Source organism: Thermobia domestica, chromosome 3 (assembly GCF_964235325.1).
Source record: "Thermobia domestica chromosome 3, izTheDome1.hap1.1, whole genome shotgun sequence".
Lineage (NCBI taxonomy): Eukaryota > Metazoa > Arthropoda > Insecta > Zygentoma > Lepismatidae > Thermobia > Thermobia domestica.
In genome coordinates, this window is record NC_137456.1 from 28,087 (window position 1) to 156,414 (window position 128,328).

At 34.6% G+C, this 128,328-nt stretch overlaps 1 protein-coding gene across 2 annotated transcripts; it reads left to right on the forward strand.

The window, feature by feature from the left end:
• The first annotated feature begins 1,102 nt into the window (after positions 1 to 1,102).
• On the forward strand, positions 1,103 to 107,366 carry LOC145682363 (uncharacterized). Of its 2 annotated transcripts, none has more exons than XM_081753937.1 (3): positions 1,103 to 1,697; positions 13,312 to 22,747; positions 107,153 to 107,366. In XM_081753937.1, the coding sequence occupies exons 1-2, from the start codon at positions 1,336 to 1,338 to the stop codon at positions 14,084 to 14,086; spliced, it is 1,137 nt and encodes a 378-aa protein (XP_081610063.1). In that variant the 5' UTR covers positions 1,103 to 1,335; the 3' UTR covers positions 14,087 to 22,747; positions 107,153 to 107,366. The 2 variants fall into 2 exon arrangements, with proteins under 2 accessions (XP_081610063.1, XP_081610064.1); XM_081753938.1 differs by lacking the exons at positions 1,103 to 1,697; positions 107,153 to 107,366 and adding an exon at positions 52,003 to 54,317 and having other exon boundaries at positions 14,091 to 20,265; positions 22,558 to 22,747.
• The last annotated feature ends 20,962 nt before the right edge of the window (positions 107,367 to 128,328 follow it).

Consider the following 128,328-nt stretch of genomic DNA (forward strand, 5'->3'; position numbering starts at 1 on the left):
GGCACAGGACCGAAACGGCATAGGATCGACACGGTATAGGACCGAAACGGCACAGGATCGACACGGCACAGCACCGAAACAGGTTTCTGAGCTGAATTGTCGGTCGTATGCCGTGTCGATCCTGTGAAGTGTGGTCCTGTGGCGCATCCCCACTTTTTTCACGTATTTTTACATTATCATACTAACTACTTTCTATCTGTTTTATGACTTTGTACTCATCTTGTTACTTTTTTTATCAATTTTCAACTATTCAAATCATTACATTTTAAACGTTTAATTACCTTTCTAAATTGCCGATATTCTTGTTCAATACAGTGGTAATGATATTATGCACAATTTTTGTGATGCTTGCTATAAACAAACAAACAATTGCCGGGAGAGCGTCGTGGATAAGGAAATAAGCAACTGCAGAAGAAGAAGATTGGAAATATAAAGTTGCTTTTGTGAACCAGCGTTGCCAGATCTAGCATAATGATGCTAGATCTAGCATAATTTGCATATCTTTAGCATCTAGCATCTTGCTTTTAGCATCATGTCCAAATCTAGCATAATTTGAGCAAGTTTATTAGAAAGCCGTAAAACCTGGAGATGTGAAAGAAGTTGTTCGTGGGAAGAAAAAGAACGGCAGAAATGTATACTCTCCCATTGATTCATATAGTCGGTAAACCATACAGGCAGTATTATTTTCCGAAGTTAGAAACGCCTTTGGGCTTTTTCTTTTCTTTTTTTTTGGCTCCACCCAGGGTTTTCTAATCCTTTAACTGCGAGACTTGAGCGAAGCTATGGGAGCCATTCTCCCCCCAACTTTTTGACAACTTCACCATCTTTATTTATGACTTCATGACCATCATTATTCCTGAAATGAAAGGTCCGAGACTAACCAAAAATCTGCCCCCCAGCAGACAATTCCCAACTCCGCTTATGCTGCGTGGTAATTTTCTTTTAAAATATGTGAATGAACACTTTGAATTCATTTATACGATATATACACCATTGAGTCTGGCAACGACTGCATTAGTTTATTGAGTTAAAGCTTTGTTGCGTGAAGTATTGAGCTCTATCCACGCATTCTTGCGCTCTGCGTATTTTAAGTTATGTTATCGTATCTCAACTTTGTTTTTGTTTTCCTTTTAAAACTCCTGAATTAGTAATTATGGGGATCTAGCATAATTTGACCGAATCTAGCATAATTTCGATCAGGTTTTGAATAATTCCGAACTGTGACCTGGCAACGCTGTTGTGAACGTTTTTTTAAATCATTTCGTTAACATGGCAACATAAAATATAAGGGAAGTATAAGAACAGTGTTAAATTCTTATTATATTTCAATTCACAATGGCTGGTGAGGCGTCTTTTAAGGTGGAATTGATGTGCAAAGAAGAAATTGCTTATGACTTACCTCAGGAAGATCCACTCGAAGGGAAAGGGTGGACCTACGAACTGATGACTGACAACAAAGAGTTAATATTATCTACAACGGAAGGAGAGGAAACAATGGACAAGGATACAACTATGTGTTCTTTGGATGTGAAACCAAAAGTTGAGAGGGTGAAATCAGAATTAGCAGTAGAAGATCCTGCATTTGAAAGTAATATAGAAACGCTAAGAAAAATAGTGGTTCAGGAGACTTGCGCGTCGTACTCTAATGACTCCCAACAATTAACAAAAATAAGTTTAAATTCAGTTCGGCCAGAAAGGTAGTGTTCAATTTTGCATATACTAACTGGTTCAGATTGATAATACGGTTACATGCGTTCGGAAACTTTGTTGGTTAAAAGCAATACTTCACGAGAAATATTTAGGTATACGAGATATCTCCAACGTAAGTTAGTAACCTACAATTTGGAAATGGCATAGCACACATAGACTAGCTGTATACCAAATAAAAGTAAGATTGATACCACTCATACACATTTTATGTAGTTCATAGTTTGATAAAATAATTATTTCTTTATTATTGATTACACATTTGTCACTAATTGTTGCACATATTTAAAATATGGGTGCTCGACGATATTGTATATTTATATGGAGACTTGTGTAAAATAACAAATCGTGAGAATGGTAATTATCCTAAAATTTTCCAAATCTAAACGTGGAATGTATTATATTGGAACAAAAGCTATGAACGTTTGTATTTTTACTTAGGATTTACCTCAAATGGGTCTAGTCTCATTTTTCGGGAGGGCTTCGAAAGACATAAGCAAAATACAAGATAAAGAATATTTTAACCAACAATGAATGTTCATTAATTGTAGAGGTCCATACATCAATCCACTTCATAGCTGCACTCATTTCTTTCAAGGAAGTCGAGTTTTTACATTCCCAGGAATCATTTCTAGGGTATGGACCTCCATTTCTCAATATAGGGGCTTAGTGAACGTATATGATATGTAAATTATTGTGAAAACAACGCTAACCAGCATGTGCTAGATGGCCGGTAAAAATAAGATTGCTATGTAGATTAGGGCATTACGCAGAATGTGGGTAAACGAGGATACGCAAAATTCTGTATTTAGGATAACTTATATGAATTACGTGTTGAATGCGTTCATGTACGTTCCTAATTATTTTATAGGTAACATCCTGAAATGCTTTCTTTGCTTGTATATTTGTGTTCCGAAGTAACACAATATATTATGGACGTAACTTCTTAATTATATGGATTACTTCATTCCCGAACATTTTTCTAGTTCCGTGTTATGATTTGCCATATTTAATTTTGATACTTCATTTCGCTTACAGTTGTTACTAGTGATGGGCAGTAGGAATATTCCCGGTGGGAAGGAATTTAAAAAATGGGAATATTCCCGGGTTTTTTCCCTGGCCTATAAATTCCCGGGAAGGAATTTATTTCCATTTCTTTACTTTATTTTCCAAATTATAAGAACCATATGACTAATTACTTTGTTTTAATATATTATGATTTAATTCTAGGTTTTAAAGAATTTGGAGGTTAAAAAATTTAAAATTATTTGACGTACTTTATATAACTAATAATATGATTTTTTAAGTGCCATTTCCATTTTCACTAAAAGGTAAACTAATTGTTTAGTATTGGGGGGCCAAAGCTAGCAAAAAATAGTATGATTTACGGAAGAAATGAGTTGATAGTGATGTTCAAGTAGCCAAAAAAAAAAAAAAAAAAAAATGGAGCGCATTTTTTTAGGGAAGTAGGGGATTTATACAAAACAGTAAGGTAAGTGGAAGTGATTTATGGGAGACAAGAACGTGAACTGTTGGTAAAGAAGATAGAAAACAACGTGCCATGCGGGGCTCTAATCCGCCTTCATTCGCTAACGCTCGGTCTGCAAAGATGTTTAAATTTAATGTCGGTAACGTAATTTAACGTATGAAACTATAAAACAGCCGCATCGGAATAGAATATCGCAAAAAAGTAGGTGCAAAAGCTGGCCCCCAATGCTAAAGAACAGCCAAAATTAGCAAAGTATTACTTTACAAATGATGAAAAAGAACCATTTTGTAAAGTAATTTAGAATTATGTAGAAATAAGATGAAGTACTATTAATAAACCCTGAACCACCATTAATACTAGACGTCGGTCTGTCTCGTCCCTCTGACTTGAAGTTCTGAAGAGGTACTCGGACTTCTTTTACATGTGAATTAACGTATGGAATTTCTAGAAATAGGTAGAATGAAAGGTCGTGTAAGGCAATGTTACGTGCTAAAATATAAAGATAAGTAAGTATCTTGCAAATTTTGTGAACATAAATATGTATGCGCAAATGTTTTTAAATTGGTGAGACATGTATCTTCTAGCATTTACCCAACCTAATTGGTTTATAACATTTTTAAATTTGAAGTGTTATAATATCAGTGATAGAGTCAAGTTGAGCAAATCCACTTACATATAAATTTAAATTATTACTATATAATTTTTTCCCACATATTTAATTGATAGAACATATTGTAAATAAATATACATTTATGCGTACTCTCTAAATATAATAAACTGTTATAAAGTAACATAGTACCGTTCAGAATATATATTTTAAAGAATCCTCTTAGGACAACAGTCATAATATGCTGTGATATAAAATTTAATTCAACTTTGAAATCATATAGTAATAGAATGCAATTTTCTTTCTGATTGTACATAAATTCTCGGATAACATCCCATTTTGGGAATCTTCTGGGGAATATTCCCTAAAAATATCTTCCCGGGAATTTAACCATCATTAGTTGTTACTAGCTACCGTAACAAGGGGTTACTTTGCACATTGGGCATTACTACCTACAAAATATGAAAAGAGTTTCACAGTCCTCTGTCGGTAAAACCATGAACTGTAAACATGAAGTTTCAACTACCCTGTAAGATAGAACCTGTAACTGTGTTTTGGCGTTAATGTTGGGGGTCCGCATCAGTTCTAATTACGGGGAGGGTTTGTTGTTGAACTGGTATGGAAAGCAGTCACTGTAAAGACCGCTAAATTTTAAAAGAATTTCAGTCAATATTAAGTCAGTTTCGTAGAATACTAGTGTGCATAATGGGACTTTGATGTAATTGTTGAATTTGTAATGTTTTAATGGTGGGGTTACTTTGCACAACATACAAAAAAGTATGTTGAATATACGTTTCTGTGCAATGTTTTCCCTTCACTATTTAAACATTTTACTTTCTACACAAAACTGCATGCATTTTATAATATTGATATTAGAATGATGGTACCGGTATCAGTACTTAGTTTGAAATATCGATATTTTTAAAGAAAATTATGTATTTTCTGGTACCGACTCAGGAACCACATTCTAATAGTTTAGCATATGTCCCACAAAAGTGCCAACTCACGGACAGGAAAATTTATCCTCGTGAATTGATTTCATTTGGTTATTCCTTTTGTCCAAATTTATCATTTGAACCGTAATCAGTGGAAGATTTACGGGTTTTGTAACTTTTAGGCTGCATGATTGCATGACTCAAAATTGCATGATTTTTTTTTAAAGGCAAGTACTTAATTAGACTCAAACAGTGACTTTAATCGGTTCTTATCGGTTTAGTCACTTGCTGGAACTTTCTGCCTGAGTCACTTGTTAGAACTGTTCGTTTTTGAAAAATTGGTGGTAGTTCATATTTTTCTCACTAGGTGTCTCTGTAGTCATATAATAGTTTGTTACTGTGACGTCTCATGTTCTGTCTGCTTGTATGTGTGGAATGCAGTGAGCGGGTAATTGAATTTTCGTTTCATAGCGACGATCGAGTTAGCAAGTGCGATTCAGAAACCGTAACATGAATTTAATTTGAACTTGTCGTTTTTAAATAAGTTTGTATTAGATTCGGATATTAACTCATATCGCTTTGCAGTATTGTGTGGTTTATTTGAGTTAGAGAAAACCTGTCATGGTTATGGCCGAAGACTGAAAATATTTCCGACGTATGGTAAAAGTGGGTGTTTATTTGTAAGTCATGTTTGTAATAATAACAAGTGTGCTCGCTTTAATAAATCGACGTCTGTGCGGAAAGGAACATTTTTCAGTAATGTGAACTTCAGTATTGCACATGTGTTCTTGCTATCTTATTTTTTCGTGAATCATCAATTATGAGTTCATTATTCATGAGTGTTCTGGTATGGCGAAACGGTGAGTGCTTTCCATTTTTAGTTGATATTATTTTTATTCTTGATTTGCTTTGGATTTGAGTATTTGACAAATATTTGTTTTGTTCCTGGTGGTTCCATTATCTTGGTGAGATGTAATTTATTTTTCCTCGTCATGCTGCTCTGATTTATAATTAGTGATGAGTATCTTTTTTAATTCCTTCTTACGTTAGCTTTATAGTACTGGTTTGACTAAATATTGGTTTTTGGGATGTTTTTATGGTACTTGAGTAGGGTGTTGGGGAAGCACTAGATTTAGATATCAATATTGATAGTCACCGCTTCACCTAAATTGATTAGGTATAGTGTTTAGTAACATTTTGGCCCTTGTACTTACAGGATAATTCTTAACATTGTACATTACTTTGACTCGGACAGTAACTGTTACCGATTCATCTGATCCAGTTCCGGGAGCAGCTTAGGAATGATTCGTAAACTGCTCCGGTAACCGGATCAGATGAATTGATTGCAGTCACTGTTTGACTGAAAGTAAAGATTTGCCTAAAAATCTATTGTTAGTGAGTCCTACATGTATAAGCTGCAAGTCCACTCCCCTCCCAAAAAAAAAAAAAAACAGTCTTTTTGAATCAAGCCCCTCTCAAACTACTTTTCTGGATACGCTACTGTTCACAATTTATTTTCTAACAAAAAATTCATTCCGGCGTCTACGTAAATAGGAAATTTACCTAAATTTAAAACACAGGAGGCTCCAGTGATAATAATTTCCTATCTAAGTGTTATCTTGGACCGGTGCAAAGTAACCGCGAGTAGATGCTGAAACACCTCCCAGTTTTACGTTTTTTATGACTTTAAAACGTTACACATTTCAATTTCAACTACTGCCTCAAAGTCCCACTATACATGATAGTATTCTGCGAAACTAACTTAACTTTGATGCAAATTCTTATCGATGATATCTTTCAAATTTTATCAGCCTTTACAGTGACTGCTTTCAATACCTCTACAAGAACAAAGTTTCTCGGTAATTGGAACTGAATTTAACCGCCAACATTATAGCCAAAATACAGTTACATGTTCTATCTTACGGTGGCAGTTGAAACTTCCTCTTTACTGCTCATGGTTTTCCCAACAGAAAACTGAAACTCTCTTAAAATTTTGTGCAAAGTAACGCCCGATGTGCAATGTAACCCCGCCTTATGGTAGTTCAAAGTAGTTTTATGCAAGACATCATAGTTTTTAATAAACAGTAGATTATATATTATTATTTGGTTAACCTTAACTGGGAAAGAGGAAGTGCTAAGAAGATGTTATTAATTTACTCTTTCTCTCTGTCTGTCATCACGTTAGGAGTATCAAGCTCGATTCGTATACTAATTTATAACAGCAAGTTAATATACACTTATATGGGTATTATGGAAAAGGGTACTATAGATGTGAAAGACCCCAAAGTATTAGGAGGAGTAGAGATGAAAAAATGATCAAATGGGGCCGCTATCAGTATCGAATCCATAGTCTTTTGGCGCAGTAGGTGTATCTAATTAGTATTATTTTGCTTAAATTTTATAATAATAATTATTATTATAATTATGATAAGGAATTATAAATGTACCGGGAATAGACATGGAAATCGCAAGAATGTGTTTTTTTATTTATTCTTATCAGTTTCTTATTTCAAAATTGTTTGTATATGCAATTTTTACCTGAAGCTAGTGTTATTTCGCCTGGCGTCTGGTAAAATACAAGTTTGTAATAAGAATTTTTATCAAATACTGTGCAAAAAATTCGTATTGTGTATCATTTGTTTATTATAGCATGCAAAAGATATAACCGAAAAATATATATTAATAATCATAACCTATTGAGTAATCCAGAACAATACATAATGGTTCCATTGATGTATAAAAATATTTATAACAATTCTTAAAACATTCACCACTCGAAATCGAAAATGACATCAATAATCACTACAGTTTGGAAACACGTCCCAAATAAATAAAAAAGTAAGAAATTGTTTGATTCATATCTAGGCCCATTCGTTCTGTAAGATCCTAAAAAATTTTTTAGGAGATAAGCATTGGAAATATTTTCCTAACTTGTTTCGGATTTTACCGTTTACTTGCAACTATTCTACAACCACCTTTACGGAAAAAAAATATTTATTTATTTTCATTTTTAGTAGTTAAGTTTAACAAATTAAGAGTTTGTTCTTTGTACAATTTAGAAATTTGTAAGAATATCCCTAGCTGGAAACTATAAAGAAAGTTTCAATTCGTTCTATTTCAAGACCTTTTCAATTCAAATTTTTGTTGCGCTCCTCTCAGCTGTGATCGTGTTTTTCCCTGCCGGTGTTGAAATTCTGTAAACCTAAATATTCATTTGCATTTACCCCAGCTTTACCACGGCAGGTCACGATCACTTCCGCACTTATATCTTATTGAAACCGAATCTGGGCACACAGATCAATAAAACGTAAGTACCGTAAAATAAAATATGTACAAACGGTAGATTTTGACAAAAGTATCAACGGACATAAATTACTATACAATATAAATCACAGGGCCTATGTAAAAGTATAATATTCCTAGATACGAAATATACAATTAAAATGACACAGAAAATTACAAGCAATCAAGAAACTATTATTGACGTTCTTTGATTATTTTAACCTTTCCTCTCTTATTTCTGTTTGAGTACGTTCAACGAAGTGGTGGCTTTTAAATATATTAACAAAGCAATGTTTTAACCACTCACAGTTAATCTTCGACCGGTTAGCTGATATCACTCGGGCCCTGGGGTAGAATTCACTACATAACAGGTTCACAGAAGGTTCCTTGGGCGGAGGGTAGGATAAGTTTGGAGCTACGGAGGTTAATTTCGCTGGTATAAGTGAGTGATAGTCTTAACTGATGCTGGTAGTTCCTGTTACTCGACGATTCGAACTCAAACGTTCATTACGTAAAAACTGATATTACAGACAAACTTGAGAATGTTAGCACGTATTATATATGTATATATTATTTCATTTGAGATAACTCACAAAATTAAACTTTCACTTTAGCTCAACCCTTCCAAGGGGAGCGCTTCCTTCTATTACTTTTGAAAAATAACGGATCCCACTCGCCTTGGTGAGTGCTCTGCAAAGTGCCAAACAGGCAGGCGTACCACACACACACTGAGCGTTCTAGTTAGCAACCAAAGCTTGTATATGGCCAACCGTGAAAAACCCGATGTTCACTCCTAGCGTCCGGACCAGAATTATTATCCAATAAGCTTTTAGTTATAAAAGTGGGTAGGTGGAAATTGGTGATTGTCCCGAAAATCAGACTCAAAGGAGCATTCACTAAGCACATTATTATCACGTGAACAGTCCTTGTTCCTCGGCCATATATGGCCGTAAAAATTGAAGTGAGGCCTTCCAACACGAAATACCAAACCGATGAAGAAAGCGTCAGAGAATGTAAGAATATCTCAGGTACGAACAATGAAAAATTTCCCAACCATTCTATTTGAAACATCTTTCGAACTTCAACAGCTATTGCCAGTTATTTTTATTTCCACTAAGCCCTATTCAAGGCGGAGCGATTTAAATTAACCATTTGTGGTGTTCATATTTGTCATTGTACGATGGAAACCGTAACAGACATTAACAAATGGTTTGTGCAACTGATTGAGGGTTTGTAGTGGGCATATCATAACCAACAGTACGTTACAAAAACGGAGGTTACTGAAATTCTCTAAACTTGTAATTTCAATACTGATTTCTGTAGAGTAAAGACGATTAGAGATATCGAGATACGGTTTCGTACAATCGATTCAGCTTCTCAATAATACGTCCATCTCTTCCGTCCACCCTCTATTCAAACCGTGAGCGTTTCAAATTAGCCATTTCTGATTTCAGCATTTATCCCTACAGAACTGAGAAGGTAACAGACAGTGAAGTGCGGCTTTCTGGAAACATTTCAATTTTTAAATTATACATATCGTGATTACTACAGAGCTCTCCCAAAAACGAACGGTTTTCAAATTTACTGTTACATCCGATTCGATATAGTTTTCAACTTCCGTTGCCATAGAACAAGCAGATAACCAGAATCAGTTTTCTGCACGCGACTCAGCGTCTGTATACAATATATAATGACTATTCACGATACCGTCAAATACGGAAGTACTTCAAATTTACTATTACTTCCAATTTCAATACTTATTTTCGTAGAGTTAGAATGCTAAAATCTATCACGTTGTAGTTTCCTGTAATCGATTCAAATAGTATGTTTATTTTTTCCGTTGAAATTTAATTCAAAGTGCACGTGGTTAAAATTATCCGTCTCCGGTTTCAACATTTATCGCTACAAAACGAAAATGGTAACAGGTATGTAGCAGCTGTTGTTTAGTAAGTGATTAATAATTCTGCTATTTAATTTTCATAGAGAAAAAGTGTATAAGATGTCGAGCAGCTCTTCTGCGATCGGATCAGCGTCCCGACGATACCTTCCACCTTCTTCCTTAACTTTCTATTCAAATTAGAAATGCTTCAAATTAACAATTTTTTCAACATTTATCTCTATAGAAGTGAAAGAGTAACGGATAAGTGAAACCTGTCTATGTTGGCCACCATCGGATCCATCAAAAAGTGGCCAACTTACAGAAAATAAGTGTGATTTGTGTATGTTTAGAATAGGATTTCTAGTAATTTTGACCGTAAAATTTTAATAAGCAGCGGCACGTCAGCTACTTATAAATAATACTACATAATGCATTGTAAAGCGAGGCTTTACTCGAGTCAGTTTTTTTTAATCACTTGTGTGCGCCTTAGAGGTGCATATATACAGAAAGGGAAAGTAAAAGATGCCACCAATAAGTACAGAAAGTGCCCAACTTCAAGAGGTACACATAACAGTATAGTGTGGAGTTCTTGTGTACTATTCATTGTTGGTGGAAGTTTTCTTTTTGTCCTTTATTCTTTTCTCCACGTCAAAAGATTAGACCAAAAAGTTTACAGAAATAAAAATAAGCTTTTCATTGTTGCATTGTTATGTTCTCAATGATTTTGCATTGTAAATATTGTTTCTTAAAAATATTAATACAGTATGTTAAACTTGTAGTTAAAGAGATTTTTTTAAAGAATTGTGCTATATCTTTTAAATTATGCTTTATGCTTTACTTTCTAAAATTATGCTTTTAAAATTAGTTTCTTCTGGACCCCTAGACAGCCACAACCATGTTCAAGGTACCAATCATATGTGTAAATAGCTATTATGCTTTTTATGCTTTGTATGCTTTTGGGTTGCTCTAATAATAAGTAAAACTTTCAAATGCATACAGAAACATAGATAATAAGTCAGCATTGAGAACTGAATTGATGTATCGATGACTAGGTGGAATCGTCCTTCAGTTTAAGAGAAATTAGCGGAAAAAGTTACTAAGAGAATTATGTGGAATAGATCATTATATGAATAGCTGGCGCTAGTTTCAAGTAGTGCTACATACTATGGTATTTATAGTCAATAGTACCGGTATTTGGAATTCGTGACGCTTATAGTTGCAAGATGGTAACACTAGGGTAAAGTGTAAAATTGAATTACATCAGTAGAACTGAATTTATCTTAGGGTTAAAAAGTCTATGACACAGGTCGGATGTAACTGAGTAATAAACTTACAGAAGAAAAACTCATCGGGACGATAGAGTGCTCGAATCGAACATCGGCCTTCTGAATGTTAATCCGGTGTTCTAACGCCTGAGCTCAGTTGGAATACGTAGTGTACTCCCGCCAATACTACTGCGTGTGGATTCTATAGAATCAATCTAGGGCGCCGATTTCTCTGTAACTTTGGGGATCCATTCAGATGCAGAAGGTATATATGAGGGTTTTAAGACAAACTGAATTCAAATTGTGCAAAATATTGTATATTTATAAATAGAATGCGGGGTCCACATGAACTTTGAGGGAGCTGCCCCCGGCCCTCCAGGATGTGTGACCTTGACAGATCACCGTGATCACGATAAGCAATGAAGAAATGGTTGGAATATAAACATACCAGTTGTATTAATAACACACTGCCAGCTCTACTGCCAGAGTTCTACCCTCAGGTACACGCATAATCGGGGATTCCCCGAAACACACGCATGTTGGGAATTTCCCGGTGCAAACGAATGATCTGCAAACCCTCACGCAAACAAAAAAGTACATGATTAAGCAAGTGTACAAATAGGTGTAGGAGGAAGGAATGTTTTGTCGCTGATTTACTCGACCTTTTCTCTCCTATCCACTGTTAATTTTGAGTTCCGTTTCTTTAGCACTAGATGGTGAAGAGCATTGCCTAATTTACAGGTTGTTTTCGCGTAGCATTTTTCGTTATATTTCTTAATGTAAGAAGACCAATGTCACTATTCCAAGTGAACATTTTAATTTTCCGGAAAATTTTCAGTTTTCCGGAAAATTTGCCGCCTTCCGATTTTCCGTTTCCGTTTTTCCGGAAAATTTTCCGCCTTCCGTTTTTCCGGAAAATTTTCCGCCTTCCGATTTTCCGGAAAATTTTCCGTTTTCCGTTTTTCCGGAAAGTGTGGCCATCCCTAGTTTCCAGATGTAATTATAAAAGCTTTGCTACAAAAATATACACACAGACCATAATTCAGTGAGCTCTGAAATACAAAGTAACAAAATAATATATAAGATTCAGTCTACATAGCAATTGTTGCTTAAAGAAGCACAATTTCGAGAATCGAGATAAGACGAGAAATGTTTCCGATACTTTTCGTCACGTCTCGGTTCTCATCTCCAAAGCGTGACGATAGTGTGAGTTAACCTTGTCCCGTCGAGCATCAAAATGTTACGTCTCATCCCGATTTTTTTTTGTTTGTTTTAGAATCGAGATGAGAAAATCGTCTTTTCATGGGCAACATTACACTAAACCGAAATCTATTTTGCCTAATATCACGTTTCTGCTTGTAATGGTATGACCTGAGCGATAATAAGTTTTTAATTCTTCGACATAATTGTTATTATTACTAGTATTATTCCTGAAAATTTGATAGTTCAAGTGTTGAAACAAACGAGTATTCAGATATTTGAATGTAATAAAGCGTGTGTTATCTTCGATCAATCGCCATCAAAATTCCTAAAGTAAAAAAAAAATGCTCGAGGTGTATTCGGTCGAAGATTCTCCAGATTGGTGGTCCACCGCCTAGAACATTTAACCATGATCAATACGCTGTAAATGTTTCGTCTTTAGTCTGGTTACGTTAAGTTTCTCAGCCTCAGCTTGGAATGTTGTATGTTATTTTTTTATTCGATTCAAAAAGCTTTTCATGTTCCTCTTATGATGATATAAGTAAGAGATCTTCGGTATACTTTATATTAGTAAGTTGACTTGCTCTTAAACCTTTGGATCGCAAGTTTATATTTTCTCCAAGTGAAACACAGATAAGAGAGATTTATTTCTCATACTGCGCATTTGTTTAGAAGCAGGTACCATTACCTGGTCAAAGACTTATGACCGGCACGATATAAATGATGGTTCAATTTGATATAGTGAAACAAACTACAGCCTCTTATTTTGGGAATAGAGAGATATGGAGACTTCTCTGTGGTACTCCATTTCATATTTCTACAATATTTTATGTAATAAAACAAATTAAGTATAATCTTATCATGAAATATAGCGAATGATTATATTTTTTGTTGCTACTTAATCATTATCTCCATTCACATTTCCTTGTTGGTTGAACTTGTTACAGGCACTCTAACGTATTAGCTTTCCACGGAGAAGAGGATACGTTTATTACATTAAAGGAAACAATTTCTCATTCAGATGGGGAATCACATACTTCGATGCAGTTTGGCAAAGGATTTCATCGATCACGTTTGTCAAGACATATGCTGCCACAGGAAAGTGAAAAGCGTGATACGTACCAAAAGAGTGATAAACGCTTTAGTCAAAGTTCAACTTTGTCAAGCGGTAAGTTAGTGCATATAGGTGAAAAATCCCACATCTGCGGAGTATGTGGAATGGAATTTAGTGTATTTTCAAGATTTGCTACGCACATGTTAATTCATACAGGAGGAAAACTACACTCATGCCACGAGTGTGGTAAGGCATTTAATAAACGTTCACATTTGGCTACACACATCTTAATCCACTCAGGAGGGAAACCTCACACGTGCCAAGAGTGTGGTAAGGCATTTAATCAACGTTCACATTTGGCTAGACACACGTTAATCCACAGAGGAGAAAAAGGTTACACATGCCAAGAGTGTGGTAAGGCATTTAATCGACGTTCAACTTTGGTTAAACACATGTTAATCCACTCAGGAGAAAAAGGTTTCACTTGCCAAGAGTGTGGTAAGGCATTTAATCACCGTTCATATTTGGCCACACACATGTTAATCCACACAGGAGAAAAAGGTTACGCATGCCAAGAGTGTGGTAAGGCATTTAATGGACGTTCAACTTTGGCTACACACATGTTAATCCACGCAGGAAAAAAACCGCACATGCCAAGAGTGCGGTAAGGCGTTTAATCGACGTTCAAGTTTGGCTCAAGACACATCCACAGGAGAAAATCTCACACGTGCAAAAAACGTGGAATGAAATTTATTCAACGTTCATACGTGTTGATCTACACAGGACCAAAATCTCACACGTGAATGATGTGGAAGAGGATATACTCTACGCTCAAACCTTGCAAGGCATTTCAATACACAAGTGAAAAACCAAAGAGCGTAGCATGGTATTTACTCAAGGTTCACCTATAGCAAATATAATGCTAATCTACAGAGGACAAAAATCTCACGCGCGGAGAGTGTACAAATACATTTACTGGTAGTTCACATTTGGCAAATCGCATGTTGAAGCACAGTTCAATAACCAAAGAGAAGCGTAGGGTGTTCAATAGGATTTAGTTTCGATTCAGCTTTGGTAAGACAAGTAAGTAGGCATAGTAAATACAAAAGAATTTGACGCACTCACAATTTGTTAAGTCAGTTTTTGAAAGGAATGTTAAGTGCACTATTAATACCATACTAAATACGTCTACAATAGAATTAAATGTTAAAGGAATCAGACTACATTAACTCCTTGAAATGTCCTACCTGCCCTTTGTAATGGAATGTGAGTTTTGGAAGACAAGTTATTAAGTTTGTATTTTTGGGGCAGGTGTTACGGGAAATTGGTTCCGCATGTACACTACGAACGGCGCTTCTGCTTTCCTCCTCAGGGTTTGCTGCATAGTGAAAAGATGGCTGAAGCCCAGGAAGATTCCAATGACGATTTCACAAGTGAATGTTTATCTAAAGATAAAATCTCCGAATATACCCCTTCCTGAGACTTCTTATATGTAAGGGAGTTAGGGACATCGAGAATGAGGATGCACCTTCCTCATGAGCTACAAGTGTAGATCCAGCGGAAAAACGTGTTCCATGTCTATTCCAAAACTAAGACTTTCTGGACCATCTGCGTTTTGGCTGCATCTTGCTGGCCGATACATGGTTGCGGAGTTCTGTTTTCATCTTATATATTTATATTACCCGTTTCCAGGACATTCTTTCATGCTCACTCACAGGAACTGTGGACAAATTGGAAATAAGAAGCGATCAAAAAATCAAGTCCTCGTCTCCTCCAAATCGGTTAAACTGATCAAACAAACTTTAGGTTAAAATCGTATTAAGGGTGTATGTGTCAAAAAATGACTCACTAATAATAGCGAACATGATTGCACTCCAGTTGTTGACGTCTTTGATTTCAAAGCGACATTACTGGCACTCTTATCCAAAGTGTTAGTGACTTCACCGGAATTCGTGCTGTATGTTCGGAAAGAGGGTGTGTACCAAAAGTTCGTCACACACTATCTTCTATTCCTTCTCGCTCACAGTCGTTACTAAAGCGCGGGATGATGATGTAAAGTGAATGTGCATGTGGGTTGTTAAAAATAAAGTTCGTACTTATGTTTCGTATTCCTTACCTATTCTTTAATGGGTGCTCAGAAGTTGTTGAGTATACTGACTTACCAACTTTTCACTCGTTTTATAAGAAAAGTTGTTAAATCAGGTTTTAAGTTTTATTCAAAAGTCTACTGTTTATGTTATAAGTATCTGGTACTGTAAGACAACGTCACACCTGTCGAAACGAACCAACATACAAAATTTTAGACCATTGTACTAATATATCGGTATTTCAATACTTCTATAAAATTAAAAGCGCGATCCTGTAAAATCTACCAATAATGAGTTAGCAACTTCTGATTCTTGTGTGTCATTTGATTCGCGTTCAAGCTTGGCAAGACAAATTTTAATATACACAAGTGGAAAACTTCACACATACGACGATTGCGGAAAAGTATTTGGTCTATGTTCAAGTTTGGCAGGACATTTTAATACACAGATGAAACTCTCACACATACGAAAACACACAGGTGAAAAGAAGATTTATATGGAGCTCACGTTTTGCAATGCACATGTTAAAACACACAGGAGAAAAAAATATAATTAAATACTAAGGAACAAACTAAAGCGTTCTAAGTGTGTAGAAAGGACTTAATTAAAGTTTATATTTCGCAACAGATATTTTAATACAGATGGCGAGGTACTGCTCGTGTCAAGACTATGAAGAATGGTATAATCGAAGTTCAATTTTGAGGAAACATGCTATCTCATACAGGTAAAAGATGGCTGTGCATAATTGTGAAAAGCGTTTACATGAAGTCAATATTTTGTTAGTGGAAAGACATTGTAAGATATGTGAAACTAGTTACTGAAAATTCATGTTTGTACATAAAAAGTTATATTCAAGTTACACACGTGATAAAATATACAAATGCTAAACATCTCAGTTGTCAAAAGTGCGATATAATTCGTTCAATATCTCCTATCAATCTCACGTACTGCCAATTCACGTTTCCGCTCGCGACGACGGCAATTCGGCCGTGATCGATTATTTATATTTTTCAGCATTGTGCATGATGCAAATTGTATGTTTTGAAGCATTTAGGTTTAGTAAAGACAAATCATTTGTGACCAAAAGTATACGTTTAAATTAAATTACAACACTGCTAAATATGACTGAACACACTGAACAAAACACAAAAAACAGTATTAACCTTATCAACATCCATGTCAGTTAGCTTGTGATAATGCTGATACTTATTGCAGGGGGGGCAGTAATGATTGAGTGCTTTTGCATATGTTTTTCCACAATATGTAGACTCAAGGTGGGTTCAAAGTTAATCAACATCCACGTCACTGTCCTCTTTCTGAGTTTGCTGGCATGTATTGCAAGTAGTGGTAATTGTTGACTGCTTTTTGAACACGTTTTTTCCACAATCATTACATTCAAGGCGAGTTCTGTTGTTTTCCCTTACCCGCAGATGTAGCATATATCTCCTCAGATTGGTTAGACTGGTTCATCATCGGTAGTTTGTTTTGTGTATTGTGCCAAGCACACTAGCAATTTTTTTGCAAAGTTGATATTTTAGGAGGAGCTTTCAGGTTTTCATTTAATAGCTCTAATGCTAACTCGGACAGATATGGTCTTCTTGATTTATTTTTGATGTTATGGCAGTTAAAAACGAAACAGCGGCTGAAAAATAATGAAACTTTTTACATTTTTATGTAAAGGGGAAACAAGAAAAAATCACGTTTTGCTCCCTCTATCGGCAGATTGGCCGTCCACCCAACACTACCAACTTTGGGATTGTACTGAACGGGAAGTAATGTGTTTGATAATTTTCTCGCAGAGAATTGATATGTTTCAGAGTAGCGAGATGTTGCTCTAAAATGACACATAACTTTCTAATCCACATTTAGAAGCGGGAGATAAACGGGCTCTTTTCTAAGAACAAGGAAAACAGGTTTTCCGGAAACATCTATTAAAAATGAGCGAAAGTGGAAAAGAGATAATGTATGATGTCGGACGCAGAAAGGTCTAGTTTATTTTGTCCTGGCCAGAGGCTCTCAGGCCGGAGAGAAAATAAGAGTAACTCATCCTCTGGAAGAGTAATAGATAAATGAGATATAGTGGACACCAGTAAACACATTGAACAGGAAAGTACGTTGATTATGTTGTTGAGAATTTATTACAAAAGAATTCATTAAAATTTTCTGTTCTTTCCTCAACTTGTGCACCTGATACATCATTGTACTTTACAAGAGGTATGCTAAAAGTTTTAGACTTAGATCTGACAATATACCAAAATTGTTTAGTGTTGTTGATGCTGGTGTCTGAGTTTTTTTTTTAATTTAGTCTAGGTATTTGCTGCATCTCAATAGCTTTTTTAATATTAAGTCCTACATCAGAAAATATTTTAAGATATGTATTCATTTGGAAATGCACACCACAGTTCACAAAGCTTTTTTTTATTATTATTTCGTAATGTGTGGCGACTTGTTTTAACTTTCATTGTTTTTCCTTTTTGAACAGTACAAAATATTTATTGTTGCATTAAAAACATGACCGAAAGAATCCAGTGCCTCGTCTATTGTTCCATCTAGTAAAAGTGTCAATTGTAACACCTGTTGTATTTTACAAATTTTACCCAAAGCGGCTTTCCTTCAGTCAGGTACAAACTTTCATTTTTAGTTGCATTGCTGGCTTCTGGGATTGGGAGTAAGATAGGGAACGGTGAACTCGCTGTCTGGGAGAAGGAACTCTATATGAGGTGACGCATCCTGTCGGAAAAATAGAGATGACATAATCTAAGCTATTATTTTTACGCGAGTTATTAAAATTGTACTATCCCAAATCGAGTGCTTGAGTAGAATATTCGACAAAGGGATGTCGTTTGCGTCTGATGTTATCCCATGTTTACTGTAGATCCATATCTAAGCCCAAGGTATAGTCACCAAAATGAGCAACTTTGTCATCTTGTGACATCATCTGGAAATAATTTGTGGCACGTTTCAAGTAAACTTTGAGGAATGTTCTTATATGGTCTGCAGAAACACCCGACGAAGCTTGTTTTTGGACAGACTTACCTCTGCTCAAATACTTTCACAGTCACGTACGAGATCATTCTGTGCTCTGCTGCTCCACTTATTTTAATACTACAAACAATCCGCCTCTATGGTCTTGCGGTCGTTTTTCTATGTAGATAATTGGTTGAGAAACTGTATTCCACTGTTCCTTAGCGATACTTTCAGACATGTTTCACTCACCACTAAACAGCCATATTTAGTCCGTAAAATTGTTTTTAATGCTTTGCATATTTTGGTAGTATAGTTTAAAGGTGGTTTCCTCTTCACTGCACTTTTAAACAACATTCTTCTGTACATCACCACATTAGACGCAGAGTATGGAGCACCTGATTTGGTACACTTCTCTAGCGTGGGATCACGTTTTCCAAGTCACTCATTTCTTGCCATCTGTGTTGAACATTGAAATTATATTAATTGAGTGTTCTGTAGCAATAAATGATAACGATATTTCACTCCATTTGCAACTGGAGATACTATCGAACGCAGACTCTAGCCGCAACCTTACTACTGGATTCACAATGGAAATGATAAAGCACAGAGATAGCACAAATATTTTTTCCCGAAGCAGGAGCACGAACTTTAACATTTCTACGGTTTGATGCCATCTTTTTGAACTTTATGCATAGACGATCCTAAGTACATACAAAGATGTATTACTGCCAAACTTAACATTGTAACGTATATTAGCGTTTTCGTCGAAGAAAAAAAAAAGAGATTTGTGATAGAACTGAAATATTGTATATTGAATGTAAAGCTAGGAGTTAAGTAATACGGCTTCTACTCGCTAGATGCCCTTCCACTTCAGTTATAAGTGCTAGTTAAGAGGAGTTCCCTCGAATGTCAAGAGACGGCAGCCAGCGGCAGCTTGCTAGGTGGAAGCGGATGATGGCTCGGCCACTTGAAGATTCGAAAGGGTAAGGGATAGTTATAAGAGAGTAGTATGGAAATTAATCTAAATTTTGTTTCGTGGGTTTAACATTGAAATTCTATTTGGAAAACGTGTTTTGGAATTATCTGATGATTGACATAATGTTATATGAATTTAGTGGCTTTGAATATAGTGTTAACCGTATATTTTGAAGAATAGATTATGTGTGATCTTTTTTATGCTGGTTTGGTAAGTAGAGTGCTATATTCTACCTATTTGAAGAATTGGGCTTGAACTTGGTACTGTGTTGGGAAATAAAGGGAGGACGAATTATTTAACCTCTTTTGGCAGTGGAAGGAGATTTAAAATTTATTCGCCCTCTCATTATTTACCATTATAGTGCATAAGATCCCCAATTCTTTGGTTTGGATCACATCATATTGGTTCGGAGTTCCCATGTGGGTTCGAATCCCAATAATCATTGTGTATGGTAGAGCTTAACCTTTTTCAGAGCGCATTAATAATGTTGGGATTTAACAGAAATGAATATTCCAGTTAAAACAAGAGTGGACGTATTACTGGTAATTCCTAACCTACCAGAGAAATATTGTAGGTTTTGGGAAAGAAAAAAGTTAATTTTCAATATTTGGAAACAGTTCGTCAATGAGTACCATAAAGAAGTTAATTTTCAATACTTGGAAACAGTTCGTCAATGAGTACCATAAAGAAGTTAATTTTCAATACTTGGAAACAGTTCGTCAGTGAGTACCGTAAAGAGGTTAATTTCAGTATTTGGGATCAGTAAGTCAATGTGTACGGAAAAAAATGGATCTTTGGAAGTAATAATACTTTTCGGGTAAATTAATGTTTTACTATTTTGGAGATTTCTTGAAGATTTGGAAAATTAATGTTAATCTTTCGAGTTATTACTTGTTTAAAAGTTTTTGAAGAAGTTGGGAAATTTAATCGAATTACTTCAGGTTTTGGATATTTATTGTTATTGTTGGATATATATTTGGTTTTTAACAAATTGTTCCAAGTTGAAATTTGAGAGTTTTACCTGTATTTCCTGTTTCCAAAATTAAGCCTAATCGCTACGAGGAAAAAAAAGAGATTTTTAATTTTTCAGTGAATTTACCCTGCATGCCAAAACAAGAATCGGGGAACGACTATCCCGTCAAAGTGTGCTTGTGATTAATTTGTATGCAGGTAAAGGGAGGAACTGTCTCTAGTAGTTAGGCAAGGTTTGACTTTTGCCTGCAGACAAGTTAATCACGGGACCACGGTTGGTGTGTATGCATGCAACGTTACAACTTTCGAATCTTCAAGTGCTACTTGTTTTGGCCATATACTTGTTTAAATTTGAATGTAATGTTAATAATAAAACCGCAGAGTAATATACAGGAAATATATGGAAGAAATGAAATTTGTGAGAGAAAAATTTTTGACGGTGCATCTAGCATAAGTTGGCACGAGTTGTTGCGCATTTATTTATTGTTTGTAAAAGGAGAAGAATATACGGATAATTTTGAATTCTGGCTACAGGAAAGATGGATAATAGGCAGAATTATGAAAATATTGATAATTTTGAACCTAGTAGTTCAAGTTGTGAAGAAGGATTTGTAGGATATGTAGCTTTTGAAAATCCCTGTTTTCAGAATGTTGAATCAAATTTAAGTGGTAACTTTGTCGAACCTAATCGTGGGAGACCACGGATACGTTCTTCCTCTGTTCCAGGCTTAGATAGACGAAATGTATACAGACATAGTATGCGGTCTGAGCATTTAAATTTTGATTTTAATAAATTAGCAACCGAAGGGGTGCATAAATTGTTATTGGCCGAGACTAATCAATTACCTTTGGTAGACGGAACAAATACGGAGAAGTCATTCCAGTTCATTTTGAAAATAGATAAAATTGTGCGTAGTAAGGATTTACCGTGTGATGTAATTTTAATAGCTAGTTTAGCGCGTACTAAAGGGGAATTTAATTACCTTTTACAGTCAATGATTGGTACAGGTTCAGTTTGGGGAGACATTTGTAGACAACTTGTTATTAAATTCATCTCACCTTTGGCTTGAACGCAGTTTATGCGCTTGGAATTTTACCGAGTTATGAGGGAAAATCAAACTCTGTATGAATTTGTGGAAGAGAAATTGGCATTGATACATGTTTTGGATATGAATTTCGAGGAACCAGTTGTTTGTAATTTAATTTGTAATATGGTTAGTCCAATGGTTCATAAATTTTTCAACTGTAGGGGGTACCGATGACTTTTGAACAACTTGAGGACGCAGCTTTACATTTTGATAACATGTATAGATATAGTAATGATTATTACAAACTGCGGAATGCTGTCGGACCGGTAATGGGTAGTGTATATAAAAATCCCCATAAGATAATAACGAATAAAACGGCTATTTGTAACGTTATTAGTCAACCTAGTATAAATTGTAAACCCGTAAATTTGGCAGAAAGTAGATATTCAGACGGAAATCCTGAACTGAATCAAAATGTAATAGTTGCTAGTGACAATACTCATACGTCATCAGGTAGCGAACAATTTCAAGGTAAAACAGGTGCCATTCGGAAAAATATTGTGACTAGTTCTTCGGGTTCAAATAAACATTTTCAAAAAAGGAACAGGTAGAAATTCGGAACATGGGTCACTGGTGAATAAATCTGGTTTCCAAACTGTAAATTCTTCACAATATAATAAAAACAATAGAGATCTTCTAGTCGTGCCTGCATATATAAAAGAAAAATTAATCAGTGCCCTCCTAGATACGGGGAGTGAGTCCTGCTTTGTGAGTGAGATATTCTTTAGAAATCTGCAAAAACAGTGTAAAATCAGAGAAATAGACGTTAATTTACAAGCTGTAGGTCTTGGAGAACAACAAGTGACAGTTAAATCACGTGTCCGCTTATATTTTCCTATGGGTTTTGAACAGTTTTCTGAAAACTTTTATATAGTTCCATCTTCAGAGTTTGACCTCTTATTGGGAAATAGTTTCCATCGAAAATATCAAGCAGTGATAGATGTGTCCAACAGACTTTACAAAATTCAATCTAGGAAGTTAATAATTCCTATAAATCCAACATCTAACCTGCAACAGTCTACTCCTCGGACGAACTTTTTATCTTTTAGGGATAGCGTAGTCCATCCCACTCCAGCACGCTTGAATCGGGTTGAGGAGGCTGGTCGATTCGCTAGAACCATGCAAAATCGGACATGCAGATCAAGACAGCAGGCGCTAGGAGAGCAACAATGGCTGCAGAATTGGAAACCTATGTCGATCATGAGGTGCTCCAGGTCCAGAATGCAGCATCTTCAGAAGGTAATTATAAAGTTTCTTCGGAACTTTTAGATAAAGATACTGAGTTACAAACTTATGTAAATAATTTAGTATCTTCTTTTTCAGACGTTAGTACGGATCGTTTAAGGTGTGTGAAGGATTTCTATTATCAAATTGAATTAGTAGAAAATACTCCTGTTAAGTTACAACCATATAGTGTACCAAACTATAAACAAAAGGAATTGGATAATTTTATTCAAGATTTGATTAAAGAGGGGGTGGTAGAAGAGATTAATGCCTCTCCATTTTCCAGCCCGTGTTTTTTAGTAGAAAATAAAGACCACAGTAAGAGATTAGTCGTGGCTTATGGATTTGTGAATAAGAAAATAATTACACGTAATTTTCCGTCACCCGATCTTGAAAATGTTATCTCTAGTATATCAAATAACCGTATATTTTCAAAAATTGACCTTAAGAAAAATTTTTATCAGTGCTTGCTCACTGAGAATAGTAAAAAGGTAACAGCTTTTGTAACTAAAAATAAAATGTATCAATTTCGGCGCCTGCCGATGGGTCTATCAACTTCACCACATGTTTTGAGTTATTTGATGTAAAAAATATTAGACGGCTTGATTGGGGATAACTTAGAGATATTTTATGATGACATGTTAATATTTACACCTGATTTGGAATCACATAAAAAACTGGTTGAGGAAGTAGTAAGTAGGTTCCGGGAAGCTGGATTAACTGTATCACCTTCAAAAACTCTTTTGTTTCAAACCAAAATAAAATATCTAGGGTTTCAATTCGAACGTGGGACGATGACCATAGATGAGGGCCGACTTGAAACTATTAAAAAACTACCAAAACCTAAGAATAGAAAGGGCTTGAATAGGGTGTGTGCGTTTTTTCAGTTCTTTTCTAAATTTGCACATAATTTTGCTGAACTCATTGTACCATTACAGGAGATGCGTTCACTCATTATACACATGTTTAAGATTAGTATCATCTTGTCTGAATATACATAGGAAGTTGACGTTATCTCTTATAAGCTGTTTAGGTACTTTTGAATATGTTTGTGCAAGATAGAAACAGTCTAAATGTCTATGTCTGCCTCTCGTAAAGTAATTTCTAACAGTATCTTGGTTCTCCAAAATGTAATCGTCAAACACAACAACAGAGTATTTTTCACATTCATCAATAGGTACAATAGAATCATTACCGCTTAAGAACGTTGCTATTTGTTTCTTAAACTTTAGTTCTGTCTTTTCAAATCGATCTTTTAACTGCTCATACCTTGGTTGATTCATGCTTTTAGAATATATGTAGAAGTAATTATTGTTTAACCAGCCTGGCTGTAATAAGAAGTTAAATAGCAAAAACGTTTTACCACACGCCGACGGACCCACGATAAGACAACGAACATCATCAGGTATAAGTTCCCCATTTCTTTTCTTAGCTGTTGTTTCTTTTATCATCTCTTTTACATCCCAACTAATAGTTTTCTTACTCATTTATTATAGAGAAAATCGTTCTTTTATGATTAGAGAGTACAGACCAGATTCGTTGATGAAGATTGTATGAGGATGTACACTTGACAAGGTCCCCGAAAACGGGACCTTGATTTGTTTGTATGTAACTTTGTCTTCTTCATCTTCGTCTATGTGTTTAGTCAGTGCTTGTACGTTTACAAGACTTTCAGGTCCTTCACATGTGAAGGGCCAAGGATTAGAGACTTGACTTGTATTTACATAGCCTATCTTATATCTTTAAGTTGTTCTCTGATCTTAAGCAACGTATCTTTTATATATTCGCTATCCATTTCACCATTCAATGTTATTATCATCTCTAACTGTTCTTTAAATGAGCTAATACAAGTGACAATGGTTTTATATTCGTCTTTTCTTTTGCTTATGTTTAACTTAGAAGACAAACCTGTTATTATAGCACTTCCAGTTGCAAAAGACGTTGTTGATATTGAGTAAATTGTTACAGGTATAAAAATATTGATAAACCCAGTTGTTGCAGAAAGAATAACTGATAACGTGATCAAAGAGTAGTATGCATATTTAACAATTCGTAGTTTTCTCTTTTTCTTCTTTAAACTGTATTCTAACTTTCGAATGACATCTTCTATTAACTTGATTACTTTCTCTCTTGGAATATCTCTAGGTAAATCAAACTCATTCATTTATTATATAATAAATGGCTAAGGTATTTAAGCTAACGAGTGATACTTCGGTTTTAAAGAAGAAACTCCATTACGAATTAGACAACAGGAGCAACTATTTAAGTATAGGACTAGTTGGGTTTTACAGTACATATCTAACTCCGAACATAACACAAAAAAACAGTTTCTCATATGGTGATAGACAAGTTTTTATACCAGAAGGGCAATACAGCTTAAACAGTCTTAATGAATATTTAAAATCTCAATCCATCAACATAACATTATCAGAAGATCATTTAAGAAATAGAGTTAAAATTGAAACTGATAGTAATGATGTTACAATTGGGAGTATAGGCACTGTCCTCGGGTTTAATGTTTTTGAAGTTTTAGAAAAGAACAAAACACATATTGGAAGTAAGTTGCCAAAGTTTCATCCGTTTGATACTATAAATGTTCACTGTAATATAGCAGATGGCATGTTTGTTAAAGATACAGAATACACACATAGAGAAACAGGAATTTTAGCATCATTTAAAACAGATGCCGAGTTCAAACATAGTATTATTTACGAGCCTACTTATCCATTATTTTTCCCTATATCCAAAGACAAGGTTGATAATTTTGAGATAAGGATAACAGATGAGAATGATTCCTTAATTGATTTTGGTGGAGCAACAACAACTGTACTTTTGCAAACCAAGATTTTCTCTTAGATAAATAGGAAGATGTGTTCTATTAAAGGTTGTATGTTTAGTGTTCCTTATAACGAACTAAAGGATTTAAATATTGATCATGTATTAACAAAGAAACAACTTAACGATAAAGCCAAGAAAATTAAAGAAGGTAAAGGAATGGATTTAACTTTAACTACTGCACAAATGAAAAAGATTAAGAAAGAGCATATTGGCGGTTTTATCTTTACAATTCCAGCCATTCTAGCAGCTTTAGGAGCAGTTGGCTCATTAGCAGGTGGCGCAGCAGCGATTACTAAAACTGTACTTGATGCTAAGAAGAATAAACAAGAACTTGAAGAACAAAAAAGACACAATATGGCTATGGAAGAAAAGCAGGGAGCAGGTAAACCAAAGAAGTCAAAAAACTAAAACCATTGACCAACTTCGATATAGAGAGGTTGGTTAAAGAATTAAAGATAAAACGATTTAGAGGTGTATTTATGAGTGATGAACTTCCACAAAAACCCTATGTACATGAGTGTGGTATAGTTAACCTTGATAAATCAGAAAACATTGGTACTCATTGGATATGCTATTGGAAAGAAAACAACATAAAGTACGTGTTCGATTCTTATGGTGGTGTTCCTCCTAAACAACTGGTACAATATATTGGTACCGAAAACTTACTTTACAATGACGAACGAATACAAGACTTTAACTCAGTTATATGTGGTCATCTTTGTGTTGAGGTTTTAAATCTTCTAAATCAAGAGTATTCTTTTAGCGACGTTATGTATATGATTAAAAATGATTAAGTGCTTTTATGGTTTGTATCCATAAAAGTTTTGCTTTAAGATAAATATGGAAGCTATACACAATAGATTTTTAGATTATTTTGAGAAGCATGAGGATGAACTCGATGCACTAGATAGATATAATTTTTATCAGTATTTTCAGGATGTTAGCGAGATAGACTTAAAAGATAAAAACAACGTATACAATGTTATTGATTTATGGAAAAGGTTAATACCAAAAGTTTTGTACACGGAAGAAGAGTTGGGAAAGTTACGTCCAATAATTACCTTAAAGGACTTGCTGTCAAATTATAGCTCTAGACCATTACAATGCAGTTATTGTGGTATTAAGTCATTAACAAAAGGTATGAGTAGTTACATTTGTGATGATTGTTCTGTAGAGAGTGGTTGGGTTTACAGTACTTGTGAAGAAACGAAAGCTGCTTGCGTACGAAAACCATGGTATGATACTATAAAAAGATTTAAGTTACAGTTATCTCGTTTGCAAGCTTTACAGGATAGAATTATTCCTGAAGAGGTGCTCAAGGTGTTAAATGATGAACTTAGAGATATACCAAGAGATTTAATATCAACAAAAGATGTTCTAGAAGTACTAAAGAAAAACAAATGCACAAAATATTATGATGATGTCTATTTAATACACTATCACCTTACCGATCAAAAACCATTAAAATTACAACATATGGAGGAAACACTTATAAATGAATTCGAAAACTTACACGAGGTCTTTAGGGAACTGTATGCGGAAAGAGCATTGTTTATTAACTTGAAATGTGTATTGCACTATCTGTTGATAAAGCATGATGTTCATGTTGATATTGATTTTAAACGCTCACCTAGACAAATAGAGATGTTAAAGAAATGTTTTGAAAAACTAGGATGGACATTTTCTGTATAATAAATGAGTATAGATATATTTGGCAATGTTAAAGATAGAAAAGGTGATGTTGATATTAGCGAAGAAAAATTAAAATTGTTGGAGAATTTAAATGATGTTGTTAGCGTAAGTCAACTTAGGTCAATAGAAGCCCAATTAGAGAACGATAGAAAACGATTTGGAGATGCATTAGAAACGTTACAAGACACATACATAAAGAAAGAAGATTTTCAAAAGATTAGGATGGATACTACTAGATTGATTATGCAAAAAGAAACCATGTCTCTACTATATCGATTAAGAGCTAAAAACGTTAAGGAGCCATTCTTTAGAATATTTAATCTCTCTAACGGTTACAAATTTCTCTATAATGGGAAAATAATGCACATGGAATTAAGTTTGGATATATACTTTCTAGATATATATTTGGGTGATACTTTGATTAAAGAGATACCTTTTGACTTTAAGAAGAACGATATAATTACGATTAAACCAAATAAAAATTCTGCTATGGAAGAAGGACAATTATTGTTTGGTGTAATGTACATAGAGAGAGAGCTTTCCTAAAGACGTTTGCTATATAATAAATATGGATATCTTTGGTAATGTTAAAATGACATCAGAGTTAGATAATGCAATTGTGAGAAAAGATATTGCTATGTTGAAAGAAGAGCTTAACTTCATCAAACGGAGTTATGTTATAGAGCTTCATAGTCGATTGATATCAGAAAATGTTGAAACTCCGTTCTTTTTAATACATAATCTCTCTATCACATACAAATTTCTTTATAAAGGTAGGATAATGCATATAGAGTCATCTTACAATACGTATTATATAGATATATATTTTAATGATTCTCTAGTTGAAACTTTTCCATTGCAATTTAATACAAATGATAATTTGGCAATTAGACCATCTAAAGATTCTGATCTGAAACATTGTAAATTACTATTGCTTCTTATGCATGTAGAAAGAGAAGACGAAGATAGTGATGATGATGGTGAGAATGTTGATAGCATAATATTAAACAGCGATAGTTATTGATTTTCTATATAATGAACAGGATGTATTGTGTTAAGTGTAAGAAATCGACAGATACGAAGAAAGATACCATTAGAATTGAACAAACAAAGAATGGAAGATATCTCAAGAAAGGTATTTGTTCTGTATGTGGTATTACTAAAACCCAATTCGTTAAAAAGCCTGATTGACTAGAAGAAGGTAAAGGTATTAGAGAAGACATTGTAGAAGAAATTCACAAACCATCTAGAAAAAACTTTGACAGATTAAGTGTAGTTATAAAAGGTATCGATGATCTTTGGCAGGCTGATCATGTAGAAATGGATAGTGGAGTATTAAAAGGCGTTTTCAAAATCAATAAAGGTTATAAGTATTTGCTAACGATTATAGATGTGTTCTCGAAATATGCGTTTGCTGTTCCTGTTAAAGATAAGAGTGGTAAGAATGTCACAGAAGCATTCGAATCCATATTAAGAACGAGAAAACCTAGCAACTTACAAACAGATCAAGGTAAAGAGTTTTACAATAAAGAGTTTAAGAAGTTGATGGATGAAATTAAGATTAATCACTACTCAACCTATAGTGGTAAGAAAGCTTCTGTGGTTGAAAGATTTAATCGAACACTTAAGCAGAACATGTGGAAGAGGTTCACAACACAAGGGAATTATAAATGGATAGAGATATTACCAACACTAGTTAAAGAGTATAATCATCAAATTCATAGAACAATTGGTTTAAAACCTATAGAAGTTAATAAGAAGAATGAGCGAACAATATTGGAGAAAGTGTATCAAAAAGAATATAAGCGTGTTAAGCCCAAATACAAGTTAGGTGATCATGTTCGTATAAGTAAGTCGAAAGGGTTATTTGAGAAAGGATATACACCTAATTGGTCAACAGAAGTATTTGTTATTAGCGAAGTTATTCCATCTAATCCGCCTACATATAGAATTAAAGATTTACAAGAAGAGGATGTGCAAGGTAGATTTTACGAACCAGAACTATTAAAGACGAAACATAAGGATGAATACTTGGTAGAAAAGGTGTTGAGAAAGAAAGGTGATAAAGTATATGTCAAATGGCTAGGGTTTGATGATTCGCATAATAGTTGGATAGATAAGAGTAATGTTGTAGTGTAAATATAGATGTTTGTCTTGTATGGTTATTATGCCATAAAAGGTTGGTTTAAATGAGATAAGGGGGTAACGAAACGATACCCCCATAACATATATTTCTAGCGCTCGTATTCGAGCTGTGGAAATTATCAAAAAAGGCGATGGGGACGATTCTACCAACCGCTCATTTGTGTGGGTAAAAACTCCGAAAATGATTACTGCAACAAACTTCGAAGTCCCTCGGATCCTAGGAACTTCAGAAACTTATCTTACACAGTAAAACTAGCTGGTAACAAAAATGAAGTTAAAAATAAAGATTTTCTATATAATAAATATGAGTACTATGGATAATTCTCTTAGTTTAAACGATATTTGTTACGAGCAGATCAAGGATCAGTATTGGTATGGTCTGTATGGTGACTTCAAGTTGATTATATACGAGTACAGGATATTTCAACGCTACTAAGATGTGTCAGAGTGGTGGTAAGAGGTTTGACAACTGGCTGAAAAATAAAGATTCTAAAGAATTATTGGAATACTACAATGAAAAATTAGCTTCCTATAATTGTAGGAGGCTAAATTTAACGTATTATATAGAACCAAAAGGTACAAACGAGAAAGATTTATTAATTTCTGGCACATATGTATACAAAAGAATTTTCCTAGCTATTGCTTTTTGGACATCACATGACTTTTACGAAAAATGTTATGTAATCATCGAAGACTATTTCGTTTCTAATTTTAAACAGATTCAAGAAGACCAAGAAGAGTTACAATCAAGAGTAGAAGAGATAGAACAACAAATGAACGATTTAAGAATAGAAAACACAAGACTTAGAGAGATAGCTGCAGAACATACAGAAGATCCAGGGAAAGTACACAAGCTAGTTATTATTAAAAAGAACCTCACAGCTGGTCAGCTTCAAGACATAGTAGACAAGTACGACACAGACAAACACGATCAGGTTAGGCGTTACGAGTCATACAAATTTTGGGTTGGAAGGGTTCAGCAGCGAAACATCAAAGCAAGACTTCAGTGCCTTAAAGAAAAGTACCCAAGAATGTCAGTGTTATCAGAAACCAAAGATCCAAACTCAGTCAACCTCCTAAACAAAGTCAAAGAAAAATATAGCTGTGTTGTTTCGTATGGTTGTCACGTGGATATTGAAGGAGAAGACGACGATGAGTTTGTTGTTGATTTGTTTTTGAGTATAAGGTCATAAGTGTCTCAATTGTATTTGTCGTTGTTGAAAAGGTTTTATGGCTCGTCCATCAAACCCAACTAAACAAGGGAACTAACTGGGGGTCTACCAGCACTGGACCCCTTTCAAACATACAACTTTTATGGTATAATAGTCATAAAAGATAATTAGTTATTTTTGGTAGCACCGATCGGAGCTCCCTATCTGTTAAGTATTTTCTCGCATCTAAAGGTACAAACCCCCGAACGGAAGATTTTCCGGTTGCAAAATACACCATCATGACACAAAACAAAACATCAGAAGACAAGCTCATTTCAGAAAAGATAAGCGGTCTAGACCACTTCAAAATTCCCCCGAAGCTGGGAACTTCAGAAACTCATCTTAGACAGTAAAAACTAGCTGGTAACGAAAATGAAGTTAAAAATAAAGATTTTCTATATAATAAATATGGGTACTATGGATAATTTTCCTAGTTTAAACGATATTTGCTACGAACAGATTAAAGATGATTACTGGTATGGTTTGTTTGGTGATTTCAAGTTGATTATAGATAAGAGTACAGGATACTTCAATGCTACTAAACTGTGTCAAGATGGTGGAAAGAAATTTTATAAATGGTTAGAAAATAAACAATCCAAAGAGTTAATTTCTTATATAAAGTCATTGCAACGAATTCGTGGGAATGACTTTAAGATTGTTAAAGGTGGGCAATTAGGTATTATACGAGGAACATATGTTCCGAAAGAGTTAATACTTGATATAGCAAGATGGGTTTCACCAGATTTTTATATTAAATGTAATGAAATTATTATTAATTACTTCACTCAGGAATTTAGACAGTATCAACAAGACAATGAAGAGTTGCAAAAAAGAGTAGAAGAAATAGATCAAACAATGGAGAGATTGAGAATTCAAAACGAGAGCTTAAAAGAAATTGCAGCACCATATACAGATGATGTTTCAAACGATAATTGCCTAATCATATATAAGAAGAACAAACCTAATGATCCTTACTCTTATTATGCTATCAGATGTCAAAAGAGAAGTCTATATAAGCCTCTTAATGGAGAAGAAGAAAAATATCCGAATCATGTAATAATATACGAAAAGTTTAGAGATCCTAACAGTATTAAGCTATTTAATCTAATGCAACAAGAACTAGATATTCGTAAAGGTAAGGGTAATGAGTTTTGGACGTCCTTATCAGAAGAAGAATTGGTTAAAGAAATTGATTGTTTATACGATAGGTTATTATCTGATAATTAAAGTTACAACTGGGGTCCACCAACACTGGACCCCTTTCAAACATACAACTTTTATGGTATAATAGCCATAAAAGATAATTAGTTATGCATTAACCCTCTGCTGCAACAGAGAATGCTACATTCAACATATCACCTAAATTGGGATTATTATGATATTTTCTTATTATAGCTCTCCAATCCACAAAATATTTATATGCATATATGAAGTCTATAGATAGGTCTTGATAAGTTGAAATGTTAGTCCAATGAACTCTACCTTCGAACTCTGCAATAAATTCTTCTGTTAAATTTTGAGACATTGAAATCATTTCCCAATCTACTTTGTCAGCGTAATCTCTTATAAAGTTTTCTGATAATTGACGAGTTCCAGATATGTACCACCAATTAACTCTATCTGCATGTTCTCGTATAAAGGCTTCAGAGAGTTCGTTTTTGTAAGATATAGCATCAAAATCAACTTTATCTATAAACTCATTAATAAATTCTTCAGATAGCTTTTGATTATACGATACTTCTTTCCAATCAACTCTATCTGCAAATTCTCTTATAAAGTCTTCTGATAAGTCTTGGCTTCCTGAAATAATCTCCCAATCAACTTTATCAGCTAATTCTCTTATAAACTCTTCCGATAAATTTTTCCATAAACATATTTCACTCAAATTAACTTTCTGCAGATATTTGCGTATGAAGTCTTCTGTAATGTGTTCATAGTTATATTCCTCCTCATAATCATCATAGCCTATAGATAGCCATTGCTCATCAGTCAGTGAATCTAATATTTCATCAGACAAGTTCATAACGTTCGCATAGAGAATGTTTTGCGTAAGAAATGAGTTGTTTTCTTTAGTGGCCTTCTTGAACAAATGATCTAACATACCTATGGACACGCTAAAATTTATTTTGTCTTTATCATTATAACCGCCAATATCTAAATATTTACATACACAATCAAATATAGGTTTGTAAGATAATATTTCCTTAGCACTAGTCATGTTTGTTTTTATTCTTAGATTTTTAAATTTATTTCATTTTTGTTGGTTTTCTATATAACAAATATGGAGAAAGATTTTGATTTATTACATGATAGACTTGAACTAATTCATCATGATCTTAAACTCTTAGCAACACTACTAGAGAAGCAAATACTGTTAAAGGAAAAAGAGTTATTAGTAATGCAACAAAAAACATCTGATTTGAGTAGTGATGATGAATACAAATATGGTAGTGATGATTATGATGATGCTGCTGATGATGATGATGAGTAAGCTTACAAAAATGATTCAGTTTTAAATGTGTATATGTGACTTTGATGGGTTAATCCCATGAAAGCCGTGTTCTAATACAACGCTTAATATGTAGACAATGGCAGGAGTGTACAATGTTAAGCGTTGTACTAGGACAAATGAAAATGAACTGAAATAACCCGGTGAAGAGTACTAACGAAGATTTTCTATATAATAAATAAGATGAGTAATTATAGTAAATTTACCGTAGTAGAGTTAAGGCGACAATGTAAAGAGAAGGGAATCAGAAGATATTCCCGATTAAAAAAAGCAGAACTGATAGACCTTCTTAAACAACATGATGATGAACAAAGCAGAAGACAGATTAGAAATATATTCCCCTTTAAACAAGAAGTAATTGAAGAACCAAGAATCAAAGTTGAATCACAACCAATCGATGTAAAACTTAAAAGCACAGCATTCAAATCAAGATTAGAAACATGGAGATTTACAACAACTTATAAAGAACATGATCCACTAGAACAATATATCACCTCAACATCAAAAGCTTTAATAAATAGATTGAACATCAGCTTACAAAAACATGGGTCGTTAAAGGCTAATCTCCTAATAAGCTGTCAATATAAGAAAGGTAAAGAGATTCAAAACATTTACTTCAACATTAATAACAAAGAGGTATTCCAATCAACCAATCTAGAAGAATTCTTAAGTGATGCTAAACAAATATTACGAGCAAGAATGGATGAGTTCCAAGCTAGAGGTTCTGGATGGGCTCTTACAAATATAAACTACTTGGAGTTAGCTCTTAATAAATATGCACCATATAGAGGATCATCATATATAGAACTACCAAATGAAATCAAAAGGAAAAAAGCTATCAATGTAAAGAACAAAGGTGAAAAATGTTTCTTGTATTCAATTGCCTCTGCATTGCATTCTGTTGAAAAAGACCCACAACGACCACCAAAGTACAATCATATCGTTATAGACTTAGAAGAAAAATTAAAAGATATTCATTTTCCTGTAAAACTAAGTGACATCCCAAAAATTGAAAGACGACTCAATATATCATTTAACGTTTATACATATAGTGATGATGGAAAATATACAATATACGTTTTATATCATACTAAAAACAAGAAAGACATCCATGTGAATTTATTATATGTAAAAGAACAAACTAAAGACCAAGTTAAAACACACTATTGTTGAATTAAAGATCTAAGTAGATTAGTAAGCAGCCAAATAACTAAATGGAGAGCTCGAAAATACTTATGTGATAGATGCTTGTTATATTTTTACTCACAATGTGCATTAGATAAACACGAAAAAGATTGTTCCACTCACGAAGCTGTTAAGATAGAAATGCCACTGAAAGATACATACGTTGAATTTAAAAACTATCAATTTACGATGAAGTTGCCATTTACGATTTACGCTGATTTTGAATGTCTGCTACATAAGGTTATGGGATGTAAACAATGTTATTCAGAAGATGAGTCATATACCAAAAAATATCAACAGCACAAACCATCTGGGTTCTGTTACTATATTGTAAAAAGTGATGGGAGTAAAACTAATCCTGTTGTGTATAGAGGTAAAGATGCAGCGAAAAAGTTCATAAGAATGTTAAAGAAAGAAGCTAAACAAATATCAAACATATATAGTCAAAATAATGAATTACCATTAACACGTAAACAGATAAAAGAGTTCAACCAATCCGAATCCTGTTCTTACTGTAAAGTAAAATATACATCAGAAAACCACAAAGTTAAACATCACGATCATATAACAGGAGAGTTTGTAGCTGCATTATGTAACAACTGTAATTTGAAAGTTAGAATACCTAAGTTCGTACCTGTGATTATACATAACTTATCTGGATATGACTCTCACTTGTTTATAAAAGAGCTAGGATGTAATAAAGAACAAATAGAATTAATACCTAATAACGAGCAACGCTACATATCATTCAGTAAAAAAGTTGGAACTATCAAATTAAAATTCGTAGATTCATTTAGATTTATGGCATGTAGTTTAGACAAATTATCATCAAACCTAACGAGAGAACAAATGGTACACACACAACACTTCTATCATGATGAAGAACAATTTAACCTTGTAACAAGAAAAGGTGTTTATCCGTACGATTATGTTAACAATTGGGATAGGTTTAGAGAAAGAAAATTACCACCAAAGGAAGCATTCTACAACAAGGTTAACAACACACATATAAGCGATGAGGATTATAAGCATGCAAAGAAAGTGTGGAAAACATTTAAAATTAAGAATCTCGGACAATACCATGACTTATATCTAAAAACCGATGTGTTGTTATTAGCAGATGTGTTTGAGAACTTTAGAGAAACATGTCTTAAAGCTTATGGTCTCGATCCAGCTTGGTATATGACAGCACCAGGTTTAGCTTGGGATGCAATGTTAAAGATGACAACTATAAAACTAGAGTTATTAACTAATTACGATATGGTATTGATGATAGAGAAAGGTATAAGAGGCGGGATTAGTCAATGCTCAAAAAGATATGTGAAAGCAAACAATAAGTATATGGAAGATTACGATAAGGATAAAGAAGATTCTTACTTAATGTATCTAGATGCCAATAACTTGTATGGGTGGGCAATGAGTCAATATATGCCGTATAAGGGATTCAGATGGTTAAGTGAAGATGAGATAAGAGAAATAGATTTCACAAGTATACCTGATGATTCTGATACTGGTTACATATTAGAAGTTGATCTTGAATATCCTAAAGAATTGCATGACTATCACAAAGACTACCCATTAGCACCTCAAAACATGTGTCCACCTGGTTCAAAACAATCAAAACTCTTAACAACCCTATATGACAAAGAAAAATATGTAATTCACTATCGAAACCTAAAACAATGTCTTTCACTTGGATTAAAACTTAACAAGATACACCGAGTAATAGAGTTCGAACAATCAGATTGGTTAAAGAAATATATTGATTTAAACACGCAGATGAGAACTAGAGCAACAAATGACTTTGAAAAAGACTTTTATAAGCTCATGAACAATTCAGTTTTTGGAAAGACTATGGAAAATATTAGAAAGAGATGTAAACCTATAAAAATAGAATGTGATCCAACAAGAGTAGAAAAACTAATTGCTAAACCAAATTTTAAAGATAGAATTATTTACACTGAGAATCTGTGTGCGATCATAATGAATAAAACAAAATTAACTTTCAATAAACCAATATATGTTGGAATGAGTATCTTAGATCTATCGAAATATTTAATGTACGACTTCCATTACAATGTGATGAAACCAAAATACCAAGACAAAATAGAAGTATGTTATACAGATACTGATAGCTATATATACCATATTCAAACAGAAGATGTGTACGAGGACATGAAAAACTACATTGATTACTTCGATACCAGTGACTACCCTAAAGATAACAAATATAAGATACCGCAAATCAATAAGAAAATACTTGGTAAGATGAAGGATGAGATTAAAGGCACAATCATAGAAGAGTTTGTGGGTTTAAGAAGTAAGATGTACAGTATAAAAGCACCTGAAATAGATTTAGCAGATAAAGACTTTAAAGGTAAGTTCGATAAAGAAAAATGTTGTAAGAAAGCTAAAGGTGTTAAGAAGAGTGTTGTGTATAAAGAACTGTCATTTAACAAGTATAAGGACTGTTTGATTAGCCAAAAAGAATATTATAAGATTAATTTGATTAGAAGTTATAAGCACGATTTGTACAGTATAGAAGTAAATAAGCTAGCTTTAAGTTGTGTGTATGATAAGAGATGTGTTTTAAAGAATGGGATAGATACTCTACCATGGGGACACTATAAGATAGAAGAGAAATAGTTTTAGATTGTAAGTTTTTAGATGTAAGTTTTAGATGTAAGTTTTTATGATTTTAAATGTCATAAAAGCATATGCGCAGTACAATTACCCAATCTCGCTTTATGCTATCCTTCTGTGTTAAAGTTCAATGGTCAGTGGCGGATATGTAATTTTTGGTAGTTAGGGGGTGGAGGGGAAAGTGCGCTAGTAGTTAGGTATACAATCTACTATAATGCGTGACAAAATGTATCTATTTTTAATAACAAGTTCGTTATGTCTGCGTACAGACACCCTGTAACCATCATCAAGCTGTACCCTGATATCCGTCTTCCCCAACACAGCGAAACTCATTTCGTTATCCAAATGACATTTTGACAAGCTATGTTTTTTTGCTTTTTTCAGGCAAATGTTTCAAGTCCCGTACACCAATTTTAGTCCACATATCTTCTCTACCGAACAAAATGCACGGAAAGCAAAATAGTTACACGACACCCACACATCCATTCCCACTTTTCGTACACGCTTTTACTGAAACGTCTATTGTACGTTCTATTTTTATCTTTGAACACTTGGTTTATGAATAGCTCTGGTCTTGATGGGCCTAATTCTTTTGCTGAAAGACGATCTAGATAATCTAGGTTTTTAGTTTGTAAGTATCTTACCTGATTCATCTCACACGAATTATGACACTACACAAATTAAGCACACTACTCACACTGACTCGGCCGGAATAAGCGCTCATAAGACCATAGAGTTTTTTCTTTTTTTTTAAGCCCGCTCGCCAGTGTCCGCGCTGTCTATTTCATTGTTAAGGGGGTGGCAGTTTCATTCGGTCGGGTGCAAGCAATCGCGAACACATTTCAAGGCAGGTTAAGGGTTGACATGTTATGAACAATTGTTAAGATGGGGGATAAAGAAAAGAAGAAAACTACTGCAACAGTAAACGACTACTAAATTTTTAACAGAAAACAGAGTGACCATTCTTTTGAATCCTGCCATCGTTGAAGATCAGTAGCGTGATATTCAGGGACGTATTTAACATTTTTGCCGCCTTCGAGCCATTGTAAAAATGCCGCCCCGTCAATAACAATAAATTAAATACCAGTATAGCAAGGGCGCCCATGTTGTGGTTTCCAAGGGAGGGCAAGTAAGTAGTATTCATAAAACCAGTTTGGGGCCACTTCCTCAAACCAGGCTTTTTTATATATGAAATCCCCCAGCATAGAATCTAATTATACACATCGAAAATTACATCTTCCCCCCACATTGACCCCATACATCTTCAATTTACTTTTATGATATATAACCATAAAAGAATTTTACACCTAAACTTACATCTAAAACTTACATCTAAACATTTCTTAAACTTTCTATTCTTCGCTTTTCTTTTTCTTGTCTCCCTTTGATATAACTATCCATTAGTTCTTTTAGCTTTGTTAGTAAATCTAATTTCCTTAAATCTATCGAATAATGACCCCAAGCTAGAGTATGTATCCCATCTTCTAATATGTATCTTTTATCATCGTAAGAGCTTAAAGCTAGCTTGTTTTCTTCTACTGAATATACATTATGTCTTTTACTCCTAATAGTATTTTGCATTTTATATAATTCATAATCTTTTAAGACACAATCTTCGTAATCTTTGAAAGTTATTTCTGATTTAACAATATTCGATTTTATTCCTTTTGCCTTTTTACAACATTTGTCTTTATCAAATTTACTTTTAAAGTCTTTATCTTCGAGGTCTATTTGAGGTGCTTGTATTGAATACATCTTTGATTTGAGACCTACAACTTTTCCTATGATTTCACCTTTCAGTTCATCTTTGAATTTTCCTAATACTTTCTTGTTAACTTCTTTTATCCCATATTTGTTATTATCTTTGTAATCAGATGTATCTAGATGCTCATACATAGCTTTCGTATCCTCATATACATCTTCTGTTTCTATATGTGCTATAACCGAGTCTGTGTCACTCATTAATAGTTTGACTTTATCTCCATATTTATTCTTCAACACATTGTAATAGAAATCATATAGACAAATTTTAGATATATCCAGAACAGACATCCCAACATAGATAGGCTTGTTAAAAGTAATTTTTGTCTTATACATATGAATAGCAGCTAGATCTTCGGAAAATATAGTTCTATCTTTAAAAGTAGGTTTAGCTATTAGTTTCTCTGCTAATTCTACATTATGTGCTAGTCTTATATCTACTCTCTTTCTTATGTTTTCCATAGTCTTTCCAAATACTGCATTATTCGCTAGTTTATAGAAGTCTTTTTCAAAATCATTCCTTGCATGCGACCTAAGTTCTGTATTTAATTCTATATATTTCTTTAACCAGCCTGATTGTTTAAATTCTAATATTTTATGTATCTTTTTAATTTTGAGACCTTGTGACACATAGAATTTTAAATTTTGATAATGTAATATATAGTTTTCTTTATCGTAAAGTGTTGTTAATAATTTTGGAAGTTTCTTGTTGTTTATATAATTTTCAGGAGCTAATGGCAAATCTGAATGTTTATTATGAAGTTCTTTTGGATACTCTAAATCGACTTCTAGTATATATCCAGTATTAGACTCATCGTCTGTCTCTAATATTTTATTTATCCAGTATTTATCATTTACACCATTAATAACCTTTTTCCATTCGAATTCTCCATAAGGCATATGATGATTCATAGCCCATCCATATTCGTTATTTGCATCCATGTACATTATGTAAGAACTTTTCTCTTTAGGATTATAATTTTCTAGATACTTATTATTAGCTACTGCATATCTATTTGAACATTGAGAAATTCCACCTCTTATACCTTTTTCTATAAAGAGCAGTTTATCATAATCAGTTAACAATTCTAATTTTTGTTGTGTCATCTTTAACATTGCATCCCAGAAGAAGCCTGGACTTGTGAAATACCATGCAGGATCTAATTTATATGTATTAAGAGCTGTATCTCTGAAGTTTTCAATAATGTCTGTTAATTGAAGTACATCTGTTTTGTTGTAGAATTGAGTATATTCTCTTAAGGTTTTTAAATTGAATATCTTACAGATTAATAGATGATGGTTATAATCCTCGTCACTTATATCTTCTCCTGTTAATCTATTCTTAAACTTGTCTCTAGATAGTGGAACAGGTTCATCTAGTTTTTCAGGTGAATCAGCATAATCATATGGATAGATACCTTTTCTTTTTACTAAATCAATTACATTTTTAGGAAAGAATTTTAATGTTTCTCTAAATTGTTCTGGTTTTAAATTTTTTGCTAATTCAGCTAGACTTCTTGATAAAAATCTAAACGAATCTACAAATCTTAATTGGATTGATCGTTCTTTATTTTCTTTATTCTTGTATTTTATCGTTTTGGAGAATGTAATATACTTTTCTTCTGTGTTAGGCATTATAGTTATCTTTTCTTCTAATTCTCCGCCTCCTAAACTTTTTATAAATAGATGTGTATCGTATCCAGATAAGTTATGAATGAACACAGGAATAAATCTTGGGTTTGTATATTTTATGTTACAATAAGAATGAGCAGCTCCTCTAAATTTTCCAGTTAAATGATCATGATCAGCAACTTTGGTTATACATGATTTTATATTGTTTATAGTCTTTTTCAATTCTTTAGTACATTCATCAAGTATAACTTCTATATCCTCCTTTTGCTCTTTTATATCTATTAATATGTCATCTATATCATCAATATCATCATCATCTTTTTTCATATACAATTCCTCTTCTAGATGTTTATAACCTTCTTCGATTTTCTTTTTTAAATAACTAGTTAAAATATTTAACCTATTTTCTTTTCTAATAAGCGTGGAAGTTCTTCAAAAGTTCTTTCACAAATATGACATTTTTCAGATGATTCATATATATTTCTTTCTTCTTCTGTAAGACGATTCATAAGTTTATAAGTATCATAAATCTTTGCAATTTTAATAGCTTCTTCTTTTAATTTTTCTACAAATACATCTGATACATTATCTCCTATATATTCTACTGGTTTGCTTTTATAAGAATCTAAAGTGCTTTTGACATAGTATGTAAAACTATTTGGTTTATGTTCTTGATATGCGTTTGAATAAGATCTTTCTGGATCAGGTTGGCATGTAATAATTTCCTTTAATAGTGATTCAAAGTCAGCAATAATTGTAAATGGAATTCTCAAAGATCGTTTATAATTAATAAATTCAAGTACCTTATTCCATTCTTTTGGTAAAACGATTTTTGCAGCTGAATATAATCCACAGTATTTTTCATGCTCTTTTAATAACTCTTCTGATTTAAAATGCTTAGCGAAACATCTTTCACATAGGAATCTTTTATGACCATCTTTAGTTATTTGATTGCCTACAAGCTTCCACAAGTCTTTAATCCAACAATAATGAGTTTTCACTTTTAAGATATAACAGATGAATATGTTTTTCTTTCTTTTCTTGTGCGATTCGAAGTGGAAAGATTGAATAGTTATTATCAAAACTAAATACACTAATGGAAATATCAGTTCTTTTTTCAAACTTGGCTATATCAGTGATTTGTACAGGAAATGGAATATCTTTAAAAACATCTTTAAACTTATCTTCATGTTTTTTATATGTAGAGATCCTGTCTCCATGTTGCCCATGTTTAACTGGATATAATGCAGATATGACTGAGTATAGGAAGCACTTTTGATCATTATTCTTTATATTAACACATCCTCTTCTCTTCTTAATCATGTATGGAAGTTCTATGTAAGAGGAACCTCTCATTGATACATACTTATTAATTCTTAATTCTAAAAAGTCTATAGAATGTAACATCCATCCAGATCCTTTACTTTGAAACTCTTCCATTTCTCTTATGAGTTTGTATGAAGCTTTTTTACAGAAGTCATCTAAATCTGTAAATTCGAGTATTATTTCATTTGAAGTTTTAAAATTATGTTCTTGTATCGTATTTTCTTTTTTAAATTTACAAATAAATGACATATTAACTTTAAGCGCATTGAAAAGTTTAAAACTGTCCTTGATTTTATTTTTAACAATCCTACTACTTGCACTTAAGAATTTCAAAGGATCTTTATATCCGTCAATGTTTTCTATTCTAAATGTCTGTAATCTATATTTCAATGTTGTTTCTTTCAATTCAACTTTTAGCTTAGGTCTTTTCGGTTTCGGTTCTTCAATTACTTCTTCTTTAAATGGGAATATATCTCTAATCTGCCTTCTGCTTTGTTCATCATCATATTGTTTAAGAAGGTTTATTAGTTCTGCTTTCTTAATCGGGAATATCTTTTGATTCCCTTTTCTTTACATTGTCGTCTTAACTCTATTACAGTAAATTTACTATAATCACTCATCTTATTTATTATATAGAAAATTCTACTACTCAATTTTTATCTTCGCCGAATTATTCCTATTCATTTTTTGTACTATTTTTAGTTCCATATATCCTAATACAACGCTTAACATTGTACACTCCTGACATTGTCTACATATTACGCGTTGTATTAGAACACGACTTTGATGAGAATACCCCATCAAAGTAACATATACACATATTAAAATTAAATCATTTTTGTAAACTTACTCATCATCAACATCATAATCATCACTACCATATTTATATTCATCATCACTATTCAAATCAGATGTTTTTTGTTGCATTATTAATAATTCTTTTTCCTTTAACAGTATTTGCTTCTCTACTAGTGCTGCTAAGAGTTTAAGATCATGATGAATAAGTTTAAGTCTATCATGTAATAAATCAAAATCTTTCTCCATATTTGTTATATAGAAAACCAACAAAAATGAAATAATTTCAAAAAATCTAAGAATAAAAACGAATATGACTAGTGCTAAGGAAATATTATCTTACAAACCTGTATTTGATTGTGTATGTAAATATTTAGATATTGGTGGTTATAATGATGAAGACAAAATAAATGTTAGCATCTCCATAGGTATGTTAGATCATTTGTTCAAGAAAGCCACTAAAGAAAACAACTCATTTCTTATACAAAACATTCTCTATGCAAATGTTATGAATTTGTCTGATGAGATATTAGATTCACTGACTGATGAACAATGGCTATCTATAGGCTATGATGATTATGAGGGGGAATATAACTATGATCACATTACAGAAGACTTCATACGTAAATATCTGCAGAAAGTTAATTTGAACGAAATATGTTTATGGAAAAAGTTATCGGAAGAGTTTATAAGAGAATTAGCTGATAAAGTTGATTGGGAGATTATTTCAGGAAGCCAAGACTTATCAGAAGACTTTATAAGAGAATTTGCAGATAGAGTTGATTGGAAAGAAGTATCGTATAACCAAAAGCTATCTGAAGAATTTATTAATGAGTTTATAGATAAAGTTGATTTTGATGCAATATCTTATGGAGGTAAACTCTCTGAAGCCTTTATACAAGAACATGCAGATAAAGTTTCTTGGGGACGCTTATCTGGAACTCAACAATTATCAGAAAACCTTATAAGAGATTACGCTGACAAAGTAGATTGGGAAATAATTTCAATATTTCAAAATTTAACAGAAGGATTTATTGCAGAGTTCAAAGACAGAGTTCATTGGCATAACATTTCAAATTTTCAACACCTCTCTGTAGAGTTTATATATTTATTTAGACATTATGTAGATTGGAGAGTTATAATAAGAAAATACCGTAATAATCCTGATTTAGGTGGTATATTGAATTTAGCATTCGATGTTACAGCAGATGGTTTGTTTAATGTTTAACTAATTACCTTTTATGACTATTATATCATAAAAGTCGTAACCTTAATTATTAGATATTAACCTTAATTATCTTTTATGATTATTATATCATAAAAGTTGTAACTTTAATTATCAGATATTAATCTTAATTATCAGATAATAACCTATCATATAAACAATCAATTTCTTTAATCAATTCTTCTTCTGATAGTGGCGTCCAAAACTCATTACCTTTACCTTTACGAATATCTAGTTCTTGTTGCATTAGATTAAATAGCGTAATACTGTTAGGATCTCTAAACTTTTCATATATTATTACATGATTAGGATATTTTTCTTCTGCTTCATTAAGAGGCTTATATAGACTTCTCTTTTGACATCTGATAGCATAATAAGAGAAAGGGTCATTACGTTTGTTCTTCTTGTATATGATTAGACAATTATCTTTTGAAATATCATCTGTATATGGTGCTGCGATTGTTTTAAGATGATTTATTTTCTTTTCTTGTTTCTCATTGTTTATACGTAATTCATTCATTTGTTGTTCTATTTCTTGTAGTCTTGTTTGAAGCTGATCGTTGTTAGTAAGGTATAGCTGTTGAAAGTTTTTAACGAAGTAATTGATAATTATTTGATTGCATTTAAGATAAAACTCTGGAGATAACCATCTAGATATATCTAGAATCAGTTCTTTACAAACATATGTTCCTCTTAATTCATTCCATATTTCTCCTTTGCCACCTGCTACTTTTCTAATAATTTCCACAGCTGATTTACCAGCGCTGGAAATGTATGCTATTAGTTCTTTAGATTCTTTATTTTGAAACCAATTTTTAAACTCTATACCACCATCTTGACACAGTTTAGTAACATTGAAGTATCCTGTACTCTTATCTATAATCAACTTGAAATCACCAAAAACACCATACCAATAATTACCCTTAATCTGCTCATAACAAATATCATTTAAACTATACGAATTATCCATAGTACTCATATTTATTATTTAAAAATAATTATTTATTTCATTTTTGATTAGCTTTTATGGTTATTATTCCATAAAAGACAAACATTTATATTTACACTACAACATTACTTTTATCTACCCAACTATTATGTGAATCATCAAAACCTAGCCATTTAACATATACTTTATCACCTTTCCTTCTTAACACCTTTTCCACCAAGTATTCATCCTTATGTTTCGTCTGTAATAGTTCTGGTTCGTAAAATCTACCTTGTACATCCTCTTCTTCTAAATCTTTAATTCTATATGTAGGCGGATTGGATGGAATAACTTCACTAATAACAAATACTTCTGTTGACCAATTAGGTGTATATCCTTTCTCAAATAACCCTTTCGACTTACTTATACGAACATGATCACCTAATTTGTATTTGGGCTTAACACGCTTATATTCTTTTTGATACACTTTCTTTAATATTGTACGCTCATTTTTCTTGTTAACTTCTATAGGTTTCAAACCAATTGTTCTATGAATTTGATGATTATACTCTTTAACTAGTGTTGGTAATGTATCTATCCATTTATAATTTCCTTGTGTTGTGAACCTTTTCCACATGTTTTGTTTAAGTGTTCGATTAAATCTCTCAACAACAGAAGCTTTCTTACCACTATAGGTTGAGTAATGATTAATCTTATTTTCCTCCATTAACTTCTTAAACTCTTTATTATAAAACTCTTTACCTTGATCAGTTTGTAAGTTATTAGGTTTTCTCGTTTTTAATATGGATTCAAATGCTTCTGTAACATTCTTACCACTCTTATCTTTAACGGGAACAGCAAACGCATATTTCGAGAACACATCTATAATCGTTAGCAGATACTTATAACCTTTATTTAATTTAGAAACACCTTTTAATACTCCACTATCCATTTCAACAAGATCAGCTTGCCAAAGATCATCAATACCTTTTATAACTATACTTAATCTGTCAAAGTTTTTTCTAGATGGTTTGTGAATTTCTTCTATAATGTCTTCTCTAACACCTTTACCTTCTTCTAGTCAATCGGGCTTTTTAACGAATTGAGTTTTAGTAACACCACATACAGAACAAATACCTTTCTTAACATATCTTCCATTCTTTGTTTGTTCAATTCTAATGGTATCTTTCTCCGTATCTGTTAACTTCTTACACTTAACACAATACATCATTATTTATTGTATAGAAAATCAACAAAAAAAATTTAAAATTCATCATTACCTAATACTTGATTCGTTTTCATCTTCTATTTCTACATACATAATAATCAATAATAACTTACCTTCTTTCAATTCAGAATCTTCAGATGGTCTAATTGCTAACTGATCATTTATATTAAAGTGTAATGGAAAACTTTCAACTAAAACGTCATTTAAAAATAAGTCTATAAGATGTTTATTAAAACTCGATTCTATATGCATTAACCTACTTTTATAAAGAAATTTGTAGGCAGCAGCTAAATTATGTACAAAAAAGACTGGTTTCCCAAGATCATCTTCTGCCAATCGACATGGAACTTCAACAATTTCTTTTCTTGCAAGTAAACTCTTTTTTCACTAATTCAAGCTGTTCTAATGTTACAACATCTTGTTTATCAATATCATTAGATACATTACCAAAAATATCCATATTTATTATATAGAAAACGTCTTTAGGAAAGCTCTCTTTCTATATACATCACAACAAACAATAATTGACCTTCTTCCATAGCTGAATTTTTATTTGGTTTAATCGTTATTATATCATTCTTCTTAAAACCAAAAGGTATATTTTCAATCAAAGTATCACCTAAATATATGTCTAAAAAGTATTTATCCAAACTTAATTCCATGTGCATTATTTTCCCATTATAGAGAAATTTGTAACCGTTAGAGAGATTAAATATTCTAAAGATTGGCTCCTTAACGTTTTTAGCTCTTAATCGATATAGTAGAGACATGGTTTCTTTTTGCATAATCAATCTAGTAGTATCCATCCTAATCTTTTGAAAATCTTCTTTCTTTATGTATGTGTCTTGTAACGTTTCTAATGCATCTTCAAATCGTTTTCTATCGTTCTCTAATTGGGTTTCTATTGATCTAAGTTGACTTACGCTAACAACATCATTTAAATTCTCCAACAATTTTAATTTTTCTTCACTAATATCAACATTATCTTTTCTATCTTTAACATAACCAAATATATCCATACTCATTTATTATACAGAAAATGTCCATCCTAGTTTTTCAAAACATTTCTTTAACATCTCTATTTGTTTAGATGAATGTTTAAAATCAATATCAACATGAACATCGTGCTCTTTTAACAAATAGTACAAAACACATTTTAAGTTAATAAACAATACTCTTTTCGGATACAGTTCTTTAAAGGTTTTGTATAAGTTTTCGAAGTCGTCTATGTGTTTCTTCCATATGTCGTAAGTTTAATGGTTTTTGATCGGTAAGGTGATGGTGTATTAAATAGACATCATCATAATATTTTGTGCATTTGTTTTTCTTTAGTACTTCTAGAACATCTTTTGTTGATATTAAATGTTTTGATATATCTCTAAATTCATCATTTAACACCCTGAACACCTCTTCAGGAATAATTCTATACTGTAAAGCTTGTAAACGAGATAACTGTAACTTAAATCTTTTTATAGTATCATACCATGGTTTTCTTGCGCAAGCTCTCATTCCTTCACAAGTACTGTAAACAAAACCATTCATTACAGAACAATTATCACAAATATATGTACTCCTACTTCTTGTTAATGACTTACTACCACAATTACTGCATTTTAATGGTCTAGAACTATAATTTTTCAACAACTCCTTTAAGGTAATTATTGGATATAACTTTACCAACTCTTCTTCCGTGTACAAAAATTTAGGTATTAACATTTTCCATAACTGAACAACTGTATATGCGTTGTTTCTATCTTTTAAGTCTATCTTACTAACATCCCGAAAATACCAATTAAAATTAAATCTAACTAGTGCATCTAGTTCATCCTCATGCTTCTCAAGATAATCTAAAAATCTATTGTGTATAGCTTCCATATTTATCTTAAAACAAAACTTTTATGAATATAAACCATAAAAGTACTTAAACTTAATAATATTTAATCATTTTTAATCATATACATAACATCACTAAAACAATACCCTTGATTTAGAAGATTTAAAACCTTAACACAAAGATGACCACATATAACTGAACTAAAGTCTTGCATTCGTTCGTCATTGTAAAATAAGTTTTCGATACCAAGATATTTTACTAGTTGTTTAGGAGGAACACCGCCATAAGAATCGAACACGTACTTTATGTTGTTATCTTTCCAATAGCATATCCAATGAGTACCAATGTTTTCTGATTTATCAAAGTTAACTACACCACATTCATTTATATAGGGTTTTTGTGGAAGTTCATCACTCATAAATACACCTCTAAATTGTTTTATCTTTAATTCTTTAACCAACCTCTCTATATCGAAGTTGGTCAATGGTTTTAGTTTTTTGACTTCTTTGGTTTACCTGCTCCCTGATTTTCTTCCATAGCCATATTGTGTCTTTTTTGTTCTTCAAGTTCTTGTTTATTCTTCTTAGCATCCAGTACAGTTTTAGTAATCGCTGCTGCACCACCTGCTAATGAGCCAACTGCTCCTAAAGCTGCTAAAATGGCTGAAATTGTAAAGATAAAACCACCCATATGCTCTTTCTTAATCTTTTTCATTTGTGCAGTAGTTAAAGTTAAATCCATTCCTTTACCTTCTTTAATTTTCTTGGCTTTATCGTTAAGTTGTTTCTTTGTTAATACATGATCAATATTTAAATCCTTTAGTTCGTTATAAGGAACACTAAACATACAACCTTTAATAGAACACATCTTCCTATTTATTTAAGAGAAAATCTTAGTTTGTAAAAATACAGTTGTTGTTGCTCCACCAAAATCAATTAAGGAATCATTCTCATCTGTTATCTCAAAATTGTCAACCTTGTCTTTGGATATAGGGAAAAATAATGGATAAGTAGGCTCGTAAATAATACTATGTTTGAACTCAGCATCTGTTTTAAATGATGTTAAAATTCCTGTTTCCCTATGTGTATATTCTGTATCTTTAACAAACATGCCATCTGCTATATTACAGTGAACATTTATAGTATCAAACGGATGAAACTTTGGCAACTTACTTCCAATATGTGTTTTGTTCTTTTCTAAAACTTCAAAAACATTAAACCCGAGGACAGTACCTATACTCCCAATTGTAACATCATTACTATCAGTTTCAATCTTAACTCTATTTCTTAAATGATCTTCTGATAATGTTATGTTGATGGATTGAGATTTTAAATATTCATTAAGTGATTTTAAATTATATTGACCTTCTGGTATAAAAACTTGTCTATTACCATATGAGAAACTGTTTTTTTCTGTTGTTATGTTTGGAGTTAGATATGTACTGTAAAACCCAACTAGTCCTATACTTAAATAGTTGCTACTGTTGTCTAATACGTAATGGAGTTTCTTCTTTAAAACAGAAGTATCACTCGTTAACTTAAATACCTTAGCCATTTATTATATAATAAACTAGCAGCGTTCACCCCGCTTCGCTGGGGTCACCCCGGAACGCAATAAACTTTGTTACTTAGATAATTTTTACTTTTTCGCTTTCAAGTGATATGATAAAAACCATAGAAGATTGGAGTAAATGTTAACATTATATCGCCTGTCATTTATGTTAACCCGCCGAGTGACACGGTCATGTGGGTTGCATATAAATACGGTTAGATTTAGCTATGATGAGCTAACAAAGGATTTGTACGTTATGGACACTTGAATGGTCAATTATCTCAAGACACTGGTAATTGAAAATTAAAGTGATATGATAAAAACCATCTAGGGTCCAAATCTTAATAACCCCCCAAAAATGAAAGAAATTGGTTCAGCCGTATTAGCGTGATGAGCTAACAAAGGATTTGTACGTTCTCTTTTATATATATAGATGAATGAGTTTGATTTACCTAGAGATATTCCAAGAGAGAAAGTAATCAAGTTAATAGAAGATGTTATTCAAAAGTTAGAATACAGTTTAAAGAAGAAAAAGAGAAAACTACGAATTGTTAAATATGCATACTACTCTTTGATCACGTTATCAGTCATACTTTCTGCAATAACTGGATTTATTAATATTTTTATACCTGTAACAATTTACTCAATATTAACAAGGTCTCTTGCAACTGGAAGTGCTATAATAACAGGTTTATCTTCTAAGTTAAACATAAGCAAAAGAAAAGACGAATATAAAACCATTGTCACTTGTATTAACTCATTTAAAGAACAGTTAGAGATGATAATAACATTAAATGGTGAAATGGATAACGAATATATAAAAGATACGTTGCTTAAGATCAGAGAACATCTTAAAGATATAAGATCATAAAAGAGTCGATTTTCTCTATAATAAATGAGTAAGAAAACTATTAATTGGGATGTAAAAGAGATGATAAAAGAAACAACAGTTAAGAAAAGAAATGGAGAGCTTATACCTGATGATATTCGATGCCTTATCGTGGGTTCATCGGGGTGTGGTAAGACGTTTTTGTTATTTAACTTCTTATTACAGCCAGGTTGGTTAAACAATAATTACTTCTATATATATTCTAAAAGCATGAATCAGCCAAAGTATGAGCAGTTAAAAGATCGATTTGAAAAGGCAGAACTAAAGTTTAAGAAACAAATAGCAACGTTCTTAAGCGGTAATGATTCTATTGTACCTATTGATGAATGTGAAAAATACTCTGTAGTAGTGTTTGACGATTACATTTTGGAAAATCAAGATACTGTTCGAAATTACTTTACAAGAGGTAGGCATAGACATTTAGACTGTTTCTATCTTGCACAAACATATTCAAAAGTACCTAAACAGCTTATAAGGGATAACGTTAACTTCCTATGCATATTCAGACAAGATGATACTAATCTTAAAGATGTGTATAATGAGTTTGTTGGAGGAGATATGTCTTATGATAAATTTAAAGAGATATGTTTAAAATGTTGGCAAGAAGATTATGGTTTTATAGTAATTGATATGACAAGGAAGGTAAACAATGGTAAGTATAGGAACAAGATAAAACACTTCTTAAACGTTTGATGTTTATTGACGTTTATTTATGTTCTTTGATGTTTATTAACGTTTATTTATGTTCTTTGACGTTTATTGACGTTTGTTCGTTTTCTATATAATAAATGGATGAGAAAGATATTAATAAGAATATCAAGTTAAAGGAGTTCTTGATAAAGGGCTTCAAATCTTGGAAGAAAGAAAGAGCAGGTATATATGATAAATTTAAAACACAAGAGCAACCTGTAATTGATGCTATTCAAAACTTGGGAAGTGAGATCAAAGAAGTAGCAGAACAAAATAAAAATCTAATAACTGAACTTGTTCCAGTTGTACATAAGACGGCTTCAATAGATCCTAGTCTACTAGAAACACCTAAAAAGATAACTTATGATAGTTCCCCAAGTAGTAGTGATACGCCTATAACGGGAGAAATAAAACAAATGAGAAAACAAATTAAAGACAAAGTTGAAGGAGTAGAGCTTTTAACAACAGCACAATCATTTGGTAAGATTGCAACGAAATATTATAGTAAAAGAAATGATAGTGTGTTTGGAATAAGAACTGTAGAAGAAGATGGAAAAATAATAAATAAAATAGGAAATTCTGAAGTTAAAGTGAATGGCGATGATTTGATAATTAATGGTAAAACTTATAAGGGAACAGAAGGTCTATGGGAATTGTTAACGATGAATACTAATAAAACCATTGAAGATTATGATGATGATGATTTTGAACAGTACAAGGAAATAATAATAGAATCAGATGCTGCCTTCCAAAAATATAATCGAGATAAAAAAGTAGCATCTAATAGAGGTTCTAAGAACATTAATATTATCAAGCCTATTTGGGATAATTATATTAAACCATCTTTACCTCCAACTCCTAAAAGGACTGGTGAAGGAATTAAACAATATACAGAGATACCTAAAGAATATATATGGATGGATGATGTGAGAAAGTTAATTGATCGGTTAATAGTTATAGATGGAGAAGAAAAGGCTGGTAATAATAACTTTTATAATGAGAAAGTAGGTATAGTGAATATGATTAATAATAAGCTTTCACAATTTATTCCTAATGATCCAAAAGGTATAGGTTACTTGATTAAGATCTTAAATACATTACCACCACGATTCTGGAATGATAAGAAGCTTGGAAAAGGATTAGTAAATGATTTGATTAATAAACTCCCATTTGAATTACATATTCCAGGTTTCAGATTTTGCGGGCCTGGGACTAAGCTTCAAGAAAGGTTAGAGAGAGGTGATCAAGGCATTAACCCATTAGATGAGGCTTGTAAAGAACACGATATATACTACAGAGACAATAAAGATACAGAGTCAAGACATATTGCAGATAAGGAACTAGAAAGTAAAGCATGGAAAAGAGCATTTAGTAGTGATGCGTCAATTGGTGAACGATTAGCTGCTTTTGGGGTTGGTACTGCTATGAATGCTAAGGTTAAGTTAGGATGGGGATTATAAGTTTTTAATTGTTATTATGTATGATTCTTTTATGGGTATATCCCATAAAAGCGTTGTTTCAAGATTTTCTGTATAATAGATGGATAGTGTTGAGAGTTTGAATGAAGCTAACAAAGATATTGAGTTTGATTTCGATGTGGGGGATGGCTTTATACATCCACACAAAGCAGATTGTCATATGACTTTTGAAGTTGTTGGTGCATCAGTCAGAGGAACATTTGGTGCAAATGATACTATAAAACTTGTAGATAACTTCTTACCATTCTTCTTTTCTCAAATTGAGGTTAGAAAGCATGGTGTTTTTATAGATAAGATTGAGCTACCAGGAATAACATCAAAAGCTATCGGAACATTAAAGATTTCCAAACCAGAAGTTGAATATCTAAAATAAGCAGGATTTGAAACAGATGATAAACTTGGCCTAAGAAAGGACTTTAGTGTTTTATATCCATTAAGATTAATTCCTGGCTTTTTAGTGATTATAAAGAGGTTATGTGGAAAGGTGGATTGAGAATAACATTTACAAAAGCTAACAACAATAACGATGTCTTGTATAAATGGACTGGATCAGGAGCAGGTGCAGCAGCTCCTCATGATGGAAAAATAACAATAAAAAGTATGGAGATAAGAATGCCTATTGTTGAATACGAATCTAATTATGAAAACAAGTTAAAGTTGAATATTCTTAAAGAACCTAAAATCATGTTTTCATTCCATACTTATCAATGTGTTCAAAAGACTGTTGTAGGTTCTTTCTTGGAGTATGATGTTACTACTCAATTTAATTCTAGACAATTCGATATGCCTGATTTCGTATTTGTAATGTTCCAAACTGATAGAAGTGGCAAACAAACAGCAGATGCAAGTAATTTTGCTCATTGTAAGGTAAAGAATATCTATCTTAAGAATGGAAGGAATGAGGTATTTCCAAAAGAATCAAGAAACTTAGATATTGCTAACAAGGATTATTTTAAGATGTACGAAGATTATACTGCATTTAAGAGAATAACATGTGGCAATATCGAAATGTACTATGATCCTAGAGTTTATAGATAACAGACCAATGTATGTGATTAATTGTAGTAAGAGGAAAAATGTATCGGTAAATGAGAGAACAAACATAAAGATAGTAGTAGATTTTGCAGAAGCTGTGGCTGCTAATACTATATGTTATGCGATTTTAATTGGACAAAAGAACTTTACATATGACCCTAAGAATGAGAAAGTAATAGAAGAGTTTTAGATAGTTAAATGTGTGTTTGTATTAAAGTTTTTCCATAAACAAAATTGATAAAAAATGATTAAATATTTTTTGGTGAAGATAAAAATTGAAGAGTGTTCGTTGATTTTTTATATAATAAATACGATGTCAAGTCATATTGAGCTTTTAAATAAACTTGGAAGTCTTGAACAAAAACAAGTTATTGGATTAAGAGAATTAGAATTAAATACAGAATATAAGATTGTGAAAATGGAAAAGATTAAAACTAAGTTTGGAAAGAGCATATTAATTGAGTGTGAGGAGTTCAAGGTTTTTCTTCCACCTAGATTTACAAAACACTTAACAGATAAAATGATTGATGAGATCGTTAAAGATGGAATAAAAATCAAATACACTGGTTTAAAAGATAATTATCCAACTGTTGAGTTCTGTATGTAAAATTTTTATGTAAATGTTTTCTGTATGTAAATGAGGATTGGTTTTATGAATTTCTCATAAAACGAGCATTTTCCTTATAATAAATAAACTATGGCTAATTATTTGAATAAAAAATGAGTTTAAAGCATTGAGATTCCTTCGCATAGATGAGTTAGAAAAAGGTAAAGCGTACGAGATAACATTATGGAAATTGATTCAAACACAGCGTTATGGTCAAAGAGTTTTAGTTCATTTAGATGAGAAATATAAGACGTTATTACCACAAAGATATAATGATGAAACTGAGCAAGTATTGAAAGATTTGAAAAAGTATAAGCTGTTTGTTAAGTATGAGGGTTTGAAAGATTTAGATAATAGTTATAAAATACATCAGTTTTACTTTAGAAATGAATCCAAAAAATAAAACCTGTAATTTTAATGTATAAGTGTTTTTATGATTTCATTATCAATATCCGAACTTGTAATTTTAAGTGTTTTTATAGTATCAGACTATAAAAAACTAAAACCTTTGGATATATAGAACATAATGTCATTTGAATTTTAAAGATACATATATAAATAAGGGATTTATTTGAATTTTTTGTAATTATATCCTTAGAGTTATGCAATTTATAAGACATTCAATAGATAGGAAATTTATTTGTCTATTGATTGTCGTTTGAGTTTTGAAAATCGGTTAATAAACAACGGAGATATAACAAATTCGGAATATTATCCTTAGAGGTATACAACCCACAATACATTCAAAAAATTTCAATTGGTTTCTCTATTTATTACCGTTTGAATTTTGAAAATCGGTTAATATTTGACGATGTTATAGTCAATTCAAAATTTCGGGAATTTTTTACGGGTTTATTTTTAAGTTTTCGGGAAAACGTTATTCTTTAAAAAAGTCTTAAAATCTTATTTGACCTATGATAGAATTTTTATTTTTTCGATTTGTTGAAATTTTGTAGAGATATTGAAAAACGGAAACATATTCTTTGGGTTATGTAACCATTTATGCATTTTAAAAAATTGGTTATGTTATTAGTATTCATTTACCGTTTGAATTTTTGAAATCGGTTAATTAGGGACCGAGGTATTAAATAATAACGTTATTTGGGGGTATGACTATCAGTGTTGCCAACTCATTTTTAACAATTATCATATTTATTAGTAATGGGGTGAATTCATCGCTATATGTTTTAAAGCGATATCTTGAAAAATTAAAATCCTGGAATGTTCCGAAAAAATATATGGAGTTGGAGACACTGCATGGTAAAAAGATCTAGTGAGAACAGCATGTGAGTTGTGAATTTCTTTCTTTTATTAGAGGAAATCATGTTGAGGAAATCATGTTGAGCTATATGTAAGTCATTCTCTCTCTTTCTTGCTGGAGGTGGAAGGATATAATGACGTGTATCAACGAACATCATAGTTATTACGTAGTCCCATGCGGTGGGATTATGTCATAGTTATTGCGTAGTCCCATCTCGCGGAATTACGTCATTAATAGCTCCATCTGGTGTCTACTGGCTGTGTGGGATGGTAATATGCATGCATGCTCCAGGCAATTTTTATATATGTCGCTGAGCAGGTTGTGTGTTAGTATGTAATTGAATTGCTGTTCGTGTTGTGGTGTTCAAATGTTAGTACTGGAATCGTTCAAAATGAATTAGTCACAGATCATCTGCTCCGGAGTAGATGTAATATTTGTATGTATCCCTTCTCATTGAGTTTTTAAAGCTAATTATTAACGGATTTTCATGATTTAAGTGTCAACTGAAAGCTTATAAACTGGAGATTAAGATGAAGTTTTTAGATGTAAGTTTAGGTGTAAAATTCTTTTATGGTTATATATATCATAAAAGTAGATTGAAGATGTATGAGGTCAATGTGGGGGGAAGATGTAATTTTCGATGTGTATAATTAGATTCTATGCTGGGGGATTTCATATATAAAAAAGCCTGGTTTGAGGAAGTGGCCCCAAACTGGTTTTATGAATACTACTCAAGTATAAGCGACGTTTCAAAAATAGTTTCAAATTTTGCTGTAACTAATGTAAAAATTCTATTGGATTTTCAATAGTTTGAAGTACAATTTCCTCTGGGGGCAAGCGCCCCACCTTGTTCCCCCTGATGGGCGCCCTTGCAGTATAGAAATTCTGAGACAGTTGCTGATTATGAAACCAAGTTCATGAGATCAGCCAAGTTCAAGAACAATAATACAACATTGAAACATTCAATTTCTTGCGTTGGCGGCTCGGTTGATGTTTGAAAACTGTAGGTAATTCTGGAAGTTTATCAACAATGGAAATGTTTTAAAATTACGATAAAAGAATAAGGTGTCAACAATACGAGAGCGGAAATAATTTATGTAAATTAATAACTAGAATGTTAATTACTTACTTCTTGCGAAGCAGATTTATTTATTTTTTTGATATTTACAAATGCAATAATCCCGTGTCATATCACCATAACTAAGCATAATAAATAAATACCTGAAATTTCCAAAGCTGGTACTAAAAAAAATGATCTCAGAAAACTCGCCGTCCCAGACCATGACCCATGTTGGCCCCATGTGTAAACACGCCCCTGATTGATATTTTGGGTAACGAATCATTTATTTGTTTTCAACAACAATTTGTTTCAACTACTATATGTCCATTTCCTTCAATTATGTGTGGTTTCTTAATTACTTTTCTGGGAAACATTATATACGTAAAGTGTAGCTAACTATTTGAAAATACGATTGCAGATGCCGATTGGTAACTTATGCGTGTAAATTTTAGGTCAATGTATTGTAAATTAACTGCACCATGGTGGCAACCCTTAATATGTCATTCGCTACACCCCCTTTTTCATCCCCAAATTCTGAAAATGGCTTGACCCACCTTCCCCTTCCCCCCCTTTCGTTCCGCTCTGTACAGAGTTGAGTTTCCTTGTCGCGACCTTCTTACCGCTGTATGTTCCATAAGACAGAGCATAGCGCCTCATGCGACAGGTCTCAACATTACTGTGCCCATTTTCAATGGACATAGCCATAAGATCGCCTGCCACCTCTGATGATAGGGCTATTGTCAAAGCATAGAATTGTAAGTCCGCAGCCAAAAAACAACCGTCGCTGTTTCGTCTATCCTACGAGAGCGCATAACCACAGCCTCCTTCACTCGCAAACACGGCTGTGGCGGAACAAATCCAAACATTACAAAAGAAAAAAAGGAAAAGAAAGAAAGAAAAAAGTTTCTGTTAATGTATTAGTACTGATTTAATAATTGCAGTTCTATTTAGATCATGAATGGCAGGGCACGTGACCGGGTGCCCCTTAAACAGATCCGCCGCTGCTATAATCACAATGTGATTACAAAGCATATGTACAATGAGCTAAACATTAAGTGACCACATGAAGCGGTAATAAAAAGGTTGAGTACACTACCAAAAGGAGTAAGGGTACCGTGTGATAAAAACTTAGAACGTCAACAGAGTGTGTATTCATGGACACCATCACAGAGACCGCGCCTAAAGGTCTGTGTTCGATTCCTGTCGAAAGAATCGGGTTGTAACATCAAGTGTGGAGGGCCACTGGTTCGAGTCGGTACGACGTTTTCGACACCACGTGATATGTGAGCCTGGGGAGAGGGGGTCGGTATCACGTTGTGTGTGCTTAGGACCACTAGGGTGAGACTAGGTTTCGGCACCACATTGTGTGCCTATGCTACTGAGGCTTACCTGGGCTCAGAGGCACAGCGCACACTAAACGCTCTTTTCCAGATGAGATTTCCATACCTACAAATCTAGAACGTATCCTCATGTTTATTTTAAGAGGCAGATTATTAGAGTAAATGAAAGGTACACAAATTTCGTGGAGGAAATTGTGATCCAAAGGAAACATTAATTAATAGCAAAGGTAATATGTGAGGCTCAATGCGAGTACCTTTGTTTACTAAAATGAATCTAATTTGGAATTTAGTTTCTAGACAAATTTTGATTAGTGTCGGACTGAAAACATCACCTAGCCTAAATCAGATATTCAGACGGGAGAGCAGAGTTATAGGCATTTGTAAAGAAACCGCAATAGATTCAGATTTATGTCAATGAATGCTTACTACTTACGGACTTAAAGTTTTCCATTCCAGTCCGCCGTAATTGGCACCAACACTCACACAAAAACTTTACTGCTACATAGTTTGTAGAAATTGTTCGGTGGCACTTGTTTAGTCTTGTTTATTTATTTATTTTATTTATTTATTTCTTATTTAAAATGGCGGAGTTAAGGCATAATCTTTTCTTCCACTCAACCATTTAGATGAATGGCCATAAAGTCCATAAGTCCATAAAGATGAATGGAAAGTCCTCTAATTCATTGGGCATCAAAATTGCTGGAATTTCAATCCTGTGCGGTGACCAATAAGGAGTCGGGATCCCAGCATCGTAGTCGGCTAGCAATCGTCTTTTCCCTTCTCTTCTGTGAGGGCGATGTTTTTCGGCGGCTTCCCTCTTTTTGGGAGGACGTCGAGGGTATTTTCTAAATACTCTGAAGGATCCAAAGAATTGTAAAACAGTCTTTTTACGTATTGAATATCTTCTTCCTCATATTAAATTTGTCTTTCGATGATTAAGTTAAACAAATAGGATGAGCTCGCACACGGAGATCTTGCGCGACACACTTTTGGAGGAAGAAAGATTAATGTTACAAATCGTTGGTCATATTTGTAGCTTCGTATGGCGTTCTTCGAGCGATGAAGCGTTAATATCTCAGCAAATCGATTTCCTGGCGATGAGAAAGGTATCCTCAATGCATTTCTATCTTAGGTTTGCAGTTTCGTTGATTTTATTTTTCAATCTTCTGCTCTGTCTGCATGTCTGTTTCCCGGCTAATGTTGAAGGCCGATTAAATGAAGTAAGAAACGTAATCGTTTCTATGCAATGAAAATTAATTTGGAATAGTCGCGTTTATCTCCGATTATTTCCTTTTTATTCGTTCTTATTTATTTTTGCATTCTTTCTGTAAATTAGAAATTAGATGAGTTTTACGATACTATAAATTATTAAGCTTTATAAAAGTAGAGGGAAAAAGGAAACCAATCTAGCATATTTTACAATTAACTTCTTTTTTATTTTTAATCGAAGTCTGTGCAAACCATTAAAACATTTCGAAATTACAAATGAAATTGTTATTTATATACAAAAGTAAATTAAACAAACGATGGGGCAATTTATGGTTTAATCAAATATGATGGTGGTTGCTATGATTTACAAGAAAGCAATTTTCTGTTGGCACTGGCATCGAAACTATTTGTGTGCAAAGAAGAATTTCGCATAAGTATTTACCTGATTTCTTATTATAGTTCACTAATAATTAAACTATTATATATGCGTGTAGAAGAGGTTTACGTCGACCTTTGGAAATATTACGGAAACAATCACTACACATATCTATCTAGTTCAATTGCACATACGCGTATGCTGATGAACTAAATAACTGAACGTGTTTCAAACACTGAAGTAGCAACACTGAATGCTAAAATTATGGTATAGAGACCATGACGACATCTCATGAGAAGTAGGTAAACTAGAACTGGGACTGGGAACAAAACGACTCTGCATAAGGCCCTGTAAGTCTAGTTGAGTCACGTTGTATGTGGATGGTAGCGACATCCAACAGCGTAGCAGATTAGCGTTGCCTTGACGCAAACCATTTCTGAATGTGCCCACTTCATTGCAAATTCAAATAATTTAGATGGTACTGGCACTCTGCGTCTAGGAGACCCTCTCCCAGTGAGCTTGTTTGTAATTTCAGTCCGGTTTCTTTCTCTGCTTTTGTGTGTGTAAATGTGAGTGTGTGTGTATGTGTAAGATAGAGAGAGGCAGAGAGAGAATTTGAATTATAAATACCTTTAATTGTTAAATATGTTGTATTATAGTTATCCATTTACGTTCACTTTGTACGCGAAACAAATATATTATGCTCAAATAATCTTTGAATAATTGGGAATTCTTAAATAAAAACAGTTCACGTGATGTTTTTGTTACTAAACTAACCTAACTGAACCGAACCTAACCTAACCAAAGCTAAACTAACCGAACCCCTCACCTAACCTAAACCCTAACCTAACCTAACCTACCCTACCCTAACCTACCCTGACCTAACCCTAACCTATCCTAACCTAATCTAAGCTATATAAATGCTTAAAATTTTCTTTGCTCTTGAGAAGTAAAGCAATACAATTAGTAATAATGTGTGTGTTTGTTGGAAGTAGCATAATTTGCATCCATTGTTATTTGGGTGTATTTCTGTGTATTTTTTAGAAACATCTTTTTGCTTTACGTTCCATGCTTATTCCGGCTATGCTGAACGAGCCGCTGATGATGATAAATGAATGCAGTTGCGGAATAAAGAAAGTGGGAGGTCATCAGAAAACGAACACTGTGTTTGTCCATCACAAAGTCCACTTACTGCGAGTTTGGATGAAAACAGGGACCTCACACACCACTGAGCCATCGTGACACCGTGTTGCCAGAGTGTACGATACGTATCAAAACACGATAATTTTGTGCTCCAGTTGATAGAAAATAATAATTATCAAACATACGATAATTTTAGAATTGGATAGAATATATTTTTATCCATTGGTATTTTCTTTGTGCAAAAGGAAGAACAGTTGTTTGTGCGGAGATAGACAGGGGGGGGACCCACCTTTAAAACGAAAGAGCAAACAGAATGACACTTTTCTTTTTGAATCCCTAACCGCTTCAGCGGACAAATTTCACGTCAGAAAGATGACCATAAAATCACAATGAAACTCGCTTGTCTTTTTGGTGGGCAAGGGGAACAAGTGTAGCATTGTTCTTCCTTCTCTGTACCTGTACACAAGGAACAGAGAGCAGGCTTTCTGGTAAATCCACCGCCCGCTGGAGTCACCCGTCTCTCGCTCTCTATAGAGGATGGAGCGGGTGGTGGGCAAATCCAACAGAATAGCGGTACACCAAATATTGCGAATTGACGATCCTAACTGCTTTTTCAGTTTTCCCTCCCATTATACAGCTTTACGAGTCATATGTAGAGAGCAGAGAGGGAAAAAAGAATGCTAATACCAAATGTTCATGTAGTCATGGTGGGAATACCTAATTCGAAAAACAGAGTTCTTTTTATTTTCCGCCTTATTTCTCCAACTTGAAAAGATGAATGTGAAGGAAAGGGAACTATTTTAGGTAGTAAACCAATAACAAAGAACGTTTGTTCAATACGTGCTTTAGTAAGGAAAATAAATAACCTGTTGAAAGAAAAGGATTGGTCAGACGACGCCATATAAAATATCAGAAAAAAAACTTTTCCAATCAGCCCCAACATATGCTTAAAATTATTGTAGACTGTGTAGTGCATTGTTGTATCGTTATATTAGAAGAACGTAGTTCTCTAGCTCTTCTCGTGGCGTTTATTACATATTTTACAGTGCTAAATCGAACGTCGTAGTGTCATTGTAACATCGGGCTTACAATAAAATATTGAATGTGTTTTGTGAATGTGCGTTTTCTCTCTCGCGCGAGTGTGTTTGCATAAACTCTTTGCTTTCAAGGATGGAGAGGAAACGAGGAGCTTGTGAAAGCAGATGTAGTACACCTAAAAGAAAAAGCGGTTACGGTGGGAATCTTCTACTAAAATAGAACATCGCACTTAACATTACAAAAAACAGTGGGAAAGTGTGGCGGAATTCAAAGGTTGGCTTACTGCTGTCAAAGACGATACAACGAAAGCTAGGTGTACAGTTTGTAATTATGAATGTTTAGCAGAACTGACCGTGATTAAAAACCACGCTAAAGAGAAGAAACATCTCGAACGTAAGCGTACGGTTTCGTTTCAAAGAAGTGTCACTACTTGTTTTCGTGAATCAAATGAAGAAGCCAATCTGGACAAAAAGATAAAATCCGCAGAAATCAGACTCAGTGCTTTTATTGCCGAGCTTAATTTACCCTTTCGTGTGTCAGACCATGTAGCGTCAGTTAATAAAGTATGTTACCCGGATCCTAAAATTGCCCAAGGCGTAACATTAGGAAGAACAAAGGCGACTTCTATTATTAAAATGTATTAACTAAAGGAGGTAGTGAAAAACTAAATGGTGTTCTTACGCGGAACAAATTTTGTATACTAATAGTTGAATCTACAGATGTAAGTGCTGTAAAGATTCTCTGTATTTGTGTCCGATAATGGAGTTTTGACTAAGTTTTGGAAACTATTGCAAGTGTTTCCCACGAGTAAAACTGCGGTTGGAGCCACAGCCCAACATCTGTTCGAACTAATAACTACAGCTTTCAATGAGGACAATATTCCTGTCGAAAATAGAGTTGGTTTCGGTAGTGATGTTTGTAACACTATGATGGGTGGAGATAATTCTGTATCTCAGAAATTGAAACAACTTCTAACTGGTATAGTTATCCAGAAATGTATATGTCATTCTTTACATCTCTGTGCTAGTGAAGCTTGGTAAATGCTACCTATTTGATGCGAACACCTTGTGCGAAATATTTACGCTTACTTTTCGCACAGTAGTAAAAGGCAAGCAGAGTTTCGTGATTTCCAAGATTTTTGCAGGGTCGAACCACACAAACTGCTGCGACCATCACAGACTCGTTGGCTGTCACTTGTTAACGTTGTCACGCGCATTGTTGAACAGTGGCCAGCTCTTCAGTTGCACTTTTCTGCATCCTTATTAAGTGACAAACTTGAAACAGGGAAAGTTATATTTGATACCATGAATGATCTTGATGAAGAGCTGTACTTTCTATTTCTGCAGTGGGTACTTCCGAAATTCTCCAAATTAAATGAGTTGTTTCAAAGTGATAAGTCGCTTGTGACAGTTGTTCACCAGAAGATATATGGCGCTTATAAAGAGTTCCTTTACATTTACATGAAGAGGGACTATATCGAAAGAACGGACATAGAAAAAATTGACACCGAAAACGAAGACGTATTTTCTACCCTGCCAACATATATTTGGGGGTGAAAGTACATCAAAAAATCAATTGCCACACATCAAACAACATGCTGAACAACCAACAGCTAGATACTTTTAGGCGTCGATGTCCCGACTTCGTATTATTGTATTACAAACCATAATCATTGCATGGTCAAGTGGGAGACAAAGCATGATTAGCCTTAACTTCGCCGTGTAAAATAAGACTAAATAAATAAATAAGACTTTGTAATTGTTGCTTGTAAAGAACTTAAAAAACGATTTGATTTTGGGCAGAACTCGCTCTTTGTGAAAATGTTCATTTTACATCCGTCAAGTCTTTCTCGCAAGGGAAAATGAGAGCAGCTTCACTAGCCCCCCTTGCTTCTTTGGTGCCAGGAATTTTACCTCCAACTGATATAAAAACTCTGCAGCTCCTAGATGACCAGTGGCGTAGGATGGCTTTTACTACTTTTCCGTCCGATATGATTACCTTAGAGCCCGAAGAGTTCTATGTGAATTTAGGTGAATTCGAAAGTCTTGATGGAACACGTGAATTTAAAGAACTATCGCGCTTGCCTTGAAGTTCTGGCATTGCCCCATGCAAATGCAGCTTGTGAAAGAGTTTTCTTTAAAGTAAATTTAGTGAAAACCAAAACAAGAAACAAACTTATATCAGAGACAATAACATCAGTTAGTAGCTTCGCATGGGGATTGTTCTGCATTCTCTCCTTCGGAAGCAATGCTCTCTTATATGAATTCTGCGAACTTGTACAAAAATGGATCTCCAGTTAGTGGGTCACAAAATTCGAACCAGTTGCAAGAAAGTGAACTGGAGGAAGTGGCTTTCGAAGAAATTAACTGAATAATCTTGGTGCTGTATATAGTGTACATATTTTTATTAAAAAAAAAAAAACAGTTATTATTTTTAGTTTAACACATCAGATATATTGAAACAAGTATTGTTCATCAACTTCTGGACAATGTCATTGACATCTTACAAGGTACGTATAGATAATTTATTTTTCCTTTGTCGATGTTAATAAAATTATATAACATTCATGTCTTTACATTTATGCTGTACTTTGATGGAAACAGAGTATGCAGTGAGAAAACACACACACATATATACATACATATGTGTGTCCTCACGGCATTGTCAAGGCTCTATATTTGTATTTTACATTAAAAGTTGCAACCGGGTGTTTCTCGCTGCCGTATTCGGTTGCCCGATCATCACCCTTGTTCTTCGCGCGCACAGTCATTCGAAGATCTAAAAACATACTCTGTACACAAACAGTTTATGGTTGTGAACTCGGAAAGCCTGGTACTTCTGCTTGTCAAGGTCAAAAGGTGGGAGAAAAAAGGATGTGTAGAATGTAAAGAGGGTGCAACAGTGGCTGATACTTGTAAAAAACATATTCATGTGTAGTTCGTGCACGTTCCGCCTGTAGCGCTACTGTGGCACAACGTATATTGTAACTGTATAACTCTTGTTCACCGCTTGTAGGTCTATTGGCGTAAGTGACGACCGAAACTATGTTGTCAGCTCTGACTGCGATAAGGCCCTGCTGTGCTGCTTTTGCTTTTCTTTTTTGTCCGTTGTCATTTGTAAGACGCCAAGCATATTGATTTTGCTTGTTGCACGCGACGAACGGGTTCCTGCGGAGCGAAGTATTTAAGAAGTTAACTACATATTCTTGTTTTGGGATAGAAATATGACAAGCACTTTGAATTATAATACGGTTTTAAATTGGTTAACTGTTGAAAAAAAACACGAAAATAAAGTTGTAAATGTATATTAGTCGAGGATGTAGCTACTGACAGTGTTGCAGGCACGTAGCCAGGATTTAGTGAAGGAGGGGGGGGGGTCCGTGACATGAAATACTGTGGTCATCACAAAAGGGGCTCGATCACTAAACTATTTTACTGGAACATATATTGGTTCGTTTAGCCAGGATTTCGTGACGCTGGGGGTGGGGGTGGGGGGTGACATGAAATTCTGAAAGCCCAGTACCGCGATCAATCTAAACTACTTTAGTATCAACATATATTGGTTTGTTAGGACAATAAAATGAGGATATGTTGGCAAGTATTTTAATAACAAACTATGAAGAATAATAAAAAAAGTATTGAAAAAGATTTTGCAATATTTACGTTCTTCTGCTGTTTATTCAAATATAACAATTTTCCTTTCGTTATGATCTCAATTATTATAAACAGTACATACTGAATACTGTCTTGTAAACTATCTTCTAATATAAATAAAATAAAGAGTTTGTTTGTGTGTTTGTCTGTCTGTGTGCGGCCAGGGGACCAGACGAGTGGACCGAGAGTTACCAAATTTTGGTCAGGGGTACCTTCGCCCAGGCCCCAGATCAAGACGAAGCGTTTTTTTTTTCAAATTTCGAAACAGTGGGGTCTCAGAGGCGTTTACCGGAACCGGCTTGGGAACCAAACAAATTGACCGAGAGTTACCAAATTTTAGTCACGAATACCTTGGTCCAGGCTCCAGACCAGAGTTAAACGTTTTTGTCGAAATTCGAACCAGGGGGTCTCAGGGGGGCGTTTACCGGGACATGTAAAAGTAGTAGAAAATGACCGATATTTATTTATTTATTTATTTAACAATCACCAGATGCAGTTCAGAGGCCATTTTACATTGAATATCCAACAACATTAACAATGGAAAGGATTTGTGAAGGTATCGCCCAGGTAGGATTGAGGGAAACCCTGGAAAACTTCAGTCAGGATGGTAGGCAGCGGCATTCGAAGCCACGACTTCTCGAATGCGAAACCAACGCTCTACCACTTGAGCTATTAGTGTCGAATTCATATTTTCGCGGTCGCTGAAATCAATGGTGAAACTCCAGTCGCATTAACTTCCAAATTCACGCTATTCGGCTCCGGGCCGGGTTCACCAGAGGGGGGGGGAGATACCAAGACATATAAAAGTAATCCAAAATGACCGATATTAGTGTCAAATCCATAGTTTTCGCGGTCGCTGAAATTAATGGTGACACTTTCATTAGCGATGACTTGCAAGTATGCGGGCCGGGAGTCAGCGGGGGGTGGATACCGAGATGTAAAAAATAGCCCAAAATGATCGATATTAGTATCAAATCTATAGTTTTCGCGGTCGCTAACATCAATGGTGATACTCCCACAGGCGTTGACTTCCAAATACAGTCCCTGTGCGAAGCATGTGTATATTCAACTAGTTTTAAAATATATGCATTCCTTTCTCTGTTGAATCAAATGCTAACAGAACTTTCTTTCAACATTTTATTATTATTATTATTCCATCAACTACTGTCGGTTCCAAATAACAGGTTAAAGGAACAACAGAAAATTGTCCTTGAGATAACATGTTTGATATTGCAAGGATGCGATGACGAAAAGTTATGATTAAAAATGTCCACGCTGTTACACAATGGCACTTACGCTTTCGAAAGCTTGAAATCTCCCTGACTAGTAGCAGGAATTCTGAGAATTCCATAACTTTTCTTGATTTTTCAAATTCCCTGACTCTTCCAGAATACCTCGCTTACCTCGCCACCATATTGCAAGTAATACAAATCTCTTTATAAGAAAGAGTAAGCTAAAGCTTCCTGTAGTTTTCTTTTTAATTTTTAACGCTGATCCTTCTTTTTGTCATTTCATTTTGTTTTATCCTTCCTTAATTTTTTCATTTCTGGTCTCGAAGGGGGGTCCGGACCCCCCAGATCCCCCCTTGGCTACGTGCCTGAGTGTTGATTACAGATTTTCTCGTGGAAGAATTTCATTACACTATAGGTGAAAAGCAGTACTGCATACATGTAATTCATATTGAACACGATAAGAGACATTGTTCATTTCAGATTTTCCAGTACGGGGGGATTGAATAAACGATGGGTGAATATAGTACTATGAACATTTCTGGTAACTCAGATTGAGCACGCCCGGGAAATGCCCTAGAGGGAATTTCGAAGCTCTAGACCCAAGAGCCACCTTTATAATCATCACTGACTGCCATTTCAATAATGTGTTTTATGGTCTTATGTCCGTGTTCCCATCCTTTCCCTGATGGGAACACTGGATACTTGATACTTTTTCTATTGCAAATTTTTGTGCTAGTTTTCTGTCGAAACCTTGAGTTTTGTACTCTCATTGGTTTCGAGTTAGTTAATTATTTAAGTTTAGGATTCTGCATCGAGGTTATATGAGACGTAGACTCAAAGATTATGATGAAACTCAAACACAGTAATCGTCCAAATTTTGTAAGAGACTCCCACTGGGAATCGAACGTGTGACTACGTGCACGAAAGGCGCGCGTGCTAGCTACTAGAACACCGGAAATGGCGTCACCATTTTTGAGTCTCTTAAAATTAAAAATTAATTTACATCTTAAAAGTTGTGTGTACTTGCAATATAAGAAACAAACATAAATTAAAGTTATAAGAAAATCTTAACAAAATCTTTAAAAACGCTTAAGAATATGTTGAAAAGGCCAGAAATCTCTCACTCTCTCTCCCTCCCATGTCGTGGTGCTATTTAAAAGGTATACTTTAAAAATAATAATAATAATAAACTCTACAGTCGCCCCTACAACTTTCGATGGCAAATAGTCTAGTTTTTATTAATGCAGAAGTTTACATTAATTAAATTCAAAAGTTGCATTCTAACTTCTTTTTAAATTTTATCAAAAGTACCACTATTCGTCTTAACACTAATGAGAACTATGGATTCGCCTTTAATATCCATCATTTTCGATTGCTTTTAAAATGTCACTCTTCCCGATTCTTCATAGATGAACTTGAACGGCATGGAAACAGTCATTATCCATATCAGCGACTGACCCGAAAACTATGGATTCAACACTAATATCGATCATTTCAATTATTTTTAAAATGTCAGCTCTCCCATCCCCACTCCTTGGGATGCTAGGGGTTCCTTACCCTCCCGAGTATTTCTTTCCAGATTGTAAGACATATATATATCAAGTTTAGTTGGAATTAAACCAAGTGTTACATAATTATGTAGGAAAAAAAGTTTTAAAATTAATGGAGGTGACTCTTGAACTGGAAGTGACAGATATCGACGACTTCCGGTTTAAGATTGATCACTGTAGAACAAAAGACGTTAGTAGAAAGCTAGAAACTGTTTCTGAAAATCGATTAAGCGTCCTAAGAATGCATATTATCTCTGTTCTTAACCTACAACTAAAACAGGAAGTGGTAGCGATTAACTATTTCCTGTTTTTAACGTTGATTACTATGGAAGAAAAACTGTAATAGATAACAAAACGCTGTTTTCCATAATCGATTAACCGTCCGTTCTTATCTCCATTCTTAACCCTATACTAAAACCGGAGGTGGTAGACATCAACCCTTTCCGGTTTTAACGTTGATCACTGCAGAGCAGAAACCGTAACCCGGTTTTCTACAATCGACTAAGAATAAACTTCATCTTCATCCTTTACCCTCTACTAAAACTGGAACTGGTAGATATCAACCTCTATACGGAAGTAGGTAGCAAGACGCAGTTTCCTGCAATCAGTTAAGCATCCCAAGAATATAATTGTGTCACCAATCCAATCCCTCTACTAACACCGGAAGTGGTATAAATCTACTATCACTTCCTATTTCATTATTAATTAAGAAAATACTGTGTGAGCCTCCTTAATGTCTCACAATCAAAAACGCTGAAATATGTATCTAATTATTGGGATTAGAGAGTAAGATTTATAATAATATTGTACAGTTAGTGCTTTGGTCTATCTCGTCGGTTACTCCGCACGAAACTCTTGAACGAAACTGAATTTAACTTATGTTTTTTGCAATTGATAGCTAGAGTAATTATCTCGAAAGAGTTCATTAGTAGAGGATCATAAACCAGAAGGTTGTGGATCAGAAACCAGGAGTGGTAGAAATCAACCATTTTTGCTTTTAACGTTGATCCTGTAAACCAAAAAGGGTAATAGATAGCAAGAAACGGTTTCCGGCAGTCGATTTAGCATCCCAATAGTACCTTTCAACTCCATCCTTAATACTGTATTGATATAGAAAGTGGCAGAAATAAACAAGTTCCCGCTCTAACATTGAATGAGAAAAACGGTAATATATAGCGAGAAGCAGTTTTGGAAATCGACTAAAAGATTCCAAGTACACCTTTCATTTCTATTCGTAACACTTTGATAAAACTAGAACCGGTAGAAATCAAGAATTTTCGGTTTACTTTTCATTACTGTGGAGCAAAAGCTGTAATAGATAGCGAGAAGCTGTTTTCGACAATCGACGGAGCATCTCAAGAATACATTTTGTCTATCCATAACACTCTAATAAAATCAGAAGTGACAGGGTGTCTACTAAAATTCCAAAATAAAATTTCATGACCTTTCTTTAACAAACCATTAAATTTAGTAACATTCTCAAAAGCGAATTTGGGTGCGACTTGGCCCAATTTTCACGCACGTGATAGAAGCGTGCTTTACTTGTGATTTGGTAGCGTCTAAAACCATAGACGTTTTTGGTGGTGAATTTTGACATTTTATAGAACAACATTTAAAAGTATGTACTTATATTTGTACAGATAAAATGAATCGTGACCCAAAAGCAAAATTTCTTGACTTTCAAACGTAATTATTACAAATCAACCACTTCCGGTGTTAACGTTCATCGTTGTTCAGTTTTGTTGAAGAAATCTTGACCACTCACCCTGCTATGAAAGATGATATTCCTGCAACCGCAAAAGGAAATTATAATGCTGTGGCTCTAAATAAACTTCTTAATCGACCAAACAAAATTCACATTTATTTGATTTAATTCTAACTGTAGGTAGGACCACAGGCCTTTTCAAAGAGAGGTGAGTGGCAAAGTTTTCTTGAACAAGACTGTATATGACAAACTGCAATAGATAGGCACGGTTTGTATTCGATTAAGCGTCCCTAGAATATATTCCATCTCCACTCTAATCACTAGTAAATAACACTAAGTGGTAGATATCTAATACAACTTCTGGTTTCAATTTTAATTGAAAAATATTGGGTGGTTCTGTTTACTGTCTTTAAGAGATTTTGTTTTAAATGAGAAGTTCTAAAGCCAAATTTCATGTTTGTAACTTTCAGAGATTCTGAGATACCGATATGCTATTATACGAGTAATAATTCCTATTCTTACCTTTTCCTTCCCCTTTATTACTAAGATATAAAAGAAATGCTGAAACGTGTTAAATTATTTTAAATTGGAAATCCAAATACCAAATTTCTAGTTTCAAGTTTCTCAGTCCTATACGTTTCGGAGATAAGGGTATCTTACTAAAATAACTCTCACCCCAATTCCTCCTCTTTTCGTGAATTTTCAAAAATTTTTCTTAGTGGTACCCCACGTCACATATCCTATGTAGGTGTAGTGATGGTTAAATTCCCCGGAAGATATTTTTCGGGAATATTCCCGGGAAGATTCCCAAAATGGGGATTTATCCGGGAATTTATGTACAATCAGAAAGAAAATTGCATTCTATTACTATATTATGATTTCAAAGTTGAATTAATTTTTATATCACAGCATATTATTACTGTTGTCCACAGAGGATTCTTTAAAATCTGTATATTTTGAACGGTACTATGTTACTTTATTAACACTTTATTATATTTAGAGAGTACGCATAAATGTATATTTATTTAGAATATGTTCTATCAATTAAATATGTGTGAAAAAATTCTATAGTAACAGTTTAAATTTATATGTAAGTGGATTTGCTCAACTTGACTCTATTACTGATATTAAAACACATTAAATTTATAAATGTTATAAACCAATTAGATTGGGTAAATGCTAGAAGATACATGTCTTACCAATTTATCAACATTTGCGCATACATATTTATGTTCACAAAATTTGCAAGATACTTACTTATCTTTATATTTTAGCACGTAACATTGCCATACACGACCTTTCATTCTACATATTTTTCGAAATTCCATATGTTACTTCGCATGTAAAAGAAGTGCGAGTACCTCTTCAGAAATTCGAGTCAGAGAGAGGAGACAGACCGACGTCTATTACTAATGATGGTTCAGGGTTTATTAATAGTACTTCATCTCTATTTCTACATAATTCTAAATTACTTTACAAAATGGTTCCTTTTCATTATTTGTAAATTAGTACTTTGCAAATTTTGGCTGTTCTTTAGCATTGGAGACCAGCTTTTACACCTACTTTTTTCCCGATATTCTATTCCGATGTGGTTGTTTTATGGTTTCTCAAGTTAATTACGTTACCAACATTAAATTCAGACAGCCTTGCAGAACGAGCGTTAGCGAATGAAGGCGGGTTAGAGCCCCGCATGGCACGTTGTTTTCTATCTTCGTTACCAACAATTCATTTTCTTTTCTCACATAAATCACTTCCACTTACCTTTCCGTTTTGTATAAATTCCCTACTGCCTTAAAAAAATATGTTCGATACTTTCTTGACAACTTGAACATCACTATCAACTCATTTCTTCCGTAAATCATCCTACTTTTCGCTAGTTTTGGCCTCCAATACTAAACAATTACCCTCCTTTTTAGTGCAAATGTAAATGGAACTTAAAAAATCAAATAATTAGCTATATAAAGTACCGTCAAATAATTTTAAATTTTTTAACCTCCAAATTCTAAAATAAAGTAATTAGTCATATTTTTCTTATAATTTGGAAGATAAAGTAAAGAAATGGAAATAAATTCCTTCCCGGGAATTTATAGACCAGGGAAAAAACCCGGGAATATTCCCATTTTTAAATTCCTTCCCACCGGGAATATTCCCACTGCCCATTACTATGTAGGTGTAAATTAAAAGCTTTTTAGTAGTCCCTAGAGCAGTGGCTCCTAATCTAGGGATGCGAGTCTCTGACAGAACTAAATTTAAAATTGCAATTATTACGAATGTTGTAACAAACATTAAATTAAATATCATATAAACACGAAATAACTATTGTGTAAGAAATGTGGGACAAAACTGTTTCACTAATGTTTGTTTCATTAAGGACAAAACTGGTAAAATATAATATTCCACTGCACTACAATGCTATTCAGGAGTCTTACTGGCAATAAATATAAATTTGTGAAAATATGGCTATTATTATTTACTATTATTATATGCAAGCCCGTTCTTCGTACGAGTAGAATAGGTTTATGGGAAATATTCGAAAGTTATATTTGATCACCCTATCCCCGTTACGTAACTTATTTGAACAAAAGTGAAATAAAACCCCTAGCTCGACCATGTTCAAAAATGTGTTTCATACGATGCAGTATTTATTCTCTGCAAGAAATCTAAATTCTCTTCTGCTCTTACGATTCTTTTTTTCAAAGTGAGTTGATAAAATAGAAATGTCCCACGTGCTAAATATGTTTAAAAATTCATTTCAGACGTTTCAAACACTTTGTCACCCTGTAACCTGTTTTGGAAGCAGAATTTTCGAAAACGCTGGGGCATGTCCAGTCCACATGGTGACCTCGTTAAGTAAAAAGTTTACATACCTAGTTTCATCTCTTTGGCTTGGAATATATTTAATTTTCGCCGTATGTATTAACTCCTCCACCCTCTTAGGATACGAATTTTAATGAAACTGAAATGGTTAAAGAATGGCTTCAGCCAAGTGCTATGTTCTAAAATTCTCAATCATTTTTCATGAGATGAGACGGAAGTGGAGTTTCCTACAACGCTGGGTTGCGTATCTACTTGGTTTTATATTAAATTTCATCTTCATACATGAGAGATTTGTAAGATACTGTACTTTTAGCAAATATTTTAGACCTTGACCCCTCCCCTTAGGATACGCATTTCAGTGAAACTGATATGATGAAACCATGCTTTAGAGCAGTTCTAAATATGTTCAGTAATTCTCCTCGAACATTCTATGATGATGAGACAGCGAACGCCGATTTGAATGTCGAGAAATAAGTAACTTAATTCCTCCCTCCTTCTGCTTAAAAGGAGAATTTCGAAAACTCTGAAATACGTATTCCATTATTTTTACTTCAGAGTTGGTTTACGAAATTTCATATTACGAATTTAAGCGAATTTCACATTTCATGACATTTTCTGAATAAATAGTGGTAAATTTTAATATTATAGAAATCGTCTCTTTTCTCCATCTTTAAGAGGGGAATTTCCGGAAACATACGTTCAATTATTTATAGTTAAGAAATCAAAGCCAAATTTCACACCTCAAACGTAAGCAAATGCAGAAATTTTAATAGGTAGACACTATCCTCCATTCTCATCTTAGGACAGAATTTTCGGAAAACCTAAACATGTATTGGTTCGTTTCTAATTGAGTTTAATTTTGAAATTTCACGTCTCCAATATAAAAAATTCTTACATTTATCAAGAGGGTATTATGATGGCAGTAGAAAATAAGAATGGGAAGGTAGTCAGCGAGAGAAATGAGGTCATAGGAAGGTAAAAAGAATACGTTGACCAATTTATGAGAGTAGGGATAGATCGTGTAGCCTAAATGTTGAAGTAGAAAATGAAGTAGGCGAGGATGATAAAGGATTTAGTATTCTTAGGGATGAGTTTGAAAAGGCTATATCCGAGATTAGAAATGGAAAGGCAACCGGAATAGATAACATACCAATCGAATTCATTAAAAATATAGGAGAGAAGGGAAAGAAAGAATTGTTCCGATTATGCAATGAAATATATGAAACAGGACAATGGCCAAAAGACTTTCTGAAAACGATCATGATACCGATAGCTAAGAAATCGAACCCAAAGAGATGTGAGGATTATAGAACTATTAGTCTCATATCTCATGCAGCTAAAATTCTGCTCCGAATACTGAACAGAAGGTTATATGAAAGAACAAATAAAGAAGTTGAGGAGGAGCAGTTCGGGTTCAAAGGAGGCAAAGACACAAGAGATCAGTGGCGGCCGGTGGATTGTGGTTTCGGGTGTTGCAGTACGAACGACAAGAGACAGAAGATATAAAGTTGACTCACTGACTAATCAGCATAACTTTAGATGCAAATGCTATGTGACATGTAAAATTCTGTTTTAAAAAAATGCAGAACATTTTATCCGATTAATCACCTTAATTAATTAGTAAGTTCATTCTCCTTTCTTTGATTGGAGCAAATCTGTCTAATACATGCTGGTTGAACTCTGGTATTCTTATTGTCAGGTATTTTTCGATGGAAAGCATAACCAATAGTGATAACCTTTCTTGGGACATTCAATTCCTTGAAAGTGTCAATTCTTTCTCATGTGGAAAAAAAAAAAACTTTTCGTCTTTTGCTGACGCGATAGGTACAGTTTATATTAATTGCAGAAGCTTTGTAGATTCACTAAATATTTTTTCTAGATTATTGCGAACGATTCATTCTAGCAAACTCAGTCCCTGACAGTGATCCGAATTCCTCTTCAGCGTTGACTGATGAGAGTTCGTAGCAGATATTAGTGTTATAAAAAAATGTACATTGAACATACTTTATTCACAGTTTATCTAGAAAAATTTAAAATAAATTGAGGAAATGTATCTAGTGCAAACAACATTACTGCCACAAGATATCCTGTAAATTTAAACTGGATTTTTCTTTCGAACTCTCTTCTGAATTGCCCTTTGCTTGTTTTGTCTAAGCCTTAATTGCAAGTTTTTCCTCAGTTGAAAGCTGGTCAGAAGTCACGGTATACAATTCATTCAGAATTTGTAGGTTATTTACAAAATTAAAGCACACACAATAAAATTAAATCTAATAAATAAAAACCAAAACAGTGATACAAAAGAGGTACTGGTATATGAATTCCGAATGTCACATATTCATACATCAACACACACACATATATGTGCGTAAAAGAAAAAACTACATTCCAAATCATCCGTCTTGGTTGTTACGCAATGCAGAGTGAACACAATATACTTCCTCATGAGGCGAAAGAATGCTTACCAATGGGATATGTTCTGGAAAGAAACCTCGAAACCCGCCAGATGAAGGATCAGCATGTAACAGAAGCCAAAAATGATAGAACATTAAAACAAACAGCACTGCCAGTTCTACACCCAGAAATGTTAACTGAGAGGGGTCCAAAGTATTTGAGGGAGGTCCAATACGTCTACATAATATGGAACCTGTCTTATACTGCACCCGAAAAGACGATAAGTAATTCTTACTTACTGTCACCTATATTTTTAGAAAAAAATGATAGAACGATTATTTTTATAAGAAAAGAAGAGTACATGATGAGGAGTAAAATAAAATATTTAGCCTACATCAATCGTTTCTCTGTTAAACAAGCATAGTTCGTTAAGAAAGTCTACAAATGTTAGTCAAGTTTCGAAATTTTTGGGAGGTGCGGACCCGGTGGACCCCCTCGTGGCTACGCCCCTGAGCATTGCTAACTAGTCCCAAATTCAATGTGGCGTTCCCCAACAAACAGTTTTATGTGGAAATTATCAAGAGTATAAAATATACTTATTTTATAAAAGTTATATGTTTATACTAAAATACTATCCACAGGGAGGGGGGGGGGCAATTCTACATACTGGCTTATTAATATTTGATTCACAAATTACTGTATAAGAAGCCTTCAATATAAGCTAAGAATTAACTTGTTAATGCGGGTCTACTTTCATTTGTTTTCTCCTTTACTAGATATTTTCTTTCTTATTTTGTAATTCTGCAATCACTTTTTTGAATTATCATTATATTGATTTGCTTCAGTATGGTCCCGTAATTTAAAAATATGAATGCATAAAAACAAATTCCATTTGTTAATTGCTAGTGAAAGAAAATTCAGAAATCTTATTTAGCGTGAAAAATCTTCTCATTCACTGGAAACCGTGCTGTGTTGCAGAAGCACTGCAACGACCAGTCCCTTTAACTTCTGAGATAGGGGAAAGGAGACTTAACATTTGCTTCAATTGCCGCGCTGAAGGAATCTGGTCGTTGCATGCTCGCTGCAACACAATATAATTTAGAGACTCTGTGATGGATTATTTTTCGCTTTTTAAAACGGATTAACGGAACGGACAGTTACAGAAGAAAAAAAATATGTTATTTAAAGTGTATATATGCAAGTATTAAAAAGTATTTTTTCTGTTCTTTACTACTATTGATAATATTTTTTTTCTTGAAATACTTTGGTCGTTGCGCAACGCTGCAACACTAACATTAGCCGCCACTGCAAGAGATGCAATTGGGTTATTAAGGACGATCGGTGAAAGATTTATAGAAAACGTGAAAGAGGTGTGTGTTATATTTATTGATCTAGAGAAGGCTTTTGACCGCGTTTTGGGAATTGTTTTTGGGAGTTTTAACGAAGATAGGGTTGGAATGGAAAGATAGAAGACTAATAAGAAACTTATACATGAACCACCAAGTAAGTGTTAAAATAGGGGAAGAACTGACGGAAGAGAGTGCAATTGGAAGGGGAGTTCGACAAGGATGCTGCCTTTCGCCAACACTTTTTAATGTCTATCTAGAAGAGATAGTGAAAAAGAGTTTACATGATGATGATGGCATTTCGGTAGGAGGTAGAATGATTAAATGCATAAGATTTGCAGACGATATGGCGCTTGTTGCCGATTCTGATGACGCTACACAGTATGGCGCTAAATTCGTTGTACAAAAACAGAGGGGTGATTCCTGAGAGCAAAAGAAACAAACAACAACAACAAAAAGTTCCAGTACATATAGGACTAAAAGCGTGTCGTTTACGTGTTATATGCTGCCGAAAGCGTGGAGTTAAATATTGCACAAACTACTGATTGTAGACGTGATGCGGCATGATATCGACAAAATATCGTAACCTGCTCTATCCAAATTTGCAGTTTTCAGATTTATACAATGGCGGCACAGGGAATTCCCTGATATTTATGACGTAAATTGAGTGGACAACAACATGTAAAGGACATTTCACTGCCTGGAAATAATACTACGTGGCAGGTCAGTACTCATACACGAAGATAAAAGATGGCGAATGAAGTAAAAATTACTGTGTTTGGTTGCATACCTCCTCAGAAAGTACTAGTAAAGTCGTTGTACAAGAACTCACTAGAAACTTTACGTTTCTAGAATGTAAAAATACGTACGGCACAAGCCGATAAGTAACAGAAAATAAAGAAATTCCGATTGCCGATCTGCTCATATTAATGATATCGCAACGTTTTTGAGAACGCATCTACCTTTACAACTACAGTAATTGAACAAGAACTAGAGACAAATAAAGAACGCGTAATAATAATAATAATAATAATAATAATAATAATAATAATAATAATAATAATAATAATAATAATAATAATAATAATAATAGACATAACTGTTTTAGCATATTCATTTCGATCAGTACATCACACAAATGCGACTACAGTACGGAAGGTTTTTTTTTTTTTTTAATCATTGTTCTAAACTGACGGGTGTGAAACAAAATATTCCTTCCATTCACGATATTTGTACGTACTGTAACAGGGGCCGATATTTCTGGATCCAAATCGTATAACGGGACTGCGTACAGAAGGTAGTTGTAGGGAGCAAGGTACAGAGGGGAGTCTTTGTTTACATGGAAAGAGGATGGTTGTCAGAACGGACACTGCAAAAAGTGTTCAAAGTTTCAACCCACCACTTCAATGCAAAGGTTACAGCGGCGTCGAAGGGAAAGACGCTGCGAACGCGTTGAAACACTCTTGCCGTTTCCTGAATGCTCCACGCTGCAGCAACAATTTGAGCAACCAAATCCTCCTCTGATTGCACAGACGTCGCGCAGATTAGTTGTTTTATATGGCCCCAGAAAAAGAAATCTAAGTGGTTAAGGTCGGATGAGCGAGGTTGCCAAGATACCGTTCCTTCTCTGGCATCCATTTGTTCGGAAAGGAGGCGTTGCGACAATTTCGCACCTCCACAGCAAATGTGCTGGAGCACCGTTGTGCATAAACCCCATGTTTCGATGTACAGCCAGTGGCACAGTCAATAGTAGTTCAGGCAGAAGCTCTTTCAAAAATATCCAATACTCCCACCCGGTTAGGCATTGTGGTAGTAGGTACGGTCTGATGAGAATTATCAACGATTCATGCCCACACATTTACAGAACACCGTTCCCGATGAGCACGAGTTGACATTCCATATGGGTTTGCCTCAGACCACAAATGTTGAGTGTGAGTGTTCATCACTCCATCATGGGAAAACATAACTTTATCTTTGAAGAGAATACGAGACATGAAGCGGGATATATTAGCATGGTTCGCCTACGTGGATGGCGTGTAATGCATGCACCCTTTGGACATGGAAAGAGTACATCTGATTTTCCTGAAGCGTGTTCCAAACCTGCCGATGATGGGTGTTAATTTCAGCAGTTACTACCCGTAGGCTGGTGGACGGTTTTCTCTGATCTTAAGCAAGAATTTCCTCTTCAAAAGCCACAGTCCATACGATTCTGTTTCGTCCAGCATTGGGCCTGTGTGCTTCCAGCAATCCTATTTCTTGTAATCTTCGATCTACACCTGAAAACGTTGCGTGGTGTGGAATTCTAAGATTAGGAAACTGTTGTCTGTACACCGTTATGCCACACGGCCATTACCGTCCTCTTTCCCGTATGCCACATCAATGTCTGCCAATTTGAATTGAATTGAATTGAATTTCTCTTTATTTCAGCGGGCGATGTTCAGCCGGAGGCTGCTCTGCCACCTAACCCTTGTCATCATTACAAAGAAAAGAAAGAAAAAAACAAAGACACAAATAAGATACAAGATATAAATAACAACATAACATGATACATTCAATAATACTAAGGATAAACAAAACACTCAGTAAATGTAAATGTTAAAAAAAAGAAAGAAACGAACACTGTTAGTCCAATTTCATACCAATTTCATACTATAGTAAACCTTTCATGTGTGCCAATGCTTTGTCTCTGATCTCTAAACAATAATGTTTGGAGGGATGATTTAAATGAATTGTATGGTTTGTCAGTGATTGACTGCGGTAGGGAGTTCCAGATTCTTACTGCCGAAATTGAAAATGCCTTCTGTTATTTTTCAAGAATGCCGGGGCATATTCAGTTTATTACTTCCTCGGGTATTGTAACGGTGAATTTCTGATCTACATGTTAATTTATGATGCAAGTAAGGTGGTGTTTTATGTGAATTTATTTTGTATAGTAAACAACAGTATCGGAGATATCATTTTCGTGACATGGTTAGGATATTGTTTTCATTAAGTACCGGCAGAATATGCTAAGACTTTCTGTAATTTAGAGAGAAGCGTAAAGAGTAATTCTGTATTTTCTGCATTGCTCTAGTATTTTGAGTGGAGAGAGAGCTGCCATATATTGAATCGCAGTAATTGAACAGAGGCAAAATGAGAGTGTTAACCAGATATAGTCTTGTTTCTTGCGCCAAATAGATTTTTAATTTATAAAGCTGTCTTAAGATGCGCTTAGCTTTAATACACTGTTCAGAAATGTGTTTATTCCAGCTAAGCCCTTGATCTATTACCTCTGTAATCACACTCGTTGGCCGTATGGGGATGAAATAAAGAGAAATTAAAGTGGGAAATGGTAGATGTTTCCTGGCCATTGTGTTCACTGTCCAGAATCGAAGATAGCAAGATTGCAACTCTTCTGTCAGAGAATGATATTTACGTGTACAAAACCTACATCGCGACGGAGAAGATACCACACCCAGAGCCGTAGCTACGGCGGGTGGGTGGGGTGGGGGGGACTGGTAGCAAGAGGGCGCCGAACAAGCAATAAGAAAAAAGATGTGTTGAAAATGAGTAAACGATGTGGTGCCCCGTAAAAGTATTGGCGCCCTATTAAATCAATATTGTGGGCGGTTTGCAAAAAAATAGATTTGTTAAAAATTTTCTTGCTCGCTACGCTCGTAATCCAAATGTTTCAGTAAAACTCACAAGAAGATTTTACTTATTATTTACACAATAATGATTTGTTAACGAGGTGATATACAAGGTGCCGAGTATTGACTTACATTGTACGTAGGGGCGTTTTCAAAATCAGAAACGGTCAAAGTCTGAAGTATGTGTTCGTCGTTTTGATGATGATGAGTCTGGTTAATTAATCACGCTTTTCTTATAATATTAATCACGACGGTGAGAATGAAAGTATGAAAAATGAGAGAAATGAAGAGACACATGCAAGCTGCTATTTGAGCAGGAATATTAAAAGTGAAGGTAAACAAGAATAATACTAATATTTTCGAATTTGAAGCAGTTGTAGAATGGGGGCTTAACAGGTCAGAACTTAACCCAACGAATTTAATCTTTTTCAAAGACTGATCACTACCAGTGATTTTTTTTTATTCCGTTGACATAAGAAATGCTTCTAATTTGAAGGAATTTATTGGGATCATTTCTCCATCAAATACTTGTATTGCCAGGATTTTTTTTTGTGTGTGCATACGTGGTATCTAGTTGTGTGATATTTTTATCTATCTACATACATACAAAAAATATACAAACATTATATGTATATATACACTGCAATGAGTACTTTCAGGCTCTTTGCTATCTTATTCTTTTATTATACACAAATCTGCTAACTGATCGTATGTTACGAGTGAGTTAAAGATTAAATTCAGCTCTATGTGGACACAGTTGAATTTGCTTTGACGGAGTTCGCTTAAGTTTTGGTTAGCCAATAGTAAACGAAACCACGTTCCAAACTCTTTGGACAGTTTAGTTTGTCAAAGTTCTATGGACAGTTCTGAACGGTACGATTCGGTTCGGTTCGCTTGGGTTTGGGATCAGTTCGGTTCAGTTTGGTTTGGGATCAGTTCGGTTCGGTTCGGTTAGCCGTTCCAAACCGGTTTAAGTGGCAAACCAAAACCGCGGTTTACGTTTTCAGGAACCGTCCACCCCTAGTCACAAGTACTTTGATCCTGAATACTATAACTCCTAACACCAGGGGTGGACTGGCCATAATCAAGTACCGGCCCGATGGCCGCTGCGCCCTCCTTACATCAGTGCCTTTGCGCCCTCCTCGGGAGGGGCTAGGACCCGTCTTAGCCTCGGGAAGGCGCACAGTTTCCTCTCTGAACACATTAAAAAAAAACAAAGTTACATACATAATTATTTTATAAATTTGCTAGCCTTTGGCCAGCTAGAGCTCCACCCCAGACCCCGGTATTTGCTCGGCCTGCGGCCTCGCTCTTTCTGTTTTCGGCGTGGGAATGCTATTAATGATATTAGATTTACCCCTAAATATATAGATTTGACTCTAATATCGGTCATTTTGGACGATTTTTACATATCACCCTTACCAATCCCACGCTCCGCCCCAAATCCCAGTATTTGCTCGGCCTACGGCCTCGCTCTTTCTGTTTTTGGCTTTGGGAATGTCATTATAATGATCTTAGGGACACTGAAATTTATAGATTTGACTGTAATATCGGTCATTTTGGATCATTTTTATATATCAACCCTCTCACCCCCACTGTTCCGCCCCCAGATCCAGTCTTTACTCGGCCTACGGCCTTGCCCTCTGGCCGAGTTTGGCTGTTTATATATCTTTCTTTGGGCTTCTCCAGGAAATTCAGATATTTTTGAAAGAATCCCTGAGGTGTATTGGAACAAAACCCAAGCGTCCGTCTTGAGACTATTGGGATAACTCGATGGAGAAGTAAAAGCAACGCTGCTGTAAAAATATTTGGACACTTTCATTACTGAGCACCCGACTCAAAGGATATCAGACCAAGAAAATCAAAACTAGTATATGTGGAACTCATAGCAGTTTTAAGTGTGATTGGCAATTCGCAAGAATTCATTTCTAAAGTCAGACATGATGCAATGTCTGTCATTCAAAAGTTGTGCTCCTTTGAGAGTATCATTATGGCTATGATGTTTTTATTGATTTTTCACCATACCACACCTTTATCAGACTACTTGCAAACAAAAAACTTAGACTATGTCCAAGCATGGCGCCTGATATCCTCAACTCAAGATAAGTTGAAAGAAGCTAGGGACCAGTTTGACAAAGTCTACAAAGCAGCAGAACACTTTGCAACAGAAATGTCAAACAGTATTGAAGAACTCATTTCAGATGTTCCTAGTCTAGAACAAGTTATTATAGAAACAGAATTGCGTGAGGTAAGATGTAGAAAAAGAAAGAAAATAGCAGGGGAATCAGCTTCTGATGAAGTAATTGAAGACAGTAAATACAGATTTTAAGTAACCGTTTTCAACTGTGTTCTAGACCAAATTTCTAACAGCATGCAGGAACGACTTGCTGAAAATCAAAGCTTATACTTAGATTTAGAGTGTTTTGATCATAATAAGTTCAAGAGTTTAAGTCTGGCTTCGTTGTCACTGAAAAGAATCACTGAATTAATTCCTGATTATGAAGAGGGAAAACCTAAAGAAGAGCTTCTTTCGTTTTCATCAATGTGGGAAGAGTTTTCAAAATCCTCTTATGAGAACCAAGAAAAGAATCAAGAAGCTGTTGAGGTTCGTACGATTGAAGATTTGATTGAAGAGGACAAGTTTTCTGAAGATTTCATGGAGGATGAGGAGGAATATTTGGGGCCGACTGACGATATTATGGATTTAAGGTCTATAAAATGTGATGAAGTGAAGTGCAATTTTTGCTTTAAGTGCACCTTCGATGTGATTCTGCAGTACAATATGTACTCAAGACTCTACACAGGTTTATTCAAAGTTTATAAGTATCTCCTTACATTACCGGCAACACAAGTGTCTTGTGAGCAAGCATTTTCAAAGCTCAGATACATAAAAACAAGACTCCGTTCAAGACTTACAGATAAACATCTGGAATAATTGTTCTTGATGAACTCAGAAAGAGACATTCTGACCAAAATAGACAACAATCTTATTATTGACAAAATGTGTGAAAAAAGCAAGGAGATGCGAAGGCTCCTACAAGCATAAAGCAATGACTTTCCAGTTTTGCTTTTGAATTTCTTTTTTCGTTAGGTAGGTATATAATTCTAAATTTACTTTTGTTAATTTGTAGTAAATGTTTTATGTATACTTTTTATCAACGGTTTTAAAAATAGATGAAAAATTAGTTAATGTTATGATGAACACAACTTTAAAAGGACAGAAGTATGGAAAATAGCATAAACCCCAAACTTAACTCAAATCTTCAGTTATAATTAGGCTGTTGACAAATGTAGCCGAAGAATTTAAACAACTAATGTGATTTTTGTAGTCTCAGGTAAAGTGTGCATATTTATATAGGCCTAATATATTTAGTACTCAAAGTCTCTTTGTTTGTTTATGAAAATATTGAATTTGTATAATTCTATCGTGATTAACTGCAATAGCTACTTGATCTTTTGTTGTTTTTTGTGTACTAATTTTCCGGGGGAAGTCCCCGGCACTTCCTTTTAATAGGAGGGGGTATTCGATACAAGCGAAAGCCTCGGATAGAAGGCGCCCTCCCAGAGTATGTGACCGCGCCCTTTTTACATAGCCAGTCCACCCCTGCCTAACACCCAGTGTATTGTGACTTAGCTTGGTATCTGAACGTCATAAACGTTACTTACTTATGGCAATGACATTGTTAACCAAACTCAACAGTCAGTGTAAGGAGCTCACTCCAAGCATTTTTTAAAACCACCCAATTTCACGGTAAGTACCCTTGTTCCTCATACTAATAGAGAACTACCCGCAGGTCTATGGCTAGCACGCGCACCTTTTGGTACACAGAGTTGTAGACTTCGATTCCCCGTGAAAGCACCTGACAAAATTTGAACGATTACAGTGATTCGGATTCTGTTGTAGAGTTCGATTCCCCGTGAAAGCACCTGACAAAATTTGAACGATTACAGTAGTTTGGATTCTATCTTGATTGTAAGTCAAACGTTCCATACATCTTCAACACTGAAACGCGAGCTAAACTTCCATAATCAAACCAAACATAACATAATATTTTGATAGTACTCGGCAGGGCCTTGTTCTATTAAAATAGTTAAATTTAGGGCATTTATTCCGAAGTTGGTCGTCCGCTTGGTTTTTGACAGAAAGCGTACAGCTACGAAAATTTAAAGATCAATCTTTAGGATTACTCTAAAAGGATATTACAGAGTAGTATAGGGTAGAGTAGAACAAAGTATGTATAGACCAAAGTAAGGTAGGGTAGGATCTGGTTAGTTTAGGGTTCAGGAAATTCGGACCCATTTTGCTTAACATTGACAGAGTGTAAGTTATCGCTCTGCGTACAGATACCAACTGGATGGAGTGTCTCTACACCTGCAGCCATGTTCAGAGTACAAATGCCCGTTTTTTTCCACAATCCCACTATGCGGTGACCTTCCGCCGAATAGTTTCCTTCATTTTCCTAATAGTTCCATGATTATATACGCTTATATATAAAAAATTAAATACAAGTTTCGCTCTCGTTACACATACCGTCAAGCAGACCAACGAACAAATTATCAATCTCTTCTCGGTAAATTTCCGAAATCTTGCTAGAAAGAACGACCAACTTTGGAACTTACTCCCAAATTTAGAACCATAAATATGGTAAAATAGCAGAGGCGGCTCATGAGGAAAGTCAAAATCCAATAAAAGTAAACATTAAATTTTTATACAGAAAGGAGTCAACCTGCTACTAACTTATATGGGGGACCTGTGTTCTAGAACCTTCCCCACGAATTCCTTACATTTCAAACAGAAAGGAGAAAATATCTCTTGATGTACGGCCATTCCATCGTAACGGGTGTTACCTTTGGACAAATAGAAATTGTTATAGAAATGTCCTTACTGGATCAAGATATATCAAACTGCCTCGAAACATCACCGTTTGTCTGTGTATTTTAGTAAACACTTAATTTGTTACATCTTTGGTGCAAATGGCGGCGGCTGTTGTAGCTGGAGCAAGAGGACGTCCTCAAAACTGTAAAAGTTTGGCTGAAGTCGGTAAACTTAGTAATAGTAATTTACCTGATTGTGAGTTGAAGTGCAGTGCTTTAGATAGACATATGAAACTGTCTGATATTAACAACAAAGATAACGATATTCAACAGACAAAATGTAGGTACTGTATAGAAGCAATTTGTAACTGGAAAACAAATGACAATCAACCGTGTTCGGGTGAGTCATCTGAAAATAAACTAATAAGTGAGCTAATTGAAGAAATACATTCTCTACGTAAAATTATATCATTACTAGCAAACGAAAAATGTGAATGTGTATCGAAGCAATATTATCGAGAAAAATGTGGAGATGTCTTCAGGAGTACAAGGGAGTGCAGTCCGCTATGGAGTGAGTTGGTAGCAGATTCAAGAAAGCAAAGTAGTTACAAAACAAATGTCCAGCAATCTACAAATGCCCGTCAGTTAAAAGTGCAAGTACCCGGCAAAGACAAAACAAGTGACAGCAAACAACAAACATATATGAAGCACCAAGAAGAATCAGAGAATGTCCCCCCGCTTATACACAAGGATATTAACTTTCACAACAAATGCATGAATAAATCCAGACTACATAGTGTTGTACGAGAAATACCAACGCAACATAGATTCGCAGTTCTAGAAGACGAACCAGAAGGAAGTAGTTATGTAATCACACCATCTCGGAGTGCTTTTCAAGTGGGAAGCAACAAATCAAATCGTTCTTCGACCAACGTCAAAAGCAGTGCAAGGGTAAATTCATGCAGTAGCCCTACTGGTGTAAGAACAAACAGGACAAATCCTCGGGAAAATATTAATTTACCGGTACAATGTAAAATTGTGAATCAAGTCCGCACGAATAATACAAACGCTAAAAAACAAGAAATACAAGGGAAAATTATTATTATTATTATTAGTGACAGCCATGGTCGCGATATTGCCACTGGGCTAAACTATAAAATAAGTGACATGGATGTTTCTGGGTCTGTAAAACCAGGTGCTAAGGTAAAAGACGTTGTGTTTCCTTACATCCACAATCAAAATTATAATGAACATGACACAGTTGTAATAATAGGCGGTGCAAATGACGTTGCTTGTAATGAAGCTGAAAATGCACTAAACATACTAGAATTGGCTCTACAGAAACTTTCAGGCACAAATGTAGTGGTAGTAAACTTGCCGTATCGCCATGATTTAAATCACTCATCGTGCGTAAACAATGAAATAAAAGAAACAAATAAAAAAATTGACGTGTTGTGTAAAAGTTTCAAAAATTTTAAACTTCTTGATGTAAGTTGTGTGCCCCGAAACTATCATACTAATCACGGCCTCCATTTAAATCTTCTAGGGAAATTGTTTTTACGCAACGCACTGTATAATATCATTATGTCAAATAAGTTTAAAGTACAGTGCACAGCTTATAGTACGTTAATACCTATCAATTGTGGGAGTACATCAGCACTGGTGATAGACGGAAATGGAAACGATTATGAAGGTGATCAAATTTCGTCTGAACAAAGGAGACACAGTTCGACTTACAACGGAGCGAATCGGGATGAGGGTGAAGTGTTAAAATTGACAGGAAACTCACACGTAAGCCATGATAAGGAGCCAGGAGTACTTTTGGCTACTGAAAGTGAAGAAATTGATCGAATATCGTTAATACAAGGTCCACATAATACAAATCACGGTACGAAAGAACCTGGACTTGATATTAACAGATCGCAGCAAGTATCCACAAATGGTATAGAACAAAACGATCCATCTAGTACAACTCACTGAAAATCAAATAGAATAAGAAAGGTTCCTACAAGGTATGATGATAATAGTTTTTTAATGCAAGTTCCAATAAAAAATCCAAGCACTTAGTCAATGGAGGTAACAGTGACTACAATGTAATAAATGTATATTACCAAAACGTGCAAGGTTTAGCTAGTAAAGTTGATTTTTTTATGTATTAGTTGAAGAGGATCTTAAAGGTATGCATGTCATTTGCTTTAGTGAACATTGGTTATCTGCTAATCAGATGAATATGGTACACTTAAATAACTATCAGTTTACTACAAACTATTCACGCGCTAGTAGGCAACATGGTGGGGTATGTATATTTGTAGGTGACCATTTACGTTTTAAGGAAATAAATGTAAGTCAATTCGTTGTTGAATTGCATTTTGAAATAGTTGCTATTTCAATTGAAAACATGTGTATAATTTGCTTCTATAGGTCATCAGCAGGAAATATTAATGTATTCTTTAGGAATCTTGAAACTGCTCTTGAGTCTCTGTGTAAGAAATATAGTACGGTAATAATTTGTGGTGATACTAACATTGACTGGCTGGTTCAATCAAGAGAAAAAACAAAATGTCAAAATATATTGGATATGTTTGGGTTGCAGCCTGTTATCAGAGAACCAACTAGAGGGAAAACTGCGTTAGATCAAATAATAATAAGTAAACAATACACAGAGTCAGTTACCTCTTTGAATATCTTTAAGCCAGGCTTTTCTGACCATGATGCAATAATAGGGCCAATACACACATCTCAAATATTCGTACCTACTCAAGCAGAAGTTATAACAAAAAGATGTTTCTCAAAAACTAATATTAATTACTTTCTACACTTGCTAGCACAAGAAACCTGGCACAAAATATATGAAATTGGTGATACGGATGGTAAATATAACTTTTTTCTAGATACATTTCTCTTTCACTTCAATATTGCGTTTCCCAGAAAGAACTACAGTAAGGTTAGGTTTTGGAAACCATGGGTCACTATAGGAATTAGGACTTCTAAACTCAAACTACTTGAGTTATCAAAAAAACTAAAAACATGTAAAGATGTAACACCTCAATTTATTGAATATGTAAAATACTATAGAAAGACATACAAAAGAGTCATAGGAACAGCAAAACTTTTACACAGTACAAATTACATCTTAGCAGCGAGAAACAAAGGTAAAGCTATGTGGAAGTTAATTAATGGTAAGATGAATAAGGTAAAAACGACAGGAATTGATGCAATAAAAATAAACTCTCAAGTAGTATGTAACCCAGATAAGATTGCAAATCATTTTAATAAATATTTCTTAACTTTAGAAACATTTAACCCAATCAAAATAGCTCATCAAGAAAATAACTCTAAGCTACAGAGCGGAATAACTAAGTCGCTTTTCCTGAAACCAGCTACACCAGAAGAAATCTTACAAATAATAAAAAGCTCCAGCTCTCCAGGTTGGGATGAAGTGCCAACCATGATTGTAAATGAAAGTTCTCTTCTTATTGCACATCAACTCTGTCATATAATAAATCATTCATTTTTGACAGGAATTTTTCCTACGCGGCTTAAGTTAGCTAGAGTTACACCTGTGTATAAAAAGGGAAGTAAATTGGAGTTAAATAATTATCGTCCTATTTCAGTTTTGTCGTGCTTTTCTAAAATATTTGAGTTAGCAATGAAAGCGCGACTAAATAACTTTTTCCTTTTAAATAATATAATATCCACAAGTCAACACGGGTTTCAAAGCCAGAAGTCAACCAACACTGCAATCTTTAATTTCATCTGTGATGTAGCAATGGATATAAATAAAGGAAAGTATGTAATTGGTATTTTTGTTGATTTATCTAAGGCGTTCAATTCTATAGACCATGGTATTTTGCTAGAAAAATTGTATTCTTATGGCATCAGAGGTGTGGCAAACAATTGGATAAAGTCGTATTTATCTGAACGTAGTCAAACTGTTGGCATCTGTAAAGAGGTAAATGGCAGAAGAAAAATGTTAAAATCATCTTTAATGAAAGTAACAAAAGGAGTACCACAAGGATCAATATTGGGACCTCTTTTGTTTGTTGTATATATTAATGATTTGGTTAACAGTCTAGGCTGTGTGAAGTCAACATTGTATGCTGATGACATAAATGTTCTTGTCAGTGGAGACTCAGTAAATGAAGCAGAAAGGCTCACTACAAAGACGCTAACAAAAATTATTAGTTGGTTAAACATAAATAAATTAACTATGAATTTAGGAAAAACTAACATTGTCAAATTTCGATTCCCGGGCCAAAGAAATGAACTTGTACCAATAACTGTAGACACTGTAGAATTATGTCAAACACCATCTATTAAATTTCTAGGAGTATATGTTAATGAAGATTTAACATGGAATACTGATGTTGAATACATTAATACTAAACTCAGTTCACTCTGCTTTGCATTCCGTAGGTTGCAAGGTAGTTTGCGCAAGGAAGCTGTCATGTCCTTATACTATAGCAAAGTTTTTTCAATAAAAAACTATGGTGTTATATTTTGGTGGAATTCGAGAATAAGTGCTAGTACATTCCGAATACAGAAAAAAATATTAGAATAATGTTTAGCATGCCTGAACGATCCTCATGTAAAAATATTTTTAAAAAATATAAATTTTTGACATTACCTAGTTTATATATATATCGCACAATTATGTATGTAATCGAGCACAAGGATTTATTTACTTTAGCTAATACGATTCATTCATACAATGCTAGGCAGAATTGTAATATGTATATTATCCAACAGAATTATGCAAATTTTAGCAAAACTGTGTATATGAATTGTATAAAATTATATAACAAATTACCAACAAAGTATAAGGACATTAACGAAAAACGGATATTTAGAAATACTCTGTTAGAATTATTGTTAGAAAAACGCTATTACTCTGTGGAAACTTACCTTACTGATAATATATAGAGAATTTAAATCATATCTGACAACTGTAATGCTTTATTGAGGATTGTCCTCATTTGTAAGCTATGAACAGGCAAATAAATATGAATATGAATATGAATATGAATACATATATATGATACTATAACTCAGTGAGAATGAAAAATGTGGCGTAGAGCTCCTCCGTGGCTAAGCGGTTAGCGTACGCGCCCTTGGCGCGGGGGACCCGGGTTCGATTCCCGGCGGGAGCTCATGTGGTTCGGATTCCACGTTAATCAGTAGGTCCACGTCTCACATAGCCTCGCTGCTGAAAGGGACGCTAAACTGAAATTCAACTCAACTCAAAAATGTGGCGTAACGGGTGTTACAGCAATTGGACATGCACTTTCAGATGCATGCAAAGTTAAGACAAACTCTGCGAATGTCCAGATCAAAATTTGTTTCCAATTATGTGTGCAATTTTCTGAAAGTATGATGTTTTGAATATTACAATCAGAAATTCCGTAAGTGTAATGGCTTTTACTTTTAAAAATGTTCATTACCGTAACGGGTGTTACACAATTTGTAACGGGTGTTACACAGTGCGAATGAACTTAAACCAACTTCACTTTTAATGAACATATTATGAAAAGAACAAAATATTACAATGTTAATAGATAAAAAATTACACTTGTTGTACAGTGTAGGAAATCAAACACAAAATAATAAACACATAAATCAGAAGAATGTAGGAAATTTCAGTATTAAATGTGTAGGTCTATTGATACGCTAATCAACAAAAGTCTATTCTTCTTATGCTTCAGTGACATTAACTCTGGAACTAAACTGCTACACAACTTTGTTATTCTTGAATTTTCATAATCGGATTTGGCAGTTTACCAATCACGTCATGAAAATGAATTATATTGTGTCGTGCTGGGAAAATCAGCGCCCGGGGCGAGAGTATACGACGGCGCCCCCGTACATATTAGTGAGGTCGACAGACCAGCCGCGAAGCGACACTATGGTTGCGGCAAACCATAAGAAACTTTTCTAAAATAAACCCTGCTACTCCTTGATTTCGAGGATGCTTTTATTACTTTTTTCCTTCCATTTTATATATGTGCACATGCATTTTCCTAACATGAGTAACATTATAGGACCAATTTTAAAAGAGGAAGAGGATTTAAGTGCATACTAATTTGTACTGATATGTGAAGTATTTTTCTCTCTTTTTTCTTTCCTTTTCTTTTCCTACCGAATCTTTGGCCCCCGTACTTCGGCACCCGGGGCCGTTGCCCCGCTAAATCCCCCTTAGAGCACGTCACTAGTATACTTTCTAAACTTCGGCGATGTTCGAATTCCTTTTTGCCACAAGATTTCAAGAACATAACTCTAATATCACAATTTTCGTCCGAAAATCCTTGACGGATTCCAACTTGACGATAATCTTTGTTACTTATTTCATCTTTCATTGCCAACAAGACAACATTCCAACACAGACATCTTCTTTCCGCAAAGGGCTGATCACAACTTCATTCGGAGTCTGTGTACGCATCCTTGTAGTGTAGGGTTTTTCTGGTGTCTTGATGAAAATCTTGATGAAATAAACGAAGACTTTCAATAGCAGTGTATTGGGCTTCTGATAAAGAAGTAGACTTCTAATATGTTATGAGTACTTAATTGAAATATGGCGCTTTTATGATATTTAATCACTACCTTGAGTGTGCGATTAACGAGGGTATGAGAGGGAGTCCCCCATCCCACGATATCTCCTAGATGTAATTTTCTCTGGAGTGCACTTCATCACCTCCGGTTCAATGTCCCTTAATTCGCACACTGTTCACCCTTACCATAATTCATGTCTTCAGAAGAGGGCCCTCTACAACTTTACTAACTTCAAATTCCCTCTTTAGAGTCTTAGAGCTAGCCTAAGTGTACAAAATATCACTGTCAAACCAAGCTAATAATTCACGTGTAACACCCGTTACATTGGCAATGTAACACCCGTTACGCAGTTTTTGCCTATTAAATTATAAATATAATGATATTCATTTTCCTGTTGTATTGTCCATGTGCTCATTTTTACTTTTGCAAAAGATAGACTACTTCTGACTTTTATTGCAAGTTGTATAGAAAAAAATATATCTTTTTTGTAACGGGCGTTACATAATTACATTGGTACCAAAAGTAGTCAAATAGTAGACTTTAATATACTAACAGCTTTAAAACTTCTGTCCTTCAATTCCTAAGGTGTACGTGCTTGTCTACACCGCAGTGCAACTGAATCAAATGCTTATCATGTGTTGTTTAGGGGTGTCCAATATTGTTGGTAAATTATCCCTTCGACTGGCTTCGTACAGCATGGAATTTCCATCGCTCGAAAAGACTAAAACTTTTTAACAAGAAATCGATCTGCATAGCAGGGTGCGAAATCATTTGAAAATGGTGGTGGTGGTGGTGGGGGGGAACGTTCAGCGATCCGCATTAATGGTTCGTGAGGCCTCCAAAAAGTTGAAATTTTAATGGATTATTATTATTATTATTTCTACTACTACCACTAATAATAATAATAATAATAATAACAATAATAATAATAATAATAAATGTTTAAACTAGTCGACATTGTTATTTAAAAGTACTTTCATGTTATTTATCCATTTAACCAAAATTGATAACTTATCTACTGCACTTAATATACACCTCGGTGCGTATGGCCCTCCCACCTTCCTTCGTATCAATGATATCCAGCTTCCCAACGAATCTGCGATCAAATATCTAGGCTTACTTCTTGACAGAAGATTAACTTGGAAAGTTCATTTCATTTATTTAACCCAGAAGGTGGACCATTTCATTCGCTTGTTTCGTTGCCTCTCTGGCAAAAAGTGGGGTTTGCACCTTTCAGTCTTATGACTATTTTAAAACAGTATGTCGTCGCCAAAATTCTTTATGGTGGCATTTTCTACTCCACTAACATACGATATTTTTATACGAAGCTGACCCGAATAGTCTATGAGTTGGCGAAACTCATTTTTCCCAGCCTCGATTCTGCCCTAAACAAGCCCTCCTTGAAGAGTCCCAGTCTGTACCGCTTACTGTACAATTACCCCGGTTAGCTGGTAAATTTATCTTAGCACGATTTGGTCGTACACATTCCTTACCAATCGAGACACTGCAACACTTAGACCACCTTTTCAGTACGTCTCGTCCACCTCACTTGAATACTCGCCCCTGGATTTTACAAGCCTACTTTGATCTTAAACATTTAAAGCCATATATTCACACTGTCCTACTTCTTCCTTGTTATTCTTGGCAGTACAGTAAAAATCTTATCACAATTCCAGCTATTCTCCCTATTTATCCAGTCATTCCGGACCCAGTGCTCCAATCCAACGTCTACCACCATATTTGGACAGATTGTCTGCAATCTCTTTGTGCTGACACTACAACACATCTACACAGACGCCTCTAAATATCCCGACTTGCCTGTGGGAGCAGCAGTTTTTATTCCTGCTAGCAATCTTACGATGGAATACAAATTGCCTGCTTCCTGCTCAATTTTTGATGGCGAAGCGTTTGCTATTTGCCAAGCTCTCCTATATGTCAAACGCCACAACATCTCATCTTCTTGTATTTGTACGGACTCACTTAGTGTGCTTCAGTCGCTCTCCGGTATTCACTGGAATGCTAAAGCTACTTGGCTCATTCTCAATATTAAACATCTTTATTACAGTCTTCTGGCTACAGACCACATAGTTCACTTTCGATTCATGCGCTCTCACGTGGGATTGGAACATGGCGATACTATAGACCTGTCTGCGAAACGCACATGTACTGATGGCAAGGCTTGTTTTATCAAAAACTACGTTATCAAAGCTACTACTATCTCTTAGACAGACAATACAATCTTGCTTTGACACGATGGCAACAGGAGAACCGACATGGTGCTGGCCAATTATACTGGGCAATTGTTGGTCCTCACCACCGCAAACCCAGGGAATTCATTTCTCCTTGGTCTCGCGCCGAAATCACCACTTACTATCGCATCTTGTTTGGAACTGCTCTTACTCCCAGTAAGCTCTTTCAGATTCGTAAGAAAGACACTTACCACTGTTGGCGCGACAAAGGCATAGGCACCCTTAATCATCTTCTGTTAACTTGTGATCTCCATCAACGCCGACATTCCTTTCTGCAGCAGCTGACTTTCTACCTCGGCTTGGGTCCTTTTTCCTATGAGTACATCTTCGCAACATATAACTGGTTTGCCATCAGAATACTCGTTAACTTTCTTCTCTCTAACGGTATTGTTCTCTAAATTTCTCCTTCCATTTCATTTCCATATAAATTTCTCACCTCTACCTTACGTACTTGGTTTTCTTCTTTGCACGATTTACGAAAGATTTCTCTGTTCAATCTTCCATTTTCTTCTCTCTTTATGGCAGAAATCCCTGCCCAGTCGTAAATATTTGACAGAATCTTATGAAGGATTATTTATCCAGTTGTACATTTTGCATGATCACTATGGACGAATTATCTACTTAGCCGTTAATTTTTTCTCTCAGATCTTGACTGTTTTCCAGCACTCTCGAAAGTTACAGCTTGTTGCAGACAATTACCTGCCGTCCAAAATAATTCGTTTTCCATATTGGGCTCGCAACAATTAACTTTCATTCATTTTCGCTATTTGATCAATACAACACTTGTGGCCTATTTAGGCTTCCGCCTGAGGCACCCCCTATCACTGATAATAGTGTGCAAGAAAGAAAGAATAGGTTGCACCACCAGTGAAAACTATTGGTAGGCATAGAGGACAGGTTCGTGGGATCAAGTGAAAGCAAGTATTGCGTGTGTAGCGAATGTTTCCGTAAAGTCAAAAAGGGCAATATGAGTGAGGACCAAATTGCAATTCGAGCTGTGCTACGATTTTTATGAAAAAGGTACTAACTGCAAAAGCTGCAGCGGAGGAAATTTGTCGTGTAGAGAACAAAGCAGTACTGGGTCGTTCGACAGCTTCCCGTCGGCTCAAAAAAATACTTCGGGCGATTTAAGCCCCGCAAGGTTACACCTCCGATGAACATTAACGGCCCTCTGCAAGATGCTGTGTGTTGAACCACAATCACGTACATATGTGTTAAAAAGAATGGTTGGTGCATCCAAATTGACAGTTAACAGTCGATTGCATGACATGGGTTACGTCAATAAACGGCCCCGACAAAGTCCTCATGAGCTCACAGAGGAGTTAGCCCAACGCCGAGTGGCAATTTGCCAGCCTTTTTTCTTTTTTAAACGCTTGATCTTTATTTCTGGAGTCTGCGAATTGTGACAGGAGATGAGAATGGGTGTTTTTGAAAAATCCTGACATACGTAAATAGTGGGTGAAAAAAGGACAGGAAGCCATGTGAAATAGGACAGATTTGGGGAAAAGGTCATGCTGTATGTTTGATGGAATATTGACGTGATAATTCATTTTGAGTTTGTTCCAGAAGTGTTATAACAGGTAAACTGTATTCTGAACAATTATGCCGAGTGTATACTATTCTGAATGAGAAATATCCCGCATTAGCGGGGAGGAAGAGGTTATTGCTGCAAACTGACAATGCTCCGAGTGACCGGTCTTCAAATGTGTGACCAATACCCTGGCTGACCTTGACAGGTTTGAGTTTTTACTTCATCCTGCCTATAGTACAGGTGTTGCACCCTCAGCTTATGGTTTGTTTCGCGCGCTCTCACATTTCTTGTGTGGTCGGCAATTGAATTCGTATGATGATGTGCATGCTGCCTGTCGTGAGTTTTTCAATTCTAAACCTGCTACCTGGTGTGAATGACCCTTCGTCTACTGGGACCAAAAATGTATGTGAGGAGCCCCTAAAGAGGATTCACTTAAGTAGAGCCATGCACCTAGGCTACTACTTTATTTTGTTAGTGGGATGTAGTGCAGACCCGCCACTACATGAACTCAATTACATAATACAGTGTTTATATTTTATTTACTGTGTACAGGGCTGAGTACTGACGTTTGAGTATTAGATAAAAATAGAATGCAGGAGCTATAAAGCTTATATGAGTTTATCAGAAGCAAGAGAGTAGCGTTAATGATCACATAAAATACAAATTTAAAAAAATAAAATATAGGTCTACTCTACTGCCAATGATACCTAAGTGGTGCACAATTTCTATCTTTTTTAAAAAGTATCTCCCTTACTATATAGCTCCTGTGTCAATACTCGTGAGTTCTAAAATTTACTTCCTGTGCCCCGTTACATACGAAAAACACGGGAAAAATCCTTCATAACCTTCACCTAAAAAAGGAAAACATATGATACATCTAAATATCAGTGTACTCGCCAGTTCCAGGACCTCGGGAACATTTAGGTATGAACCAGCGGCGTAGCATAAGGGAACGCCGGTATGCACGGCATCCCCTGTTAATAAGAAAAAGTACGTATTTCATTATATATAAATTGTTTACTTTTTATTATCACAAGTATTTGCACTGCAATGTTCTGAATGCCCGGAACCAAGCTATAGTTTCCGTACGAGCGCTAACGTCAAGGAAATAGAACAAACCAGAAATGGCTACTTCAATGCCTCTTTGAAGCATGTCGGTTATGTAAATAATAATATAAAAATAGTTATTCTTTATTCGTAATTAAATGCATCGTAATTATAATCGTAATTAAAGGCAAACTTTTAATCTTCATTATAAATAAATAGTATGCCCAGCGGCGTAGCCAGAAACTCTTTGAGGGAGCTCACACCAGCATAAATATAAAGCATTCTGCAGAATCACTGTCACCGATCTGGTAGGTCATGAGAACCAGCACTCCCCACTCCTCGCAAAGATTACTTGGGCCCTTCAATCTCTGGATATCTGGCAATGAAATAGACACACAGGAACAGACTCCCTGAGTTGTTTTAAGTGTTTTCTATTTGCATCTTCAAATGATATACGTATACACTTAGGCCATATTCACGAACGGGCGTCTGAGTTCCGGACCCAAGATGACAAATTTCTAGGGCCGATATATCTTTAAAAAAATAAATAAAAAAAGAACGAGATTGAAGTATGGTATGCGGAGAAAGAAGCTGCCCACGAGAAAGAAAGGGAATTATACTGGAAACAATGCTCATAAAACAGTGGGGCGGAAGTTTCTCGTCACAACGGTAGTGGTAAGAAGGGGCTGAGACAATTGCATATTGGCTTCTAACGTAATCTTCGCAATTAGTTCTGTATGCTCCACTAGGCCACCAAAGAGGGTGGCCTGCCCTCCCTAAATTTTTTATAATCCTATATTTCCCCTCGTAATAGCTATACATTACTGATTTCAGCACTATTGTATCACACAAGTGACTAACTGGCATTCCCAATTCGGAATACTACGCTACGCTACTGGTATGAACCAATCATTTTTGTTTAGATATTATTTAATATTAGTATTAGAATATGAAACACAAAAAAAATGATTGGTAGAATGCTCTCAGCACTACTTGAATATACAGTATTTCATTTCACATTTTTTTCCACTGTGCACAGGGGTACTCCTAGCTGTGTATCTATACCTATATACAGACATAAGTTTAAAAAAAAAAAACAACTTCGATATCGATAGTAGGATTTTGTAGCCAATGTTTTTAGTACATAGTTAGCTTAATTAAAATTTAGCCCCAATATAAGCAGATTTGCGTCATTGTCACGAAAGCCGAACTATTCACCAAAAAAAGAAAAAAAAACTTTTCTATTACTGACGTTTCATTTCTTAATCCGCCTGGGGTTCCTCATTTGATGTCAGCTTGCGAGAAGCGGGATTTGTGGTGGACAAACATCGTGTGCATGGGTTTTCTCGAAGTCTGTCCACTTTTCTCATTCCACCATTGCCCTACATCTCATCATCACCGCCTTCCTTACCCTTGGAGCATAGTCGTGGAATGTTGAGCTTTAAAAAAAATATTGAGCTAGAGAAGCATAGTCGAGTAATCTCTGTCTTCATCGCATTAGGCCGTAATTAGTTGTGGGACATCACATGTCCTGATCACATAGTATGACGTTATTTAGGAGCGCCCATTCTAAAATTTGGTAAAGGTACGTTCGCCCATCCCCCTTAAATTTCGGGAGGGGTGCACAGGACCACCTCTTAAATATTGGAAGTTGCCAAACCAAAAATTTGATATGGTAACATAGGACCAGGAAAAGTACTGTAAGTTAGAGAAGTCCATTTCGTGCCGTTTTATGACACACCATGATTCTACTGTACTTCTCATTGTTGTGTTTATTATATGCACTCGTGTCTGTCCCATACGGGGCGTGACTTTACGTCTACTTTTGTAGAAGAGGTTCTAGATACTTATCAATTAAATTTAAATGTCTGGAGTTGAAAACCTTCAAATGTTTGGGTTGGCAGTGTAACGATCCCGTTACTATGAGTTAGAAAAGAAGAAAAAGAAGAAAAGAAATGTTGATGATTTTGCGATATTGATGATTATTTTTCTCTGATTTGTAAAAATTAATAAGATTTTATAACCTTCCTTGTTTGTTGTTTTTTTTAAAAAAAAGCAAAGGAAATGAAGAGAATCTATTTATGATTGTAGTGAGTGAGAGAGAGAGAGAAATACATTCCTTTACCGTTGGTTAGTTCAAGGTCGCTTGCGCGGTAGGAGACGTGCCTTATCGCGATCGTAGCGCCGTTGGCCTTCGAGGGAGCTCGCATCCTTCTCGGCTGCGAACTAACCCATGAATCCCGATGGAAGGCGGACGTTTCTGCAGTCTACGAGCAGGCGGATAATTTTTCCTCGATGTCGAAAATGGGACGCGTGTCTTATTCGTTTGGCTTAGTTTGTGGTGTCTGCTATTTCTTGTGTTAAGTTACAGTTGGAAGGAGTTAAATCAATTCACAAGAATAAAAGTGCAAGCTGTGTTGTGTTGCGTGATTTTCTTTATTTTTTTTAAAAAAAAGAGGAAAAATAGTGATACGATTGTTACAAACGGAAGGTTGGTGTTTGACCATATGAATTTGTGGAATCTGTAAGATTGAAAGGGTATGATTATGCTCTGTGGCTTTCCCAGTGTTCCGAATGGTGCTCGAAGTATTAAGTGAAATTTTGTCATGCTTAAGTTTCCATATTTTTACGTCAGACAAGTTTGTCCTGTGTTCAGGAGCCCATGGGCACTTGATGGTTTCAATCTGTAACGTACATATCTGTATAGTTGACCTAAGTCTTGGTAAATAGGTCGCTATTTCATTTCGGCAACAAAACCATCGTATTTTTAAAGAGAGTGATTAAATGGTGGAACTTCCATGTGGGTCACTCACGGCATGGAAGAGTTGATTTGCAACTGAGTAAAGATAACTCTGTTCTTGGCTATTGCTTTAAAAATAGCATGTTAATAATGTACCAATACTCGTAATATCCAGAATCTATAGTGGTTGTTCGGTTGGTGGAATGGTAATGTGGGATATTCGAGTGAGAACAGAGGTCTACTCCCATTGAACGTTGGAACGCATGGTCTTACAATAGAATTATATTCTTTGCAATCGTAGTAACGACCACTCTCTTGGTCTGATTGTCTGACAGAACGGTGGAATGATAATGTGGAAAGGCGAGTGAGAGCATTTCAATTTGATGAAACCAGACCTAAGTTCGGTCATAGTGGTTTTAGTAAGCCTAGAAACAAGAACGTGACTTTCGTTGTTTTCAATTGAAGTTAGTTTAGTTGAATGGTGGAACAATAATGTTGGAGATTGAGGTGAGAATAATGGTTGATGTCACTAAGTAAGAGACACTGTACCTTATCCTGGTTTTTGTCTCGTAGTTTTCACTGAAGATTTATATTGTGACTCTCGATGTTTGGATCCGAGGGAGCCGACTGGATCAGTGAACAAATTAGTTACATTCCGGCATTTTCGTTTTCAGACCTAAGCATTGGTCTTTGAACTAGTTTCTTGAACACAGCCAAAGCACATTTATTCTTGTAATCACATACAGGACGGACGACATGCAGACAGAGATCGAGGCGTAAAAACCAAAGAAAGGTAACATAAAGAAGAATAAAATAGGTGAGTGTATATTAAAATATATTTCAGTTGATTGTCCTTTGTTTGTGTTTAGTGTCTGTAGGTTGTCATATTCGATTCCAATAGAGTTGAGTAAAAGATTATTTATTTGAATCGCGTTAATAATTTCAAGGACACGATAGATAATTCAGCATTTCATTTTTGGTAAGCGGGCTAAAACCCGATGCGTATGATATTGTTTATAATCTACTTTATTTTTCAGCATTAATTAATGCGATTAAAACTGAAGTTAATCCATATAGTTTTTGAACGATTTGAGTTTTAGACTGTTATCTGCTATTGTAGGCGAACGGTGCGGTGAGGCACCGCAATCCAAATTTGTTGAAAAGGTTTGATATACTTGTTAAATTAATTATTATCGTTGATTCCAACATCTACCTTTCGGATCTCTTGATATTGGAGATTGCCTCCCCCCCAAAAGGATATTTCTTGATCGATTACCAGTATTTTTTGAGAACTTTCTTGATTTAAGATTTTGAATTTCAATTTAAGGAATTTTTCTCTCTTCTCTGGTCGAATAAATTGAAAAAAGAATATATATATATATAGTAATTATTATTCACGAAATTCGTATTTAGATTAAATTCGTAATTGTTCCTGGATAGAGTTATAACTCCGATGAGAGTTGGACTTTAATATAATCATTGATTGAATATTGTCATATAATCAATCCTACAAATAGACTTCGAAGGACGAAAGAATTGTTTGTTGCTCAATATATTTTATTCAATATTATATTGTATCTTATTATAATAAATTATATTTACTCGAATTGTTGTTGGTGTTATTTATTATATATATATATATATATATATATATATATATATATATATATATATATATATATATATATTTAGGACTTGTAATTGGTATTAAATGTTCATTTATTGCTTGGTTATGCTGAATTATCCATCTGTTAACTGCCGAATGACGTGGAATTGCGTTTGTCTTCGTAGATCCCTCTGAGGTTGGACTTAGGGTAGTGTTGATTGGTCAACATTGCATGAGTTTTGGTATCCATGAATGTTGCCCTTTTAACATCGACTCTTATCCCGACAGCGGATGGGAACGCTACAAAATGGTTCATGGGTTAGTTCCGAACCATTTTTTTTGGTTCAGTAATTTTTTTAGCCGTATGTGAAATTACATTCAATGTTTATTGTAAGTAAAAACTTTAATTTTGAGATAGTTTGATGACAAAATAGAGTAAAATATTTTGGATGTAGTGAGAATTAAATTGAGAATATTGAATATAATAAGTGAAATTTAAGATTGTAATCAAGTTGATTGAGTATTATAAAGAAAATATTTTTCAAGACTAGGTTTGGTATATAGGGTTGTTCCATGCAGGTTCTCCTTGGTTGTTGTAGTATCCGTAGTTAGTTTAGTTATTAATTTGTTTATGCTAACCTGTGATATATTTTCTTGTGTTTTGTTTATCTAGTAAAAAAAACGCGTGTTTAAGGAATTTTTGTGAATTTGCCGTTTTATGATGGCTAATCGATCTGAGTATGTGAGTATTAATATGCCCGACGGGTATTCAGAACTAGTGACACGGGATAGAACTGGTTGTTGTGATGCTGATTCACGTTCAGAATTTGGGCAATTAAATATGTCATTAACTCCTCCCACTCAGGGAAGTCTTTACGCCAGACGGGTTTCAACTGAAGTTAATCGGAGTACGTTTGGAAATAATGATAGCATGCATTCTGTTAGCTATGGGTTTAGTAGGCAAGTTAATGCAACTAGTTTAGGAGAGTCCCAGCGAGAAGTAAGGCAAGTCGCCTTTGAAGCTCCATGAAGGCAGTCTGAACAGACAGGGTTTGTAAATCGGGATTCTTCAAATGCTAGCGTTGCTGGAAATATTCAAGGTCACAATACGAACAGATACCTTAATCTTCGTGATTATTATCGAAGAGTCTCTCAGATAAGGAATTCTACTCCGAAAGCTCCTTTGAGTTCTCCTTTTCTACAACCAGTAAATAGATATGAAGCTAGAAATGGTGCGGAATCTGGTGTACTTGCTGGAGTTAACAGATTAGATTCTGCTGGGATCGAACATAATTTAATGGTTAAATATGCATTCAAAAGAAACAGTGAATCTCTTGAGTTGAGATTTAAGGATGTTAAATTAACAGACGGGAGTAATAGTCATCAAGTTTTCAATTTGTTGTTGAAAATAGAAGAAACATTATTAGAAACTCACTCGGGATGGTATTAACCGTTCTTGTCGTCAAATGTACTGGACCTTTATTAAGAGAAATCTTATTTGCCTTGAATAACAATGTAAGTTGGTATAATCTACGAGCGAATTTATTAAGTAATTTTGTTACTCCAGTGAGTAGGCATTCTTTTGTGTCATAATATGTTTATAGAAGACAGAAGTTGTCTGAACAAGTTAATGATCATGTAAGGTCTGTTATTGTAGCTATGAATGTACTAGGGTTTGATGGTCCAGAATCGGAATTAGTGAGTATTATTATGAGTGGTTTAAATCCTAATCAAAAGTACAGGATGTTGAATAACTATTTGCCTGCATCACGTTTAGAATTATTGGAAATAGCTGAAAAACACGTGTTGAGCTTTAGAAACCAGTTAGATTATAATAGAGAAATGAGTGATTATAGAAAAAGGTCTAGTATTCTAGTATCGAGCTATCATAATAATGGATTGGGTCCGAATGAAACCTCAGTGAATAATACTTTGTTAGAAAATAAATGTAGATCAACCCTTTACGAAAATAAATTGAGTCGATCGATAGGTGGCTCTCGGGATTTTCGGAATTCTAGGGATCCAAGTAATTTATCTGAGCTTCGAGGGAATCCTAGAACAACTTCGTCGTTTATCCCTTCAGAGATGGACAATACAGTTGCGTCTTTCGTTGTCGGAAAAATTAATAATCAGTTGACGGACATTTGCGTCGACGGTGGTTCAAGCTTCAAAATTGTTCGTGCAGATTTAGTTCGTGCTTGTGGTTTCGAGAAATATATTACTACAATGCAAGAGAAATTAGTAAATGCTCCTTCAGGATTGTATTTTTCCACGAACAAGGAAATTTTATTGACAGTCAATTTTTCAGGACACTTTGAAAGAGTTAGTTTCGAGGTGGTAGATGAGTTACCTTGTAAGTGTTTGCTTGGAACCCCGATTTTGCGATCCACCAAATCGATTGTTGATTATTCTAATAATGCCTTAGTTCTCCGTGGTGGCAAGAAAAGAATTCCTTTGAACTATAAGAAAACAGTTCGGCATTTTGGTTTTCAATCTAAAGAATTTAAGTCTGGTCCTCATGCCGGTCAGTTGAGGGGGAAGAATGACAATCAACAGAGAGTACAGACTCGGGATTCTCTGGATCAAGATAAAATGGCTTCGATTTTTATATACGAAGATATCTTTGATTATGGTTTGCGAGATGAAGGAATTCAGTGCAACTTGGATCTAGTTGATACCGAATTTAGGATTTTGGAGATTCGTGCACCGAATAGCTTTCAGCTTGGTCAACTCAGAGTGGTGATTGATTCAGAAATTGATCCGGGTCGACATATCGAAAATACTTTATCTTCCATGGTTGATAGTTATGTGAGAGTTCAACCGTTTAGTGATATGCATGGTGCGGTTGAAAGGTCCAACCATCAATTGTCTCCGAACAGGAACTTAGTTTCTGGGACTTCGAAGCAGAATAGTGATACATCGCAGCTTAATTCGTGTAGGACAGGTGGTGTGATTGGAAAATCTTGTGACCAGCATCCATCTTATGTGAACTTGGTGACTTCTTCATCGGGATTTGGTTGTTCGTTTGGAACAGCTGCTTGTGTTAGTGGTTCGGATGGTGGAAGTGGAAAATCTATTCCTCGTTTGCCTTCTGATCAGATCTTGGGAGAGATGACATCGTTAATTAACAGCAATACTATCAATTGTCGATCTGATGAGAGTTTAGATTGTTCGAATGCAATGTCCAAATTTGTGAATCCGTCTAATGAAAATTTGGTGACATCTACATGGGAAGACGGCTCTTTTCTGACTCGAATGTCTTATAATAGAAGATCTGATGGTGCGAGTGATATGCTCTTTAGGTGTAATTCATCCATGGGACAAATAGTGAATTCTGAATTCGACGAGAGGTTGTAATTTGGGAGAATCTTTTCAGGATTATGATAATGGTGCGAATGAAATGTACCTTGGTCGTCAGATTGTCACTGATGGGGACACTTCGAAATTAGTTTTAAATAGTGAAAGTCCTAGTAATGAGAATGTTTCGGAATCTATTGGTGGCGTTAAGCAGTCATCTAGCAAAACTATTACTACAAAATATTTTGATCTTGTTCTGAATGACGATCCAACGAGAATTGAGATTCCAGAATCTGAGAGAGTTATGAAGAGCAGTACTCGCAAAAGAAATAGGAATCGTAGAAGAAAGAAGAAAAGGGTGGATAATGTGACAGAAACCTCGAAAAATATTAGTGTCTTAGAAAAACTGGAAGATGCTAGTCTTTCGGGAGTGAATAGTTCATCGAATGGCAATGAATGTAAGGATGTGGTGTTGAATAATAGTAGTGGTTCCGAAGCATCTGATGTTGACTTAGAACAGTCTGAAAATTTCCATAAATTAATTCAGCGGAATCGGAAGTTTCAGCCTCCAGACCTTTCTTCTAATCAACAGAAAATGGCTCAGAATAACACACGGGTGATGAATCAACCAAGCATACAGGTGAAAAATCAGAATTTAGGGCAAGACTCGTGGAAGTTCGATAACCCTGAGATTGTTGCTTTCATCGACTCAATGAAATGTAAATATTCCGATGTAATTTCCGATAGGGTTGGATGTGTTAAAGGGTTCGTTGGTCGACTCTATTTAAAGGAGAATAAACCTTTCAAGGATACCCCCTTTCCAGTTCCTAAAAATAAAGAGAAAATTTTTTATGATCAAATTGAAGAACTTGTTAAGGAAGGGATTTTAGAAGATGTTGACCATGCAAACTATGGCAGTAGTTGTTTCCTAGTGAAAAATAAGAACAATACATATCGAATTGTAGGAAATTATATAAAGGCTAATAGCTTAATTGTAAATGATGTATATCCATCCCCGAATTTAGAAGCGTGTCTGACAGGCCTAGCGGATAAGAAACTGTACTCTAAATTTGATTTAAAGCGGGCCTACAACCAAATCTACCTCGATAAATCGTCACGTGAGATTACTACTCTTGTTACTCCCAAGGGATGTTATCAGTACACCCGAGTTCCGGTAGGAATAAAAACTGGGAGCAAGATTATGTCAAGGGCGATGGAAAAGGTATTGGGTGATCTAACAGATAAGGGTGTCAAAATCTATTTTGATGACGTCCTGGTAGCTAGCGATACAATTGAAGAACACATGTTAATGGTTGAAAAGGTATTACAGAGGCTGAAAGATTATAATATAACTGTATCTCCTGATAAATGTTTCATGTTTTATAAAAAGATCAATTATCTGGGTTATATTATTGAAGGAGACCAGATGGAAATTGACCCAAGCAGAGTATCTGCTATAAGAAATATTCCTCCACTTCGTAATAGGCGCGGATTGTTAAAAATACTAGGAGTATTTAATTATTATTCTAAGTTTGCGTCGGAGCTCCAAGAGCTAATGGCTCCCCTTAGTGCCTTGAAATCTCCTAAAGTTAAATTCGTTTGAACTCAAGAACATCAACAAATTCTGGACAAATTAAAAAATGTTTTGATAGATAACGTAGTTTTAAAGACTCCAGACCTTAGCAAACGTTTTGTAGTCCACGTCGACGGCAGTGGAAAAAGTATTGCCAGGTGTATTTCACAAAGGGATGCGAATGGGGACCTTCAACCTATTTGCTTCTATAGCAAGAAACTCTCAGAGACGGATAAACACCGCAGTATTTATGATATCCAAAACAATATCTCGCTATATACACTACTTGGTTCATGAGTTTGATGTTTTAACAGACAATAAAGCCTTGCCCTGGATTCTTAATAACAGTAAAAGGCTCTTAAAGTACGGTCCTTTCGTAGAAACTCTTTGTCAGTTTAATTTTAAGATACGCCATATAAAATCAGCGAAGAATATAGCTGCGGATTTATTGACTCGAATCTATGATCCGTTTGAATTCAGTATATTGGATGGCCCAGTTGGATTAGCTGCGTTTAGAAGAAATATGAATATAATGCATCTTTGGAACTTGCCTTTAATTAAGGATCCCATTGATAAATTACAACGAGAATATCCAGACTTGGATAATATTATTAGAAGAATTGAGAATGGTGAGGATGTTCAAGGGTATCTCCTTAATAAAAATATTCTATTAAAAAGAACTAATTCGGCGATTAACCCCTATAAGATAGTAATCCCGAAAGATTTGAGGAGGTGCTTATTGAATAATATCATGAAGATGCGTTGATTGGTGGTCATGCAGGTGTGTCAAGGACATTAGCTAAACTGATGAAGAAATTTACCTGGGAATGATTGAAAGATGTCAAAAATTTCGTAAGTACATGTGATGTGTGCCAAAAGGTTAAGGAGCCAAATCAAAAGAAAATGGGATATTTAATTTCGGATTTCGGTAAAAGGGTCAATTCTCATTGGATGTTTGACATAGTAGGATTGGATGTTTGCATTACCGAATTCAAATGTGTTTAAATTTATACTCATCGGTGTCGATAATGCCAGCCGATTTGTGGTGTTGGAACGTTTGAGAACCATAAGTTCCAGTGTTGTAATTAACAAGATGATGGAAATATTCAGTCGACTAGGTTTTCCGGAGGCCCTGTCCACTGACAATGCTTCAATTTTTGTTTCCGAACACTTTGAGAAATTTCTGTTTAGTTTGGGTATCAAGCACATAAGGCTGAGCCCCTATCACCCTGGTGGAAATGCGGCTGAAAGATTTATAAAAACCTTAAAGGCATCCCTTAGAGCTTACATCTCGACGAAACAACATCTGTGGTCAAATCTTGTGCAGGAGCTCCAATTCACCTTAAACATAAGCGAGCATTCAGGATTAAAGATGTCGCCCATCGAAGTTTATTTTGGACGTACATATATCCGTTACCGTACCGTTACGAAACCGATGGAGCATCAATGATTCTGATTTTGGTGGAAAATCATCTGTTCAGATATGGAAAGAAGCTATTCAGAATATGGAAAAAAGTTGGGCAACAAGGCGTAAGTTGATGTTACGAAGAAGAAATCCCGTTAATTTAGACTTAGGACAAAATGTCCTGTTAAAAGCACACGTTAAATCATCATTAAAAGATAAGATTGCCAAATCTCTAAGCGACAAGTGTTTTGGTCCATTTGTGATTAGGAAATTTTTGACTCCGAATACCGTTTTAGTTTATGATGAGAATGACACGCCAGACTCATATCGCTGTTCGCATGTCTCAGAATTGAAGGCCTATAGAAGTAGGAGAGAGTAAAATTATCTGAACCTAGTTATCCTGGTCTTGAAAAATAGTGTTTGTTTGTACATGTAGTTATGTTATAAAAATTTTAACTGAATTAAATGTGACATTTATTGAGCATTTGTTCGTATTGAAGCTTGTTATATAATTATTTATTCATTATGGCCATAATGAACAAAAAATGTAAATAATTGAGTATTAATTGTTTAAGCATTTGCTATTATCATTTTAATTTTATATTTGTTGTTGTCTGTATTATTATGAAGTTTACTTATTATATTTGTATATTCCGTAGCTATCCAGTGCAAGTTTGACGAAAAATTTCTTGGTGGAAAATTTTTCTTTTTTTCGACGATGGCCAGCCTGTAACGATCCCGTTACTATTAGTTGGAAAAGAAGAAAATAACTGAAAAACTGAAAAAGAGAAGAAAAGAAATGTTGATGATTATGCGATATTGATGATTATTTTTCTCTGATTTGTAAAAATTAATAAGATTTTGTAACCTTCCTTGTTTGTTGTTTTTTTTAAAAAAAGCAAAGAAAATGAAGAGAATCTATTTATGATTGTAGTGAGTGAGAGAGAGAGAGAAATACATTCCTTTACCGTTGGTTAGTTCAAGGTCGCTTGCGCGGTAGGAGACGTGCCTTATCGCGATCGTAGCGCCGTTGGCCTTCGAGGGAGCTCGCATCCTTCTCGGCTGCGAACTAACCCATGAATCCCGATGGAAGGCGGACGTTTCTGCAGTCTACGAGCAGGCGGATAATTTTTCCTCGATGTCGAAAATGGGACGCGTGTCTTATTCGTTTGGCTTAGTTTGTGGTGTCTGCTATTTCTTGTGTTAAGTTACAGTTGGAAGGAGTTAAATCAATTCACAAGAATAAAAGTGCAAGCTGTGTTGCGTGATTTTCTTTCTTTATTTTAAAAAAGGAGCCTAACTGGAATAAGCGTGGGACGTAAATGTCATAGATTTCATTTCGTTTTTTAAATATATACATTTCTAATTCATTTTTTACCTTATGTTTACCAAATTTATTCGTTGCTTGTTACAGGATGTCTCAGAAGTTCCTCTATCCTTAGGTGTGGGCATCACAGAGAGCAATGTCGGTGTCATTGTAGTTAATTTATTTACTACAACATATTACAGTTGGGTATTTAGGTCCACATATAGGAACTACAAATCCAGTGGATCTGTATGTGTTCCATATTAATGTACACACAGATGTGTGCGTCTTCATGTTCACCTTGACATGTTGCGGAGCATCTGATGAGTCATCGTTCGATAGTTGTTCTCCACACTTTCGCCGATTTCTTAGTCTCTCGTGTACCAACGACGAGAAACATATGTCTTGATTATTCTCCACAACGAGTTATCTGGTGTAAGGTCCGGGCTTCGTGGGGGCCATTTCAATGGGATCGAATTGTGTAACTGCAACCCCTCACATCAGTCATGGCCTTACAACTGAAAATCTCCATATCACAATGAATAAAAAGGTGTGACACGGTGCTGGTTGTGACCATAAAAGCAGTATTATCAACACTAGAACTGAAATTGCTCTCTGTGATACTCAAACCTAGGAGTACAAGAAGTTCTTGGACATCTTGTATTACAAGTGAAGTATACCTTATGTCATAATACCTTAGTTTTCTCTTCGCTGTGTATCTTCTGCACTACTACGTATTTTCGTGTGTGTTTATCACATAAAAATACGTTCGATTACATATCCTTCCATATTTCTAAACATTTGGGTTAGTTATTTATTTTATTGAACTTAGTAAATAGCCCAATAGAACTTTATTATGCTCGATTTCTGAACAGTAAATATATTTGGTAGAATTGAACTAAAATTTACTTTTAATATTACAATTATGGATAGTACACACAGATGAACGAGAATAATGGACAGACCAAATTTCAAAGAGCAAAAAGTGTGATTGGAATTTGAAACGAACATGAGTATCTGCGATATCAAGCTATGCGCCACCACGCAACAGATCCTTCCTTAAACATGTTTCATATTTTCACTCTGGAGGACAGTGATGCAAATTTGAGTTTGAGGGATCAGACTTAGTTTTGTATAATATCCTGAAAGGAAATACATATTTAAAACAAGTGTAAGACAGTATTCATAATACTATAGCCACAAATATGACACAAAAGGATATTATTGATAAAAAATGCTCAGATTTGAAGCACAGCGTAGGTGGCCACATAAATTGATTAAACAGATTAGAATAGTGCTCTCATCATTTTCTGTCTATTCCTATAGTTATCGATGTCTTTAAAAACTATAAATGTACCGTGTTATGCAAAAGTGAACTAAGCGCCAAATTTTGAAAATCCACGTAAATGCGACGATTGGTTCCTGATAAGCATTAGAACGTTTTGCACAATCGAAAAGAGAGGAAAACCAACACCTTTCCAAAAAAAGAAACATAATTTCACTTTAGATTACGGCTACCTTAATGCTGGACATCAACCTTTAAACGTAATTTTCTTAAAAGTATGAAAGTGGCGCTTAGTTCGTTTTCGCATGACACGGTACAAATGTCCTATTCGTTGTCGGTTGTCCGGCTAATTGTTGCAATATATATATCTTCTTATCTTGGATCTGATGTCACATAATTATCTACTCTGACTTTGAAGAAATAAACAAAGCGCAACAAATAATCACAAAGGATGCTCAATTTTATATACAAGCACCACATCATGATTCCCAACTGCCTTTGTTTCATGAAACTCAGCTTCATCTCAATACCAAGTTTACTGGCAGACATCGCTCCCAGTTGTGCAAAATATATGTGACAATTAATACAATAAACACTTCAAACTGACACCATGAATATATTTTCCAACAACGAAACAAAACAATGCAAACATCGCAAATAGCGTAAGTAATAAAAATTGTACAAAAGTTAAAGCCCTAACCACCTCGAAAACCATTTACGCCATTTAACATTTATTGTGGAAGATTCATATATTTGACCAACACCCTGGCCATCACATATTAGTTCATATCGAGCTAATGCTTCAGTAATCCTTCTCTAAAAGAGAACGCGATTCCATCTTGGAAGTAAATTTTTCTGCATGGATCGTTAACAATAATTGGTGACATGTGGTAAGCAAAAAGCCAGTAACAATTAATGAAATTCACTGAGATTGCCCTAAACCTAGTATACCAATTACGTAAAATAACAGCTTAAATACTGTTACGTTAGGCTGCACAATAAATGTTGGTCAAATAAAATTACATTTACTTATGCATACATAAATATATGAATGTTTTTTCAATTCTGATCGTAATAAATGAATTGTGTATTAACGTAAAATGTTAATTATAATTATATCTTAAAAAACACGAACAATAATGAGTAAAGCACAGGATATATTACTTTTATTCACACTGGAAATTTCTCATCTTGCATTCTCTGAGTATTGTTCTGACATATGTAACTCACAAATAATGTTTAATATACAACTGATACATCACTCTCAAGCAAATAACATTAATAAACCAACGCATCGCAATCTTAATAACAGGTTTATATTTGGCAAATAATTTAGTCAATTTGCCCATATGAGTTTAAATCGTTGATAATATGTAATTGTGTAAGTGATTTTATACTAGTCTATTCAGAATGTGAATCATTACTCTTTAGAAATATATGCAATAAATACTTATAATAGATAAAATATAACAATAGAGGCATGAAAACGAACATACGAATCATATACGGTACTGGTTAATGGGATAGTAATGATACTAGCTTCACATGTATTACTTTCATTCCTGTGCACGATGGTAGATGTAAATGCAATGAACTGGGCAACGACATACTTTATTACTATAAGATTATGTTCTGCAATACATAAGAAAATATTAAATACTACCCTCCAAGACGGATTTATTTAATTATACAGAGATTACGGGGCAGATATATACATATTTATTTTTAAAAAATTGAAATACGCATTTGACGAATTACCCTAGTAATCTCCAATGCATTAGCTTTAGTTTTGTCCTTTCATGGTAGCATGTTTCTCTTGGTGGCTGAACTTTCCATACCATTTTCTCCATTACTCCCAGTTTTTGAAGTCAACTTTAGCTGCATATAATTAGCCGATGGTAATTAGTTGCATGTAAATTTCATGTCTGAAAAAAGAATCACATAATGTGTTGGATGATAAAAGAACAATGTCCCCAATTAGGAGAAAGAAAAAATTACCTATCCATTTATGATACTACACATATTGCAAATAACTTCAGGTCCACAGAAACACCGTTTGGAAATTTAATCTAAGTGAAATTAAATATTTGAGTTTTACGTTCAACGATTTTTCTGTGTAGATTAAAGGAGACGTGGATGATAACAACGTTTTAACCTAATTTGAAGCAGCAGCAACAGAATATAGATCCTGAATAGGATTTGCGCAGAAATTAATATATGTGCATTTTAATCAGAAACGTGTATATAACACGTACAAAATTGTAATTTGCCTGCTATTGTGTGTGAACATTGCAATTTTTATATAAGAGTGTACTTAATTAAGACACTTGCTTTACTTCTGTCTTTCCTTCTAATTATACATGATTACTACGTTCTAAGAATAATATTCATCAAAGCGACCACATTCAAGCATAGGCCAAGCCAATGACAATGCATACATGTTTAAAGTTTCTATCTGCTTATCATCAGAGTCATCTAAAAATATACATTATAAATACGAATAACAAAAAATGATCCGCTTTAGACCTCTGTCTACTGATGTTATAAGTAATTTCTAATTTACATTGCACCACGTGTTTGGTTTAAATAATTTGCTCTATGTATTTATATCACGTATGGCAGAAATAAGTTTGTTTTCCCTTATTATGCAACAACCAGGTTATGCAGGAAGGAGTCTATAATTTTAAAGCGGAATCCAAATCCGCTTACATCCGAGAGAATCTGTCCTCCATTTCAACTCGAAATCGGGACTAATTGGCCACAAACGCGATGTCTGTCGACTCACCTACACTTTTACGAACATATTTTGTTTCTTGGTTTAAACCATTAAAAAAAAAGCACTTCTAAGCACTTGCACTACCTAAGCATAAATGCTATGTTGATTATCGTCGATTATAACCATCATTCCATAACGATTTACGTCGACTTTGAGAAAAAATGGGTTTTAATTAGCGGTAAATTTCCTCTGAAATTCGGTATACTGTATCTCGGGATCCCGAAAGTTTAGCGGCATAAACTTTGTATTTGAATTGAAATTCGCGCTATATATCCTATTATCGCAAACTAAAACTCAAATTTTGCACTGCGTCGACGCAAACCATTACTGAAGGTGGGTAATGAAGGCCCTTATGGCTTACATTTATTGGAACCACTACAAACTTGGACTTATATGGCAGCATAATGCACTTTTTTACGATCTGCGAAACAGGCCACCTTCTTAAATTTGACAGACTGTCACATAAGAAAATGTCGATAAGTGAAGATCTGCATGGTACGATGTAAAAACCGGTGGCTCAGTGGTAGAGCGTTCACCTCTGGTGCTTGGGGTCCCGGGTTCAATCTCAGTCTCCGCCAAGTGAACTTTGTGGTGGACAAACGCCATGTGCGTGGGTTTTCTCGGAGTTTTGCCGTTTCCTCCCATTTTCTTCATTTCATTTTGTCTCCTTTAGCCTAACCGACATAATCGTGGGACGTAAAACTTAATTTCATTTCATTTTTTCTTTTTCCCCTTTTTTGCCCCTATGAATTTTAAATATACGAGAGCTTCATTTTTCACATTTGTATTTTTGGAAGGTGTGGCTGTGAAGATTCGCGAAGCCTGAAGATCTACGCAAATGATAGAAACATTTTGCTTAATATGGTTGATCCATAAAAGTCCATATATGTTCATGGACATCTGTGGACAATTTTTAGACGTCCATTGGACAACGTGAGCTGTGTGGGTTCATCTCTGATGTATCGGAAGATTTTGGTACGATTTGTGGAGGCGTCTCCCGAGCACACTCATTATTTATTTATTTATTTATACAGTTTTATCGGTATTACCGGCATCTAAGGCCTTAAAGCCTTCACACACTAAAGGAAGCAGCCTAGGACCTGTAACTTATATAGGTACCATCCCGGTATTTGCCTCGTGTCAATGAGTAAAAGCCAGGAAAAATCTCACTCATAATAACTGGTCTGAGAAACACGTTACATTTTTCGACTGAGTGACACCCTCACCGGACGAAGACACACTTGAGAAAACGCCAAACAACAGAAGTTCATCGACAATATTGCCAAACTTAAGTCGTGATGAATTCAAGCTAAGCCCACTTTTCCCAAATGGGAACAATTAATTCCTTTATCAATTTTTGTGGATTATTTGTTATGGATTTATTTTGTCTTTTACTATAAGGACCTGGTCAATCTACTACCACTGGAATCTTTAAAAGATATTAAATGAGATCAGAATCAATACGTTTAGAAAAAAATACGAAATTATGAAACAAAAAATAACTTGAGCTTAAATGGGTAGGCAAATCCAGAGGGCAGTTAAACGTGGCGGAAAAGGCACTTCCCTTTCCTTTTCCCTCGCTTCTAGAATAAAAGACACCAATGCTGCAAAAGTCCAAGTCTCTTTACTAACGTAACATCTCTAAATAGTAGTGTTACAACTCTTTTACCAGCACAGTAAAATTTTTGTCAAAATCCAGACCAAAATTATTTTTCATGTATTTTAATGTGGAAACCTTTGCTGTTTACTTTTGATTTACTTCATATTCGTAAATACATTGAATAAAATGTATATTCACAAATACATGTATTATTTAAAAATAAGTACATAATACATGTTTACTATTATAGGATGAACCAACCACTTGAAGTGACTTCTCATTGTAACTTCTAAATTGACTGATAGAAAAAGCTGAAATTTTATAATAGGCAAATATCAAAAAGTAAAAGTAGTTTGACATACACCGCAATCCTACCAGACTAGAGTGTTGCCACCCCAAGATAAAATCATATTTTCAAATGACACTGTCTTAGATTATTATATATTTTAAATTTACATGTCAAACGAAAGGTAATATCACACTTATTATTCAGCATTGCTATAGTACCATAAACATACACATTTTGGAGAACTCTACAATAGTAATTGCGCAACTGAGATGGACGGGGCAATGCATATTTGAAGTAACTTAGTTTTGGATACTATGACCATGATATATCTTACTGAAGTACAGTGTACGACGATTTGTGTATGTCCAGTGAAAATCCGAATTGGTCCGGTCATTGACGAATGTGTAAATAGGTCCATGACGGATGCACTATTAATATTCTCTTACTGATGTACGTGTACAACCATTTTTGTAGGTCCAGTGGACGTTCAAATTGGTTCAATTATTGACAAATGCGTACGTAGATCCATGATGGACGTACTATTGATATCCTCTTACGGATGTCCAATATACAACCACTTGTGTACGTCCTGTGGACGTTCGAATTTGTCCGTTATTGACTAATGCCGCGTAAGTAGGTCCATTGCGGACGTATTATTGATATCCTCTTACGGATGTCCTATGTACGACCACTTGTGTACGTCCTGTGGAAGTTCAAATTGGTTCAATTATTAACGAATACGTACGTAGATCCATTACGGACGTACTATTGATATCCTCTTACGGATGTCCAATGTACAACCACTTGTGTACGTCCTGTGGACGTTCGAATTGGTCCGTTTATTGGTAAATGTGTAAACAAGTCCAAAGTGCATGTACTATGGACATCCATTCCACGTCCAAGAGTGGATGTTCAGGAAACGTCCAGACCAGTACCTTAACTTACTAACTCCAAAGGAGATCCATGAGGGATCTCCATTCTAGGTCCACTCTTGGACGTACATTTGATGTCCATAAAGACACGTCCATAGTAGTCCAATTTTGTTCGTTAACAACCCACGTCCACACGCGTTCAAAAGTGGACGTGTTATGGACATGCCAAAATAAAGGTGTTTATCCTAAAATGTCCAAAAATATCCACAGATGTCCGTGGACTTATGTGGACTTCTATGGATCATCCATATTGCGTCCACTGTTGGACCTATTTCTGCATTGGTATGTAAACGGACCAATGTGGACAAACTATATACATCCTTTTCTGGACGTCCATTCTACGTCTAATGTAGACGTCCATTGCTCTTCCACATTTGTCCTATTACATAACAACGCCAACATATGTCCATAACGACCCTAATATGGATGATCCATAAAAGTCCACACACATCCATGGGCGTCTGTGGACGTATGTGGAAATAATATGGATGATCCATAAAGGTCCACATAAGTCCATGGACATCTACGGACAATTTTTGGACATGTATGGGTATTTTTGGACGTCCGCTGGACGACGTGCTGTGTGGGAATATAGTCCCCAACCTGACTAGTGCAGCAAATCCTTTATGTATGATCTAGTGTATGATAAAATTAGAAAAATATCCGTATGATAAAATATTCGACTTTTGTTTAGCAGTATGAATAGGAAATCAGAGTTGTGTGTTCATCACATATTCATTATAATAACACAAATGATATCGAGAAAACCGTGCCGAACATGCATTAGGAACAAAACATATATGTGTTGTTTCGGAATGAAATAATAGTTGAAGTGAATCGAAATTCAATTGTTATTTAGTCTTCCTATTGTTCCTAAATACATAGTTTTAAAAAAAGAGATTTAGATTTGTACTGTTATGAATGACATAGGTTTTAAGCGGCCATCTTGGATTCAAAGTAGCCATAGACCTTTCAATTTGGTTTGTGTTCATACTTTAACCCGCCGCCATGTTCCACAAGATTATCGTAGAGAGTCGAGACTTACTCCATCTTCTTTCATTAAACAATAGCTTTAAAACGATGTCCTACTTAACCTCCCTTGCCATTTGAAACTTTTGAATTGGACCTCACTTGGGATCCTATGGGGGTTCTAGGACAAGACGTTTCAACTTAAATCGTTTGAATATAATGCCACACGTCCTTTCCTGTTTTCACATTTGCCTCACCGTTTCCGATTTATAAGAATAACCATTTACTTTTCAATTAATTTTTTGTTTTACATTTTGACCCGCCGCCATTTTGCACAGGGTTCTCGTAGAGAGTCGAGACTTGCTCCATTTTCTTTCATTTAACAACAGCTTTCAAATGATATGCTACTTAACCCCCTTGTTATTTGAAACTTTTGAGTTGAACCCCGTCTGGGACCCTGGGACATACTATTTTAACCCAAACTGTGTGCCCTTGAAAATGGTGGGATTAGTGTTCGCCGAGTTTTCCACTTACCCAACCGTTTCCGAACAAATTACCCGGTTCCAACTATTCTGGTAGTTTTGTAGCTTTTACACTAAAAATATATATTGTGACTCACGATATCCCGCCGGGCGGCACGTGTAACTTTGGGATTCGTCTAGTTATTATAACATATCAAATGCAAACACAACTGTCTCGTTCGGATCTCAGCGGAGCCACTTCATGACCCTCCGTTGTGGATATAAATTCCCTTTAACTAGTTTTCGGGATAACAGGAAGTGCTGATGCGTCAAACATGGCCGCCTGCACAGGTGTGCGATAATTAAGTAGGCGAAGACATTCGGCGAAACTGAAATAGGCGAAACAGGAAAATACAACATGTTGCAAGAAATGTAATTTCCAATTATTTGTCGCAAATTCTATAGTATCTGGCTGTGGAACAGAAAACCACTTTACACAAAATAAACCTAAAATAGCGTACACAATAGTCCAAAAGTTTGATGAATAATTTGTTAATCGTGTGTTCAAGACATGGAGAAAGTCATATTTGATTTTTTAATTTTCTTTCTAACTTACCCGGAGACTGAGCACATTTATTAAAAGTAATTCTTTATTCAAGTGTTTTCGTTTCAAATTTAATTAGGAAACCATATTATAAGAACTGTAAATGTAAAATGCCATAGCTGAAAACAGGATGGTAAATATCTTCACTGTTTCAACGGTATTACTGTAATTTCTTACGCGAGGCACCAGATTTCGATTGTAGGTAGAAGCATATGCGGTGCGGGTCCCACGTTGAGTTGTGTTTCCATATCTCAAGTAGGCCCGCTGCTGAAAGGGACGCTAAACTCTAATTGAGTTGATTTTGAGTTTAACACCCCTTTCAGCAGCGAGGCTATATGAGACATGGGCCTACTGATTAGCGTGGAGTCCTAACCACGGCTAAACTCTAATTAATCAACTATTACTTTCTGATTTGTAACATAAAATCATTCCTCAATGCTTTCTTGACAAATAGAATAATTCACTGGTTTCTTGCTATATATCTCGAAATGGCAGAATTATAACTTTTGTAGATAGAACAAAGAAATATTTAGATTATTCTATTACAATTGCCATAAATCTCAATTAATTTATTAATCAATCAATCGAACACAGTATGAAACATGTCGCAGTGGGGTGGGGTGGAATCCACTCCAGCGTTCTTGATTGATTTTAAATCTAACAAAGGACATCACTCAATTGTCCGGCTCTGATTTCAATGACTTTTTCTGTTAAAGAACATGTATGCACTATTTGTGATGATAGAAATATTTGCCGTGGTGCATGTTTCTATTTTTTATAATTTTTAAGAGTTGTGATGTGGTTATTAGAGATTACTGCAGAAGTTCCTTACTACCCTTTGTAAACGGAGCGTTAATGAAAAAAACAACAAAATATATATATATATATATATATATATATATATATATATATATATATATATATATATATATATATAAAGCTTAGGGGGAAGTCGTACGGTAGGTATGACCTTGACGGTATCCATCTTGAAATCCGACATTTTGAATTAGGCCAAGTTTTTTAAATAGGAATAGGTAATACGATACATAATTTCGGGCTATAATTTAATTAGGAAGACAATGGTGAAGTTAATTTTAAGATATGCCAATTTGGGTAAAAGTTACAGGCATATTAATTGTTTACTAGCTGAACCTGTGCTCTCTACACAGCGCATCATTCGTATATGAGCATAAATCCCCTTCTCATTCCTCACAACATTTGTACATGTCCCTTTACAGACACAAGTGGAAGAAGTATTGATTAAAAAAAGCCAAGGGGTATCATAAATGGGAGACTATTTTCGATTATTTTTTCTCAAAATCTCGCACCGTTTGCAAGATTTGAGCCTACTTCCGGTTGGAGTTTCTAATTCATGTACGGCCAGTGGTTTCTTTCTTCTTGCACGCAGTACGTAATAAGACAATACATTACATACACAATTAATTATAATGTCAGTTATATATGGTGTTCATTGGGCAAAACACTCCAAAAATAAAGGTTCATCTCGTTGAGTTTCCGAGATCTCATTGTCGAAAGGATTCACCACAAACAGATAACAGTCCACAACATCTATCTATTAAAATGCTACAATAGCAACTAAAAGCTTTTTTCTGAAGTGCTCGTCATAGGCTAGCTCCCTTTTTGAGGGCTACACCCTCTGTTAGGTGAGAGAAGTGAAGGTATTATGGTAAAGAAGTAAGGAATGGGTGGGCTAAGAGTAATTTATTTATTTACTTATTTATTACTAGAACTAGGACATTATGATCCTTTCGATCATAATCATACTTGAATGGGGGGTGTAGTTTTAATAACATAAGAGCAGTAACATAATAACGAGTATAATTGAATACAACATAAATATAAATGTGGTAATTATATATATATATATATATATATATATATATATTGTCACGGTACGCCAAATTCAGAGATAAAAGTTTATATTAAAATTCATTTATTTCATTAATTTGGCTAAAGAAGAAAATTAAGTTGTTTAAGAATTGGCTTGAAGTCAGAAATTAGTAATCTTGCAGACAGACATATTGTCACATCATATTACATAGTGCTTATGATTGTTGTTTTTAATTAGGTAATGATACAGACACGAATCTGCACGTGTCATAACAGTATAAACAAACATTGAAGCAAGACGAAAATGTAAACCTTTGTATAATTTATGTTCACAACAACACATTCTAAAAGTTGAGTAAAATTGTGAAAATCGCAGACGTAAACTGTCTGGAGATTTGGTCACTGAGAGAAAATGCAGAAACTACGGTTTCAGCACAGAGATGTATCAACTACGAAATTTGGTAAGGATGAAACGACAAAATCATCATGAAGCAAAATGACATAAAAAGGTCATGTCGAACTGAATAGACATCAGTTGTGGATGATCCATTGGATCAGATCAGTTCCTGGAGACCCGTAGAAGGATCAGTTCTTGGAAACCAATCTGTAGAAGACCAACACCAAGTAACAGTGGAAACCCAACCACTGTGGTTAGTCACCGACTACGAACTCCGAGTTCAGGAGTTCGACTCCAGTAAACATCCAAGGTATGTGGTAATACATCTCTGACTCTCTCGACTGATTGAATCGCCAATAGTTTGCCTAATGTGATCTAGCAATCTTGCTTAACTAATCATCACAAACATAATACACTTAGCTCTATAACATTATGGACAATAAACTAACTAACTAACTAACTAACTAACTATGGACAATAAATGTTTACTTAAAGATTAAATGCTTAACCCTTAATTAATTTATTACCTTTCGAATGTCAAGCGTAAATCCTACATCGTAGGTTGGTGGAGATATGATCATTATTGCATTCCTGTCTATTTTGGATAATAGACAGAAGCAGCCTATAGCGTGTCAAGAATATACTACATCCCAGCTCAATAGGTACGACATGATAAAAGGTTGATATGGTGCAGATGCTTTAGGTTCGATTCCAGTTAATACTCCAATAATTAGGTACTTACAAGCGTTTTAGTAGGAGTAAGAAAATAGATTATCCCGCACCACCCTCCCGTGTAAACAGTTAAGTACTTGATAAGGAATTTAGCAAGGTTGTAAGATGTTGTGGCGGGAACCGGTCAAAACCCCCACAGCCAAAACCCCCACACTCAAGAAATGTCAAAACGCCCACACAAACGGTCATAACCCCCACACAAATGGACAAATCTCCCAAACGCATGAACGGTCAAAACCCCCACTGCCAAAACCCCCACACTCAAGAAATGTCAAGACGCCCACACGATCGGTCATAACCCCCACACAAATGGACAAATCTCTCAAAGACACGAACGGTCATAACCCCCACACAAATGGACAAATCTCTCAAAGACACGAACGGTCATAACCCCCACAGCCAAAACCCCAAACTGGTAGTCGGTCATAAGCTCGAACGGTCATTACTCCCACACAAATGGACAAAACAGCCATACATAGCAACGGTCACAATCCCCACATAAATGGACAAAACCCCCACACAAATGGACAAATCTCCCACATGCAGAAATAGTCACAACTGCCAAACAAATTGACAAAACCCCATACTCATGTATTGCCCTTGTACTTTTTAATAACATTTTTTATTCCACTTAAACTGATGTTGCAACTATTCTTCTTGGGCGTCATAAAGAGCCGCAACAAAGACGTGAAATGACGATCATTTCAGAGTATGGGAGTTTGTCCGATTTTGTGGGAGTTTTGTCCATTTATGTGGGGATTATGACCGTTGCTATGTGTGGCTGTTTTGTCCATTTGTGTGGGGGTTATGACCGATTGTGTGGGCGTTTTGACATTTCTTGAGTGTGGGGGTTTTGGCTGTGGGGTTTTGACCGTTCGTGCGTTTGAGAGATTTGTCCATTTGTGTGGGGGTTATGACCGATCGTGTGGGCGTTCTGACATTTCTCGAGTGTGGGGGTTTTGGCTGTGGGGGTTTCGACCGTTCGTGCGTTTGGGAGATTTGTCCATTTGTGTGGGGGTTATGACCGTTTGTGTGAGTGTTTTGACATTTCTTGAGTGTGGGGATTTTGGCTGTGGGGGTTTTGACCTAGACCCGTTGTCGCTTCTAAATAACCACAGGGAGCATTACCCTGTGTTACAAGATGATGGGAAACCAGCCACCATGTTCTCATCATCTAAGTATTATAAATTAGACTTAGGGGTTCTTCGTAGTTTTACTGAGTACGGACCAACTTATAGTTCAGGTACAGAAGAAATATTTCGAGATAAGATTCAAACTCCGAAGAGACAACGTTGGTTCTTAGTAAATTTTAAGCCAAAGAATTTCGATTTGGAAGACCTCATGGAACTTGGTTATCGAAGACACTTTCTGGCAACAGTGTCAGGGGTAGTAGAAATATCCTTAAGTTTAAGAAACGCCACATTTTTTGCATTGAAGTCTATTGACCTCACTTACGAAATTTGAGAGATTTTTCGGGAGTGTGTAGACCAATCAAGAGTCGATAAGTGGTTAGAGCGTTTTAGACATAATTTTCAATGTTCAAGTGCAATTCAGATTGCTGATTTGGTTAGAACGTTTAGCACATATGAGAGAAAGTCGACAATCGTTATATCCAGGGACAGTATGTTGTTAGATTTGGCAGCGTTTGCAGGTCTATTTTTAGAGAGAAATAAGACTCGGGATCGATAAGTACATAATGCAGAAAAAGTAGGTTTTAGTTTAAGTTTAGGTTAAGGTAAATATATGTAGAAGTATAATATGTGATTTGTTAGGATGCTATTAATTGGTATATAGCAATTTAAGTATATAGTCAAGTTTTATTAAGTTATGGGATTAGTTAGTGTGAAATTATTTTAGTAATATTAGGGATAGGTAAATTCATATATTTATATAGTTATAGTTTAAGTAAGTCAGTAGTAGTAAGGAAAATAGGTTAATCAGTTTTAAAATTAGATATAAGAATAAGGTAAGTGGTTAAGGTAATTTATAGTAGTATTTGGATTAATAGTAAATTATTAGTGTTAAAAGACATAAATTGAAAGATATAAGTTAAAAGAGGTAAATTTAAAAAAAAGTAAATATTTTGATTTTAACTAACAATTCTTGTGTCTTTATGGCATAATAAAGATAAATTATATTAGATTAATAAGTAATAATAAATAAGAATTTAAACCTTAAGAAGAATAAAAAGTATTAAGACTAAGAAATGTGATAATGGAGAAGAATAGAAATATAAGTAATATGCTATCTAGGAAAATAAGATCAGAAAGAGGCAAGATAGAATGAAATCATGGAATGAGTGATGAAATTAAGGTTTAGTGATTAGTAAGATAAAATTAGGAAAATAATGACATAATTAGGCCAACATCTCGAAAGAGAATGATCTAAGTAGGTAAGAAATCACATTCTCGTGAAGTTGAATTGGGCGTTTACCAGACCTCTCATGAGAATTTTTTATTTTTGAAAAGCACATAAGTCTTCGGCGGCATTAAGGCGGTACAAGATAGGAAAAGTGTTACCCATTTGTCGTTCTGTAAAGCAGTGGAATTTTTTTAGTCAGTCTGACCTATTTAGCAGAAAATCTAGAGAGAGCAAAATTTTGATTTATTTTTAGATATTAAATTTAGGCGTAGTAGTAAAGGATAGAGTTTAAATATTAAGAAAAATAGATGTTTAAGAAATAGTGAAATATAGAAAATAGGCTTTTCTATCTAGCTTTAAGTTAGGATAGTTAAGATCTAGGAATAGGAAAAGTAGGTGGAAAAAATATACTAATCATGAACACATAATGAAAGAATGAGAGAAAGAGAAGGAAAGAGGAGAGAAGGAAAGATCTGGAACGAGAAAGAGCTGGAAAGAATAGTAAAATAGATAAGATAATAGATGTATAGATAGCAAAATTAATAGAAGAATAGCGTAATGTTTATTTCAACAAGGATTTAACAATCAAGATTATTATTAATTTTGAAGTATTATATTATACCTGAAGTATGACTATTATTATTATTATATTATTATATTATAATTATATTTTATAAATGTGAATATAGTGAAGAATAATGCTAGCTAAGTAAATATTAGTGATAGTAATAAAAGTAAGCAATATAGATATATAGCTATATGAAGATAAATGAGATATATATGAAGATAAATGAGATATATATATAAATGAAGATTAAGTAAGCTTACTAAGAAATAATTTTAGGGGAAGGAAATAAGACTTGGGAACCTCCAGTCTAGAAAGTTACCCTTAAGAGTTATAGAACATACGGAGACGGATTAAAGCATCATGTTTAAAACTGTTCTAGGGTGCCGTTTCAAAGATTAGGCCATTTGGCAAATTAATTATTATTTATTATGATTATATTAAGATTATATTATATTATTATTAATTATTGAACCGATGTTGACACTGGCTTTAATAGTTTTTTGAGTTGAAAGGCCACCAACCAAAAACATTGAAGTTTATTAATCATGATTATGACTTATAGAATTATAGTACGGACGTATGTACTAATTACTAGATATAGTGATTAGAAATATAACATCTGGACGTAATAAGATATCAATTTTGTTGATAGACCCGATTTTGTTAAATAAAATAAAATAAATAAAAATAATAATAACACATTGTAAAGTATGAAGAAGATTAAAATTTTGAATTATAAGAATAAATATAGCATTAAACAATTTTTTTTGAAAAATAATAATAATAACAAGTGTAGCAGTAAAGCAACAAAATGTTTAATATATAGGGAAATTTAAGTAGCTGTACTCAAGATGTATTTATGGATGAAATTGCGAGCAGGGCCGCAATTAGACTTCAAAAGCCCAATTCCAGGTTCGAGGAAATGCGAATCTGCTTCAATCAAAACCCTTCAATCGATAAATATATTTTGGTTACAGTGAATAGTGATAAAAGATAGATAAAATGATTAAAATAATAATAGTAATAAAATAAATAAATAAGGTGTCGGGACATATAAAATATTAATGTAAACATGTGAATAAAATAATAAAATTTGTAGAGTTATAAATAAGTATGTATATAATAAATAATAAATAGCAAGTAATAATAATAATAATAATAAAATAGAGTTAGGTACTTACCCAATAGCTGGTAGATAATATTTATACAATGGTAAAGGTTTAAAAAAAAAGTAACACACTTAACACTACCGCACACACATAATTTAAAATATATATATGCGAATTTTTTCACTAACACAAAGATCACATTAGCGGCTGTTGGATTCATTGTATGAGTGATTGAAATGTATTACCGCATAGATATTAGTGCAGTGAGTAATAAAAGTTTACCGGTTTAATATGACTTGACTTAGGAAGATGTGTGTTAAAAAGGACGCTCTTATTTAGAGACGTGGCAAGGATGCAGAATCGGTCAAGGTTAATCGGAAACGAGAGAAGGAGGAAAAAGAAAAAAAGAAATAAATAAGTTTTGATACATCAGCATTTAATCTAAAAGCATTGACACAGAGTTGCCAACCAGGTAGCTCAAAGTGGGTCAAGTTTATCAAAACAATTGTGCGAATTTAGTGTTGGTGTGATTGGTTTTATGGTAAAAATCAATTTATAGTAAAAGTGAAAGTGCGTATAATATATTTCATGTATGTGAATAAACAATTTGGTATGTGTGCGTCGTTATTATTCTACTAAGAAAAGACTTAGGTTGGATAGAATTCTTAAAGGGTCGGATAAAACTAAGAAGATATAAAGACTCCAAGTAGTTACGTGTTGTTACGATAGATGGCAGACAAATGCAGAGAACTGCTATTTGACATAGTTTGTTTAGTATTATAGAAAAGACTGATTGGACTTTTAAAAAATAGTGAAAATTAATAACTACCGTTTTTTCTTTTTCTCAAACTGAACATTAAAATTTTTGGCGTTTATTTTTGAAATTACATGTGTAATTGGTGTTATATGTACTATGAAATAATAATATAAAAATTTTTATACAGGAAGTTCTCCAAAAACCGATCTTAAATATAAGATCTAGACGTCATCGGAGATGCCTTAGTTTAAAGTGGGGGCGTGTCACAGTACGCCAAATTCAGAGATAAAAGTTTATATTAAAATTCATTTATTTCATTAATTTGGCTAAAGATGAAAATTAAGTTGTTGTTTAAGAATTGGCTTGAAGTCAGAAATTAGTAATCTTGCAGACAGACATATTATCACATCATATTACATAGTGCTTATGATTGTTGTTTTTAATTAGGTAATGATACAGACACGAATCTGCACGTGTCATAACAGTATAAGCAAACATTGAAGCAAGACGAAAATGTAAACCTTTGTATAATTTATGTTCACAACAACACATTCTAAAAGTTGAGTAAAATTGTGAAAATCACAGACGTAAACTGTCTGGAGATTTGGTCACTGAGAGAAAATGCAGAAACTACGGTTTCAGCACAGAGATGTATCAACTACGAAATTTGGTAAGGATGAAACGACAAAATCATCATGAAGCAAAATGACATAAAAAGGTCATGTCGAACTGAATAGACATCAGTTGTGGATGATCCATTGGATCAGATCAGTTCCTGGAGACCCGTAGAAGGATCAGTTCTTGGAAACCAATCTGTAGAAGACCAACACCAAGTAACAGTGGAAACCCAACCACTGTGGTTAGTCACCGACTACGAACTCCGAGTTCAGGAGTTCGACTCCAGTAAACATCCAAGGTATGTGGTAATACATCTCTGACTCTCTCGACTGATTGAATCGCCAATAGTTTGCCTAACGTGATCTAGCAATCTTGCTTAACTAAACATCACAAACATAATACACTTAGCTCTATAACATTATGGACAATAAATGTTTACTTAAAGATGAAATGCTTAACCCTTAATTAATTTATTACCTTTCGAATGTCAAGCGTAAATCCTACATCGTAGGTTGGTGGAGATATGATCATTATTGCATTCCTGTCTATTTTGGATAATAGACAGAAGCAGCCTATAGCGTGTCATTTTGCTTCCCAGCTCAATACTACATCCCAGCTCAATAGGCACGACACGATAAAAGGTTGATTATATATAAGTGAGGAAACAAAGCAAAACATGAGAACAATAGAAGTGCGAAAGGTAAGATGAGATAGATTATATAAATAGATGAAAAGAAACGTTACTTTACGTATATATGATTGTTATTAATAAGAAAATAATGAGACAGTATATTATAAGCAAAGAACACTAATGATCATAACGAAGGATTAGGTATACAATGCACGATACGTATGATATAGTAATGGGCGTGAATGATGTGGCGAGGTGCATACACAGGACAACACGTGGGTGATATTAGTTAGACAAATGAGCTTATCTTCAGCCTAGAGGCTGCTCTATTCAATGATGAAAACGAATGAGGCCCATGTTAGTAAATAATGGTAAACACTATGCTGGAAATGATGGGTGAATGAGAGGAAGATGTTCATGAATAACGCAATCGGCGATGATAAGTAAAGCGGAATCTAACGGTGGTAGAGTATAGTGAAATAAGGTGAAGAGAAGCGAAAGTGGAGAATGATAGTAACGGTGAGGTGTTGAGTGAAGTGCTAAATAACGCATTATATTCTGAAGTAAAGGATGTCGGGTTTTGAAACGTCTGGTGGTATATGTTAGCCGCAGATTTTCAAGAAAGTATTGTAAGGTCGGAAAGGTAATTTGGCGGAGTGCGCAATTAAAACAGTTGTCGTGGGTTATGAAAAGAACACGAGAAGCTGACTTCCAATACGAGGCCGAAACGTGTAAGTAGCCAGCAATGAAATTTAATGCATAAATGATAGATTTACTCTTAAAACAGTTCTAAGCGATATAGCCCAAGGCTTATCCTATGCCTGGCGTGTTATTTCAAATCATTTCGCTAATACGATAATTTTTGTAAGTCAAACAAAATATATATTATTTTAAACTCTGTTAAACTAAGTTTTGTGACACACAGAGTTTGACCCTGGTTTAGCAGATACGCAGTAGTGACCAATAGATTCCCTTTTGTTATATGTATACCTTATGTAAATAAACAATCATCATCATTATATATTTTCTCCTAATTCCATTTTGCAATTGTTAAATAAGATTAACAAAAGGTTGTAAGAACTAATAGCGTTATATTAACAAAGGTTCACCAATTAGTTTATAAAATAATTTCGTCCTTATTTGTAATGGAATTGCAGGGGCTTATCGCCCAGCCTTGTTAGGAAGAAGAAGCATATACAGCTTATTGCTTTGCAGATAGCATACACTACAGGGAAATTAAATCATAGGTCACACTCTATCACTGTACTACTAAACCAAACTAGTAATATTGCAAGACAAGAACCATTGTCTTGTTCTACAAATAACACTAGACTAGTAAGTGATAACACAATACGTGTACAGAAACCAATACATAGTCATTCAGGGTGTAGCCAGCAAGTTATTCTAGAGGGCCTTGACTTTTACAAAATAAAACAAATCAAAAGTTTCTTTCAAGATTATGAAAGAATTAATAACACATAGATACATATGTATTTCAGAAGTACATATTATTATTATTATTATTATTATTATTATTATTATTATTATTATTATTATTATTAGTAGTAATAGTAGTAGTAGTATAGTAGTAGTATTAGTAGTAGTAGTAGTATATTTCATATATGCTACATTTCTGAGACTTGAGTCTTGATAGTACGTGAAGTTAAAATCAAAGGTTATGTTACGGACGGCAAATGATGGCTTAACACCAAAAACACATTCCTGGCCGGGACCGGGGGTTAGTTTGTTTTATGTTTATTAAACGTGTTTAATAATTACAGCAAATAAAGGATGTTTATAATAGAATGTGAAAGAATACTGTTTTAAAAGAATTAAACTACGGCAACATGTTAAAATAATTAAAATAACCTAATTAATCAGCCACTTTGTACTCTCGTTTGCTTAACTGGATGAACCGAGGCCTAAAGGAAAAGAGTTTTCTGCCCAAATCTCATAAGCAGTGGGATATTTTAATATTATAGAAATCGACCCTCCTTTCCCTTAGAAGTGTAATTTTCAAGATGCTCAAACATAGTATTTTATTACTTTTAGTTAAAAGTTCAAATACCGAGTTTCACGCATCTAGCTTAAACAAATTCTTGCTTAATTTATTTACATATTTTCTGAGTAAGTAATAGGGAATTCGAACATAAAAAAGTGCTCCCTTTGCTCTTTCCCATTTATGTGTTCAATTTTCAGTTTTTTTAACAGGAAAGCTTATATGGCAAGTTTCATTTTACTAGCTTTAGAAACTTGCGAGATACACTACCCTTTTAAAAAATTTTGCCTCACCCTTTTTACGATACTTATTTCCAAAAATTCTTTCTTATGTCCTGCTTTCATAAGAATATTATATTTTATAATTAAAATTTAACGACTCTACTTGTAGTAGTATGCCCAAAAATCACTCATCTTTACTCTTTTATATAAGAGTACAGAAGATAAATACAGTCGAACAAATGGACTTCCATGAACAGTTTCCGATTTCTTATAATTAACTTATTCGTACATTTCCCACAAGCTGTGGTTTTAAATTTACGCTCTGTCAAGGTCCAGGTTTCAAAAAGGAGCTAACTGGAAATATAATAA

Coding starts and splice junctions, on each gene's coding strand:
- LOC145682363 (XM_081753937.1), top strand. CDS start 1,336: ATGGCTGGTGAGGCGTCTTTTAAGGTGGAATTGATGTGCAAAGAAGAA. Junction 1,698..13,311: donor AATTCAGTTCGGCCAGAAAG/GTAGTGTTCAAT, acceptor AACTTGTTACAG/GCACTCTAACGTATTAGCTT.